Below are 114,330 nucleotides of genomic sequence, written 5' to 3' on the forward strand. Positions count from 1 at the left end.
GAGAGAGAGAGAGAGAGAGAGAGAGAGAGAGAGAGAGAGAGAGATTGAGAGAATGAGGGCCAGTCAGATAAAATTATGTAGAAGGTGATGTTTGCCTTTGCTGTCCCCAGAAGAGGGAGGAAAAGGTGCCTCAGGCAAGGTTTGAAAACCATCCTCTCAGCCCAGAGGAGGCTTTGAGCTTTCATTGTTAATGTTTTCAATCTGAAATGACATAATAATATCTACATGTTATGGAGAATAGCATTTTCTGGCATTTACAGTATGTACGTTCATAGAAATAATAGTAGCAAGAACTGACAGAGATGGATATAGTAAATGCACATTTTATTCTTATTACATATATAAAGTACATATTATTTCGGTTGAACCTCACAACAACCCTGTGCAGTGTCAAGTACTCGAAGCACTGTTATCCCATTTTACATATGGGGAAACAGGCTCAGACAGGTCAAATGACTTGTCTCTGTTCACCCAGCTGAACTCGGGTCTCCCTAATCTCAAGTTCAACAATGGAGCCTTGCTTTAGTCCACGTGGGTGCTCTCCACAAGCACTGATTGCAACCTTGCTTGGGCTTGGAAGATGGACTTCAAAAGCTGCTCTAACAAAAAGAAAAACCTGTCACGGAGCCTAGCCTAAGCGAGAAGCCTCTAACACTTAGCCCAGCAGGTCCTCAGACCAAAAACTCGGCCATCACCAGGCTTATAGTCATCAAACAGGCACATAGCAAGTACCTACTATGTGCCAGGCGCTATCCTAGGTGCTGGGATTGAAAAGAAAAACCAAACTGTCCCTGCCCTCCCTCCGTTTAAATTCTATTAAGAGAAGACATGTACACCTACAAGGATATTCCAAATCCACACAAAACCAAGTAAATTTCTTGGCAGGGATGACACCAGCAACTTGGAGGTCAAGAAGGGCTTTGTGTAAGTCTTTACTTGGGCTGAACTTTGAAGGAAACAAGGGATGGAGGAGGAGTTGAAGAGAGAGTACAGGTAGGATAGATAAGACAAAAGCACTGACATCGGAGATGGAACGTTGCATATAGGCAACAGCAAGAAGGCAAATTTGGTCATGTGTAAATTGGGTAATGTATAATAAAGCCAGAAATATTTGGAGTCACATTGTAGAGGGCATCAAATGCCAAACAGAAGCTGCCTTCCTCTCGCTTGAGGTCTCTCAAAATATTTAAAATGTTCAGAAATGACTAGCTCTTTTTTTTTAAAACCCTTATAGAATTAATACTGTGTATTGCTTCCAAGGCAGAAGAGCATTAAGAGTGAGACAATGGCGGTTAAATGACTTGCCCAGGGTCACACAACTAAGAAGTATCTAAGGTCAGCTTTGAACCCAGGACCTCCAGTCTCTAGGCCTGGCTCTCAATCCACTGAGCCCCCTCCTTTCCCAAATGATTGACTCTTTTAAGAATTATTACATGCAAGGAAAGAGATCAAGCAAATAAAAGCGAAGCCTGTTTGCAAGTAGAGAAAGAAGTCAAGAGAATTTGGACCCTCTTCTTTTGGGGAGGACTTAGGAGTAGTTGAAATGTTCTCACTAAGACTGAAGAGCAAAGAGATCTAGAGATTATAACAATTACCTGGTAGGTCGTTGTCCTTCCTACTTGAAGAGGACCAAAATGACAACACTAGTTGATGCCTTTGACTCATACACAAATTGTTATTTAAGTGAGGCAGAGCTGGACAAAGAGGTGGACCTCATTCTCCCTTTCGGGGTCATCAAAGTCCAGTGGAAAGACAAAGTCAAGATGAGAGGTGATGACTTGGAATGTGGTAGACGACCTTGGCCTCATCAACATCTATTCAAGCTGGATCCTACTGCCATCATGGTCATTAGGACCAATTGCTCTCATTCCCCCTTTCTGCCAGGAAAAGTCTTCACATGGCTGGAGTGGACATCCCCCACTCCCTAACTCATCAATGAGTTTTGAGGCCTGTTGCTTACCTTCCTTCAACCTGGTTTAATCCACCAACAAAACAGTTTACCGGGGTGTCACCGCTGGACACGCTACAGCTTCTTGGAGCTACAGGTGAGAGTTGGGTGGCAGGTGGATGCCAAAGGAGGAAAGTAATCCAGAAAAGAGCCCCACAAGCCCTCACACCAGATGTACTAGTCTTCCCTGAACACCCTCTACATTCCAATAGTTACCTATTATCAAGATATGTAATAATAATATGATAATAATTACCCATAGACTCGGTGGCAAGGAGCAGCTACATGGTGCAGTGGATAGAGCTCCTCTTCCTTAGTTCAACCCTGGTCTCAAATACTTACTATGTGACTCTGGACAAGTTATTTAACCCTCTTTGCCTCCATTTCTTCTCTATAAAATCAGCTTTTTAGAGAAGGAAATGGCAAACCACTCCAATGTCTTTGCCAAGAAAAGCCCAAATGAGGTCATTCAGAGTTGGACACAACTGGAAACAATGGAACAGCAAGCAACAAATAGTCTAGACCAGTGAAGGGCAAACTTTTTAAAGAGGGGGCCAAAGGAAAAGAAATGCTCATCTGTCAGTCTGTTTCTAAGGCAACTCTTTCAAAATTTCATTGTATTGTATTCTACTCATTGTATTCATCAGATTAGGAATAATGTCACACAGCTGGACAGAACATTTTAGGGGGTCGTATCTGGCCCGAGGGCTATAGTTTGCCCATCACTGATCTAGAATATAAGCTATGGAAGTCACAGCATAAGAAAAAGAAGAAAAGCAGATTATTAGTTGGATATAAAAGAGCTGCTCATGACTAAGTTAAAGGTAGAATATCCAGTTGGAAGTTTATTAGAGATACCCAATAATTGATGGGGATATGATTGGGGATATTGATTCTAAATGATCACCCTAGTGCAAATATCAATAATAGGGAAATAGGTCTTGATCAATGACACTTGTAAAACCCAGTGGAACTGTGCATTGGCTATGGGAGAAGGGTGGAAAGGGGGAGGGAAAGATGATGAATAATGCAACCATGGAAAAATACCCTTAATTAATTAAAATTTTCAAGGATAAAAAAAATACCCAATAAGAAGTTTAGAATTATGTTCTAGCAAGCATTTAGTACCACTATACTATATAATAAAAGAGCTACTGACATTGATTTTGTTGGCAGCTGGCCAAATTGTGGTGTACCAATGTAATGCAATGCTATTATGTCATGACATGAGGAATATAAATAATTCAAATTTGGGAAGATTGGGATGAACTACTGTAGAGTGAAGTAATCAGAACAATGTGCAAAAGAATTATAATGGTATAAACAAAAAACCTCCACTGGTTTCCTAATCCCAGATTAGGGAATGACTGAGAACAAATGTTGGTCTTGTTGAATAGGAATTTGAGGTTGAGAAAAATAAATTGGAAGTCTGCAGGCTCTGCTTAGCTAGCTGGAGATATGGAGGCAAGGCTTTCCTTTTGAAGAGGATTCATAGTGATAATATGTGTATAACCCAGGGAATTGCTTTTTGGCTCCGGGAGTGGGGAGAGAAGAGGGGAGCTATAGAAAATAAATCATGTAACCATGGGAAAAAAATACTTTTAAAAAATAAACAGAAAAAAAAGAGAATTAACTCACAGACTTTTATGGGGAGGAAAGAAACTTGAGAGTTTTCCCATGAACATTAATTCATTGCTGGTGGAGTTGTGAATTGATCCAAACATTCTGGATGGCACTTTGGAACTAAGCTCAAAGGACTTTAAAAGATCCAGGCCTTTTGATATAGCCATACCACTGCTCGGTTTGTACCTCAAAGAGATAATAAGGAAAAAGACTTGCACAAAAATATTTATAGCTGCGTTCTTTGTGGTGGCAAAAAATTAGAAAATGAGGGAATGTCCATTGATTGGGGAATGGCTGAACTGTGGTATCTGTTGGTGATGGAATACTATTATGCTGAAAGGAATAATGAACTGGAGGAATTCCATGTGAACTGGAGAGACCTCCAGGAATTGATGCAAATTAAAAGGAGCAGAGCCAGAAGAACATTGTACACAGAGGCTGATACACTGTGGTAAAATTGAAAGTAATGGACTTCTGTACTAGCAGCAATGCAGTGACCCAGGACAATTCTGAGAGTCTTATGAGAAAGAAAACTATCCACATTCAGAGAAAGAACTATGGGAGGAGAAACATAGAAGAAAAACAACTGCTTGATCACATGGGTCAATGGTGATATGATTGGAGATGTAGACTTTAAATCAGTGGTTCCCAAACTTTTTTGGCCTTCCGCCCCCTTTCGAGAAAAAATATTACTTAGTGCTCCTGGAAATTATGAAACTATTTATTGAACTCAGAATAGAATGTAATACAAAAAAAGTGTGGCCATCACCGCTTCCCTAGATCGCTGCAGCACCCACCAGGGGGCGGTAGCGCCCACTTTAGGAATCACTGGTCTAAATGATCACTCTAGTGCAAATATTAATAATATGGAAATAAGTCTTGATCAATGACACATGTAAAACCCAGTGGAATTACTCGTTGGCTACAGGAGGGGGGTATTAAGAGGGGAGGGAAAAAACATAAATCATGTAACCATGGAAAAAATATTCTAAATCAATTAAATAAAATTTTTCCAAAAAAAAAAAAAGTTTTCCCATGGTCCAACAATAGGTATTTGAGAGTGTTGCACCTCTGGAAGCACAGGAGCTTAAGCTTCTGAACCCTAAACTACAAGAGAGCTAAAAATCACTCTTATAGGGAAAAGACAGCACCTCATCTGAGAATTCTAGCAGAAGTCAGTAGCTGGACACAAGTTGAAGTTCAACCTTAGCCCCAGAAAAACTTCATTTGGCAGTAATCAAGTTGAAACTTTCTTTCCACAACTTGCTATGTAATCTCCCACACTAGGGAGGAGATCAACCCCTTGTAATAGGCACTGATCAGATCAAAACTTTATTAGTATGTTCAGTTCTTTCTGGCCACCAAAGTTTAGTCAGGACTTTGATGAACATTCAGAAGAAGGTGACCAAGTTGAAGAGCCTCAACTGCATGCTCTATAAAGAACGGCTAAAAGAACTGGATGTTTAACTTGGAGAGAGAAGGATGACGGCTACCTTTGAGAAGTCCTTTGGAAGGGCTAACATGAAGAAAGGGTTTAGATTTGTTTTCCTTTGTTCCAGAGAGCAGAAGCAGGAATATTGGGTGGAAGTTGTATTATAGCAGATTTAGGCTCCCTGGAAGGAAACAAGGGTTCATCCTCCCTTGAAGTCTCCAATCAAAAGCTTAAAGATCACTTCTCAGGTATGTTGTAGATTCTTGCTTCGGCATGGGTTAGGTTATTCCTTCCAATTCTGAGATTCTGGGTTTCTGACTAGAATGGGCTTTTTATTTTTATTTACTTATTTTAAAATATTTTTTCATGTTTATAGGATTCATTTTCTTTCCCTCCCCACTCCCAGAGCCGACAAACAATTCCACTGGGTTATATGAATGTTATCACTTGCTACCTACTTCCATATTATAGAATGGGCTTTTTAACTTGAGGTCTCTGGACCCCCAAGGAATACATGAATAGAGTGTAAGGAGGTTAGTGAACTTGGATAAGAAAAAAATGTATGTTGTTTTCATCAGCCTCTAAACTGAAACCTATCATTTCCTCCTAATATGAATAAAAAAAAAAAACAAGCAAAACTTCTGAAAAGTTTATTGGGTTCACCAGGCTTTCAGAAAGATCCATCACACACACACATATGTGCACACACAAAAACACAGAAAGGTTAAGAATTCCAGGACTAGATGATCTAAGGGCAGAAAAGATTTTATCTCTGACATCCTGATTCTGTCAAATAGGTGTCTAGTTAGGTATCCTAAGAAATTAGAGGCAGCTAAATGCTAGAGGCTTGACCTGGAATCATGAAGACCTGAAGTCAAATTTAACTGTCTTACTAGTTATGTGACCCTGGAAAAGTCACAACATCTGCTTGCCTCAGTTTCCCCATTTTTACAAATGGGGATAACAATAGCACCTCCCTTCCCCCCCTCCCCCCCAGGATTCTTGTCTTGATGAAACAAGATATTTGTAAAGTATTTTAAAAACCCAAAATGTTCTATAAATACTAGCTATTATTATTATTGTTATCAAAACAAATGTTCCCTGTGTAGACCCCAGAGATTCTAGAGTTTCATCAAAGGAACTATAATCTAATACATGGGAAAGAATTAAGTTGATCAAAAGGATAGGTTTCCTATTGGCTTGTTAGGGAAAAACATTTGTTAATTTACAAAGTACTGTGCTCTCAAGGAATCTTTGCCTCTAACCTCCTCCCTACATCTACACCAGACAATCATCAAATGATATTGCTTTATTTGGTATTGTTTTATTTGGCAACATGGTACCACTTTATCAGGAAAAGCACCTTTATGTCAACTTCTCTCTCTCTCTCTCTCTCTCTCTCTCTCTCTCTCTCTCTCTCTCTCTCTCTCTCTCGTCTGTCTGTCCATCTGTTTCCCTCCCTCTCCCTCTCTTCTCTATCTCTGTTTCTCTCTGTGTTTCTCTGTTTCTGTCCATCTCTGTTTCCCTCCATCCCTCTCTTCCCCTCTTTTCTCTCTCTCTGTTTCCCTCCTTCCCTTCTTCCCTCCCTCCCTCTCCCCCACCCCTCTCTCTTTCTCCACCCCACCTCAAGCTGTTTAAAATTATTAAGCTACTAATTTCAGATTTGGGTTTGTTTGCCAGTGTCTGCCTGGTAGGAAGAATTAGGAGAAAAAGGAAATGCTTGTTAGCTTTAAATAAGAAAATAAAATTGTAAAAAAAAAATTGTTAAATGAAAAATTGAACGATGGAGTCATTTCTCTATCTTCAGAGGTTTCCTATAAAAATGGCGTTTTGCAGTCTGCCTCTGCAGGTGCTGGGCTTGCTATTGGGTTCCAGCACTGAGGGCTGCACACATTTTGTCCTCTGGCAGATTCCTCAAAGAGCACGCCTTATAGACGATCAACTCCATCACTGCTTGCCCAGCATTAAGAAGAGGGCAAGAGGCGATATTAAGCTTTTCCACTTGGCAGGTCTAGGTTTAGGGTGTTAACTATGCCGAGGGAGGCAGGTGGCCTGGTGAGATAATTTTGCCATTTACTCTGGGAAGGTGGGTTTCATTCTGTAACTTGTGACTCCAAAAACTATTCCCAGATAAGGCCAATCCATGGAAATGGACCCAAGAGCTCCTTTACTTCTTATTGCTCTCTGGGTGGCTGGTTTGGGAAAGATCATCACTCTCAATTTTTTCCTTCTCTCAGAAGACTACAATTAGTCCCTCCCACAGAGACTGTGCCCGCTCTTTACCCTACAAAAGGCTACGGTCATTTTTTATACATGAGGCTCTTGATATCAGAATCCAACTAATAAAAGTCGGGAGATTCTGGATCAGTCGGTCTCTACTCTCCATGCACATCTGGATGTGAACTTGGCAGGGCTATTGTGAAGAATCTGTGCCCAGCGAGAAGAGCCTCTTCTCTGGAGAGAGAGGTGGGACAGGACAGGATGTATCTGAGGACACAGGAGAGGAAATGTTTGTGCTTTTGTTCTTTTTAATAGCCTCCCAGTCAACTCTCTTTGTAGAAGTTAATTGATATTAATTGGTTAAGTGGATGCTCTAGTGACTAAACCTAATACCAAAGAGAACATAGCGGGTGGGGTTGGAGCCAATAGCATTAGAGAAGACACACGGCATCCCAAGATCCTCAGGATACCCCTAAGATCATGCGGGGCTCTGGGTCGCCCCGGAGTGGACTTGCTACAAAAACATGACATTTAATAGTCTGAAGAGCTGAGTTCTGGTCCTAACTCTTGCCACTTACTGGGTTTCAGACCTTGAGGAAGTTACTTTTCCTCTTTTATCTTTGAAATGAATATATTTATCCTAACTACCTCACTTGATTGTCAAGAGGCTCAAATGAGACAATAAACGGGAAAAGTGCTTCGTAACCATAAAGCATTAGTAAATAGAAACTACTCGAGAAAATCAGTGAGTTTCTTAATTATCTCACAGTAAATTTTAGCCAAGGAATTTCCATTTTTAAATGATATGAGCTGGCCTCAGACACTTCCCAGCTGTGTGACCCTAGGCAAGTCACTTAACCCCCACTGCCTAGCCCTTACCGCTCTTCTGCCTTGGCACCGATACACAGTATTGATTTTAAAAGAGAAATTAAGAGTTTTTAAAAATGAAATGGGACAAAATCAATGCAACTAGGGAAAAAGGGGAAGGGCCTGGGGGAAAATTTTTGCATTAAATATCTGTAAAAGGTATAAAGAGAATGAATATGAAACTATAAGACCAAGAGCCATTCTCCACAGCATAAAAGACAAAGGACATGAATAAGCAATTCCCCAAAGAACTGAAAACATGATAATCATGTGAGAGGTTGCTTCAATCACTGATAACAAAAGAAAAAGCAAATCAGATGAACTCTGAAATTTCACTTGACATCTAGCAAATTGGCAAAGGTGACAAAATATGGGAATGATCGATATTGGAAGAAAGGGCTGAGGGAAGGCAGGCACACAAATCTATTTTGGGTGGATCTGTGAAGCAGTGCATCCATTCAGGAAAACAATTTGGAATTACACTTAAAAAGTAATTAACATGTACCTGCTCTCTAACTCAGAAGTCTCGCTGTTGGACATACATTCCAGGGATGTCCAAAAAGAAAAGTCTCATTTGCATTGTTTGTGGTAGCAAAGTGGATGCCTATGGAAGGGGGATGGTGGAGAATGACTAAATATATTGTAGTACATGAAAGAAGAATTCAAAAAAGCATTAACTTCTATGAACTGAAACAGTGAATTAAGCAGATCCAAGAAAAACTGCTCTACACAATAGCTCTTAGTAGCATAAAAGAAAAAAACCAGAATACTGTTTGGCCCAAAGAAGAGAAGATGAGAAAATTCACCTCTTGCCCTTCTTTACAAGTGATGAGAGACTATGGGTGTGGGGCATTTCATGTTAATTGATAGGCTGATTAATTTTGTTGAATCATTTTTTGCTCCTCTCTTGTTATATTTTTTGTTACAAGGGATAATTTGTTGGGTAGGGGGAAAGGGAGGGATACATTCAGAAACTAAATATAAAACCAAAAGGAAAGGAAAGTTTTAAATGAAAATCATTTCATATTGCTTAATTTTAAAAAATTTAAATGACAGTAGAGGACAAGGCTTCCTCTTTTGCTTCCCTCCCTCCTTCTTGAAATCCTGCCATGCCACGGTTCACTGGATATGACACACTCAAGTTAAAATAACCAGATTAGGATTTAATGATGAATTATTGATGAATTGTATTAATGAATAATTGAATACAAATAATTCACTGATGAATCTGTGACCCCACAAATGCAGACACTTCCCCCAGTGGTACAGAATGCCCCCCATCTATGCCCAACCAGTTGATACTACTCTATCCCACATTCTTCCAAAAATCTTCCACATGGTGTATATGGCAGTTGGGTGGAACAATGGATATAAACCATTAGGCTTGGAATCAAGAGCACCCAGTTTATTTCTCTCTCCGGACATTTTACTGCATGATCCTGGGTAAGTCATCTAGCCTGTCTGCCTCAGTGTCCTTAATTGCAAAATAAAAATATCATCTACCTCCTAAGATTTTTGCATGAAATTATATCTCTTTAAAGTACAGCACAGAGCCTGGCACGTAGTAGGCACTTCGTTTTCCCTTCCACTTGGACCTTCTGTTAGTACTCTCCACTTTGTATGGAAATTGCAAGAGCATGTAGGCCTTCCCATTACCCTTCACTCCCCACTTATTTTCTGGATAATTCATCTCCTCACATCACATCCCGCTGCACTGACTCCCTTGCCCAATTCTTCAGGGGGAACATGGTGTATCCTACTTTTGCCCTTGCGTGCCTTTGAATTCAGGGATCGTATCTCAGACCTGCATGAAAGGCATGTAAGTTGAAGATAATTTGTTGAATTTGAAAGAAAACTGGAAGTCATTTACTTACAAAATGACTGAACTCACTCTGAGGTGACCTCAGAGGAGTTTAGTAGTCGTTTAGTCCAACAGGACTACATCTTTTTCTCCAGATTCAGCATGCCGCCTTCTGACCCGTTTCGTAGACATGCCTCAAACATATATTCCATGTCCTTCTTCCTTCAAAGGCCCGCTTAGGTGCCACCCACGCCATGAAGTCTGCCCTGTTCTACCTTAATGTGTTTCCTCTCCGATGCTCCTCAAGCACTTTGGTCCTCTCTCTGGCCACATCACCCTTCGCCTTGTTCGCAGCTGATCTGGGTTGACACGGAGCTATCCCCACGGCCACTTTAAAGTCCTCAAGAGCGGGGATGGATGGTGGCTGTTGGCTTCCATTTTGGCACACTTGGCCCCCAGCCTGGTGTGTCGCACATATTAGAAAAACATACAGATAAGGATTGGATCTGTGATCTCACAGGATTATAGGACTTGACCTTGAAAATGTTGCAACGGGGAAATCAACAGGGCTGGGTGATAAGATTGGCAATGGAGGATGGGAGATAGTGAGGAATTGGGGAGCAATCTGAAGAATGGAAAACACGGTGTTGACCTCTACAGTAAGAGGGAAAGTAGGAGAGGGTTGAGAGTTTAGAAGGAAAAGGATACAGCAAAAGAGACTGAGAAGATATGGCCAGATGGACAAGAGACCCCCAAAAAATGGGGTCCTGAAAACTTAAAGAGGGTATCAAGAAGAAGAGGGGGATTGATAGTGTTGAAGGCTATGAAGAGGTCAAGGAGAAAAGGGTCTGGGAAAAGGCCACTGGATTTACAGACTGCCTTCTCAAGAAGGTTAACCACAAGGGGCGTCAGAGGGGGCAATAGAGATAGGTCAGGTGGGGAGTTTTTTAGGATGGGGGAACACAGGCATGTTTATAGAAGCATGCTGGGATGAAAACCAAGGGTCCGTACCAGAAACATCTGTTAGAAGATTTTCAGAAGAAACAGAATAACAAAGAACAATGGACTAGGAGTTAAGATACCGCATTTCTAGTCCTGGTTTTGCTACTGACTGTGTGGTCCAGTGTGATCCAAGTCCCTGGATTTAATCAGTTAACACCTGATTTTTATTAACTACGGTGACAACATTCATCCTGAAATCAGAGACTTTATAGCAAAAATAGCCAGTCTTACTACCAAAGGGTAACCACTCTGAGAACTACAGTGCTAGGTCTCTAACCGTATACCTGGCTGAGGTGGTAGAAATGCTTTTCTTTTACTCTATATTTGGAGTTTAATTAACTCCACAGGAAGTTGTTTAAGTCTGAACTAATAAAGGAAATCTGATAGGAACAGCAGGAAAACCTCAAGCCAGTAGCAAATATATGGCAATTTTCTGCAAGTGATACAAGAGAATACTAAAAATCAAAGGAAAGCTTGATTAGAATATTTACATATTTTATTAAATCTTTACAATCGGCAATTATAATCAAATACACAATTATATATACAAGGATTATATACATTTCTGCCCAGACTTTTACATCACAGTACACAGTTTTCCTTAGAAATATGATATACATTTATCACCAAACAGTAAAATCCAACAGTAGTGTTACAGCACCTGTTAGTACAGACATCTTTTTTCATAAATTACATTTATAAGAAAATATACGGCTGTAAATTGGGCTTTTAAAAATGTCTTTTATAAAATCTGAACATACAATATTTCATTCACAGAATGTTTTTTTTCTATGTTCTGACTGAAGCCTTGTGCATAAAACAAACTATTGGAATATTTACTAGGTTTCTTATCCACCCCCACCCCCTAAATTATGAACAACATTTGACTAATGCTGAGCTTTCTGCTGAGTTGGACATCATTGGGTTTGGTAGGAGAACAAATGTCAATTGTAAAACAGTTACAAAATGATAAATAAAAGTAGACAATAAATATCTTTAAGAGAATAGGAATAGACTTAAGTTAGAGAGTAATTTTAAAACTCTCCCATTTGAACTGATCCAGTATTGTAAGGAAAATGTTACAATGATCGGTTCCGAGATAAAAACTATATTGTCATTGGGAGCCTATTAAACATATACCCAGCAAACCCTTCACTCAACCACATCTGATAAATTACAATTCTTTTATACTTGGAAGCTTCAAGGAAAACATCCTGAAGATCGGTGCTAATGGTTTAGAGAACAGTTGTGAGCAGGCTTAGACTCTAGTTGTTTCCTTTCTCTTAGGTAAACATTAGCTTTTGAAACTTGAAGATACCTGAATAAAACCATCCCCTTTCATTTCCTGCCCTTTTCCTTCCCATCTAACTTTAATTTTCAGGTTAAATCCTTGATTCCAGGTTTGTAAACATTGTGCAAATTCGGATTCCTGGTCAAACTACTTTTATGGCTCTGGTGATCACTTCAGCTCACTCTCCAGGCAGTCAACATTTAACTGAGGTAGACCAGATGTTTCTAAATTCAGGATTTTAAAAAAAAGTCTCCCAAATCCAGAGGAAACAATTAATATATACGAGTATGACCCCCAAAACCTTACTTGATACTGCTAGGGTTTCTTCTCACTGAAATAAAAGACTACTTAGTGGCAGTATGTTGAATTTGTTTAAATCCTAATGCTGGTAAATTATAGGCAATGACACAAGTGGGCTCCAGGAGGTGAACGCTTCCTTACTATCCTAAGGAGAAGTTTAACGGTTGCCCTTATTTCCAGGAATCGGCTCAATCTGTCAGGGTTTTTATTTGCTTTTAAGTGACTCAAATCCCTAAGTGAGTGAACAAGTTCCTTCCAAGACCAAGTGAACAAGTTCCTTCCCAAACCTTAAGTACAAGAAAGAGGTCCCTCTGGTGGCTGCCTCTGCTCCGGGCTCAGTCATGGAGCTCCATCACCCCTCACTCACTGGCTTTGATCTTATTTTGTAAATAATTTACTTTGTTTTTCTAACTTGGAAAGCATAGACTCAGGAAGTAATGGCTCTAAGGTACAAAAATGAAAGCAATGCATATAAGGCTCTCATAACCAAAGTCTGGAAGACCATCTGCTCCCCCTCACCAAGTCCCAGCCTTGAAATCAAGGCAAGTCAAGTATTATTAAGCTTCAGCTAGTTTGGCAGTTTGGAAATCAATATTGACAGAGCACTTAGACATCCTCCATTCTTCTGTGGTATGAAGCTTTAGCTTCACATACCAAACTTCACATGCAGAAAGACTACGGAAAAAAGTCTATTTTGGAGTAAGACTTAATTATGGGCCAACCAAGATCTTATTTGCTAACCATTTCTCTTTAAAGTAAATTTGTATTAGATTCCATTTACTCCTGCCTCAATTATGTTTACATAGAATTTTTTTAAAGCAATTACTTCCCCCCCTTACAAAAGAATACACCATTTATCTGGAATCTAAGTCACGCTGTACATGAATATACATAACTACAATGCTATACAGCTATTCCGATTAACAGCTGCATATACCGTTAAAAGTTCACCAGTACCACAAAACTGTACATAAAGAAAAAGTCATTTTGCCAAATGATAAAAGGCAGGTGCTGGGTGGGGGTTGAGGGTGGGGGTGGTGCAAGCCTTTCTCATAAGCTTTTAGATTGATTCAAAAATGTTTGGAAAGGATTACAAAATGAAGCCATGATCTGCTGCTAAACAAGATGTCTACAGAAATCAAAAGTTAATTAACCAAACACTTAAAACTTATTAAATGTAGCCAAGTATTAGATTGCCACAAAATAGTTTTCTCATTAAGGTACATGTTAGTTGCTATTGTATGAGTTTCTTCATAAATGACCACAGATAAATTTTCTGGTACCCACTCAAGGGAATATTTATAAGAAAAACATGATTCAACAGAAAAGGTGAATAGCCCTAATTGCAACTTTAGAAAGAAAGCCTTCAAAAGAAAAAAAAATACCAGTTATCCCTGGATTTATATATCACCACCATAGTTTTATCATGGCTCTAATAAGCTGGACAAATGGAACAAAATGGATTCAGTTGTTGGTGATACTGGCCTTATGGCTCAAATTGCATACTAAAAGTGTGAGATATTTATTATAAGGCTGATGATGTTTAGAGGTAACATCTTCGAGAGGAAATGAACTGAAAAAAGACTTGTGGTCTAGTCTACAACAGAGAACAACACTATCGTTCTAGTGTTACTGAGTAGTTATAGCTTTTTAAGTTTTTACCATGGCAGGCCCCAAAGGAAGTTTGTATTGCAAAACTGTATTTTTTTTTTTTTTGGCCCTGTTTCCCAAGAGTACTAAGCAACCATTTTCCACAGCACATTATAATGACCTTTTTTGCCTGGTCCCACTGATCAGCTTCCATGCAGAGAAATTCACTGAGAAAGCACATTAGCTTCACCTTTGGTTTGTGTAAAGAGGGCAATGTTAAGAAGAACCCAAGTCACCTTGTTCATTTGTCGATGAAAGAAAAAAGTGGATATAATGAGCAAAAATGTTCTTACTATAAACATATTTGCTTTGTATCGAACTACCAATTGTAGTGGTATATGTAAGGCAGCACAATCCTGAATGCTCATAGCACTTACCTGCCTTTGCTTTCAAAAGGCAACCCGATCTCGACCTCCCAAAGCTCTGGTGTCAGGAAGTAACGAGGGCTATTACATTAACCGAATGCATTCACGCTTCTCCCTTTCAGCGGCTGGGTCAACCCAATGCCCAGGAATGCCCATTACTTATTCCAAAATGAGAGCTAGGCTATCACTGTGTTGCAGAGCTGCCATGTTTGGAAGGGAAAACAAGCTCCCATTTCTTTCTAATGGGAAAAAAAGTTTTAAACAAGGCCAATCCTAACATAGCATGCACTGGATTTCTAGGATCTTTAAATAATCCAGTCAGAACCTGGTTGCTCATCACCATATTTAACAACGCCCACAAAAGAGCCTTCCTCTGCATTAGGGTCTACCTTAACCAAAGTTCACCTTTTTTTCCTTTTTAAATACCCACCAGGAGATTTTTTTTTGTGAGTCATAGTTCATCTTTTTCCATCATTTCAAATGCTTCTATATCTTCATTCCAGTCTGCTAATATGGATTCCATAGGCTGGACTTTATTATCCCAGCTTACATTAGGGCTAGACTCTTCCTCAGTTTTTGATTGTTCTTGAGGCTGGTTATCTAATTCTGTACATTCACTGTCATGGATTGTAGTCTCATGGTTTTCAGTGGGACAGGAATCTTCTTTGGAAGACAAAATGCTAGCTCTGTCCACATCAGCAGGAGATACTGATTCTGGTTGAGATATGGGAGAACTTTCTTCCATAGACTCCTGACTGACCAAACCGATGTCCTGAGAATCTCCTGTAGTCTTTTCCGATTTTTGATTCTCAGAATCATTTTCAGAAGACTTTTGTTCCGTGTTGTCTACTTCTAAATCTTTAAAAGAATGAAAAACAAGCTTCATGAGACTTACAAAGCACAAAATAATACTACTACTTTACACTGAACATCCCCTCAAAAGCATACTAATTTTTCCTGTGATAAAATTTTAAAAAGCCAAAAGGGCTCAGAATAGACTCAGGTCAATTCTATTACAATTAATTAATTATGTTACATTAATTAATAATGGAATCATTAAAATATTTAATATTATTTCCTAGCTAAGTTCACATCAAAAATTCATTACTTATAAAACTTAAAAGGGTCAACTAATGGATTAAAAAGGTTGTTTATGTTGATATCAGTAAAAAACCAAGAAGTAAAAAAACTGGTAAAAACATACAACACTCAACCCATCCCCTCCAATAAGAAAACTCTGTCAAAACACTCCAACTGAAAGACCTAGATTATTAAGAAAATCTCAGAAAAAGAAAACAGCCATATTTATGACAGTTGTAATAATGTGATTTTTTTTTAGTTAAAATTTCCATTATAATCCAGGTTTAATGAAATAATATTTAGGAAAGCTTAAGATCTCATAATTTTACTTTTAAGAGAGAAATAAAAGTGAGTATTTTTGAAGGGTGTTCTACATTCAAGAAAGGAAAGAGAAAAATCTATCCCTGCTAAGGCAGTTAGCAGTATTATTATTAATAATAAATAACAGTTAACATTTTTATAGCACTTGCTATATGCCACTGTGCTAAGTGCTTTACAATTATTTTATTCAAGCCTTACAACCCCAGGAAGTTGGCACTATGATTCTAAAACTGAATTCTATCTCTAATTTATAAATTATATCACTCATTCTCAAATCATATGGCAGTCTAAAAATGAGATTATACTTCTAATTATGCTCAATACAGTAAAACCTTAATAAAAGGTATAAAAATATTTTGAGTGCTCTAAGAAACAGCACTGAAATTCCATCTGTGACTTCTTGCTGTCTTATGATAACAACAAAAGCAACAGACAATGTTATGGAGAAACAAATCACTAATAAATGTTTAATTAGGAAAAATTTAATAAATAAGTTCTTCCTTGGGACTTAAGGAATATAATAATAATTTATGTCTCCTTATAATAAAAACTCAGAGAATGGGATATTAAGAAAAGATGCAACAGACCACACAGGGATGTTTTCCTATTGCTTTCAAAACAAGGGGGAGAAACATAACAGTGACCCATTCAAAACTAAATTGATAATTAAGATACCTATTTAAAATTAGCATGGCAATGTTGAATAGTATAAACTTCAAACTATTAAAAAAACTTAAAATTTATATTGTACTTTATGATTATAAAGCATGTTTTCTCACATGAAACCCTGGGCAAGTATCTCCATCCTCATTTTAGAGGTAAAGAAACTGAAGATCAGAGGTTAAACGATTTGCCCAGCACAGAGTTAGCTCTGGAGAAGGAATGTAGGCCTAGACCTCCTTAAACAAAAACAAACCCTATGTTGCCTATCATTCATGTGATCTGAGGGAGTCTGAAAGTAAAGTCTTCAAACAGGCTCCATTATAGTGGAGATGACAGATATTAGAATGAACTTAAGTTTCACAACAGAATATCAGAGTAGAAAGGGACCATACAAATAAATCAAAGGACAATTTTGGCTCCAAACTGAAGTTAGTTTAAAATACCTTTGGTCATGCTACGTCATTTAACCACTCTCCTGTAGTGTTTTTGTTTTGTTTTGTTGCTATATGGATAAACATTGAGCTATAATTATACTATAAGCTGTTGCTGATTCAATTCTGTAAATGTATGGTTCTAAAAAGGAAAGTAATACTTCAAAATAAAGATTTTCAGGAACAAAGAAACTCTTAAGACTTAAAAGGCTATTTTACTATATAGGGAAGTATTGCTTATTCCTGTTAATAAATAGATGTGCTCACATCAACCCTGAGACTATAAACACACTACACAGTCAATTCTAACAAAGACTCATTACCAACCTTTCCCAAACCTGAAATCAGCATAACCTTTTGAAAAATCTAGCAAATTGCAAAGCTTAAAAAAAAAGTATAGCCAAAACATTGACATTCATACATAAATGATAAAACAACATATGCATTAGTGTCTATTACATGGAAAGAGATTGATGACAATATTAGTTATATGTCGTTTTCATCTAAAAGCATATGTTGTTGGATAAGTAAAGTGTTGTTCCCAAATAAGGATGGAAAGTGACTGAATTATATATAGCCAGAGGTTATTATGGCATTTTAAGAATTTAAGTATTCAACTTGGCATATGTGAACTTGAGGTTCATTCATTCAAGATACTTACTGCTATCAAAAATGTAGTTTGGAAGCATTTTACCTTTAAATATTGTTGCTGAAATCCAAAGGGCAGCAGAAAGGGCAAGGGGAGAAAGAAAATGCATTAACTAATCATAAGCAAGAATTAATTCACCTAAGTTTGAAGCGAATGAGTGAATGAAAAAAAGGAACAGACCCAAGATTTAGAACAAGTGGCCCAAGAAGTAAATCATTACCCTCTTATAAGCTTAGAAAACCACCGTCCTGTTCATTCACTGTTATATATTAACTCTTGGAAAATATCTGAATTGAAAAATCATTTAAGATTTCAACAGAAATAAATTTCTGACTAAGCCATGGCCAGATCAGCATAGAGAATCTAGTTTAAGAAGGTCTCACCTGAAAAACTACTCAATTTAAAAGCTCCATATGGGTCTCTATTAAAGACTCTGGAGCAATGGAACAATCACAGAAGTCGATAATTACAATTCTTGGCTGGCTACAGTGAAGGGCAATAATCCCATTAACAGGCCTTATACTAAATCTTTAGTTCCTTATATTCGGAAAACTACCTTTACCTGAATCACAACAAATGCCCTGCCCACTTTTCCTGGATTTCCCCCTCTTAAGGAAATGGGCAAACATTAGGGATGACATCATATGATATTAAGATTTTTGATTTATAAAGCCTTATCTTCAATGTTTTTAGATTCTTAAAAACAACTTTAGACTAAAATAAAGAGCTAAATATGCTCAGTGGCATTAAAGTATGCTTTGTTTTGGATTTTAGACAAACTATTTGTAGCTGTAGCCTTGTTCTTAAGGATTACTCTTGAGGCAAAGCTTATCAACAGAGTGAGTGCTACCTTTCTATTATGAGAATCTATCAGTCATTTGATAAAATGGAACCTTGTGAAAAGGAACGACTATCATACTGACTATTTAAAATTCATCTTGCTGGCAGAAAATCAAAGGACAAAAGAATTCTGAATGAGAAGTATTCAGTGAAAGTGAACAAGGAGTATTCAAATGACTATATTTCCCTGTGTTTGCATCACGGTATCCTTCTTTTATGAGCACATACATATCAAAATACTGAGACTAATATAAAAACACTGATGAAGACTATAATTTATATAATATCCCAAAAAATTCAGTTAAAAAAACCAGAAGGCAAAAAATCATATTTAATCTTATTTCAAGCACCAAGATATAAATACAGTTCTTTAAAATCTTTTAAAATTGTATTCTATAAAGAAAAATACTGCAACTTACTTTGTAATCAGAGCTAGAGTGGATCTGGATAATAAACTAATGATTTTTCCCTTACCTCGATCTTTTGCTTTATCAGAGAGAAGCACTTCTACCTCCTCATATTCCTTTATTGCATCCAATATAATATTTCCTTCTTTGTTGAATAAGAATAGCATGGGGATTGTAATGTCATCTGTATTCTTTCCATCACCAGCCATCTGGAAAAGAGGGGCAGTATCGCTACTGCTCCCCTCATTGTCATCTATCCAACGATAAATACAGTAAACTTGAAACCACTTTTCCATGAGTATATCCCCACCACGATTTTTTGTCCTTAATCTCGTATATACACCTGAATTATGCTGTTATGTCATAAAACATCATAACTGTTAGCTTAAAATTGTCTGGGCACCAAGGTTCATCGACTTTCAATTTATTTTTTTCTAGTTTCCACTTTCATAAAGGACAGAGTAAAATGATTCTGCTCCCCTCTACCCAACCATCAAAAGACTGACTGATAGACTGATCACCATTTTAGAGGAAGGACAAGAGGGAAAAATCCAACGGCTGATTTTCACATTTCTTGTAGCTGTCCTTGGAAAGTCATCTTATTTTTCCCGCATTCTAACTCCCGACAACAGAAATACTCTCAAGCTAGGACACAAAAATGCTTTTCATTTCTTTCCTAACTCCTTGTAACAACTAATATAGGATTATAGAGAACATGTATGAAATAAAATAACCAATGAAACCTAAATGTTTTAGGATTAACTAATGTTACACTTAGCAAAAAGGGAAAAACTTTGCTAAATTTTAAAGGTTTTCTTAGGTAATTAAAGCAATTCTTTAAAAGAAAAATGAGTATAAATACTTGATATTTTATAGTCAGAATCAAGCAGTTTCATTTATATTACATGTATAAAATTAGCAAGAAATTAAATTTTCTGATGAAAATAGCCTCAACGAGGAATAAACAAAGGGAAAAGAACATCCGATTAAAGAGTCAAGAAATCCAGAATGGAGAGACAACTCTGCAACTTTGTGTACCCTTGAAGTCAATTAAGTTGAATCTCCATCTTAAAAATGAGGTGGGTGACCCAGAAGAGATCTAAGAGTTTTCCTTGTTCTCATAATAAATAAAGAAGGTGGAACAAGTCAATATATGACATTTCTAGGGAATACTTAATAAACAAATTCACTTTTTCCCCCTTGAAATGAAGTCTTCAAATTTGATTCTGAAAAAAATATCTATTCATCCTGATTATGGATTGTTTAGTAAAAAAATGAATTTAAATGCTTTGTACATGTTTTTAAGCTTGAGTATGTACAAGAATGGCAATACTGAGAGTGGAAAGAAAACAAATACTCTGATAAAAATCAGACTTGTTAAAAACTAAGGACTATGATTGCTGAACCACTAAAATGACTCTCTGAAGGACAATGGAAAATGATAGCAATGCCAAGAGAGGAGAAATGCAAGTGTCTGCATTTTTTTTTTTAATGAAGAGAATGGATTTTGCAACAGAATTTGCCAGCTCTAGGACAGTGAACCTAACCCGGACTCCTGAGGCAAGTGGACACTAGAAAAGGCCAAACTGATTCCAGCTTCATCTGGAATAGGGGGCTAACTGACCACTTCCTTTCCTGACCAGGTCACTGACAGGAAGATCAGGGAATATACCAGATAGATATGGACTCAATCTCTCCTATTATTCTTGTAAATAGGACAGAAATCCAGAAGCACAGCTGGATATATGTGGAAATGGTAAAACGGCCTGAATTAAAAAGCAGTCAATTTATCACCTACTCTCAATTAGAAGGAGGCTTTTAGTGGTGTGTCTCAGGGATTTGTCCCAATCCTATCCTCTGAACACTTTTCATCAATAACTTGGGTAGGTATAAACATGGTCTGCTTATCAAATTTGCAGGTGCCTAGAAGGGACGGTTGACATGTTGGGAAGCAAGATCAGAGGAAGCAAAGAAAAGCTAGATCATCACTCTTTAGAGTTGCTTTAGAAGGGATTCTTATAAGATCCCATTCATGTACTCCTGCCTGCTGTTCAACGATACCCAACTGGGCTAACTGGATCCATTAAAATCGATGTTAGCTAACTTGGCTTGGGCTCATAACACTGTACAGCAACACTCTTGTTCTTCTGATTCACTCCTCCTTGTACTTCCCCAAGCGGCTGTTTGTCTCACGATATTCCCTCCTAGAGCCACTTTCCCTTCCCTCTCTGCCCATAACAAGACGATAGATTCCGTGCTATCCCTCCTTTTTGCCTAGTTTTTACTTCAAAATCCATCTATGTCATTCCATTCTCTGCCTCTACCACAGCCTATAATGAAAAGGTCATCTTTCTCTTTGCCAAAGCCAGTCCCCTCCCCTTGTATATACATAGCTCCAATCTCCTATCTCTTACAGAAGCTTGTTTCTTTCATCATTTTTCCACCCTTCAAACATCCAACCTCTCTTTAATGCCTGGGATCTTGCCTAGGCACATTCCTAGAATCCTTCAATCCTTAAAAGCACAGTAGTTGACCCTACTATCCCCTCAAACTATTGCTCAAAATCTCTCTTCCCTTTTACAGAAAACTTACAACCCAACCACTCAAATGAAAACTGCTTTTTTTTCCTGTTCACCAAACTTCAGGCACCCCCTTCTCTTTATAAAGACTGATTGTGTGAAATTATTTAGGGGACTTGGATCCCATGCACCCTAGTGTCAAGACATAGGCATCACAGTCACATGGCGTGTCTGATACCCAGACTCCCTGGCTCCCCCCATCAGGGTGGATGTCCCAAGCATCAATGTGCCAGAGCCAACACAATGTTGCTATGAAGGAAGGAGTGTGTAGGTTTTAAAACGAGTTGAGGAAGTGGAGACAGGCTTTCTCCTTACGGCTGTATCAGGGTCCCTGGGCTGGTGTTTTTCTCTCTGCTCCTGATCTCATTTGTACATCTCTGGCAAATAGTGGCCTGAGTCAACTAAATGAAGAAGTCAGAAAGGCTAAGATCTCTCTCTTTCTACCTCTATTAATCTCTTTCTCTTTATTAGTAGATGCTTATAAATCTGGTAATAAGCCTCCAGATTAATTTTATATACAACATTATATGGGTCCCTACAATTTGATTCCAACCTACATTTCTAAAGACTTAATTCACACTACTGCTCCGGAAGCATTCTAGGTTCCTGGATTCCTGGCTATTCCCAGAATGCAGTATACCACCACCCTCCTATTATGGTGTTTAAGAATACTGAAGGTTCCTAGACAGAAAAATTTTCTATTGTTAAAATGTTTGAAGATGTGCATTTCCCTCAATGACCACTGCCTATTTAGGATACAGCTGAGATATTTGTTCTTAGAGACTACCAAGAGAAATTCCACTATAAAATCAACTTAAACAAAAAGGGGAAGTTCAATTTATAGGCATGAAATTTTATTCTAGTTCCTAAAGGAAAAAAAGTCTTTAAAATTATGTACTTGACTGTCTGGCAAAGTAATAAGGAAAAATTGCTTACCAATAACAATGCCACCAATTGCTCCAGCTTTTTGGATATTCCGAGCCTTTTCAGCAAACATACACTGGCCTCTTTGCATCAAAGCAATTTTCCCCATTACTACCTCAGGGTTAGTAATCTCTGAACAGCCATTGTATGGTTTACTGCTTGCAACAAATCCTCTTGTCTATTAAAATATACAATGATTAGAAATATGGTTAGAACCCAGAATTTTGATTCTCCAAATTACTCAAGAATAATCATTAATACAATATTTGAGACCTCAAGAAAAGAATTTAATAAAAACTCATTTCATTTTCAAATGCCATATCATAGTTGCATATTTTAATCTAATTTTTGTTTCAAACACTTTGAAATACATTATGGCATAAGGCCAAACTAGAAAAGATCTGGCTGTTTCAGGATACTTATTCTCATGATTTTATTGTTCTGAAAAACTGCCATCAATTCAACATCTACTATCCTATGCAGATTAGGTGTTCGACTGGAGTTTCTCTAGAAGAAGGCAATCCAGCTAACAAGAACTTTAAAAGCATATCATGAGAAAGGATACCTAAAAGGAATTAGGATATTTAGCTTTGAAAATGAAATTATGGTGAAAGATATGCTAAGCTTGTCTTCAAATATCTGAATGAAAGCTATAATGTGGAAAAAAAATGTTTTTTGTTGCTCCAGTAATCAGAACTTGAACTAAGATTAATAGAAATTTAGTTGAGATTCTGCAGACTGAAATCAGTTTTTTGATAAAATTTACAAAAATTCTATATTCTACCAAAAACACATGTTCCAAAGAGGATGGGCTTTGAGAAATTTCCAACTAGTTTTTAAGAAAACAAAAGTGAAACTTTAACTTGACTAGGAATGATTATTTTTTAAATATCTCATAAAATCAAAGAATGGTAGAAATTGGATTGAATCTTAGATATTAACGTAAGTCAAATTCTTATTTTATAATAAGAAGAAAAAAATGAAAAACAGCTAACTACTGATCAGAACAGTTAACACTTACTCCTGGCCCTTTGGTGCTCTTTCCACATATTTATCTTTAATAGTATCCCCACACACTGCCCCCCCCAAAACAAACCTACTGACTGTATTGCCTCTAATATACAGATAATATAAATGAAAGGCAAATGGTGTTCTATTAGCTATGTTGGACTACAGAAATCCATTTTTCCTTAAATTTTAACAAGGTGATTTCCACTGCCCCATCTCCACCTTGTCCCCAGATTCTTCCAACTATTAATAAAAACCTTACATATAATGAAAAAATCCATTCTGTAGAATCAGTTCATTTGACATCTACTAAGTACCTTCTATGTACATGGCTTGATTCTAGGTTTATGCCAGTGACTATGCCAAGGATATATAGAAACTCTTTCCTACACAAAGTACCAGAATAGTAGATAAAAGTGCTAGGCTGGGAGTCAAGATGATATGGGTTCAACTACAACTTCCTGGGGGCTAGGAGGCCATAACCTAGTTACTCAATATCTCCATATTCTTCATGAAACTTACTGATTAGTTACTAATAGAGATTAAAAGAAATTAAGTAACTTGTGCAGCATCACCTTATTGCTGGCAAGGGTCAGAGGAAGAATTTGAACCCAGATCTTCTCAACTCTAAGCCTAGGTGTCTATCAACTATGCGAAAAATATAACAGCTTTGATAAATGGTTTTCAAAGCTCTGTTTACCTGAGAGGCAGCATGGTATAGAAAAAAAGGTACAGAATTTAGAGACAGAGCATCCTATCTTGGATTCTAGTACAGACTTCTATCTGACTTTAGGTAACTCTCTTCACTTCTCTAGGTCTCAATTTTCCTCACCTTTCGAATGAAATGATGGACAAGATAGCTTCAAAGGTGTCTTCTTATTCTAATTCTAGAATCCTATGACCTACAACAGTGATAAGTTCACCTCTTGATTGTGTGATTTACTTCTGAACTTTCATATCTAAAATTTTGAAGATCCTCCATAAAAAAGATCATCTTTAAGTCCTGAACTTAAGGTCCAAAAAAGTAACTGCAAAGAAAGGGCATGTTGTGGCTTAAGCACAGTACATGCAATAACGACTATGAGATTGTGGTTAATTAAATATTTGACATAAGCTTAATATAATGTGGCTGCCAAAAAAGCAAGCATAATCTTGACCTTCATGACTAGAAGGGTGTTTTTACTGGTGAGATTAATATGTGGTAATATGGGTGGGTACAGGGTCACTAATGGCTACATTAGCCATACATTAACCTGATTCCATTCTTTGGAGTGACACCACATTTGGAATCAGACATTTTATAACAGATGCCATATTTTAAGAACACTGAAAAACTGTAATACATACAGAGGAAGACATCCAGAATAGTGAAGGAATTCCAAGCCATGTCATGGTTAATGACTGAAGAAATTAAGGACATTGTTAACATAAGAGGAAAAAAACTCCTGAGGTGAGTTAAGAGAGAGGGAAGAGAGAAGAACATAACAGCTATTTTCCCATATCTGAAAGCTACTACATGTAAGAAAGATTTATCTTCTTTCTTTTCTTTTCTTTTCTTTTCTTTTCTTTTTCCTTCCTTCCTTCCTTCCTTCCTTCCTTCCTTCCTTCCTTGGCAGAATTGAAGTTAATGCTTATTAAAGCTAGTATTGCGGCTCAATATAAAGAGAAATGAAGAATTAACACATAAAGTACACCAAAGGCACCTAAAATAAATAGATTGTGCCTTTTTTCTTTATCTCCTTCACTGATAGTAAACAAAGCAGGCACTTCTCAGAGTAGGCACTGATAAATGTCTGCTGAACAAATAAATGAATGATTTAAGCTGTTCAAAAGGGAATGGGATGACTTTTTATATAATGAGTTTCATGTTAATAGAAGTACTCATGAAACATATAACTATGTTTCAGTACTGTAGAAGATTACACTATCTGATTCCTGAGAATTTTGTTGAACGATCATTTTGCATATTTCATAAAAAAAGTTTCTTTTAAAAACAATAACCTTCAGACAACCATAATTGTGACAAACTTTTTGAATGTTACTATAACTTAATAGATTAACTATAACATCAAGAGCCTACCAAAGCCAGGCACTTCATTCATAGAATAAATACTAGATACACCTTAGCCATCCCCCCCATAAGATTATTGGATGTCAAAAACTACCCACATTTACCTATATCATACAAGAAAGAAGTTCAAAAGCCTAAAATATAGGGTTTCTAACTTGGAGAGGCAGAACATTAAATTTTAGGTAATTAATAATAAAAATTACACTGATGATTTTTTTAGAATTTAGTTTCCTCAGATTTAAATTTTTTTAATATAGCATGCTCAAATTTGGGCTTATAAATATTTAATATTTCTGATAAATCAAAACTATTTTTAGAGAAGAGACAAGTTGGACTGTATTTGAACAATCCTAAAGCATAAGATAGGCAAGAACGTACACATGGCATACACATACCCCTGATTTGTGTTTGGACAGGTCCATACCAAACTGTGCTGGCCCCGCAGTCAATACCACCCTTCCAAAAAATGGATGGGAAACGATCTGAACAGCTCGAGGGGGCAACTGTTGTTCTTTCTGTTGCTGACTAGACAACTCAATCATCTCTTGCATGAATCGCAAACCATCTTCAGCATCAAGTGAGCTTGCAGCCTAAAATGGAAATCAAATACCTCTATTTGTCCTTTTTAAATTATCTTCATTTTTTTTGTTGCTGATGAGTTGATTAGTCTTTAATAATTAAGTCTATTCTTCTTTCTACATACGCCAAACATAAATGTATAGCTTCCTAGTATTAAGAATAAAAAAATGCTTCTAGACATATTTTCTAAAGTCTGACCAATCCGACTTTCTGGCAGCAGACGTCAGTAATGCCCAAAGGGATGCAGAATTCACTTCTGAATCACTCTTTATTAGTGATTGAACATAATGATTTTCATAGGGTCTTCTTTTTCTACTACTCTACTAATTATCCTAGTAGAGAGAAATAGGAGCCATAAATGGAAGTCACGAAGGAAAACTTAGATATGAAATAAAAATTTCCTAAAATGAGGGTTATCCTTAAAAAAAAAAAAAAAAAGCCTCCCAAAGGGGTAGAAAGCTCCCCCTCTCTAGGTCTTCAAGAAAACCCAGGATGATTTTGTCAGGGATGTTAGAATATATTGTTCAGGAACTAGTTGGATTAAAAGGCCTCTGAAGTACTTTCCAACTCAGATTCAGTGAATGCTTCCCTTTAAGAATGAATTCACTAGGAGAGTTAGATGGTTTAGTAGCTAGAGACAGACTTAGAAATGAGAGGTCCTGGCCTCAGACATTTCCTAGTTGTGTAACCCTGGGAAAGTCATTTAACTCCAACTGCCTAGCCCTTGCTGTTCTTCTGCCTTGGAACCAATATTTAGTAAAGGTTTAAAAAAAAAAAAAAAAAGAATGACTGCACTGTTTTCCCATGTGAATCTTCTTTCCCAAGAGTATGAGCTGACCCCCACAAAAAAGAAATAATCTAAGTGCGTAGTTTATTCAGACTAAACATATTAATAATGTAAATACTGTAATTCAGTGGTTCACTTAAAAAATTTCTTATAACTGGAAATAGTTCTTTAATATAAAACATATGACTGAAAATATTTTAAATGATGAGATTAATATAATTTTACAAAATGGGCATGACAAGTAAGCAGAAAAATGCACAAAGAACTTAATATTTCTGAAAATGTTGCAGAGTTAGGTTAGTTGCTTTTTGTATATTGAATAATTTTTTTAAAAAATGTTAAAAATGAAAAGTACAACATATAAATAAGCCAAATATTCACACAGTCCCATTTTCTTAAATTTTCAAAGGAGGAAGCTGGATCAAGATTCTAATCCATTATAAAAAATTTCATGATTCAAATTGAAATTTTTAGGATATTAAATACTTTGTTTTATTTAATACTAAGGATACCTTCCCCCCCCCCCCCCCCAAAAAAAAGGTATGGAAAAAAGGTATCTCTAATTAAAATAGCAGAGACTCACCTGAATTGCATGTTGGACCAATTGCACTCTTCCATCTTTGAGATGAATCAAACTAACTCCCATCTTTTTTAAGATTTCCAAATGCTCAGGATTACTGGCCATGAAATCTCTGGCTCTCAGTGGGGGCTTAGGTCCACTTCCAAAACTCTCCTCTCTGCTAAGAACACAACAAATCAGGATTAAAAATACATATTAAAAATAGTGAAAGGCATACAATGTGATCAATAGCTCAATTCCCACATATATTTTGGACCTCTATATAGCTATAGCAGAACTTTTAAAGTGAATAGAGGCTTTGTTACTTGATTATTTACATGCCCGAGTTCTTTTATCAGCAAAATTGTTGGAAGGGACTGAATGAGTTGCCCACAGTTTTTGTTTAGGGGATCCGATTTTTCTTTTCTTTTTAATCAGTAAAAAGTATTCTCAAGATTAAAATTGACAGGAATGGGCATAAAAGGATGGTTTCATCTTCCTCAGTCCTCAACAATTCTATTGTATTACAAAGGAAAATTGTTTAAAGTTGCTATGATTTCTCTGGTCCTATTTTGAAATATAACTATGTGCATTTAGCTTTTTCCACAAAGGTCTTGCCTTATTATCTCTGCATCTCTCTGTTCCTAGAAAGCCATGCATAAATATTTCTTGGGTTGGTGAATAGACTTGACAAACTATCTTGCATGAAAGAGATATGGAAAGTACAATTCCATAGTGCTCAATAGCTCATATTATTAATTATCCAATTAAAAATGAAAACACCAACAAAAAGTTGCCTTCCATATATGCTACAATAAAATTTTTATATCACAAGCAGAAATAGTTATCACAACTGTATATTTCCCATCAAGCCATTGTCTTGCTACCCATTTTTCCTAAGTCCCCTACTAGTCATGGCTAGCTCCTTTAATTATTCATATTTTATATTAATTACTTAAATGAAAAACTATCCATCTTACACTCTGACAACACCTCTAGGACAGCTTTTATCCACCACATTTTTCAAGGGTTCACGAATACTCTGGGCATACATTGGATCATTTGGGAAGAGAATCTGAGTATTTGGACATGTCCAATCAAAGTTACTGTCATCCAGTTCTGTATATTCTGTTGTCTGTAAGAAAAAATATATGCAGAAAGAAGAAATTAATTACTTCTTTAACACATCATGACATCATAAGATAAAACATTTAAAGAAACTCAAGTACACCCGGACTATATCTAAGTGAGAAAAGAAAAACCCCATTGAAGAGTTCTCCTTTTGACTATAAGTACAAATGACAATAAAATATTTCATTCAGAAAGGTAACTCACTGTGTTTTTCTTAGAGACTGTTTGATTTGTAGTAGAAAGCCAAAGAGGTAACAGATGGGCTTCTGTAGTAAAAATGTAATCTTCTATGTCAAAAATAATATCTTCCTTATCAGCAAACAGTAGGTAAAGATATTTAAACATTTCAGCCAAGAAGAAAGAGTCCATTCTAAAAATATCAAAGAGAAAATTTGAAAATCTCCAAATACCTTACTATACAATGCAAAGTCACTTTTTAATCACATATAACCCAATTTAAAATTTCCAAGGGACTTCTTTAATAATTCTAATAATCCCACAGGGATTGTTATTGCCACATTATTATCTATACTTTTGTTTTTTAAATCTTTCTTTCTTTCTTAGAATTGATACTAAGTATCCATTCCAACACAGAGGAGTAGTAAGGGCTAGGCAGTTGGGGTTAAATGACTTGCCCAGGGTCACATGGCCAGGGAAGTGTCTTGAGGCCAGATATGAATCAAAGATCTCTCATCAGGCCTGAACCCTATCCACTGAGCCCCTGGCTGCTCTTCCAAATGAATCGCAGTGTGCCAAAGATGAGAGAAGATCAACTAGGATTCTCCTAGTCCTACTAAAGAGCTCAGGGCTAAGGTTCAAAAGACTCTACTCTTATCATATCTACCAGATGGTTGTTACTGGACCATGTAACTACCAATTGGTCACCCTATCTTGTGTAAATGGAATCAGCTCGAGCTGATTCCATTTACACAATCTTTAGTCTCAGTGGTAAAGCAGAGATAATCTGACTTCTGCTGACTTGTCCATAGAATTATTTCTTCTGCAATAACACCACTTATGCATACAGAAAATCTATCAAAATATTCAACTCATTTCAAATGTCAGAGGAAAATGCTGGTGGGTCAAAAAAAAAAACTGACACAATTATAGTAAAATTTCATAAGGGAATAAGCTATTCCGCAACAAATTTTAATAGCTCCTTAAAAGGGGGCAGTGTAACATAAAGGGGGAAAAAGTTCTAGATTTGGAATCAGATGGCCAGGGTTCCAAATCCCAGCTCTGACACATATTTCTCAGTTGTATTATTATAAGCAAGTCACTTAAATTTTCTAAGCCTCAAGTTCCTCATTTGTGAACGATCTAGCTATTTCACACAGTTAATATGAGGAAAATGGCTTGGGAAATTTTTAAAGTATATTATGTAAATGTAAATTAATAATAACAATAATAATGGTTTGATGGATTAAATAACAAATTATCCAAAGTACTCTTTTCAGTCTTGGGTACCATGTTTCATAAGCCACACTATATCCAGAAGGATGCCCAGGGCAGAGAAGGTTTGGTGAACTACATTCAGTTTGAAGGTGGAAAAAATGAGGGAAACAAGAGCAGCTCTCTTCAATTCTTTGTACAGCTGTTAAATGGAAAAGGGAATAGATTTATTCTATGTTGCTATAGAGGGAAGAACTATGACCAACTGGAGGAAAGTGCTTCCTAATAATTAGGGCAATCTAATAGTCAAGTGGGCTCCTCTTAAAGGAGAGATCTTCCCATTCCTTAGGGCATTTAAAGAAGAGTTAAATGAACACCTGCCAAGTTAGCTATGAATGGATTCCTGTATAAGGTCCCAAGTTAGAGGAGATGACTTTTAGCATTCCTCTCAAATCCAGATCATGACTCAATTATCCTTTAAACAATTCCAGCATTGCTTCAATAGAATGTCAGTTCCTTGAGGGCAGTGGCCCTCCATATACTCAGAATCTGGTACAGTGCCCAAGACCCAGAATAAATATTGATTCAGTATGAGTGAAATGATATACTCAAGGCCTGCTGAGCTACTATGGGTAGTTAGTCTCTTTAATTTATGACCTCAGGCTGTAATGCTGTTCTCATTCCTGTCTGGTTTGGCTCAATGTCAGCCTGTCATTTTGGGTTGCTTTCTATGTACGTGCCTCTGGTAGCCTCTTCTTATCTTCTTTACACTGCAAAATCAGATCCTTAAGCTTATAGATTTGTGCCCAAAAGAGCTCCTGAGTAAAGGCTTCTTCAGGGAGAGAATAATATGCATTTTGTCACCTTTTCTGTGCTGCTTAATAGTTTTTTTAACAAGCTAATTTTGGGCTTTTCATTTGTGTTCTGGCTTTTTGATCCCACCACCCAAGTGATTTTTCAAATATGCAACACTGCTGTAGAATTAGAATCTGAATTTAAGCACTGATGTCACTCTGGGCAAGTCACCTATCCAGGCCTCAGTTTCTCAAATTATCCCAATTCATGATGATAATATTCAGATTCTCTACCTCACAAAGATGTTGTGACAAAAACACTTAACATAGCTAACCTATTTGAGGTTTGCCATCATTACCATATATGACAGTTTACCAAAATGCATTTTTCCTCATTAAATAGCATTCCATCAGTGTCTAACAGAACAAAACTTCTCAATTATGCTTTTTTCCTTCTAACTAGCAAATAAAACAAAAGGGGAACCAAATATCAGTACTTATAGCTAAGTATAAGGTATTGAAACAAAGTTGTTTATCCTGAAATAAACTCATTACTCTAAAAAACTGCCCAAATTCAAATAATTTCTAAACAAGTATTTTTTCTAATTACTAAAAGAATAGGATACACCCATTTCTAATAGTCATTTTATAAGTTTTAACATTATTAAATTATTTCAAAAAGTATAAGACTGGTTTACCAATTAATTCCTCCAGCAAATTTTGTTAATATGGTGGATTTATTTGAAGATTAATCTAAGTTTTTTAAGTTGTATGAACATAAACTTGAGGAAAACTGAATACTAGGAGCATTTTACCTATCCTCATGACTTCCAGTACGAACATCCTTCATGGCAGCAAACCCACAAGGCACTCTAGCATATTTATTTAAATTTTCAATGAGTGTTTTCCCTACTTCGAGGTAGTAAGGATCCCCTGTAGCCTATTAAAAAGAAAAAATACAAATGAATAAAATATGCCATACATTTACATTATGTAGATTCTATTTCTAAAAATAAGTTAGAGGGGCTCAGTCAAACACATAAAGTTTATTACATTTCTTAAATAGTAAAACTAAATTATCCCACTTTATACTATGGACATATGGACAGAATAAAGGATGTCAACTATGATATCATCTAATAACATGTTAAACAGTTGCTACTGTGACACATTTGACAATGAGATATTTGATAAGGATCTTGAAAATTTAGCTGTCACTTTCAAATGACAAAACATACAGGAAGAAATGAGGACATGGAGGGAAAAGAAAGAAAATTATCTTACTTTATATAAGAAGTAGGTACTTTCTGCAAATTCTGGCCGTAAGGGATGCTGAGCCCAGTGTACTCTGAAATCTGTAGTAAAAGCCTAAACGAAATTTTAAAATACCAGATAAAATTTAGAGGTAGAAACCCACAATAAAAATAGCAAACAAAAAGTTTTGGAATAGCAGAAAATGCTACAGACAATACATAGATTTCAGCCAAAAAACAGATGCATTATGTATTAAAAAGAAATAAACATTTCCTTTCAAAAAAACTTATCTTAACTAATTTAAATTTATAAGAATAAGATAAATGGTTAAAGATATATAAACAAGCTATTTTCAAAGGAAAAAAAGTTCAATCAATAGCTATATCAAAAAATGCTCTAAATCACTAATTGCAAAATGTAAATTAAAGCAACTATGAGGTTTTACCTCACATTGATCAGACTGGCAAACACAACAAAAGAGAAAAATGACAAATACTGGAGGGGTTGCAGGTAAGCAGATCCATGAGTGTACTGTTGGTAGAGCTGTGAATTGATATAATCCTACTGGAAAGCAAATCAGAACCATGTCCAAACTAATCTGTATATTACTGTTTGACCATGCTACCCTCTACTGGGCTTATACACCAAAGAGATAAAAGAGAAAAAGGACTTGTATGTATACAGAAATATTTGCAAATCTTTTGGTGATAGAAACCAGAAACCAAGGCAATATTCCAAATTGGGAAATGTCTAAATGAATTGTGACATGAAAATAATATTATTATGCCTTAAGAATTTACTAACCAGGCAGTTTCAGAGGAATCCATGAAGACCTCTGAATGATGCAGAGTGAAAAGGGTTCCCTTGCCATTATTCACACAAGACATTTCATTCTCCTGACTTTGAGCATTTTCGTCAGCTGCCTCCCATCTCCTTTATCTCCACCTCCCAGTATCCTTCAATTCTCAACTAAAGGCACACCTTTTACAAAAAGTCTTTCCCAGTCCTCCTTACTCTTAGTGTCTTGCCCCTGAGACTATCTCCAGCTCTCCTGTTTGTACATCCATGGTGTGTCTCCTATTCAATTGTGAGGTTCCTAAAAGCAATTGGGTTTTTTCCCCCTTTCTTTCTATCCTCGGCACTTGGCACAATGACTAGCACATAAAAAACACAATAAATGTGCCTAAATGAACTAGGAGACCAATTTATATATACCCCAAGGGACTCTGGAACTCTAATCAATAAAGTAATATTAAAGTCCAGAAGAAACAAGATACCACTTGCCTCCTGTCAGAGAGGTGATGAATTTGAAATGTAATGAGACACATTTTCAGACATAGACAACATAGTAATTTGTTTTGCCAGACTATCCATCTATGTACTGAGACCTTTACATTCATATTTTTTAATACATTTAATAAGGAATAGTAGTGGGTAGAACAGATTAGTAAAAGAAAAAATACATATAGATAATTCTCTGGAATAAGAGGCACGCAAAGGGAAATTTACGTAATATAAAAACAAAACACATCGATAGAATTTAATACTTTTTTGCAACCAAAAAATAAATAAAATACTTTTGATCTTTACTGATTGTCATATAAGCTTTTTTTTTTTTAAAACCCTTACCTTCCGTCTTGGAGTCAATACTGTATATTGGCTCCAAGGCAGAAGAGTGGTAAGGGAAGGCAATGGGGGTCAAGTGACTTGCCCAGGGTCACACAGCTGGGAAGTGTCTGAGACCGAATTTGAACCTAGAACCGCCCATCTCTAGACCTGGCTCTCAATCCACTGAGCTACTCACCTGTCCCCTGTCATTAAGCTTTTTATCAAGGGTATATTTCCACAGATTTACATGAAATTCCAAAGAAAAATTACTTAAAATCTGTTCCATGTAGGAACAGAGAAAATGGTAGGAATATCGCAAAAAAACTGGATATAATGAAACCAATTCTTTTAAGTTTCCCATAATGGAGAGTTTTGGACTCATAAGGATTAAGGAAAATCTAAGCTTTCATAAACACAGTGAATGAACAGCTTAAGTGCTTTGGAGAATTCCCTCTAAGCAGTTAATAAAATAGTTTCAAGACAACTCATATACATTTTTGAAATTTTGAATTCTATTTTAACAGAAGCTAAAAGGTGCTATCAGAAATTAGTTTAGTGGCAGCATATTAGGTTGGTAAGATAGTTATCACAAGTATCTTATTTTTAAGAAAATCTAATCTACCACCAAGATTCCATAGAAGCAAACCTAGCTGCTTGAGAAGTCTGCTAAAATATACAAAAATACTATATGAAAAACCAATAGCTTCTCTCATCCAGAGGAATCCACCTATCAATAATGTATATTTGTGATTATGAAAAAGTGAAAAATACAAATTTAAATAGAAAAAGAATTATCTATGTTTCCCCCCAAAACATCATGGTTTTTTTAATTAAGAAATTTACTGTGATTTTTATGATTTTTTACTTACCTCTGGAAGAAAATTGTGCTTTTTTATCACCTGATATAACATTTCATGAGTTTCAATAGCAGGTCTAATGTCCCCCTTTAAAACCTAGAAATCATGAAATAGAAATTAACCTAAAATACGCAATTTGCTACCTAAATCATTTGGAGTTTTTAGTTTGTTTAAAAAAACACTTTCTGTCTTAAAAATCAATACTATGTACTGGGGTCCTAAAGCAAAAGAACAGTAAAGACTAGTGACTTGCCCAGGATACAGCTAGGAAGAGCAAAATTTGAACTCAGAACCTCCCATCTCTGGACCTAGCTCTCTATCCACTGGGCCTCCTAGCTGTCCTAAATCATTTGTCATCAGTTTCATGCAGAACCACACAAATTAATTTACTCAATTTTTAAAAAATAATGACCTTTCTTGCTTGAAATCTTTTTCTAGGCAGCTCCTAAACTATTTGCCCTTGTTTGTCACTTGATTTGATTCAGGCAGAGCTGTTGTTGACCTTGTCAGAGAAGATTTCAGACTACACAATTCACTTGTTAATGATCTGTTCCAGATACCAGAAGAAATCAGTAACTAGCTAAAGGATGTATCCATCTAAAAGTCTCATGATCTAAAGTGGTGAGGTTAGCTCAGCTGCTTTAACAACAAGGTCATGTATTCAATCCCCATGGGAGACAGTAGGGCATAACGGAAAACTACATATCCACAAAATACTGGCTATGAAGAGTCAGAAGACCTAGATTTGAAACATAGCTTACTCACTGATTAGGAATTTGAGTAAATCATTTAATCTCTTTAAATAAGATTGTTAAAATGATTCCTAAGAGTCTCTTTCAGTTCTAAAGAGTCTCTTTCTATGTTCACATAAAACCAAATCTGATCTCCTGACACCCCCCTCCTTCCATCTTTCTTTCAATGGCATCATCATTCTCTCAACTCATTCATGTCTAAAAACTTTTTTCTTCATTCCCAAATCCAATAACTAAATATTGTCTATTCTTCCTTGAAAATCTCTCAAATCTGCCACATTGCTTCTTCATTCCTACTGGTAATATTCCAGGACAACTCTACAGTATTCATCTCCTCAGAAGTCATAATTATTGAAGATCTGGCAAAAAAAATAATATTCCCAGTCACAAAGTCCTTGGCATCATTGAGATATAAGGACACTAGAAAACATGAATCTGCCTTGATGCTGCATCCTAAGAAGCAATGGGTCTTTCCATTTAATTTGCAGCTGAAATTTCCTATATGTGTTTTCTCTAACTCTTAGAATGTGAGCCCCTTGAGAACAGGAATATCCTGGTTTTTCTATTTATATTCCCAGGGCCTACCACAGTTCTTTGCATATAGCAAGTATTGAAGAAATGCTTTTTTCATTCATTCATCCATATATTCAAAGAAATACTATTATCATAGCCCGTGCCTAATCCAATACAGGAGTTCAACAGCTGGCACCTAGCTTTAGACCTGCTTCATTCACATTTCATTACTGTTTACATTAGGAAATAAGAACAGAACAGTTTTCAATAATTTTTGTTTTTCAAGGTTGTAAACAAATATGAATTAAAGTGGATGCTCATTTTATGCACCCTCAACACATGTATACTAAAATCAGACCTACTGAATTGGCAATCAAAAAAAAAGTAAATAAAGGCAGAAAAAATGCATAAAGTAAAAAATTGTAACTACATGCTAAATCCATGCCATTTTTCCAAATAGCATAAAGCAGGGGTGTGCAACGTATGGCTCTCAAACCATATCTGGCTCTTTTGAGGGCCAGATATGGCTCTTTCTGCAGGAGCCATAAAGTCAATTTTTTTTCAGGCACTGTTACAGGAGCGCACTGTGAGCACTGTACGGCTCTCACGAAATTACATTTTTAAAAATGTGGTGTTTATGGCTCTCACGGCCAAAAAGGTTGCCGACCCCTGGCGTAAAGCCTTGCAGCGGTTTGCCTAATCATTCTCATGCTCACCCTAGAAAGTATTCATGTGAGTCAGAACATTGTTTCATACCTAACATTAGCCTATGTCTGGAGTTCTCACTGTAACAAATCCTGTCCACATTAGAGCAGTGCTTCTCTTTGTTTCATTTGCTATTTATTTATTAATAATGGCCTCAAAGAACAAGTGTGGAGATACTGGTAGCTCTGATAAGCCTAAGAAAAGTTGGGAAGTGCCTAGGTAAGTTGATATAAGAAATACTTGAATAATGGGGATCCCTATTAAGTAAGATTTTCAACATACACAAAGGGTCTTGGAAAAGTTCAGTTGTACCATTATTTTTTTTCACTTTAATGGTATGATTTAATATGATTTTTAAATATTCCATTTCTCTTTACCTGCAGTCCTGGAAAGAAGGCAAGCAAAGAATCCATCCAAGTTCGAGCATTTAACATTGGTTTGTGGATATGCACATCAAGCAGAAGAGGGGGCTGGCTAATGTACCTCATTATGGCATCATAGTGCTAAACAAAGAGGAAAAAAAAAACAATACATTTCATGATATCAGCATAGGAGAAAGAAGCATTCTTTCATTCAGGAAAAAGAGCAATTCTGTATAAGTTGCTAATACTCCCTGGACCCTAGGGAGTCCCAACTCCAGAGCAGCACCTGAGGGCCTACATTCAAAATCTGCCTCCACAGTTGATTCCTACATAACCTAGGGTTAGATCTCTTTGGACAGAATTAGACTAGATGGCCTCTAAGGTATGTCCTAGCCCTAAATTTATGATCCCATGACTATATCCTAAATGAAAAAAATCTATAAAGTTAACTACAGTGTTTAAAATTTATATTAACCATTTTGATGGAAATCATTCCAAAATAAACTATATCCTTCTATGCCTTCTTAAAGTGAAAATGCAAAACAAATTAACCTTTTCTTGATGACTTGGGTTTCAATATTATGAACATAAATTTTGGTATCATTCAAACAGGGATGCATTCAGAACCTAATAAAGTACTTATATATTTGGGGTTCTTAACCTGAGGTCCATGAATGTTAAAAAAAAAATCTGAATAAATATTTCAATAATTGGCTTCCTTTGTGATTCTAAGTATTTTAATTTTATCATTTAACAAAAAGATACTGAGAAGGGGGGTCCCTCTAGGTTTTACCAGCATGTCAAAATGGTGTATGACTTAAAAAAAGGCTTTCTTGCTTTGGATCAATTACTCTACTGGTCTCTAGGTTGATTTAGTGATCTTTGGTCGCTTTGGAACGAGTCCTCTGTCTGACTGCCCAGATTCTGTTAATTCATGTTAATATTTCCATTTCCTATTGCTCACTCTTTCTGCTGAAACTGGTTCTCTTTCTTTTCCTTCCAATTCTCTTTGTTCTTCAGTTCCTTTTTTACTAAAGCTTTAAAAAAGTCTCTAGGGTCATTGAGCCCTCTCAATGAGAGGCAGTATGTTGAGGTAGACAAAATAATGGGAAGAGTTAGGGAAGAGGGACAGGTGGGAAGACCTGCCCTGCCTCTGACACATCTTAGCTGTATGATCCTGAACAAATCATCCAACCTCTAGGTACCAAAACAGGCACCTATTTAAATCTATCAAGTCAAAAATGGATTGAAATCTATCTAGGTAAGAGTTCCTTAAATTGCCAGGGTGCCTCTGTAAATATATGCATATCTCCTTTTTGGGGAATACTGTCAATAAGTGACAAGGGCTGCCCCTATAAGGCACCATGAAGCAAACTACTCCAAGGTTTCAAGGGCTATATAGTGTAAAATAGTGGTTAAGAGGACAAGTTTAAAGAGTTATGGTGCAGGGACAACCAAATGGCTCAGTGAACAGAAAGCCAGGCCTGCAGATGAAAGGACCTGGGTTCAAATCTGCCCTGAATTCAAATCTAGCTGTGTGACCTGGGCAAGCAAGTAATTTAACCCCAAAGCCCTCACCACTTTTCTGCCTTGGAAATGATACTTACTATCAATTCTAAGACAGAAGGTAAGAGTTAAAAAAAAAAAAGTTAAGTTGAAAAATGCTATTCATATCAAAATATTCTCTTCCTACAATCCAGGAGAAAGAAAAGTAGTAAGATTGTCTTCTTGTTATTATTAAGAATTCTGATAAAAGGTCTAAAGTTAATTTTCTGGAATGTGTTTCAATTATCTACAAAATCTTAGTCCTACCAACACCAAGGATAACTGAGTTACCTATGTCACACTTGTATGAATAATCACCTGCCAAAATTTCATGACTAAAATTCTGTCCAAAACTGACAACTGATTTAATTTAAATTAAAACTAAAAATAATACAAATATAAAAGGTGAATAAACTTACTGTGTTAAATCTTTCCAGAAAACTGTCATCCCCAAGTAAGACATAGGCTTTTAATAAATATTCATAGTATGAATCAATTCCTGCTCCAACTCCACTGTCTACAAAAAAAAATGAATGCAAATAAGCCTATTCAAAACAGAAATTATGTAAACTGCAAATAAGGTTACTTGAATATTTTACACAGGGCAAATGAGGATATTGGCATGTTAACAGAGAAAAGGGCATTGATGTAAGCACATAAATGAAAACAATAACAGTTATATCAGCAAAATACTGGTTTTAGAGGTAATCTGTGATGGCAGGAACCCATTGTAATGAATGAAGAATAATGTTTCTCTGATGACATTCAAATTGAAAGAGGAAAGATTTGTATTTACTGAGATTCCTTGAAGAGAAAAAGGTTAACTTTGGCGGGGCACTAAGCCAAAGCACCACCAGAGGGCGCCTTTGTGCCTTTACAAATGTCCTGCATTTTGATGTTCCCTGGCCTATGCTTTTGGATTTACCTAGTCCTCTAAAGTCTATTCTGATCTTGTTCTTTAAGCCTGAGCTTTTTTTTTATTAGACTGTTCCTAACGGGAATGCCACTTATTAATCACAAATAGGATATACAAAGTAAAATGGAGATTAAAACATCATTCAACAGAGGTGCTCCTTCTCTCTTTTCCCCACCTTTCCTGTATCTCTTTGACGTGATCAGAAAACTTTTGGAAATCACTGAGTCACCTTTTAATTTGATTAAAAGGAGTTTTTTTCCCCCAAAGGACTTGTTCCTTAAAATGTTTCCACAGCACCCAAGTTCTCTGCTGTAGCCCCACTGGCTTACTCATTTACCAAAAAGGTCATGACCGTTCCTGTGTCTGGCCTTTCACCCAAGCTCTTGAATAAGGCATGCGCTTTCCCCTCAAGACCCTTTACATGAAGAGCAAGCTCAAGTTCCAACTCCGAAATACCCCAGCCCTCTCTAAGAACTACCTTCATTTGAACCCCAAGTCACACTACTATTTATAATGTTCATTTGGCTGGCTTATCCCTCCCATTAGGTTTTCAGTCTCCTGAGAGCAGGGACGTATCTCACACTTTTGTAGATCCTTAACGTCTATCACATTGGGCTACAAAATGCTTTACAGATGCCACTGGTAAAAGCAGCAGCTGTAAGCTCTGACACAAAACAGGAATTCTAAATGAGCAAGACTGAGAGTGCTTTGGGAGGCAAATAGGGATGGTAAAGATCAGTTACAATACTTGAATGAAACTCTAGTTATCTTATGATTTTGTAGACATTTCTACATAGTTCTAAAGTTGGCTAGATAATTTAAAAACAAACAGATGACACCCAAGAGACTACAAAGAAAAAAGATTAATGCCATCATTTCCTAAAACATTCTGAGGAGACAAAGAAGTTGTGATGAAAGAATCCACAATTCCCATACCTTTGCGTACCCAGTCTCCGGTATGAATATTAATAGTCACTCCTACTAAATTACTGCTGCGCTGTCTTTTTTCCCAGAGAAAGTCAAGAGCTTTCCGTGCAGATTCCTAAAAATAAAATATGTATATGAATGTACTTAGTAATCTAGAAAGTCATATGGTGATGTTTTTCTTAAAAAGAATTGAAAAAAGTACTAATAAAGAATTCTATTCAAAAGACAAATTCACTACCCTAATCAATTAAATGGGAATAAATGACAGTAAGATTGTTTTAGAAGAGACAGCAGTGGCTGGCAGTTCTGAAAATCTAGACTTCTACGTTAACATATAATTTACATTACTTAAACTCGGGTTCATGCACGACAAAACAGGAAGTTATTTGTTTTTTGTATAGGTTCATATGTTTATTATCTAATAATAGCTCTAAGGGGCAGTGACATGTCTGGAATCAGGAGGACTCATCTTCCTGAATTCAAATCTGGCCTCAGATACTTACTAGCTATGTGACCCTGGGTAAGTCACTTAAACCTGTTTGCCTCAGTTTCCTCATCTGTAAAGTAAGCTGGAGAAGGAAATGATCAACCACTCCACAATTAAAAAATCTGAACAAAAAATAATAGCTTTGAAGTTTGTGAAGCACTTTATCTCTCCTCTATCATTTGAATCTCAGTAACAACCTTTGAAGTAGGTACTTCAGACATTCATAGCTACATTTTAGTGATTAAGGAACAGGCCAAGGGTCTGATGTGACTTTCTGTGGTTATATGACAAGGAAGGGTTGGAGGCTATACTCCACTTAGTTCTCTGCATTTTCAGTCTTTCCTCTTGTTAAATGAAAGGCCCTATAAAGATGAAAAGCACTTGAAAAAGCTTCTTAAATAATTTCCTCTATTCAAATGCAAAGCAAGTAACTTTTTATAGATGCCATTTTATGGAGAAGCCTAATTTTTTTTTAACCCTTACCTTCTGTCTTAGATCAATACTGTGTATTGATTCCAAGGCAGAAGAGTGGTAAGGGCTTAGGCAATGGGAGTTAAGTGACTTGCCCAGGGTCACACTGCTAGGAAGTGGATATTTGAATCTAGGACCTCCCATCTTTAGGCCTGGCACTTAATCCACTGAGCTATCCAGCTAGCCCCAAGAAGCCTAATTTTTTTTATGTGGACAACCAAGTGAGATCATCAAAGAGGTAACCGAATCTTTGAAGTGTCAAATATTAGGCATCCTGGATCCTATTAATCTCAATGGTAGACAATCTAGTCAACAGTGAACAAACAGATGAGTCAGACTTAGAGGGGCTTTGGGGGGAAATGTCTAGACTTTTTCTGGCTTTTATACACACTAAATAATTTCATATAATGTTTTTTACCCTTTTCTCTAAAAGTTACTCAGATTTACTGGGCAAAGGTTCTGGACACCCCTGAGGACATTTCACAGTTAAATTAGGTTTCTGAACTTTTATTAAAATATCAATTTACATCTCACTTCCTTTTTAAAACCCTTCCTTTTCTTAGTAATAGCTCTAAGGCAGAAGGGCAAGGGCTAGGCAAATGGGGTTAAGTAACTAGCCCAGGGTCACACTGCTAGGAAAAGTAGTATCTGAAGCCAGATTTTAATTCAGGTCCTTCTGACTAGAGGCCTGGAATTCTATCCACAGTGCCACCCAACTGTCCCCTAACTTCTACCTGATACAACATATACTGCCTTAATTTTCCTTGGTAGCATGTAATGGGGAAAAACCTAACAAAACATATAACAACTTGCATTTATATGTTTTAAAGGTAAATAACACAAGTATTATCCCCATTTTACACATGAGAAAACTACAGAGCCAGAGACTATCATCAGGGCCTGGACATGAATTTCCTATCTCATTTGAAATCTGGCCCTCTTCTACAACACCAAAATGTCTCTCTATATTTGAAGAGTGAAGCTCTCCATGTCACTATTGTATCTCATTACTTGCTTAGGCAATTTAAAAAGGGTAAGTGATGGGAAGCACTATCAACTCTTTACAATACTAAATCTTCTGATTAACAAGAAACAACCTTCTCTTTGGATTAAACAAATTGTCTTATTAAGATTGTCAAATTAGGGTTTCAAACCAATATTTAAAGTGCAAGATTTCTGTTGTGCTTTTAAATTTTTTGAGGAGAGTTAAGGGGCATAGAGGCCAAGAGAATAAAGCACAAGTACAATACTTTATATCTAACTTATGTAGAAATACCCTGCCATCAAGGAACTCTTTAGCTGATGGTACTATCAAAGTTTAAAAATAAAATCTTATTTTAATATCTTCTAGATGAAGCACAAGGTTACTTTTAATACAGCCATAACCTACTGGCTGGCAACAACATTCACTATATTCCTTAGCACTCTTATATGTACAAATTCTTTTTGTACACTCTTTTATGTACAAATTCCACTGAATAAAAATCACAAAATTAAACATAGCAGCACCCTAATTAGGAAACTTAAAGTGAAATAATTAAACAAAAACAGAAAGTTAACTAAACCTAATACCCAAAAGATCAAAGATCATGAAAAACAAACCTCAAATATTGATGTTCCTGTGAATCGACTTAGAGCAGCAAACTCAAGGATCAAGGTACCTGCACATGCAGTACAGGTATCAGTTTCTGTGCCTGTTCGAGCTTCTGGTTTTCTCATGCCAAATTTTAAGTTAATCTGAACAAAATGAAAAGATAAGCATCTTAGCAAAAAAGAATACACACTAACTCACTGGCAAATGATTACTCTATTTTTCATGATAACTTTATTAAAGTATGAAAATCCGATATGAAATAAGTATAGGATGAAATTTAAAGCAATCACCTGAGACATCCCTACTGGATGGCATGCTACACCCAAAATACTTAGGGCAGATAATTTTAATTTAATTCCTTCAGCAATCTCAAAGTTCAACTAGATCATACATGTGATATGGAGAAAGGATCTTTTAGCAGAAATCTTAATGAATTGCTAAAACTATTCAATACAGGCCTAGAAACTAGGTGGAACTAAGCCAGGTCTAAAAGAAGTTTAAGAAATAATGAAACTAGGGGCAGCTGGGTAGCTCAGTGGATTGAGAGCCAGGCCTAGAGATGGGAGGTCCTAGGTTGAAATCTGGCCTCAGACACTTCCCAGCTGTGTGACCTTGGGCAAGTCTTACCCTTACCACTCTTCCACCAAGAAACTAATACACAGAAGTTATGGGTTTAAAAATATAAAAAAAAAAAAGAAAAAAAAAAAAAAGAAATAATGAAACTTGGGGGTAGCTGGGTGACTCAGTGAATTGAGAGCCAGGCCTGGAGACAGGAGGTCTTGGGGTCAAATCTGGCCTCAGATACTTCCTAGCTGTGTGACCCTGGGAAAGTCACTTAACCCCCATTGCCTAGCCCTTACCACTCTTCTGCCTTGGAACCAATACACAGTATTGATTCTAAGATGGAAGGTAAGGGTTTAAAAAAAATTTTTTAAATAATGAAACTAAAAATCTTCTCCTTAGAACAAGTAGTACCATTCTTTAGACAGAAGTAACCAAATATTCTTTTATTCTGACAGTGATTAAGTGGTAGGTTGAGATTTTAGTAAACTTATTTTAGAAGTGTTGAAAATAGTCAACTTTCCCAGACCCTGAAAGAGCAGCATCAGCCTACCATATAACAGAAATAAAAAAAAAAAATTTCTATTTCAAGTTACAACAGTGTTTCAAAAGGATGATCCAAACATTCTATGCAAAACCTCTTGCTTAACCAAAATCCAAGTGACCAGAACTCTGAATTAAGAACTAGAATTTTGTAGCATTCCACCATTAGGAGAAAGAAGGAATACTATGTAAAAATAAGTTCAAATTAATGAACTTAAAAAAAAATCAATCAACTTTGGGTAGTGTATAATTAGAATCTGCTCCCCAGGACTCTAAATCCCAGCTTCCCATGTTCATTCTCATGTTACATACTAATGTATCCCATCTATCAGGGAAGATAAAGTTTGTATGTGACCCTGTCCCTCTCTCTTTTCCCCTGATCACAGTTTGTGGAGGTGGGGTGAGTCCCAGGCAGAAGAATTTTACTCAGATGTTTTTACTCAGATTTTTACTTTTGTCCTTTTTATTTCTTCTACTTCAAGTGATTATTAATAAACTTTATAAAATATAAATACTTGGAGTTATTGGATATTGATTTAAATCTTACAGTAGGGAGGAAGAGCCAAGAAAACAGTTACAAATTATTTCCCTGGTCACCTTTGGAGGGGGTGGGGGGTTGCTTTCCCCCAATATTTTCAGACAAGACAGTGGCTGAAACTCCCAGGTGGGAAAAGCTTTGATCACCCACAAATGGCAGCTGGTACTCCTCAAACCTTCAGGCTAACAGCCTAGCCTCCCTCTCACTCTCAATCCAGTAAACACCTCACCACAAAGATCATAGGCTAACCTTTACACTTCTATTATCAAAAAGAACGGATGACCCTCATGTAATATAAGACTGGCAACCACAAGAGAAAGCCACCACAGTCATGGTTACTAACATACTAAAGTAGAAAAACTCATTTGTGCAAGTTAGAAAAAACTGCAAGCTGAATTTTTTTGACTAATCCTTAGCCAACCAATAAACTTAATTAGCAGAAATGTGGCATTTCCCCCAACATTCCAGTTAATGGAGTAATAGAGGACACAAATGAAAGGCTAAGACATAGTCCTTGCTCTTGAGGAACTCAAAAATCTAAAGCAAAACAGTCACACACACAGCTATAGCTAATGTACCAAAAGCAGGTTATAAATACTACTCTTTTCTAAAGCTTAGAGGAAGGAAGGATCCCTCTGGGATGAGGGACTGTGATGAGTTGTGAAGATGGGAAGAAGGGAGAAGGCTGGTTTGTATGTGAAACGATCTACAATATTAGATCATTAAAATGCTTGATATAAAAAAAAAGATGCATTTTTGACTCCAGGGAGCACTGTGATTTTCACCTAAAAAAGCAGAAAGACTAACTGTCTAATTTACTTGTGGGCTTCCTCTTACTTTAATTTATGATCTAGAGGTCAGTACCTATTCTCCTAACTAGACCTCCAAGAATTAAGAACGGAGGAGACCCTGGCAGTAACAACCATTTTTTCTTGTCAAGATTAGAAACAAAGGGGCTTATTGCCCATCTTGTCCAAAAGCATCAAGCCAGAGGAGTAAGATCCTAGGTGGAAGCAAATTGGAACGTGGCTCCTCTTTGGCTTCAAAACTCTGAAAATCAAAAAGGAATCATGAGGAAATATACTTCTTTATGGAACTATAAGAGTTTAAATGTAATTGGATCTCAAAAAACTAAGCTCTACTTAGTGGCATTTCAATACTTTCATAACTTATATAAGTCATAACTGAACTTCTGATAAGCCTTTATTTTGTAAAGGAAAAAAAAAAATCACCTACCATCTGGTAAAGTAACAGAGTAGTTAATTAGTTCCGAAGTCTCCCCATCACAAAATCCATGCATGCCACCACTTATAATCTCATCAATAAATTGTGAGTTTTTTCTCCCCACAGCAAAATGGTGAGACCAACCTCTACCATGCAAAAGCATTCCCATATTACAATTTATTAGGAAGAAAAAACATGATTTGCAAAAATGTCAAATGAAATTTCCAAATAAGACTGATTAGACAACATTCCATGTAGCAGAAGTTGTATTCAATGCATGTTGGAGTTCCTTTTTCCTCAGCTCCTTTTTTGAATATGAGTGCTTTCTGTATCTGCTTGACACACCAGAGGCCACTAAGTCCAGAAAACATAACTTTCTTTACTTTCCTATAATGTTGATGGTTTTTTTCTGTTCTCAAATCTTTGCCTGCTTCTCATAAACTGGCAAAAGCTAAAAGATGCTAGACTCCTTAAAATTCAGCAGCTTGTAGCTCCATTTAAAACAAAAACTAAAAACATTTAAAAGTAGATTTAATTAGTAAAGTTGTCAATACCGTCAGAACAAATTACACTTAAATATATGAATTAGGACAATTTTCTCAGGAAACCAAATACATAAAACACATTTTTATGTTCCTAAAATAAGTGATCTAAGTAGCCCCTACACCCCAGACTTTTCCCTCAGATCTCAGAGATGGAAGCTGTTCCTCCTCTTCCTGGCCAAGGCTGACTCTTCTACTTGGGTCTTTGGTACTATCCCTTCTATCCCATCCCTCAGATCATCTTCAATCCCTTCTCTTCTGGTTCCTCCCTTACCTCCTGTACTGAAATCTCCCCTAAAACTAAAAATAAACAAAAGTAAACCACTTTCCTTTGATCCTGGCAGCCTTCAAGCTTCATTCTCTCTTTATTTCTCTTTTCCTGCTAGGTTTCTAGAAAGTAGTTGACTACTTACTGCCTCTATTCCCTTCTCAGCCTTTATAATGTAGTTTCTATGCTTACTGCAACAATGAAACAGCCCTCTCTAAGGTCTGCAATGACTTCCTAAATCTAATCATCTCAGTTCTTCTCTTCCTTTGGCCATTCTATCGATTTTACTGTGGTTGATCAGTCCCTCCTTCTTGATGTTCTTCCTAGGTTTCTATCTAGGTTTTTATGACACAATTCACTCTTAGCTCTCCTCTGCCTGATAAGAATAATCTATTCCTCTCCCCACAAACTTCCAAGGCTCTATCATGAGTTCCTTTCTCTTCTCTTTTATTTTTTCTTCCTGTGCAATCTAACCAAGAATCATGGGCTTGACTACTATCTCTAGGCAGATGACTCTCAAATATTTATTTCCATTCTTGACTTCACCTCCAATTGTATGATAGACATTCACCCCAGATTTACCCATCTGAAACTCATACTCAGCAAGGGTATTTCTCTCTATAAACTGTCCCTTCTCCTAACTCCTTCATTTCTTTTGATGGCACAGCATTCTTCCAGTCAACTAAGCTCCAAACCAAAAGTTCTTCACTCTCTCATGTTGTGGACTCCTTTGGCAGTTTAGTGAAACCTATGGACCCCTTCTTAGAATGTTTCTGCCTACATTCATAATTTTCAATAAGAGGCTTGTTAAAGTGAAGATGTAATTGTTTTCCAATCCAAATTCATAGATCTACTGAAATCTATCAGGTTAAGATTCCAGGTTAAAAATCTCTTTCTCTAAGGAGGGCAGCTAAATGGCCCAGTGGTGGATTAAGAGCCAGGCCCAGAGATGGGAGGTTCTAGGTTCAAAATTGGCCTCAAACACTTCCTGGCTATGTGACCCTGGGCAAGTCACTTGCCTAGCTCTTACCACTCTTCTTGGAACCAAAACACAGTATTGATTCTAAGACAGAAAGTAAGGGTTTTTTTTACGTTGAGAATCATTCTTGACTTTTCTCTTTACTCATTTCCTACATTCAATCAATTGCCAAGTCTTGTTAATTTTAGCTTCAAAATCTCTTGTGGACCACCTCACTTTTACCTATACTGCCACTCTCTCTTCATTTAGGCTTATAGTCAAATGTCTAAACTACTATAATAGCTTTCTAATTGGTTTTCCTGATTCCAGGCTCTCCCCTCCTCAATCCAATCTTCACACCACTGCCAAGGTATGATCAAATCCCCTTAGTTTCCTGTTTTTAAAAACTCTCCTCCCACTGCCTACTTAATAAAATATAAACTCCTTCCTCTGGCATTCAAACACTTCAACAATCAGTGTCTATACCTGCACTCTATCTTCCAGCAAATTGGACAATTAGCTATTTTCTGATATCATTCTTTCTTCTCTTGCCTCTGTGTATATGCTATAAAAATTTGATAATTAGGATGAATCTCCATCCTCATCATCTCTACCAGATAACAAGGCCCTATATGCTACCATCTCCATTAATTATCCTCTAAATTCCTTGGAGTGTATAAATGATCCTTCCCTATTAAATAGCTCAGGCCACTCTGACCACCCCTATAAATTACACAGAGGAAATGGGAATCGTGCTGGTTCTTCAAAGACAGAATTTGCATAAGAGGTGAGGTTTGTTATGAATAGTGTGGCCAAAAGCATAATGATGAGTAAACAAAAGGCATTTGGCAAGTAGATCAACAAGGCTGGAGCAGAAAGAATAGAACTGGTTTTCACATGATGAAATCAAAACTATCAATAAGCACATGAAAAAGTGTTCTAAATCCCTCCTGATTAGAGAAATGCAAATTAAAACAACTGTGAGGTACCACCTCACATCTAGCAGATTGGCCAATATGACAACAAAGGAAAGTAATAAATGTTAGAGGAGATGTGGCAAAATTGGGACATTAATACACTTCTCGTGGAGTTGTGAATTAATCCAACCATTCTAGAGGGTAATTTGGAACTATGTCCAAAGGGCTTTAAATGAATGCCTGTCCACCAATACCACTGCTGGGTTTGTACCTCAAAGAGACAATAAGGAAAAAGACTTGTACAAAAATATTTATAGCCGCATTCTTTGTAGTTGCAAAAAATTAGAAAATGAGGGAATGTTCATCGTTTGGGAAATGGCTGAACAAAAACTGTGGTATATCTTGGTGATGGAATATTATTGTGCTGAAAGGAATAAAGAAATGAAGAAATGCAATGTGTACTGGAATGACCTCCAGGAATTGATGCAGAGTGAAAAGAGAAGAACCAGGAGAACATTGTACAGAAAGGCTGATACATTATGGCACAACTGAGCATAATGGACTTCTCTACAAGCAGCACAATCGAATGTAATAGACTTTTCTACCAGCAGCAATGCAATGATTCAGAGGAACTTGTGAGAAAGAACTGTGGAATCAGAAATGCATTAGAAAAATATATGCTTGATCACATAGGGATGTGATTAGGGTTTTGATGTTAGAGGATCACTCTACTGCAAATATAAATAACATAGAAATGTTTTGAACAATGATACATGTATAATCTAGTGGAACTGCTTGTTGGCTTTGGGAGTGGGGAGGAGAGAACGGATGAGGGGGGATTATGAATCATGTAACCATGGAAAAATATTCTAAATAAAAATTTTTAAATTAAAAAAAATTTTTTTTAAAGTGCAGCCCTAGCCAAAACAATAAGTGACAACTACCTAATTTAGTTGTGGGCACTGGGAAGAGAATGATTGCCTTTTATATAGCATTTTAAAATTTGCAAGGTAATTTATATACTTTATCTGACTGAAGCCAGAAAACCACCCAGTGAGGTTAAGTAGTCAGATATTATGATTCCCTTTTATAGATTAGGAAACTGGAAACTTTGAGAGATTAAATGGCTTGTCCTTAGTCACTTAGCTATTAAGTGTCAGAGGCAGTATTTGAACTTGAGTCTTCCTTACAAAAAATCCAGCACTCTAACCACTACCCCAAAAGGTAATTTTGAGAGCCCCTAAGAAGTAAGACAAATAGACTTGAGTGATTAAATATGGGAAGGAGGGAGGAAAAGGATTAGGATGGGGTAAAAATGACATTCAAGTTATAAGTCTAATTGTTGAAAAGGATGGTGGTCCCATTAACACTTAATTTTTAAAAGGTGAGGAAACAATCTCTTCCTCTCTATTGGCTCCTTCTCTTCTGCTTCAAGCAACAAAACCTTCAGTTGGCCCTGCTGCCAGGGCCTTTCTTCTCTTTCAACTGTCTAAATTCTAAAATTAGTGGTCTATCCAACTACAAACAAGCCTCTATCCTCCTGAATACTCATTTTCTCCTTAAGTTTCCTCCACCATCTAGATAGCCTGAAGAGCCTTCCTCAGGGGTCGGCAGTGGCATATAACAAACATATCCAGTCTCCTCTCCTCACTAACTTCTCTGTAACATTGACATTAACTACCCTCCTTCCCAGGAATCCTCTCTTGCCTTGAGCCCTTTGAAGTTCAAATTATTCTGGTTCTTTTCCTATCTTTCATGCTTTTCTGGCACTTCCTCCAATTTCCCCAAAGTAAGAACAACCCAGTTCAATGTTCTGCCCTTCTATGTTCTCCTCCTCAAAAAGCATCACAAACATTTATGACTGCAAGGATTACTCTCACTGCAGACTGCAGGTGAGTCTCATATTTCATTCCTCAGGCCTTCTCTCTACATCCTCTTACCCAGAAACTTCATCTGCTCTCATGACTTCAACTATCCCCAGATGATTCCCAAACCTATACCTCCACCTCTGATTTGTTTGCTGAGCTCTGGTCTTATATCCCCAACTGCCTTTTGGAGAACATTCTGATCTGTTATATGATTTTACATGATAGTTTCAGATTAAGTTAAAACTTAAATGTAAACTGAGTGAAAAATGTCAATATAATTTCTAATATTAACACTTATTACAGCTCTGAGCACTTTTCCTACATGAACTGAGAAAGATACAAACAAAATATTCCCTTATAAGGTAGCAAAAGAAGCATATAATGACTATGTTGCCCTTACAAAATAACTTACTCTTGGATAAGGAAGGCCACTAGTGGTATTGAAAGCAGGTAAAAGCTTGTAACCCAACTGTTTGGCCATTTGAAGAAGTTCGTCATTGTACCACTGCATGTGTTCACCTTTCTCCTTCAGCATGATAGCCACTGAATGTCCACCTAAAAGACCCCTGAAAATACATACAAAAGACATTTTCTACATTTCATAAACATACACTTAATCATAAAATCAATGATATTTACATAAAACTGGAAGTATTTTTAAAAAGCAAACAAGAATAACCAGTTATAGAATAGGGAAGGAAAGAATGAACCTTCAGTTGTCTTAACTCACTCTAGTCACTTAATCACTTTGCACAGCAATTCACTGCTTTTTCATATTCTGTAAGACAGAACTGATAAAAACCACTTGTGACTTGTTTTAAAATTCTTACTTCAATGCTTTCTTAAAAGATACAAAAAATAAATACATTTGGCACCTTAATTTTGACATTGTATTCTTATCAACCCTACAGCAAATCTTAATAGAATAAGTATAAAATTTGCCATTAACCAATAAATGGTCTAATAAGCTATGTGAATTTCTGTAACTAGAACAGTGAGAACTTTCATTTGAGAGACTAGATTTCAGGTCAGAATCATTCTATATCTCAGGCAAAGAGACGCATACTACAACGGCAATCATCATTAAAATAATTAAAAGCAAATCGTGTTTTCTGGTTATTTCCTAACATATCTTCTAAGAAAATGTATTTTAAATATATAATAAGAACACTTAATCCACTTAGCTGAGATACATATACTTTTAAATTTTGTTTTTGTGGGTAGATTTTTGTACCAATAGATGTCTATGGTAAGAAATTCATATAAGCTTAGGAATAAAATGGATTTATATTAGAGGTTTTTTAAGTTATAAAATGAATTTGTGGCATTTAAAGATCAAATATTACTTCCCCACTAAATTATATCTTAACCACAGACTAAGATAAATGATTCACATTCAGTCTTTAATATTGAATATAGTTATATTATAGCCTTTAATATTGGAACATAGTGTTCCTGATAACAATTTATGATAGTGATTAAAAAGAATAATGTTCAGCTCAACAAACAAGTATGAAAATTTTTTCTTGCAAAATGTGGTTATTGTCACAAATCAAAGTCTTATTGCTCTTTGTGACTGTTTCAGTCTGAAATAGGACTGAAGCTTTTGTAACTTAGAACAAAAAAGTTCTATCATCTTAGCCTAAGCAAGTGTCTTATTTTCTAACTATAAAAAATTGAAAACCATTATTTTAATGTCCTAAGATTTTCTGGTACAAATTTACAGCTTTAATGTATAATAAATATACTTACCCAAGGACTCTGATGTTTGTTTCAAAAACTGATACAACTATGTCGTTATCCAAATTAACATCTCTTACAACTTTTCTCACAGCCTCTTCAAATTCTTTAGTTTTATTTAATACCTAGGGAAATACATAATTGCTCAACTTGTGGATTAAAGCATTCAGAATAAGCTATTAAAAGCAAGTCAATATGTAGCAGTTAACTGAAGCAAGTTAATACAGAAGGAAACTAGAAATCCAACAATACAAAAACCTTTAGGCATCTGTGTGTAGTACACCAAACCAGACTCAACATGTGCTGACTTGCTTAGATTCCTTAGAAGAACACGAGGTAGGAGAGGCTGGGGTGAGATAGCATCTGAACAAAGTGGAGAACAAAAGCTCCTGGTAATACAATTTCATTAGACTTAGACTGTCCAGGAACATTGAAGTATCATTAGAATGTAAAATTTACTATTCACAACTGTCTGAGAGATATTCAACACTTCTCTACTCCCCATTTTTGAACATTAAGCTTGCTCACTATATGCTTTATAAAAAACAAGTCTTTCTCTCACTCTTAGCAGAGAGCACCTTCTTCAAAAGAAGGTTATCATCAACTTATATTTTAAATCTGGAGCTGAGGAAACATTTCAGCCCCTAAGTGCTAGCCTGCTTGCTTTCATCCCGCCTAGGCAAGTATGACTGTAATACAGGGTAAGGAATCTTGATTGGGATGAGTCCTCTTGGCTCCTTAGGCTTTTGAAATTATTCTAGAAGGACTTCTGATATTATAGAAGCTGCCTAGTTGTCTTCCACATCACTTGTCTGCACAGTAAGATGTTTGGTCCTAATTTTCTTAAAAAGTATCTTTTTCTTAACTTTATGTTTTGCTTTCTTAACCTTTAATTCCTGGCAAGGCAATCTGATATAGGAGAAAACAGCATTATTCTTTAAGTTAGACTACTTGGATCCAAGACCAAACTTTAACACTTACTGGCTATGTGACTCTGGGTAAGTCACCGTATCTCCCCTTAACCAGGCTGAGCCACAAGTGTCTTTCTTCCTCTATGCTTTTTCTGCTTACCTCATAGAACCACTACGAGAGAAAAGCACTTAGACACACTATAAACATGTGAGGTGTGATTAATATTACTCTGATGCTTCATTACATAATGGATACCACCCTAAGTCTCAAAAGATTATGCCAGAAATGCACATTCCATTATATATGGAGCACATCCAAAAGGGGAAAAGGGCCCAGATCCAGGTCAAACTCTCGTGTAAGGGCCTGATCACTGAGGATCATTAGTACAAGATTAGCTACTAGATGAATATTTTCACTCTCAATAATACCTGAAAATGTATTAATGAATAAATGGGCTGCAATTCATGCTGATAAGCATATACACCAATAGCTTTGAAAATCCTTGAAGTATGAATTTTATTTTCATGCAGAAACTTTAAAATTTTAATTTTCCCAGAATATACTATAAAAGAGAGTGGCATCTTATCCAACTAATACTACAAGGAGGGTAAATTCAGAAAAAAAAATATAAATAAAATGAGCCACACAAAGGAACTCAAATTAATAGTATTTTAAGACTTAATATATTTGAAAGCTCTCAGCCCCAAGGGCAGGATCCTTTTGGACTCTGATGAAATAAAAGGCATGTCAAAATAGACCTTTATTTTGGCTTATTTAGTATGGGACCTTAATGTTCTACTTCAGCCCTTTTTAGACATTTGTTCCTCAAAATTATCTCCTCAGATTCTATCCCCTTTAGCCTATATTATCTTGTTTTCAGTTCACCTCTAAAAAGTTTTCTATGGGGCTAACATTACAAGAAAAAAAAAGTGGCCTCTTTTTAAGTCTCAAACAAGTTCATCTTTAGGATAAATATGCAACATTGCACCTATTTCATAAGCAAAATCTTTAAAAGAAACGCCTTCTTTCCCACCCCACCTTCTCAAACTATTTCAATCTGTTTGTTCATGCTTCTCCCACTGCTAATTTCATAGTAACCTTCACAGAGTCTGAGTTTAAAATTATACTAGCTTAACTCCCACTAAAATCTACAAGAATCAACCAGTTAAAACAATGCACCAGAGTACAGCATTACTAGTACTACTTACTTAGTAAACAATGAAATGTCTAAAGTGAAAGCTATCAGATCGTGTATAGCTTCAAAGATGATAAACCCTACTCAGATAATTTTCTTCCAATAATTAATATAGTAGATAAAAAAAAGATCACCAATTAAAGTCAAAGCAAATTAGAAATATCAGTGTTTACATTCAGTCAAAATGTTATAAAACGAAATATTCCTTTAAAAATTAAACTGCTTAACTCAAAAATAAACCACTACCACCACATAGTTAAAAGAGAGGCTTCCAATCCATTTCAGAGTCTTCAATTTTAAAACTATTTAAGGAAAAGAACACTCAAAAATGGAGTTAGGGCATTTAACAACCATGAAATGGTTTCCATTTTTTCTTAGAAAAAAAAAGAGAAGATTCAAACCATAATTAAGTGAAATTTTTAATAATAACTTTTATAATGATTTGAAAGATGTCATGTTGCTTGCTATCTTAGACTTTCCCCTGACACTGCTTGAGGATGGATTCTAAAAAATAGGTTTACTTGCTTTTATCCTGATTTTCTAAAGGCCACAAAGGTTTAAAATTAAAGGGAAACTTGGGGATCATTTAGTCAAAACCCCTCATTTTACAAATGGGGAAGTTAAATCATGGTGGTAAAATGACTAATAAAATGCCATACATAAATAATTGTTATTCTGGAGTGCTTGCTACCACTGAGAATCAAGAAATCTGATTAGTCAGTTTCTAGCAAGACTCATGGAGGGATGAGGTGAAAGGGAAGCTTTTTAACAGAGAATGCATGATGCCTCAAGCTAGTACTCCTAAAAGCACATCAGGATATGGAGAAGTTATGACTAGAGGGTTGTAAAAACAGGCAAATACAGCAGAGATGAGAATTTTACCAATAATCAGAGGAAAGATACAGAAGACCTACTATCTCTCAAAACCCCCACTGCAGATCCTATTCATCACAGCTTTATCAATGTTTGTTCTGTGCCAAGGACGGATATGTTCCAACTGTTTTTAAGAGGTAAATAACTCCTCTTCCTCCCAAGTGACAATTCATGTCTTTTGAGATATTCCTGGCAAAACTCTCCTCCACGACAGAGGAACCTCCCCAAAGGCTAACGAAACAAACAGGGAAAAGAGTTTAATGCCCCTGTTTACAGATTTTTTTTAACTTTTCAAAGAAATTAAGCATCCAAAGACTTAATTGGACTAAAAAAAATTCTAGAACATGGCTCAGGAGAAGAAAGCAGATTTAATGAGTTAAAGAAACCCAACAGCAATCATTTCAAAAGTCATCTAAAATTATTTTTTAAATCACTACATGAAACATCTCAAAATTTTAAAAAATCTTAATTTAAAAATGATAAACCCTGAAATGAAATTTAATGCAATTAGATCTTAAATTTTTCCCATTTTTATAGAGGGCATCATCTAAGAAGGGTAATCTAACTGTGATACTTGATAATTTTGGCATGTGAAATTTTATCTTACTCCTTCCAATTACAAATCAAAGCTGAAAACAATTTTCATCTTGATCTTTCTTCTGAAAAGGGAGAGAATGTCAAAATAGGAGGGAAGAGAGAATCAAGTTCAGGGAGACAAATAATGAAATTTAGAAAATTATATTTTTGAAAGGATTTCAAGGAAAGATAATAAAATCAAAGGAAATATAAAGTTCTCTCAGAAATGGAAAAAGAAAATTTTCAACATTCCATAATATATATAACTGAACATTTGTCATTTTCTTTAGCTTGAGAAAGCCAAAAGCTTCTTAATTTTCTAATTATTAATCAACAAAATTGTATCACAGTGCTAATAAATACCAAAAAAATTAAAATTTGGTAGACAGCCAGTCTTAAACGCAGATCTTCTTGACTCTTTGCTTCACCTCTAACATATTGTTTTAGCTAATTCTGGAGAAATCAACTTTTCAATGACCCAGGCAACTAAGACAAGTGAGTAGAAGTTTCTTCACAGGGAATTTCCCTACACAAATGAAATTATAGATTTGGTTCAAAAGAAAAAATATTTATATATCTGGAAAAGTATATTTGATTTAGAGGGGAGAAGGGGAAAATGCATAAAATTATTTAAATAAGATAATTTTATCATTTTTTAACATCACTGGGATGAGTGACCTTTGAGAGATAAGGGACTAAAATTATTTTCTTCTAGGAGAAACAAAAATCTGTGTTTCCTGACTATAGTAACACCATATGATTTAAGTTAAATCATACACAAACCAAAGTAGTTGAATGTCTCTATGATATGCTGAATAATTTCAGAGGACAGAATGGATTCATGATTATACTATATCTTGCCCAATTATGGGGGCACTGATATACAAGATTTATTTAGAAACAAAGGTCCAAGAGACTAAGTATGGAACTTAAAAGCTCAATCCTGAAGGATTACTGATCACTTTATCATTTCTATCTTTATAATACTTTAATATGCATATATATGAAATTTATAGAATGAAAAAAATCCAAGAAGGATCAAACCTACCACAAGAGTGTCCAAAGTATCAATCAGTGTCAGGGAAAATCTAAGAAACAAGTATAACCAGATATAGAAAATTAGAATCCTGAATGTCTTATCCATATATAGTAGTCTCTCTGTTATCTGGCATTCTATCTACCAGCACTCTCTCATAACCAGTACTTCTGCAGTCACCTATCATACAATAACTGATGTTAATAAAAATGAGCTTGAATCAGTGTAAGACCACAAAATATGAGAAAGATTCACTTGTCAGTATAATTTAAGTGCAAAATTACTCAGTTGTATCTAACTCTATGAATATCGGTTATTGATATGAGTATGAAATAACTATTAACCAGAATATCTGATTAATTAGAACAGCCCATTCGTGATCCAATTGAATAGAAGTTTATTTCATTTTTTTTAACTAACTACATTTGACATATTTCAAATAGAAAATATTTCTGGTGAGTACTTTGTCCTCTAACAACTGTAAGATCAATTCAATTCTTGACAAACATGTCTAACTGAAATAAGGAAGAGACCAAAAAGAGGCAAATATACAAAATGTCTATCTACTTAACAAAAAACAAAGTATTCAAATAATGTCAACATTTAAGGACCAAATACAAAAAGGTTCTACAATTCACTTAATCACATTCTAAAATACATTATAAGTCCTAAGTATATCTTAAAATGTTAAATGAAGTACACCTATTTCTAGAGTCTCTGATTTTACATACTTAGTAAATTTATTCATTCTGAAAGACTGGCATTAATTTTATTCTCTCCAGTTCCTTTTTTTTTTTTTTTTGGAAAGATAAATTTAAAGTAACAACCAACATATTATCAAAGTGTGTATACATCCTCCATGGGCTTACATATTTGCTAGAGAACCCTTAAAAAATTTAAGAACTACCATTTCACTTCTAGAAAGCAAATGCCTTAAATATAACAGCATCAATAATGCTTTATGATAACAATTTTAGTTTATGACAGGCTAAGAATGAAATAATTTGATTTATTAAAAGCACAGTCATTTGGTAAAATGCTCATGCAGTTTTCCAACAAGAATAACAACTAAAATTTGATTCTGAATTTGATTCAAATCCATCTCAAGGTTATATACATACTGTTTTCAAAGGCTGCTACTCAAACTATACATTTCTAATTAACAGTTATCTACACACATCAGGTCAAAGTATAAACACAATTGAAGCTTGAATGTTTTTCCTAAAACAATGCAAAAAAAAGAAAAAAAATTACATACAGAAAATAATTTTAGCTATTTAGAGCATATCTTGTATAACCTAAGAGTAATGGCCTCTCTCTTTTCTCACCAGTCACACAATTTACTCTTTAAAATTTACCATTCATAGGCATTTCAAAATTCTTATGAAGCCAAAAGTTCCTGCAAGTGGTCTAAATCTTAGTTAGGTACAAATAAAACTTCAATAAATACTCACTTTCCTAATGCATCATCAACATCACCACGACTTGGCTCCTGACCTCTAACACGACCCCGGCAGGTTAAGGGCATCAGTTCGTCAGCTGGGTAAGCATGTTCCTGTAAGAAAAATCAACTGAGAGTTATTCCTAAGAAAACAAAGTAAAAGCATATGCTATTTAACTACTGAGGCCTATCTAATAAGTACAATTAAATGGGAAAAAATCTGAGCTACTATTCCTATAATATAAGGAATCTGACTTGGGATTTTAGATATATAATATGGACATCCACTCATTCCATCCTGCTGTCTACTCTGCTGATGCCCAAACTCCTCTCCTCCTACAAGAGCATATCCATTTCAGACCACCAGAAAAATGTTCCCTGTCCCTATTGGAGTTCATTCATTTCACTTTGGAACTCTTGCACTGAGTCAAATAGTCTTGATCAGAGATTAAATTCAACCCATAAATTCAAAATCCATGCAAATAAATTCAATTACGCACTACTTTCAACTAGTTTCTAAGACTATTAGACCATATCATGTTTTAGGACCTACTTGGACTTGGCCATCCTTCCTGTCCCCTTGTTTCCCCATTCCCCACTCTTTCTCAGTTTAGTAATCAATCAAATCTACACTACCATTACCACTGATCCTAGAAAGGCCCATTCAATGACTGTTCTGTGTTCAACTCACTATCACTAGAACTACTTAGTCACTGCCTTCATTAACTCCCAGAAATGTGTTCATTGCATTAGAATGAAAATTCTCGGATTGTCTCAGTTTTGTATATATTCCCAGTTAGTTCAGCACCAGGCATGGCACATAATAAAGGTTCTTTTATTCTTTCATTAAGTACCTCCTTCTCCCCAAAATAAGCCTTAAATTCCAGCGTCTAAGAAAAAGAAAAAAAAGGAAGCACTCTACTTCCTTTACATGACCTTTCTATTTCTTTTTACTTTCTTTCCCTATGATTACAGGAGCCAAAAATCTAGTTTATGACAATAGCTGGGAAGCTCACAGAGTCCCCGAACATAGGGTCCCACAGAAGTCAAATAGTGATGTCTCCTGTGTTACATATTATTGTATGTAATCAGAAAGAATAAAATGAATGTAGACACCTTGGGGAACAATCATACCCAGAAGGTTAGGCACCTCTATGAAGGTGCCAGAATATGTGGCAGCCTGAGTATATTGAGACCCAGGATGCTTTTTAGATCTTGTTTAAAAGACAGCTAACCTTATTACAAGAATAAAATCAATAATGGACAATAAAAACATCCAAAAAATAACTTTTGTGAGTGTGCAGATTTGATAATAATGTTAGAATTCTGTGAATCAGAAAAATTACAAAATATGAGGGCAATAATATATGGTACTCAATTTATACTTTGCCAACAGCTTTCATTTCAGACAATTTGAAATGTATAAAGATACACATCTATGGACTTTAAAAATCTTGGGAAAAGATCTTAGAACTGGGTCTAATCTCTTCCCTCATTTAAACATAAGGAAACTGAGGCTCAGCCAGGTCACGGAGATCACAGGCTGAGAACTGGAAGGAAATTTAGAAGTTACCTAGCCAAAACTTTTTTTTTTTTTTACAAAGAACACAAAAAGAAAAGTGATCTACTCAAAGTTACCCACATTCCAAGCAGGCAAGCTGAGAATCCAACTTAAACTTTCTTACTCCCAACCAGCATTCTTTCCATTGCATCCTGCAGTAACTTACCCTAGGTGGGAATTAAGTGGCCAATCTGAGGAAACAGAATCCTCTAATCTCTTATTTTCTGAAAGAGTTGACCATCATACAAGACAAGGCCTTAGAGTGTTTTATACAAACAAATAAGCACATCCAACATGAAAAAGATTAAAAAACAGTTCCTACTCTGATAATATTCAAATACCTAAAACATACTATTCTACAGCAAAGATACTAACAACTGCCAATGACTCTTAGAAATTTAGAGGCCTTTCTCTACCAAGAAAACCTGATGATGCCAAAGAATCAGTTCAATGTTGCCAACCAGCATTGTATATGAAGAATAGAAACAATGCAAAATTCTTAGCATCATCTTCATGAAACCTACAATAGTGAGGATTAAGAGGTAATAAGAGAAGGGGTTTACACCCTGGATTTGTGGCTTCCAAGGTTATGGGACACAACTTACTGCTACCTTCTCAGACTTTACTTTTCTTCTCTTAGAATGAGGGAGTTGGACTAGATTAAAATCCCTTCCACCTCTAAATCATCTATGTATTAAAACAGTAACCTCTTCATATAATAAAATCTTCTCTGACCAGATCCGAACTGCCTGGTAATTTAATCAGGCAATAAGCTGGGACTACAAAGATAAAATGACAGTTCCTATTGTTCTATCAAGGAATTTTCTTACCCCAGAGCAAACTAAATAACAAAAATAAGCTAAGTTAAATACTAAGTAAGGACTGAGAAGGCCACAGAAGAGACCCAAACAAAATGCTCTAAGAATATTTGAAGAGGGAAAGAATATTCCTAATTGGGACAATTGGAAATCAGGTAAGGTTACTCTGTGAGGCATCAAACCCCAGCCTTAAAGAAAAACACCAATTATAAAAGAGATAAAAAGAGAACATGTTCCAGATCCCAGGCAGCCTGTATAAATTCAGAAGTAGAAAAATCACATGATACATGACATGAGGTTTGACAGTTAATCGACTCATTTGATTAAAATACAGAGAGAAAAAATGTGTGAAATAAAGCTAGAAAAGCAGCTTTGAGTCAGATTATGGAGGACTTTAAATGCAAGGTGAAGGTAGTTTTTATCTTAGCCACAAAAACCTATAAAGGTTTTGGAGCAAAAGAGTGTCTTGAACAGGCCTGGAAAGTTTATATTCACAGTAGTATGAAGAACTCATTGAAAAAAGGCATAGAAAGGTGTGAAAGGGACTAGAAGCAGGGAGATCATTTGGGAAACTTTTACAAGAGTCTAGAAATGAAGTGACAAGAACAGGCAGTGACCATGAGGGAAGAGAAGTGGAGAGTTGTGAGACATTTTGTGGAAGTAAAATTTGCAGAACCTGCCAACTGACTAGGTATGGAACATAAAGGAGAGGAGAATCAAAGATGACTCCAAAGTTCCAAACCAGAGTTATCAGGAACAACAAAAATGGAAGTTTAGAAATGTGTTAAGAAGGATAAGTTCAATTTGGGCCATGTTGAACTTGATGGCAGAGCTATCTAAGCAGGGACTGACTTGAAGATTTGGGGCTTATCTGTTAAAAAAATTATAGTTAACAGCTTGAGAATGTATATGGGTATACTAATCACTTATACAAAGAAAGGTAAGTAAAGAATGGCCCAAAACAGAGCTTAGGGGGAACTTGGGGAATGAGAAAAATGATAATAAACAGTAAGAGACTCAGAATGAACATTAAGACAGATAGGAAAAGAACCAGGTTAGGGCAGTATCATAGACACCCTGAAAAGGAGACTATCCAAAAAGAGATCAATAGTATTGAAAGCAATACAGATGTGAACATGAGGACTAAGAAAAAAACCCTAGATTTAAAAACTGAGTTCAATGGTGACCTTTGAGTAAGCAATTTCATTAGAGCTATAGGGTTAAAATTCTGCAGGAAGAGATTGAGGAATAATCATGGTCATGTCTATTTGAATTCATATTATTCAATGTTGTGATTATGTAAAATATGATTAGTTCCAGCCTAATGGAATATATAGTACAAATCTGAATAATGAAACCTCTTATTTGCACTCATTTAGAGTTATCTGTAGAGGTAGTAAATATATACTACTCTTTATAGGAATTTAGCAATAAAAAAGGATGATACAGTTAGAAAGGATGACAGAACCAAATGAAAATTATTTTTTTTTAATTTTCTTTTTATTTTTTTAAAACTCTTACCTTCCGTCTTGGAGTCAATACTGTATATTGGCTCCAAGGCAGAAGAATGGTAAGGGTAGGCAATGGGGGTCAAGTGACTTGCCCAGAGTCACACAGCTGGGAAGTGTCTGAGGCCAGATTTGAACCTAGGACCCCCCGTCTCTAGGTCTGGCTCTCAATCCACTGAGCTACCCAGCTGCCCCCCTGAAATTTATTTTTAAGGTTAAGAGAGACCTGAGTACATTTGTAGGCAATGGGAAAGAAGACACTAGACAGAGATAGGCTAAAGAAAAAGAATGATCAATGGAGCAAGCTCCTAAAGGTGACAGGAGAGTAAGAGATCAAGGATATGAGTAGAAGGGTTAAGACTTGACAAGAAAAGCCTCCTCATTCTCTGAGATTAGAGGGAAGCAAGAAAGAACAGGAAAAGATAGGTACAAAAGAAAGAAGACATAGGAATTTACAACTGTCTGTTGCTAAATTCTCCATAAAGTAGGAGTTAAGGTCATATGCTGATAAAGGATGGGGGTAGAGGCAAAGTTAGAAAGCTAGAGAATGAAGAGGAGAGAAAGACTAGCACTCACTTGGGGAAAGCATATACAACCATAGATAAATAAAAGGTCTGTCCTATATAGAGTTAGATAACATGAATTTATGGAATACTCTGTAAACATTTCATGACTTCACTCAACAGCATAAACAGCAGAAGAAAAAGGGCTCAACCCATAACTAGTTGCTCAATTTAAGACTATGAAACAAAGTAAAGCCTGAATAAGAAAGCTGGACTAAGAGAAAATCAAGGGCCTGTGATAATGAGATTAAATCTACTCTGCCCATCTTTAATCACCAAGGGTGAAAACATCTCCACTTTACTCACAAGTTGGGAGATCTGTAACCCATGTGTGCTAGAGTGAGTGACAAATCAGAATTTACTGACTGCCTCCTGGGCAGTCCAAAGAAAAGCGTCTTTTGTGATTGGACACGCAAACTAAGAGGAAGACACAGGAAGTGACACAAAAGAGGTCCCTTTAAAAAGAGAGTTCAGTGAGTTCAGGATCTCTTCTTGTTCATTGCTAGGACCTGGAGGAGCACTGGACCTGGGACCCCCGAGACCTTGGTGAGACTATTCTTATCTCTCTCTTAGAACTACACATGGTGAGTGAAGAAGGCTGACTCCTTTAACCTCCCAGGAGGTATTAGCCTCCGGGAAGGCTCCCTTGATTGGGAGAAGCCCTTGTGGCTAAAACCCTTGTTAATTGACTTTTAGGCTCTAGCTGGGCTTCTGGAGCCCTGCCAGAGTAAAGCCCAGACTTAAATACAAATCTCTAAATCTACTCTCTTCTCATCTCTCTACTTCCACTCTCTCCTATGTTTTGAATATAAACTTCCATAAAAGTCATTTTTACTTGAAGTTATTCTTAATTGGGAATCAATTCTTATTCAATTCCCTGGCAACCTAACCTTTTAATATTTACCCAATCAAACCCCTTTTCCCCCCTACAGGCCTAAGAGGTCTAAAGGCCATAAAGTCAAAGAGAAAATAAATAAAAAGTTTAAGAGGAGAGATACAATGGGGGAAGCAGAAAGACAGGAGTTTTGATCAAAGAAAATTTCAGAATTCTATCTTGGAGATGAAACAGTTTGGGGTTATGGTTTGGTCTAAGGTCAAGGTTTTAAAGAGCCATAAAATAAATAACAAAGTCACCACGGAGGTGAATGGAAGCTGAAGTAAAGAAGACTATGTGCCAAATGCTGATCTCATTAGTGAAGGAAGAAGAAGAAAAGAATGTGAAGAACAATAGATGACAACAAGAAGGATCTGGGCATTTAAACAAATGAAATTAAACCTGAAACGTAGTTGTGGGAGGCAGTAGTAGGATTCCATCAGCACCTACTCCTAGCCCAAAGTGTTAAGGGGCATGGCAAAAGAAGTAGCCAGCACAGATGAGGGTGCTAAGAGCTGAGTTGTCATCAAGGGAAAAATGACGCTAAATAACAGAATTATAAATCCTGAGTTATAAGAAGCTTTGGACCTTATTGGTCATCTAGTCACATGCCTGTTTCACATAGGGAAAAGTATAACACATTGTAGAAAGATTTTCATACCAATATATATTTTTTAAATTTTCATTATTTAAAAGGAAAACTCTGCCTATCTAATACTCCTTTCCTCCAAGTACCCTATAACTTAAGTTTTATTGCCTAAATTATCACTACATGCAGTGTCTAAAATGTACATAAGTTGCTGCATAAACAGGCTCAGTCAACAAACATTTCCCAAGAGATTCCAGTATGAAGCTCCATCTAGGCCAGGCATTGAGGGACAAAGTTTAGATTAAGAAGGTATCCTGCCCTAAATTCATTTAGAACCCATATAACTTGATCAATATGCATTTCTTTTACTTCCCAGAAACCTATCACTCAAACATTGAAACTCATGCTAAATTTGCTGGAAAATTTAAAGTTCTACAGTGAGCATCCTTTTTCATTCTTTTATCTTCTTAAACGTTAACTATATATATAAAATTTGTAAGGAAGCTTTTTCAAGGAATCAATGCCCTTTGAAAGTTGCATATATCTTGTGAAAAAATGAAAATTCAAATCCACAGTCCAATTCCACATTTACTAAACATCATTATATGCTGATATACATTGCATTAGGTCTGGGGATACAAAGATTTAAAAAAAGAAAGAAACATTTCCTGCATTCAAGGAACTAACATTCTATAGAGATAGTACATATACAACAAAGATAAGCAAAATCAAAAGAAAAAGAATAAATAAAAGTCACATTATTAATTAAGAAGACAGACTCAGGAAATGGAAGAATTTAAGAGGCTGAGCTTTAAAAATGTTATTGTCATAGGAGGATGCTAAGGAGGAGCATGTAAAAGAAGTACAGAGAAAAAGCCAAAAGCCAGAAACTGAGATTATATTTTAGATACGGAGGACAGCAACTACCTGAATTTTCACTAAAAATCTTTTTGACAAAAGCAAAGCAGCTGGCTAATTCATAATTTGCCTTAACAACTTCACAGTATCACAGATTTCAGTGGAATGAGATCCCAAAAGTCAAATGATCCAACCCATGTGTGGACTTCAAAAGAATCCTCTCCACAACATACTGAACAAGTAATCATCCAACCCCATGCAGCAAAGGAGAATCTACCACTTCCTAAGTCAGCTCCAAACATTTGGAAGTTCCTCCTTACATTAAACCCCAAATCTCCACTTCCTATAGCTTTTAATTCTCATAAATTTTATCTGTAAATAATTTCTTACAGTCCAAACTGCTACAAAAAAAGAGAGGGAGGGGCAACAAACAAGTATCAAAAAAGTAAATACTGAATTCAAACTTTAGGATTGCCCAAGGAAGAAAAAGCACCAATAATTTCAAATTAGCACAATCAAATAGTTAACTTCCGAATTTGCTGTTTTAAAAAAAACCACTGTCACAAGCAAAAATAAGAGCATAAATTTTTTCTTCAAGTTAGCTATACAAAGAAGCCTGATTTGTTTGCTTTAATTCCACTGCATACGTGGCAATTCAACATCCTTATTAGGTTGATAAACATTCAGACTATTTAATGTAATACTTCCTCCTAACCAAAGTATTTCTGTCTGAAAAAAAATGAAAAGGTTATTTAATTTCATCATGATGCAATGTGGATAAAATACATTAGTTTTCAGTCAGAAATAAAACAGCTGATTGAAGAGTTCTGCATAAAATCAGATAGCACACATGGCTGATTGCAAGTAATAAATATAGTAGCTCCCACATTCATCTCTCAATCTACTGAGGGAAGGACATGGAATGGGACAGGATGAAAAGAAGGTAAGCAGCATGTTCTGTACCACTGAAATCAGAATACAATCAATAATCAGCTTTTTTGGGGTAAATTCTGCACACCAAAAGCAGTTGAAAGTCCAAGAATTTATTCTGTAATAAATAAAAAAATTAGTGATCAAAAAAATATAAAACCTATTTAACTTTTAAAACATTTTGAACTGTTTATACTCATGTTACATGCAGTAGCTATTGTACTTTCTCCCTGCCCACAAGAACTTAAGGCATTTTAACAGCTTAATTCAATTAGTCTTAAAATAGCTGTTGCTGCAGCCAGGTGGTACAGTGGAAAAAGAACCAGGTCTGGAGTTGGGGAGATCTGAATTCAAATCTGACCCCCAGACACTTATGAGCTATGAGAAACTGGATAAGGCATTTAACTGTTTGCCTCAGTTTCCTCATCTATAAAATGAGTCGGAAAAGGAAATGGCCAACCCCTCTAGTATCTTTGCCAAGAAAACCTCAAATGAGATCAGGAAGAGTTGGACACAACTGAAAGGACTTAAGGACAACAACAATAACTTTTAACATTTAAATATAGATATTCAAAATTGTGATACTATATAGGCCCACTAAAATAAAATGAGTTTATTTAATAATACTATTTTTTGGTACCCTTTATCTTTTCCTTTTTCACTACTAGAATGACAACATTACCTTTCTGTTCATCATTTATATTTACAAGTTACTTACCAGGTGTTCAACACATCAATTTATATCTATTAAATGTTTTTCTTGCACATGGCATGTATCACTCCTTTCAGAGTTAGGCAGCATATCATGGTTTCAGCAATGAGAAGCAGCATTTAAGATTTTTTAAATTTTTATTTTTTAATTACCTTTACCTTCTGTCTTAAAATTGATACCAAGTATCTGTTTTAAGTCAGAAGAACAGTAAAGGCTAGGCAATTGGGGTTAAATGACTTGCCCAGGATCACACTTGTAGGAAGTTTCTGAGACCAGATCTGAACCCAGGATTTCCTATCTCGAGGCCTGATTTTCTAGCCATTCAGTGACCTAGCTGCCCCAAGCAGATGTATTTTTTTAAAAAAGGCAACCAATACCTTCAAATCCTTAAAATGAAGTATTTTAGCAGAAAAAGGAGAGGCTTACTCTAGATGTTTTTAGATTATTTCAGTAACTCTTAAAATCTCCGAATTGTGCAGATGATGGAGGGAAAAAACCTTTTTCTCACAGTATAAAATAATTCTCTTCATTTTTTAAATTAAAGGATTAAAGACCAAGTTTTCATGACAACATTGTGGCAAAATTTATCACAGGAGTGCTTTCTGCTAAACAGGTGCAAAAGATGGAAAAATGAAAGTTCAATATGCTATACCAGCAACATAAACTACAGTTCATAAAAACACACACCCAATCCAAAAGTCCTTTCTGAAAAGATAACTTGTATATTAATAAAATATATTAAACTCCCATCCTGACAGAATAGAACTTAACTTCTTAAGTATAAGGCTGCCATAGGATGATATTTCTTCTGGCAAATATCTCCTTTTTTAAATATTTAACACTCTCTTCCCCAAAAGAGGTCTTCTTAAATTCCTTGTACACGTTTAATAACTTAGATTTTAGAAATTCACACTTTAATAATAACCAACTATACTAAAGTTTAATGCTTTATACAACTGTACACAGTGTATTTTAACACTAATGATAAAATTTTTTAAATGAGTTTTAGTAGCCAAAAAGATAAATCATGTCTCATGGTTAATGGAATTAAAGTATAGGAAAAGAAATCAATAACCACTACAAAAAAAGATAGATTTTGTCAGTTTTGTCACCAAAGTCCCTATTTAAGTGAAGTATATCCTACCCTCCTTTCTTCTCCACCCCTTCCTCTTCCTCTTCAATCTTAGAAAAACAGAATAAATCAATGAAACAACCTAATGTAATCATTGCTTATTTAAATATTTCCAATAAAAATTTAAAATATTAAGGAAATTCTTTAAAATATACTATGACTCAATCTTAAAACTTACAGTGCGGGTTATTTAATGCCGTCATTGTTTTTAAAGAACAAAGATTATTACCATGAACAATTATTTATCTGTTTAACCAATTAATCATAGAAGTGATTACTCAGTTCAATCTTACTTGTCAAATAGCATTGTAATTACCACTATTTAAAAATTAATTAATAGCATTTATTTTATCCTAATTTACTGGGAAATATACCATCATTGTCAATATTTTTTTTTTGCTTATTAATGTAATATAAAAAAAGTCAGAAAACTCAATGGTTATTATTAAAGCAGGGGTTCTTAACCTGGAGTCCAGGAACACTTTAAATATTCTGATAAATGTATTACAATATCAGTGATTTCCCCTGTATTTAAATTTATGCATTTAAAAACACTATTCTGACTGGCAAAGACATCTATGACACCAAAAAAGGTAAAGTATCCCTCTAGCCTGGGTACTCTTAACAAAGCTCAGTGAAATATTACTTTGTTCTATAGGACAAATTGCTAATATATTCAACAGTGGTACTTAGACATATGTTCTAGGAAAGCCTTGGCCTAAGCAGCCATACAAAATTTGACAAAGTACTTCACATTTCACAGTATTCCTCAGTCTGGGAAAAAAAAATACAAGAAACAAAACCTCTCCCCTTAAAATCACTGTGGATTTGGCAGGGATAGGGAGGGGAAATGAATGACCATTCTAGCTTGTTTAAACTGTAATTAGGTGCTGAAATGTTCTTAAGTTATTTCATTTTGTTTGGTGAGATGTAACAACCTAAGTGAAAAAAAGTGCCTGAACTGCCTACGTAGAGTTGTGACAAAACTAGAACACCTAGAACAGTGTCTAAGAGAGTTAGAAGAGGCTTTAAATATTATCTAGTCCAATGCCCTCATTTTACAGATGAGGAAATTGAGGCTTAAAGAGGTCAATTTATCCAAGCTCAAACATGGAGTAAGCAACAATGACAGGCTTTGGATAAAAGCCCAATTTGAAATCTAGTGCTATGCTCTTGGCCAACCTAAATAATCAGCCACAGATTGCCTATAATAACTATAGGGGGAAATCAAAAATTGATGGGCTCAAGAAATTACTTTAAAGCTGTTCATTTTTAAAACATGCTTCTTCCTTGTCCCGCTAAATTAAATTGTTCATTATCACACAGCAAAAGATATTTACTGAGCATCAAATATGTTTCCTCAGAGTTTATGATCTGGAGAGAAAGGCAGGTGAAAAATACCAAAATACATGTAAATATATAGTCACAAAATCTATATACACAAGAACATTCAGACAAATACACAATCACATTTTAGGACCAAAAAAAATTAATCTTCAATTCAAAACAAACCTAAATCAATTCTCTGATGGGGCAGCATGGCATCATGCCAAATTCTTTTCCCAAAAACACACACACACACACACACACACACACACACACACAATTTTTAACTGTAAAAGCAAATTAAGTCCTTCACCATGCAAAGGATAACACCTACTAGAAGTATTCTCAAGGACAAATCTGGACAAGAGAGAACACCTCTCCCCAATTATATTAATATTGGCTTTGACTTTTTTCAATCTCAAGATTTTTGTAATAAGTTAATGTAAGTTGTTGCCACTGAAGAAGACTATCACCTTCAGTCATTAATAACAAAGCAAGCACATCTGTAAAGATAATAAAATGTTCTAGGCTCCACTAATGATAGTGATTTAGACAGAGGCTGAGCTAAAGTTTGACCAAATTAAGTTGGTTATCTATGGAGAAAGGCATGTATTATTAAGCACTCAGAAATGTAATTTAGACAAACTTCAATATTCAATTAGCTACAAATTATTCTTACCTTGTTAAAAAATCCCTAAACACTTCTAAGGAACACTTTGTTATTCTATCTTAAGTTACTCTGTCTACATGAAAATAATAAAATTTCATTTTTTAATGTTCTAAAATTTAGCTTTATCACTAACTTTTAAACAGCTTATATTTGCGAGATATACAAAAACAAGTATTTCACTTACCATATAATTACCATAAGCATGATCAAACATTTCCAGCACTTGATTCCTATTTAAAAAAGCACAAAATGGAGAGGAATGGTAAGTAACCAATTTAATATGCATTTTATATCTTTCAGAAAGTTACCAAAAATTATACTGTTACCCCATAAATAAACAAAACAGAAGTTTAATTTAGCTATAAGGAAATAAACAAACATAGACAAAAGACAGGCAGTATTTTGTTCCAATCAAATCACCAACAGTCCAGCAAAACCTTGATTGTTTCTGAGAATATATTTCATATTGCACAGAATTTTAACAAAGGAAATTAACAATTAACTTGCCTAGTTTTTTCCATAACAATTAACTAGCCTAGTTTTTTCCAAATGTATGTTTTGCTAAACTCTGGTGTTTCACATAATGTGGGTAGAGGATATAGAAGAAAATATTAATCCTGCTGACTTACAAAATTATATGCTTATGTATAAAATACATTCTCTTGGATTTCTGTTTTTCCCTGCCCTCCCATTTATCCAAGGGGTATTCTATTCTCCCAGATTGTCATTTATGGGTTCTGTCAAAATATTTAAAAAACCTAAATATCTTCTGTGGTTCAACTAGTTTGGGAAACTGAGATCCAGAGGGGTTAAACGGCTTATACAAGTCCTCACCCTTCCTGACCTCTCTGAAATATATGACATGTCAAATCACCTTCTCCTTCAAGATACTCTTCCAAGTTTTCACAAGATTGTTTTCTATTGGGTCTCTTTATAGCTGTCTAACTTCTTAGTTCCCTTTGAAGTTTCTTCAGCCGTATGCCAGTCACTAATCATGAATGTCCCACAAAACTAGGTCCTAACCCTTCTTTTTTTCCCTGTATACTATCTAGATTGATGATCTCATCAGCTGCTATGAGTTCAACTACCATCTTTATGCAAATGGTTCCCAGATCTTATCCAGCCCTAGTCTCTCTCCTGAGCTCCAGGCCCATATATCACCAACTGTCATTTGGGCATCTCAAAATGGATGTTCCATAGGAATCCCAAACTCAACATCCTCAAAACAAAACATGTTATCTTTCCCCCTAAATCCTTGCCTCTTCTCAACTTTCCTATTACTGTTGCACTAGTCTATCCTTCTACCCAGGCTTATAACATCAGTGTCATCCTCAACTCCTCATTCTCTCAACATATCCAATCTGTTGCTAAATCTTGTCACTTCTACCTTCTTTTCTAGGTGTTTCTTCTCCACTGGGACAATCACAACCCTAGTTCACACCCTCTCATGATTTCTTGCTTAGTATATTTCACTACCTTCTTACTAGTCTCCCTGCCCTGTCATTCTCACTCTAATCCATCCTCCACTTAAGTTGCCATGTTATTTTTTAAACCTAGATATGACCACATTAAACTTCCCTGTTTCCCTCAAGGAGTTCCAATGGTTCCCTATTATCCTCCAGGATCAAATATATATTCCTTTGACATTTAAAGTTCTTCATATCTTGATCCTTCACACTCATTCATAAACTCGACATTCCAGTGGCACTACCCTAATTGCAACACCTTAAATGAAATACTCTGCCTCCTAGTCTCTCTCCTGAGCCATTTCTCAAAAGCCTGGAATGGTCTACTCCTTCAGCTGAGTCTTTTATCTCTCCTAGCTTCAAGAATCAGCTCAAATGACACCTACTGCAGAAGACAAAACTCAGTCCCCTTAGATGTTAAGCACCTTCCCCTCTCAGAATGCCTTCTAGCTACTCTGTACAAACTTTGCCATCTATCTTAATAGTTTCTATGATATTCTCTTCCATTAGGATGTAAGTACGTTGAAGGCAAGTCCTTTTTTTTTTTTTTTTTGGCCTTTCTTTGTAACCCACTGCTCAGCACAGTAGCAGAACACTAATCACTTAATACTTATTGACTAGACACCCCTAGATAACATTTCTAGTTAAAATGACCAACATCAACAGTGTTCAGAATAGCTGATGGAGGGGGGGCAGCTGGGTAGCTCAGTGGATTGAGAGTCAGGCCTAGAGACAGGAGGTCCTAGGTTCAAATCTGGTCTCAGACACTTGACCCCCATTGCCTACCCTTACCACTCTTCTGCCTTGGAGCCAATACTCAGTATTGACTCCAAGATGAAAGGTAAGGGTTTAAAAAAAAAAAAAGAATTGCTGATGGAAAGGGCCAGATAGATTTTTTTTTCTTTATGTCGTACTGATATCAAATTATGTTCCCACTGCAGATGCTTAATTGTAATTATAAAATTGGCAGACAGATTAGGCTAAAATAACAAACATAATTATTTTTTATCTTCAAAGTTGAACTTAATCCTGATTTGACAAAAAGTTAAAGAAAAAAATGCAACATTTATCAAGTATTTCCTGATACCAGAAAAAAAATCTCACTGATACTTTGGGATCATTCATGAATTTTGTGTTTAGTTTGTTTACTAGAAAATGGAATACCCTTTAAAATTAAGTATTTCAGATATCCTCTTTTATAATCCCTTATTATTACTATTGACCTAGGATTACTTACTTACAAGAACCTTAAATACTATATTCCTTAGAATCACTGACACCAAGAAAGGAATATAGAAACTCCTTTTCTCAACACAATCAACAAGAAAAAACATTGCTAGGAATTTGTCAACAAATATAAATTCCAGTAACTGGAAATAGGGAGTATTTAATAACCTCAAACTTCTACCTGAAACAAAAGACTTATCTTTATAATAATATTATATCACATTCTCTAAAGAATTCAAGTTAAAGGTCACCCAAAAGGCAATAGAAAGATGGTGGCCATGAGTAAATTGCAAAATACCTCTAAGGAAGAAATATGCCAGAGGACCAACAATAAAGGATGTCAACAGAAAAATGAAGAAAAAGGTGGAACAATCACATAGTAAATGTGAGGTATATGAATGATACCTAATGGACAACTGCACAATATGGATAGTCCTAGATAAAGTCCCCATCCTCCCTGTGTGAAGGATTTGCAGCAAAATAAGGACAAAAGTCATAGTGGATGAGGAGAGGTTTGGTTGCTACCTTTTTTGGGGGGAGGATAGAAAAGGGGTGGAAGAAAGGAAAGACCACAAATCCACTGAAGTATCAAAATTCATAACATTCATAGAATTTTAGAGCTGGCAAAGACTTTTCTATTTTCAGAAACTCTCAGATCAGTGATTCAATATGATCATATGATCATAGATTTAGAGCTGAAAGGTGTCTTAAAGGTCATCTAGTCAAATTCCCTCATTTTACAAATAAGGAGAAGTGCCCAGAGGAGTTTAATGAATTACGAGGCCATGCAGGCAGGAGGTGACTGAGGTAGGATTTGATCCCAGGTCCTTTGACTCTCAAAACTGCTTTTTCCACAGCTGCCTCCCAAGGTCAGACAACTAACCATTAGTAATGCCAGGGCTAGACCCCAGGTGCCCTAACTTTTAAGCCAATACCTTTCCCATCATGCATGTAAATTTAAATTTTTTAAATAATTTTCATAAATGAATTTTCTCTGTAGGTACATCACTTGCCAAATTCACTATAGGAATTGGGCAGATTTACACTTCCATTAAAGGCAATGAAAAGTTGACATCTACACAGGTATGTTCCAAGAAGTCTATATATAAAAAAAAAAAGAATTTATTTAATACAGCAACTGTAGGAAGCATTGTTCAAGACGATTCATCTCTCTATCATCTGGATCTAAGATGAACATTTTTCTCTTGAAATACCATATTCGAGTACATGCAGAATTATTAGTATTTAAAGAAACAAAATAAAGTGAGCCTCAAGGATAGTTCGGTTTCCTGAAAATCCTCAAGGGAGCAGTTATGTAATCATATATTTGTATGCTACATAAGACAGGCAGTCTGAATTAACAGTACAACACTAAGCTGATATAACTTGGATTTCTTAAGTAATTACAAAACTTGGGGTGAAACAAGAAAAATGTTTAGTATAACACTGACAAGTCCAGGTCTGAACAATGATCAGACAAAAAAAAAGAAAAAGAAAAAAACATATCTAAATATTTCTGAACTGGAAGCCGTACTTGCACAAAGAATACAAAGTGACCCAATAAGACGTCTAGCTGGCCAACCTTTAACACGTACAGATCAAAGGTGGGAGACAAAGAATCTCTATCCATTACAAGCAGTGGGGTCGTCAGGCTTCCAAACTGCCCATCAACTACTGGATGTAGAGAAAACTGTATTTAGCGACTATGGCTAACAGGGGAATAATTTTGCAAAGCTTATGATTGGAGAAGAAGGGAGTAACTATCAAGTTGCTTGCGATGGGAAGGCTACTCCTGTCTGAGAGTTTATTCTAGATTTGGCATTTTCGCTGGTAACACAATAACTAATCGGATGGAAGACCCGGGAAGTGAGGAACGGTCTGCGGCACTCTTACTCTATAACAGGTGTGAACAGGATCTCTCTACCTGGGGATGGACAGCACTTCGCACCTCAAACATTTCTGCCCGGAAGGGCGCTCGCTCGGAAGCAAAAGACAGCTGGTCGCAGGTTCCAAGTGGGGACTCCGCTCCGCTCCTTGTCCCCAGGGAGCACCCCCACCCCGCTGCTCTCCAGAAGTCCCCACGGTCGCCCAGCCCTTTGCCGTTTCCCCCATACCTCCACCAGCCAGCTGGCACAAACGACGCCCCCGGGCCGGCCACGACCCCTACGGGGACCCAGCGGCTCCCATGGACAGCGTTCACGGACCCCAGGGCGGAGCCTTACCCGAGCCTCTGCTTCTCTTCCTTACTCATGGGCGCGGCCCCGGTCGCCAGCACGGAGGCAGAGGAGACCAGGCATAGAGCCGCCGTGGCCACCAGGCTCCATCCCGCCCGCCAAGAGGCAGGGGACCCGCAGCCCGCACCGCCGCCTTCGCCACCGCCGCCGGCTCCGCTCATGGCCCGGCCGGCCGGTCCCGCGCACGCGCAGCAGCTACACCCGGCCGGAGGGACACATCGCCAGGCAGGGGGTGGGGGAAGACCTGGGGGAGCCGGGCCTTGAAGTAGCCGGGAAGGGCGGATGCAGAGAAAACCGGGCGTGCGCCGGACACCAAACTGTTTCCCAAAGCCAGCGGAGCCGGTCGCCCAGCGCCAGCGCCGCCGCCCTCCACTCTCAACAGCCCCAGGAACCCCTCCCCCAGCTTTCCGGTGGCGTAGTCTAGGAAACCGCCTTCCCCAACGCTACTTCCGGGTGGGGCCCAATGACGCTAAGCGTAGGGGCCAATGGGAACACGGCACGAAGGGGGGCTGGAGGAGAGCCGGCTTCTGCAGGCGCTAGTGAAACGTGGACAAAAGGCGGGTTCGGGGAGGGGCTTCCCCCTTCCAGCCAGACTAAATCCGCAAACTAGGGGCTGATGTCGCAAAAATATATGCGTGAGAACCACAAGTCCCAGTATGCATTTCTTCCTTCTCCCCGCCCTCCCCCACTTTGCTCCTGTTGGGGGAACAGCCTGGCAGTATCTCTAGCAGCGGTGGTGCGCGTTGCACTCTGGGTTATGTAGTCTGGTCGTGGGGGCACTGTCAAGTCGGCCAACATCGGTTGTGTCAGCCTTCTCCGCTGTCACCTACAGAGCCGCGGGGAGCGCTGGAGTTCTGGGCGTCATTTGTTTTTTCTTTACCCCGTGACTCTAACGAGTCCCTAATTCACTCAACAAATATTTGAGTATCTCTGAGTCCAAAAGGTGTTACAATAAAGTGAAAAACATGTCCTTTGCCCTGAAGGTGCTTACAATCTAGTAGAGCAAGCAAGAAATAATAAGCACAAGAAAAGTTTAGCAGTAGCTAAGGAATTAAATAATAAGTAGGTCAGTGCCCCAAGTGCGGGTTCCAATCTCCTCTCTGCAGTTTACTAGCTGTGTGACTTTGGGTTGGTTAATTTCTCACTCTGGGCCTCCGTTTCTTTCACTAGTCAAATGAGAGGTTTGAAGTAAATTACCTCTACAATCCCTAGAATTGCTAAATTTTTCATTCTAATGGTACACAATTAAATAGATGATAACTAAGATCCACTCAATTGTAAAATGATAGAACTTTAGACTTGTATTTTTATGATTTCACATATACAATATGTAATATATAAATATGTAATTGTATATTGATATTAAAGGATAAATTTATATTTATAATTTTATTTTTACATGTTATATATAATGTTATATAATGCATGTGTTTTATGTATATTTGTGTATTTCTTTGGCAGAGTGTACTGTAGGTATAAGGGGGAAAGGTTTTATATCTATTTTTCTTACTATGCTTTTTTATTAAATGACTTTGGTTTGCATTGAATTCTATGGCTAATGAAAGTAAATATCAGTGGGTACTCCAAAGCTATGATTTAGAATGGATTGGAAACCCATAGGAAAACCTTCAAACTAGGGCTACATTTTCTAAAGGACCTAGGAATGATGAACAGAATGATTTCAGAAAGGTCTGGAAAAACCTATGTGAACTGATACAAAGTGAAATAAGCAGAACCAGGAGAACATTATACACAGTAACTGCAATAATGTGGAATGATCAAATGCGACAGAATTAGCTACTCTAAGCAATGCAATCATCCAGGACAATTTTGGGAGACTTATGACAAAGTATGCTACTCACTTCCAGAAAAAGAAGCATTAGAGTAGGAATGCAGATGAAAACATACAATTTTTCACTTTTTTATTTGGGTATATGTTTTGGCATTTTGGTTTTATAAAATTATTCACTAAAATAAAGAATAATATGGAAATATGTTTTGCATGATAATACATATATAACCCAGAAAAAAATTAAAACTTAAAAGTAAATAAAAATAAAGGAACTAGGGAGTGAATTGGGGAATACTCCCTTATCTTTGTATACATAAGGTGTGCACCCAAATCCTTAGGGGCTGAGAATTTTTTTGGTTTAGTTGGTTGGGTGGGTTTTTTTGCATTTGTGTATATATCCTTAAAGAAAGCAAATTGAATTACACTGAATAACAATATCTTTCTCCAATTCAGATGTGACTAGAATAACAGATAGCATTCCTATTCAGTGTTTAGAGACCTGGAAACCCTAGATTCTCTTTAGTAAAGTTAAAGACTGAGGTGACCAAATAAGCACTTAAGAGTGGGGGTTGGCTGGGGATATAAGTTTTCTAGTGAAGAAGGTAAAATCAGATCCAGCCTTCCAGTATTTTAAAAATAGAGAAGTGGAAAACTAACTAGTGACTTTCAACTTTACTGAAATACAATCAGCTCAATTATTTGTGGCTAGATAATCCAGTTAGTGAATTAACTGTCTCCAATAGTGAAGATTCTCTACCTCCTTCCTGTTCCATGCCACTAAATAATGATCCAAGCTAGCAGAACCAACCATTTTTTAAATTTCCTCTTTTTTTGGGGGGGGGAGGGTGTGAGGGGAGAACATGGTACAATAAAGAAGATAAAAAGCCAAAATTTTAAGTTGTGAGAAATATTGTTTCATTTGGTTTCATGATTCAGTATCTTTTTAGAAATTACAAGAGCAATATGGAACCATATTGCTATAAAATTATACATACCCTTTGACCAGCAATACCTCTACTGAATTTATATCCCAAAGAGATCAGAGATAAGGGAGAAAGACCTACCTATACAAAAATATTTTTGTCAGCTCTTTTTGTAGTAGCAAAGAATTGGAAACTGAAGGGGGATGTCCATCAATTGAGGAATAGCTGAAGAAGTGGTATATGATTGTAATGGAATACTTTTGTGCTATAAGAAATGACAAACAAGATAATTACAGAAAAACTGGTGAGGCTTATGTAAAGTAATGCAAAGTAAAGTGAACAGAACAGTACACTGTATACAGTAACAGAAATACTGTACGATGATCAATCGTGTAGAACTAAACTGTTATCAGCAAAGCAAATTTCCAAGAGATCCATAAGGGATTCGTGATGAAAAATGCTACCCACAGCCAAAGAAGGAACTGTTGGAGTCTTATTGCAGATCAAAGCATGCTATCTTCTACTTTATTTCCTTCATGAGTTTTTTTTATTGAATGTGTGATATGTGTCTTCTGTCATAACATGTGGAATATGGAAATATGTATTGCATGAAAGCATTGGTAGACTATCACATAAAGGTAGCACAAATCATTCAGTTCAGTGAATAAGGTTATGACACTAAGGTCAGGATTAAAGGATGAAGCCCTTCAAAGCCTAGGGGAAGAGGAAGGAAACAAATATTTATTAAAGTTTACTTTGTGCCAGGAATGGTGCTAAGCGCTTTACAAAAATCCCATTTGGTCCTCACAAAAATCTGGAAGGTGGGTGGTATTATATTAGTAGCTTCATTTTACAGAAGATGATACTGAGTCATACAGTGATTTGCCCAAGGTCATAGAGCCAATAAGTGTCTGAGATTGTATTTGAACTTAGGTCTTTCTGATTCCACTCTATCCACTACATCACTTAGCACCTAGCTGCCTTAGAAGTCAGATTGCAGATTCAGAGAATACTGAGAGGGAAGTGAAAGCAGATAGTGTAGATGACTTTTGTTATGATCACACAACACTTTCTAAAGGAATTTAAATGCATGGGGTGTTTAGGGAGGACTAGCTCCTCGGATATAGAGGCTGCTGAGCCCTTTTCAGAGATGCTTATCCACCTTTGGTGTCCACCTAGCACTCAACTCTCACCTGTGACTCCAAGAAGCTATAGTATGCTCAGTGGCCTCATCTTGGCAAAACCATCTCAGCAGATGGACTAAACTAAATTGAGGATAATTGACAGGTCTCAAAACTGTCAGTGAGTTGGAGGGATGTCTATCCCAAGCATCTGAAGACTTCTCCTGGTCCAGGAATGGTTAGATGAGAACAATTTGTTCCAACAGCTATGAAGACAGCTGAAGCAGGCACTGTGGATCCCTTGGAGCTTAGTCAGGCATCAGAAATACCAAGGTCATCCATTGTAACCCAAGCAATTGCCAGTCATCTTGACTTTTGTCTTTTCACTGGACATGGTTGAGTCTCGAAGAGAGAGTAAGGCTGATGACTTGTACCCACTGAAGTTCAATTCATGCATAAACTAAGACATCACCTCATGATGTCATTAGTCCTCTTCTAAAAGAAGGATGAACAAAGAAGTTTCAAAAAAAGATTACATAGTTTGAGAGTAAGCAGGGATGATAGAATTGAGTGAGGGACTTTTTTTTTAATATTTGGAGAGACATTTGAGATTGTAGGGAATATAGAAAGGGTCATTACATAGGGAGAGATAAGAGAGAGAATGGGGATAGTAATAGTGTTAATCTCATGGAGAGGTTGGAAAGGGACAGTTTTGGCTTTGGCTTGGGAAAGAGGGCCTCTTATAAGAAAAGAGTACAGAAGGAGAAAATGGGAGAAGATGTTGAACCAGATGAGATGAAGAGGAGCTGTTTGTAAATTGGCTTAATTATTTGAGGCAAGGTCCTTGACTAGGGTGAGGTGAAAGAAGGAGGGAAAATTTAAAAAGGGATAAGATTTGGAAGGAATCTTCACTGTATGGAGTGGGAGAGTAACTTGATTACGGAGGAATAGAATATTTGCTTTCCTGCAGCAAAGGACTAGTTGAAATAATATCATCTAGGTGTTGAAGTAGAAAGAGTGCTAAGCTTGGAGTCAGGAAAACTCATCTTCCTGAGTTCAAATTTGGCCTCAGATTTATTAGCTAACCTAAACCTAAATCTGCTTTATCACTTAACCCTATTTGCCTCTGTTTTCTTATTTGTAAAATGAGCTGGGAAAGGAAATGGCAAACCACTCCAGTATCTCTACCAAGAAAACCCCAAAGTGGGCATGAAGAATCAGAAATTACCAAAAAACTACTGAACAACAACAAAATTTGAAGCAGATCCAATAAACATCTATGGTTGGCAGTACATAAATAGTAACAAAGGAGGTAGATAGCCAAAGTAATCAGGACAATAGACCAAGGAGGCAAGTGATTTGAAAGTAGAGGTTAGTATAGAATTCAATTTATTCTTCAAGGGGTCAAGATAGGGAAGGGAAGAGAACCTGAGTTGATGGCCTGTAGAAGAACTGAGGGCTGTTGGGAAAAGAGATAATGGTGAGGACTGAGAATAAGGTTAGGGAGTCACAAGACACAAGGAAAGATGGACTGATAAAAGATTATGATTACAATAAAGGAGGACTTTCAAAGTTGTTTCTTATCACATTATAATTGTGGTCACAACAAAAATTGTTCATGGTGTAGATAGCCAGTGTCTTCCAACTTTATTGTCTTCTTTTTTTCATTGTTCCCTGTGTTTTTGTGATATTATCAATTTGGCTTATCTGTTTGTATGCTCAGACTTTTATCTAGGTTTTCTCTCTTGAACCTTTGGTCTTTTAGCGTCTCTTCTATATTCCCTATCACTGGCATCTAGGTTCTCCCTTCTCTCTTTGGCTTCTCCTTCTTTCACTGTTATATAGACCTCCAAGTCTAGAGCAATGGGAAGATACTACTCTCAGTCTTCTAAAATTTATGGGTTATGGGACATAGCCAGCCTAGCCCAATTGCTGCCTGTAGAGTCAAATCTACCAGGAAAAGGATTCATTCTAACTGGATTCCCCAGGCTCTTTCCCCTTTAATCTGTGCCACGGAGTGCAGCCTGTATCTTCAACCAGTATCTCCCCTTCCTACATCATCCACTTAGTCATTATCTCTTTCCTAATGATGGAAGGATAGATTAAATGTCTACCATCTTTCTATAGAATTACAAGCATTTTAAACTGAATCACTGCCATGGGATGAACAAGCAGGGATCTCACATCTGGACTCTGAATCACAAAGTTGTCTTTGCTTGTCCTCAGTGTATGAACTGGAGGTGCCAAACAAGAGGACTAAGTGTTTAAGTTCGCTGATGTTATAGCATAAGATTTTTGCCATATTAATGAGTTCTATCTTCTTATGTTGTGGATTCAGCTGTAATTACTTTATAATTGAGATACAGTTTCTTTTCTGAAGTTTCCAGACTCTTGTAGGTTGGGGGAAAAAATAACTCTTATCATCTTGCTTGTCATGCCTTTAAAAAGCCCATCTTTTAAAAGATATTTTATTAAGTTTAATTAATTAATTAATTAAGAATATTTTTCCATGATTACATGATTCATGTTCTTTCCCTCCCTTCCCCCCACCTCCCTCCCATAGCCACTGAGCAATTCCACTGGGTTTTACATGTGTCATTGATCAAGACCTATATCCATATTATTAATATTTACACTAGGGTGATCATTTATAGAGTCTATATCCCCATCAAACCATGTGATCAAGTGGTTGTTTTTCTTCTGTGTTTCTACTCCCACAATTCTTTCTCTAGATGTGGATAGCTTTCTTTCTCAAAAGTCCCTCTAGATTGTCCTGGATCATTGCTTTGCTGCTAGGAAAGTCCATTACATTTGATTGTGCCACAGTGTATCTGTTTCTATGTATAAGGTTCCCCTGGTTCTGCTCCTTTTGTTCTGTATCAATTCCTAGAAGTCATTCCAGTTCACATGGAATTCCTCCAGTTCATTATACCTTTGAGCACAGTAGTATTCCATCACCAGTAGATACCACAATTTGTTCAGCCATTCCCCAATCGAAGGGCATCACCTCGTTTTCCTATTTTTTGCTACCACAAAGAGCGCAGTTATAAATACTTTTGTACAAGTCCTTTTCCTTATTATCTCTTTGGGGTATAAACCCAGCAGTGGTATGGCTGGATCAAAGGGCAGGCAGTCTTTAAAAGCCCATCATTTATATCACTATTCTTCTAATACTTTTGTATGCCTGAAGGGCGTGAAATAACATAGTCCCATAAAACTGAGGTTGAAGATAACCTACAGGAAAATGAGGAGGTACATACTATAAAAGATGGGGCACCAGGGATGTTAAAATATAACCTAAATGGTTGTGGGTACACACACTGGGTTGAAGGAGAGACAGGACCAACCAGGATGGGGAGACCAGAGTTCACTGCTAAGCTGGTATTAACTGTTAACTGTCAGAATGGCAGTTGGCCCAGCTCACCCTAGGCCAGAGTCTATGGAACCAGCAGGCAAGGTAAAGGGTTTTAACAGTTTTCATTATGATTAACTAAATAAAGGTGGGATAGGGAATTCCGCACTTAAAAACCTAAAGGGCAAATCACAGGGGCAAGGGGAGGACTGGTCTAATTCTATTTGACCTAGGCCAGGCAGGGCTCAAAGGAGCAGTTCTGGAGTCACAGAGAAGGCTGCTTCAAACCTGGTTCCAGCCAGGTTTGACCAGCACAGCTAAATGGCCTGAGGGTGGCTTTGAGGGTTCTCACGGTAATCCACAGATGATCACAGGATGCCAACAGCCAAGGTGGTCCAAGGTACCCAGGTAGAGAGAGTCCATATAAACTATATGCAACTAATACTGCATAATCTTCCTCACAACAATACATCATGGGAATAAGCAGGCTACAATGCATTACATTAGAAATTACACAGGGATTTACATAGATGTAAAGTAGGTTATCAAATGAATGTATGATGGGTAAGGGAGTGGGAAGGAGAAGATGGACAAGTCATCCAGAGGGAACAAAAGTCTTACTCAACACATAGAATCCCAACACCTCTCATTTGTATTCAAAAATTGGGCCCCAAGAGGGATAACCACTAACCTTGGGCTCTGGCATAAACCTGTGGAAATTTACTATTGATCCAAGCCCTAATCTGTGTCTTTCCCAATAAAAATCAGCTCTTCTATTTAATTAAATTTTAAAATATAAAATAATTTTAAATAAACCCTTACCTTCTGTCTTAGAATCAATACTAAGTACCGGTTCCAAGGCAGAAGAACGATAAGGGCTAGACAATTGAGGTTAAGTGACTTGCCCAGGGTCACACAACTAGGAAACATCTAAAGCCAAATTTGAACCTAAGATCTCTCATCTCTAGGCCTGGCTTTCAATCCACTGAGTCACTTCGCTGCTCCTTTTTAATTAACTTTTTTTTTAAACCCTTAACTTGTGTGTATTGGCTCCTAGCTGGAAGAGTGGTAAGGGTGGGCAATAGGGGTCAAGTGACTTGCCCAGGGTCACACAGCTGGGAAGTGTCTGAGGCCGGATTTGGACTCTCAATCCACTGAGCTACCCAGCTGCCCCTTTTAATTAACTTTTAACAAAAGCATTTACTAAGCTAACATAGTAAGAAGAGTTGACACAAGACATCCCCCCTAAATCCAGGAGGCGTTCTCACACAAATATCCATAACATATAAGAGAAGGGTGGGATCAAACTTAAAGAGTGTTGGTAGAAAGCATGTGTGGCAAAGAGTAACTCATTATACTGGCTCCTGGAAGTTCTTTCTTCCTTTAAAGAGTCCTCACACAGCTCCCTTTGGATCCAGCTTTGTGCTGGCCAGACCACTCAGGTTCTACCTCTTTCTTAAGCTCTTAGCCAGTATTTCTCTCCACCATGAGTGAGTCACCGTTTTTTGAAGCTTCCTCTTCTCTCTGCATCCCTGTCTATCCTCAGTGTGTCCCTCTGCTCCCAATTGAATGAATCATGTCTAATAGCTTTATAGACTTGACTGATGGAGGGAATGGGGTGAGGGGCAACATAGAGCAAAGAGAAAGCTTCTCCTTATCTCTTACTGCCCTCTGGTACGAATGAAAGGGTCTTCCACAAAGCTCCACTCCTCTAGAGGGTTTAGTCCCTCTTTCTCTCTCTAAGACAACTTCACCAGGGCACAGAATCATTTTGTCCAAAACTAAAAGAAATGAGAAAATAGGAACTGAATCTTTGATACCATTTAGTATAGGGAATACCCAGCCTTCTATCAATGCAAGTCAGCACCTTTCCTGCAACTAATTCTCTTGGAGAAGGAGATGATGTTAAGTGACTTGCCCCAGTTTGTCAGAAGTAGAACTTGAGCTCAGTTCTTTCAGGCTTCATGGCTAACTTTCTTTCTACTAGGGTCTCGAATAAGATATTACAAGATTATTAAGCTGGAGGCAATTTTAGGAATCATATAGTCCAAATCTTTCATAAGAAAAAGGAGGAAATGGAGGCCTCCAAAGGCTAAACAACATCCTCAAGGTCATACAACCAGTTACAGAGTCTATGGTTTCATTATGACCCTCATATTTAATATTCACATACATTTTCCACTTCTTTGGTAAGAAGAAATAATTCTACTAATTTCAGATACTCATGTTAATGAGGGTGAGGAAAAACCTAGGGCAGAGTTCTCAAAACTAAAAATACAGTGCCTAATTCTGGAACAGACCTGATATTTCTGCCTATTCAAATCTGGCTTTGTATTTCTGGCCTCTCTTTAGCCACAGAAACTCCCATGAATACTCCCACACTCTCCATCCCCCCCTTTCAACAATATCATGTTTCCTAAGCCTTCTTCTTCCTATCTCAATGTTCACAAACCCCGAAATTGAAGCTGACGTGGCCAAACTCCAACATCTGGCAAGCCCAGATGTATCCTTTCCATTGAGATAAATGCTAAAAGTTACCACGAAATTAAATATTTCCTGGCTTTCTTCCCCAGGTTAAGGCATAAAGAATGGTCTATTGTTTCTATTTTTCATCCAAATGAATTGAAAGTTTTTATAAGCTCTACTTTTAGAATTCAAGGGATTGGTTGTTGGGGGGTGGGGGGTGGAGAGGAAGAGGTGAAGTTACTTCTTGGATAAAAAGTAGAATGAACTGCTATTATTTTCCTTATATACCAGTCTCACTTTTATTTTATGAAGTCCAAAAACTCCATCCTTGAATATATATGAGTGCACTTTGAAGACCGGAAGATGTTATTTTAGATGTCACTACCTCCTCAAGTTGGCTGAGAAATTTTTGTTGGTACCAATCAATGAGGCAATGAATCTCCCAGTAACTTGAGCATGGAGATACTCTATTCCTAAACCAGTATCAAAGATGAATCTTCTTTATGGCTATATTTGGAACCAACCCTTAGGTAAAACTATGAAAAAATGCAAAGTTTCCCTCTTTTTTAATATTTATCACTAACCATTAAATGCCTCTCCCTCACACTCTAAACAGAAGTTCTCCCTTGTAACAAAAAAATAAAATTAAGCAACCCAAATTAATAAATTGGGTATGTCTGAAAATGTTTCATTTTCTATGTCTTCTCTATTATCTCTCAGTCAGGAGGTTGGAGACATATTTTATAAATGGTTTTCTGAGGTCATGGTGTGTCACTGTATTGATCAAATTTCTGAAGTCTTTCAAAGTTGAGTGTTTTTACAATGCTGACATTATCATATAAATCATCCTCTTGGTTCTGCTCATTTTTCTGTATCTCAGTATCAGTTTATACAGTTCTTCCCAGGTTTCTCAGAAATATCCCCTTCATTCATTTCTTTCAGCAAAGTATTCCATACATCCCTATAACACAATTTGTTCAGACATGTCCTAACTGATGAGCACACATTTTGTTTCCAACTTCATGATAATGAAAAAAACCCATATATACATATTTGTGGATATATATATATACCTATGTGCATATATATATATGTATGTATAAGTGGCATATGGGTCCATTCAATCTCTCTTTGAACTCCATAAGGAATATATCTAGTAATGATAAAACATCCAATTATAATCATAATTACCTTGTTTAAAGCCTAAGAGCAATATAATGTCCTTTTAGGTTCATGTAGTTCTCTTCTCTACTGCATCAAGGAGTTTATATTAAATGGGAAAGAGTACTATCACAATCACTCCAAGCCCATAATTAAGAAAGTCCAAATATTTAGGCAGTGGTTTGGCTTTTTCTCTTAATTTAATTTTTATTTATCTTTAGCTAACCCCTGGCTTCTTTGTGATTAGGGTGCAATTCAGGTTACAAGAAACATTTGGGTAAAGAAGCAATAGAGCATAACACTGTTTCCATTAATAGAAAAACACCAGGAGGAGAAGGTACAGAAAACTAAAAAAAGCTTTTCTTAGAATTTCTTTTAGTGCTTGAGAAGATGTGTATAGCTCATGGCATTCACTTTGAAGTACATTTAGAGCTAATGGCTCTCTATGATCTCTCTCTTCTCTGTCACAAGTCAATCCTACTTTCTTTTCCCCATTTTTCTAGGTGGTCCTGTGCTGGCCATTCTTTCTGATTTAGTTCTTAATGTTCTCACTCCTTCCTCTCTGCTGCCATATGCTGGATATCTCTCCAAGTGATTTAGAAGTAGCTTTTAAAATATATAGACTCCTTAAGGTTAACCAAAATTTTCACCCACTTTACTTGGGATAGATTTCTTGACCAACCTAAGTAAAAGGTGATGTTAAGAACTTGTTCTCAATTAGTTCTGATTGGTTGATTCAATTTAAAATTACTTGTAAAAGTGGGGGAAGGATAATCAACTGATACCACCCTTACAGCTGATTTTTGCATCAAAGAATATCAAAAATTTATCTTCAGTATTTCCTTATTTTTCATGGCCCCCCAAGCACACCCAGTACAATGCTGAATAACCCCTTTAAAAGTGATGGAAAAAAAGAATTCCTTAAAAAGCATGATTGAACAAATTGGGGGTTCGGGGGAGTATAAAAGTTCACTGAAGAAAATAATTCCCTAAAAATTAGAATTGAGTAAGTAGAAGCTAATGACTCCATGAGAAATCACAAGAAACAATAAAACAAAGTCAAAAGAATGAAAAAAGTAAAAGAAAATGTGAAATATCTCATTGGAGAAACAACTGACCTGGAAAAGAGGTTGAAGAGAGATAATTTATGAATTATTGGGCTAGTTGAAAACCATGATCAGAGTAAGAGTTATATTTCCAGAAATTATGAAGAAAAACTGCCCTGTTGTCTTAAATCCAGAGAATAAAGTGGAAATTGATAGACTCCACTGATCACCTCCCAAAGATTCCAAAATGAAAATGCTTGACAATATTATGGCCAAATTCTAGAGTTCCCAGGTCAAAGATAAAATATTTCAAGCAACTAGGAAAAAGGATTCAAATATTGTGGAGTCAAATTCAGGCTCCTGCAATTTAGCAGCTTCCACTATTAAAGGAGAGGAAGGCTTGGAATATCATATTCCAGAAGGCAAAGGATCTAGGATTACAACCAAGAATAATCTACCCAGCAAAACTGAGTGCAATCCTTTGCAGGTTGGGTAGATATTTAATGAAATAGAGGAATTTTAAGCATTGTTGATAAAAAGATCAGAGCTGAATAGAAAATTTAGTATAAAATTCAACATAAGTCAACATAAAGTAAAATTCAAACATTATACTCAAGAGAAGCATAACAAGGTAAAATAAAAGAATAATCATAAGGGACTTAGTTAAATTGTTTGCATTTCTATATGGGAAGATGGTACATGTAACTCCTAAAACTTTTTCATTATTAAAGCAGTTAAAAGGAGTTAACATAGACAGGACATGTGTGTGAGTTGATTATGTTTGAATGATCTCCAAAATAATTGAATGAAGAAGGAAGAGGTAGAATAGGGAAAATTTTCTCATATAAAAGAAGTGCACAGGGAAGAGCTTTTACAATGTAGTGGGAAATGAGGGGTGGGCAATGCTTGAACCTCACTCTCACTGGAGTTGGTACAGAGGGAAATACACACACACACACACACACTTTGTTGTGTATAGATGTAACTTACCCAGTAGGGAAATAGGAAGAAAAGGGGATAATAGAAAGGTGGGATAGTAAAAGGGAGGTCAGATTAAGAGAGGCAGTAGTCAGAAGCAAAACAGACTTTTGAGGAGAGGTTGGATAAAAAGCGGGAGAGAGATAGGAAGAAACAGAAGAAAATGGGCTGGAAGAAAATAGTATGAATATAAATGAGATGAGCCCATTCATAAGACAGAAGCATATAGCAGAATGGATTAGAAACCAGAATCCAACAATATTTTGTTTACAAGAGACACATTTGAAATAGAAAGACACAGAATTAAAATAAAGGGCTGGAACAGAGTCTAATATATGCCTCAGCTAAAATAAAAAAGGCAGGGGATGATCTCAGACAAATCAAAAGCAAAAATAGACCTAATTAAAAGAGATAAACAGAGAAACTATGTTTTGAAAAAAGGTACATTTGGAGATCTCTCATTTTTCCAGTTCTCTGGCTTTTCTCAGAAAATCTAGTCTTATTTATTCAGTCAATCAACTTGCATCTAATAAGTTAAATTGTTTGCATTTCTATATGAGAAGATGGCACATGTAACTCCTAAGAATTTTCTCATTATTAGAGTAGTAAGAAGAGTTTACACAAACAGAAAGAAGCCCTGTGCTAAGGGATGGGAATACAGAAGAAGAAGAAATAAAGACAGCTCACATTCTAGTGTGCAAAATTACATAAAAGAGAGCTGAAAAGTGGTGGCGGGGTGAGGGGTGGAAGAGGAATGGGTAAAGAAATGAGGGGGAATAGTAGAGAAAGTCCTATGAGGATGAGTCAGCAGAGAGCCTGGAAAAGGAGGAAAAACATCTTTAGCCTGCGTCTCCCCTTATATTGAAAGTTCTGGGATGAACAAGTGAGGTCACAATGTAGAGAATACTTCCAGTATTAGATGTATTATCAGATATCCCCACAAGGATCATTTATCAGAGGAAATTCACAAGGTTCTCTACACATAAAAAAAATTTATTTACAAGTTAAGGAACAAATTAAGGGGAGGATGGAGGTGGCTCAGTGGGTAGAGCCAGGGGCTGGAGATTGGAAGTCCTGGGTTCAAATATGACCTCAGACACTTTTTTTCTTTTTTTAGCTGTGTGACTCTGGGCAAGTCATTTAACCCCATCTGCCTAGTCTTTACTGCTCTTCTGCCTCAGAACAGATACTTGTATTGATTCTAAAACAAAAGGTAAGGGTTAAAAAAAAAAAAAAAAAAAAGGGAAACAGGAGCCCATAAAAAGTAATGACACCTTTTATACTCTTAGAGACTATCTGTAATGGGGAAATTTGTGTTTATTTACCCACATCATATCTGCTGCCCTGGGCAAGAATAGTCAGGAGCACTTAGGTTTTGGTTACTATGTGGTGTTCCCTTCTACGGCTCACCTTCCACAATTCCCCCACACTATCGTGGGACAGTGTTCCTCTCCACTGCCCTCTTTCCCTCTGCTCCCAGCCCAGTTCTAAGTCCTGTACCTCTGAAGATGATGGTACAGGGATAGAATAGAATCAGAGGCATCTTGGAGTCTGATTCTTCATGGCACCATTTTGGGTTTTCCTGGCAAAGATACTAGAGCGGTTTGCCATTTTCTTCTCCATCTCATCTTACATAAAAGGAAACTGAGGCAAATAGGGTTAAGTGACTTGCCCAGGGTCACACCGCAGAATAAGTGTCTGAGGCCAGATTTGAATTCAAGAAGACAAGTCTTCTTGATCAGGCCTGGCACTCTTTCCACTATGCCACTTAGAGTGAATGGTAGAATGGTATAAAAACTACTGGTGGAATTCTAAGAAAAATATGTCCCTTAACAGCTGGTGAAATTCATCTCCCTCTGAGTGAATGAACTATAGTGAACCTCTCTCTGTCTTATAGGATGCCTTATTTGGCTGTGGCTATCCAACAAATCTAAAGAAAATCTATGCACCAGGGAACACCAAGTCTGGAGACATACGTAGCTCCCTAGGGAAAGTAGAGGCTTACGAAAAATATCATGACAATTTATAGACGAAGATGTGAAAATTCTTTGCATTTTTTGCCAAATTAAGTAAAGTTTATCCAGCATTCAGTGTTATATTAGTCTGTGTACTCACATGGGAGGTAAGAGCCTCATTCTTTTTGGATGGAGACCTAGACAAGAGCCAAATTTTGATACTTTCACAGGAGTCTCTCATGGTGGTGGTGGTGGAAACAAGTCAAAAAGAGATTTTTCTGAGAAGATCCAAAAATTGGGCCCTGACCATATTGGGCAAGAGCTATGAATCTAGACTATTCTTTATGGTTTTGTTGACATTATACTCTTTGGTTTTTAGCATTATTAGACTTTGGTTGTAATGAATGTTATTTCTTAGTTATTTAGGCAAAAATTTAGTAAGCACACAATGTGTGGAACCGCGGGGACTCAGCAAAGAAAATATAAGAGCATTGAACTTAGAAAATCTGGTTTCGTGTCCTAGTTCTAACACTCAGGAGCTATTTAACCCTAGGCAAGTCACTACATCTAATGACCTCTGGTTTCTTATCTAGAAAATGGAGATAATAACACATCTCTTTCCTCACAGGAGCATTGTGAAAAGGGCATTCTGTAAATCTCAATGCCCCATGTTAAATGTAAGCTGTTATTCTGGACAAGGTTTTCAAGGCGCTGAGGGAACGTGATTTGACAGTAAGAAGTAGAAAGGTAGGGTAAGTGACAAAAAATGAGCTGCACTTTTCTTTACACTAAGTGGAACTCACCTTAGCCTGTGTACTAAAAATGTTCAGTGATGAATAGCCTTTCTAGGACCTCATTTTTTTGCCTTAAATTTTTTCATCATAGTTTGCATATGGCAAAATATTGTAAAAGGGGCTTATAAGTATAAAGCACATGAGATATTCATCAGTTAGGAGGCAGCATTAGATGGTACAGTGGATAGAACCAGGAAGACCTAAATTCAAATCCAATCTCAGCTTTTTGCTAGGTGTGCAAGGATCATCATTTAACCACTGTCTGCCTCAGTTTCTTTATCTGTAAAGTGGTGATAATAATAGCATCAACTCCTAGTGCTTTTATGAGGATAAAAATGATATGTTTGTAAAGCAATTTGTAAACCTTAAAGCACTATGAAAAAAAGTTTGATAATGAATGAATGAATAATAACTCATTATCTTCTGGCAATGTCATTGACTGCTCCCTGATTGTCTGGATATAGTGATCTCTCTTGGACACAGCCTGCCCCTCAGATTTATGGGTTTGGGGGAGAGGGCTGGCAATGTCAAAAACTGTAAAAGAGATCAAGAAGAATGAGAATCGAGTTTTCAAAGCTAGATACCCAACAGGAAGGGAAGGTATAATATAGAAGACAGACTTGTGTTCAAATTCAATAGCTTACACTCCCTAAGGAATTCTTTAAAGAAAAAAAAAAAACTCTTCCCTTCCAATTTCCTATGAACTAGAAATGTTCCATGTTAAATAGTTTTTCTAGGACCACATTTTTTGCCTTAAAAATTTTCATCATAGTTTACATGGGATAAATTCCCTATTGATTCCAAGACAGAAGAACTTACTAGGCAATTGGGGTTAAGTGACTTGCCCAGGGTCACTCAGCTAGGAATTATTTAAGGAACTTTGTGACAGTGGTGTCAAACTCAAGTAGAACTCAAGATCACTGAACTACATATAAGAATTCCCTTAGGCCACATGCTGACTTAGTTTTAAAATATAATGTTGGGGCAGCTGGGTAGCTCAGTGGAGTGAGAGTCAGGCCTAGAGACAGGAGGTCCTAGGTTCAAAACCTGGCCTCAGCCACTTCCCAGCTGTGTGACCCTGGGTAAGGCACTTGACCCCCATTGCCCACCCTTACCAATCTTCCACCTATGAGACAATACACCAAAGTACAAGGGTTTAAAAAAAAATTTAATGTTAATCTACATTTTGTTGCATTTTTATTAATTTTGTTAAATATTTCCTGATCACATTTGAATCTGTTTCAAGTCGTACTGGCAATGTTGCAGTTGGCCAATAGGCTCTGCTTAAGACTTATCCACTAGGTTATAGACAGGTGATAATCAGCATTAGAATTTACCAACAAAAGCTCAGTTCTTTGATGGACGAGTCTATGTACATACGGTAGAAAATTAGCATTATGGAATTGTAATGTTTTAAAATGTTAGGTGTATACAACAGTTTGAGCAAATGCTATACATTTTTGTTGAATCCTATTTATACAGGAGTTGCAAAGATTCTCCTCTACTGCTCGCTCTGAGGGCATCATGATTTCATCTGTATAGTTAGTGTATCCACCAGTGCCATCTCTCTCTCTCTACCTCATCTTCTGTGATTCTTGTCCATGTCTTTCCAGAAATCCTCCTTAGAGCATCTTCCCAATTTGATGGAGGTCTTTCTTCATTCTTTTAATGTTTTAGGTGAATTAAAACACTACTCAGGCTGACTACGTATTGTTTCTCATTCTCAATATATAACTGGTCCAGCTTCTTTTCAGCCATACATGTCCTAGATGAAATCTTTTATGCCTTTGCTTTTTCTAGATAACAAGTCATCTCTGGTAAGATGTCACATCCCCTTTATACCACCCCCTCCCCTTACCCCTACCCCACATATTTTCCTCTACCCTTAGGATTACTTGTCCCCAGAGATGATGCTCTATGATTCACGATCATTTAACATCAGCAAAAAAAAAAAAAAAAAAAGTTCTGCTCAATTTCTTTCTTGATTTTTTAATGCACCTTTTATATTAAATGTTGCCAAATGGTCTTCGCATTTTCTATTAACAGGATCAATTCATCTTTAAGTCAATGTCATCCAAGCCAAATGTTGAAGATGAGGGTACTAGACTTGGAGCCAGGGAAACTGAGCTCAGATACCAGCTGTGGCATTTACTACCTGTGTGAGCACAGGCAAGTCACTTATTGTCTTTGAGGTTCAGTTTCCTCATCTCCCAAAAACAATGGTACTACGTAAGAAATAGAGAGGTTGACCAATGAAACAAATTAGGTACACAATATACAGAAGTAAATGGTAATAATCTAATGTTTGACAATCCTAAAGATCCCAGATATTGGGGCAAGAATTTACTATTCCCCCCAAAAACTTTGGGAAAACTAGAAAGCAATCTGGCAGAAACTAAGTATATAGACCAACAATCACACCATATACAAGGTCCAAATGGTTATAGAATTTAACTGTAAAGCGTGACATCTTAAAGAAATTAAGAGATAAAAGATTACTTAATTAGATCTATAGATTAGGTGAAGAGTTCATGATCAAGCAAGAGATTGGAATGATCGCAGGAGGCAAAGAACAATTCTGATTAAATAAAATTTAAAAGTTTTTATACAAGGAAAACTAAGGCAATTCAGATTAAGAAAGAAGCAGGTAAATGGGGGGAAAATCTTTGCAGCAAGTTTCTCTGATAAAGGTCGAATTTCTAAGATACACAAACTGGTAAGAATAAGGACCATTCCCTAATTGATAAAATTGGACAAAGGATATGAATAGGCAGTTTTCAAAGGAAGAAATTCAAGCTATGAAAAGCCATATTTTAAAAATCTTTGAAATCATTAAGTAGCCTCTAAATAATTAGAGAAATACAAATCAAAGCAACTCTGAGTTACCATCTCATACCATCAGTTTGGTAAATATGACCAAAAAAGAAAAGTAACAATGACTGGAGGGGATATGAGGAAAAAAGACCATTAATATGCTGTTGGTGAAACTGAATTAGTCCACCGTTCTGGAGAACAATTTGAAACTATTCTCCCATAGCAATTAAACTGTTCTTAGCCTTTAACCCAGTGGTACTATTACTAGGTCTATATCGCAAAGAGATCAAAGAAAGAGGAAAGTAATGCTTATATTAAAAATGTTTATAACACCTCTTTTTGGGGTGGCAAAGGATTTGAAACTATTCTCACAAAGCGATTAAATTGTGTTTAGCCCTTAACCCAGTGATACTGCTAGGAGGTCTACACTGCAAAAAAGATCAAAGATAAAGGAAAATAATGCTTACATAAAAATGTTCACATCTCTTTTCGTGGTGGCAAAGAAATAGAAACTAAGAGGGTACTCATCAATTGGGAAATGGCTGAACAAGTTACAGTGTATGAATAGAATGGAATATTATTGTATTGATGAAGGGAATGATTTCAGTGAAACCTGGAAAGACTTGTAGCAACTGATGCAAAGGGAAGGTAGTAGAACCAAGACTACAATTTATACAAGAATAATATCGTAAAGACCAACAACTTTGAAGAACTTAAGGATTTTGATAAACAAAATTACCAACCAAAAATCCAAAAGATTTATGATGAAACATTCTATTCGCCTCCAGAAAGAGGTGATGGACAGATTGAAGCTTATGTTTGTTTTTTTTTTTTACATGGACAATGTGGAAATTTGTTTTGCTTGACTACGTATATTTGTATTTGGGTTTGTTTTTCTTGTTTTCTCAGAAGGAAGGGTAAGGCAAGATGGGAAGGAGAGAGTTTGGCCCTGAAAATAAAGTAAAATGAAATGAAAATTTAAAAATAACAAAAATAAAATAAAAGCACTGAATAGTTAAAAATAAATGAAAATCTTGATCTCTCCTTTCTCTCCTCCCTCTTCTTTTTCCTCTCTCTTCTTTCTCTTCTCTGTCTCTGTCTCTGTCTCGCTGTCTCTATGTCTTTCTCCACCCCATCCCAATATTGATTGACTGGGGACCTTTGACTAGGTTCTTCGTTGGCATAACCCAGTACCATTCAGAACTCAAGAGATCTGCCAGCCTCATCCACCCCCATAACTGGGATTACAGGCAAGTATCACCACCCCCAGCTTTCTGTGATTTCTCATGTATTACCTACCTAAAGTAGTTATGCTGTTGCATCTGAAAGTTCTTCAAACAATCCGTCAATTAACAAGTGTTTATTACTTGCCCATTATTTTCCAGACCCTGTACTTGGTGCTAGGGATACAAATACAAAAAAGAAAAAAGAAAAAGAAAGAACTTCAATTCTTAATAGCTCACATTCTAAGGGAGGAGTTGATCCAGTCATGTAACTTGTCTGTGTCTGGATTCTCAAATGTATTTTTCACAGTCAAGTGTTTTGTTACAATATCATCCAACTTGGATTTTACTTCCCTTTTCATGATATTCTTATATAACTGTTATATCGTGTTCAATGCTGGGTACCACATTTGAATTTTAACAGGGACACTAGCAAATTAGGCAAATGTTTTTTTCAAGTCAAGGAGGCTTTTTAGGGAGGTTGGTATTATTCGTTTGTTTGTTTTTATCTTAAATATCCAGGTGATTACCCACTTCATTTTTCCTGTAGAGACCAGGCAAGAAACTACTTCTTTGCAATTCCTGGCACTAGCTAAAAAATCTGTGGGTGTTTAATCGTTGCCCTTACTTCCTTATTGGTTTTTTTTAACCAATGTTGCCAGTTCCAGACAGCAATCTAATTTTAGTTCTAATATCCAAACAAAGGCTTATTAAGCCTGACCCATTTCTCATTGCCATGCAGAATTCTTTGGTTGAATGTTTCCAGAAGTGTAAAATGAATAGCTAAATTGAAATGCTGAGTGACTAGCTGAAGAATGCACTCCTTAGAGAGCATTGCTATTTCTTACTTTAATCTTAACTCATTTCCAAACAGTTGATATGCTTTGTTAGCTCTTCAGTAGTAATTTGGTCCTATCTACTCCAATGCCTATTTCAACTTTTCCTGCAATCAATCTATATATCTCTGCTGTCTTACATATCATTAACTCTGCAGGAGTCTGCACAGTGCATTCAGGTAGTATTAATCCACAGTTCTTTCTTCAAGTCTCTCGTGTGTGTGTGTGTGTGTGTGTGTGTGTGTGTGTGTGTGTGTGTGTGTGTGTGTGTGTGTGTGTGTGTTTGGCTTTGGGTTTTCTTAAGGTTCAATTTCTATGAGTTTAGCTCCAATTATTTTTCCATTTACTTTGATTTTGTTCCCAATTGATCTTTGAGAAAGACCAACAGAAGAAAAGATGAGAGTATAAATAATAAGGTAGATTTTATCATCTTGGTAAAACATTATTAAATTTCATTTAAATTTCTGTTGAAATTTATTTTGAATTTTGAATATAGAATTAAAATTATTTTGAATATAGAATTGAAACTCTATTTTCTTGTCATACTTTTCCCTTCTCTGGAGTATTTGCTTTGGAATATTTCCTGACCGATGAAAGAGCCATTTGGGGGAGAAAATAAAGGATGTGCTTTCCTACAGCATTGTCTTCTTCTCTCTCCCAAATTCTTAAAACATCTTGCCCCTACCTTGAAATGCATTTCCTAAGTCTTGGCAGCACAAATAGTTGTGTAATGAGCCTTGTTATAAACAAGTTTATACAAAGTATTAAATGAAAATAACTAGCTCTTACCACTAGATGAGTTGGAGACAGAGGGATGACTAGCACGGCCCAACTATCTTATCTTTCCTCCTTCCCTTCCCTTCCAAGTATCACAGGCTCATGAACAAAGAGAGGAAACACAAAGGGCTCAGTAGCCCATTACATTTATTAGGCTGCTCTCGCATTCACTTTGAATCTGGATCATCTGAGTAATTCACAGCAATAGGTGGAAGACTGCCAAGGTCAGAATCTCTTGACTTCTCCTGACATAGCTTAGCCCTTAGGCTTCATTATCCTCTAAATCAGTGGTTCCCAAACTTTTTTGGGCGGTCTATTTCCAGAAAAAATATTACTTAGCGCCCCCTGGAAATTATGAAACTATTTATTGAACTCAGAATAGAATATAATACAAAAAAAGCGTGGCCATCACAGCCTCCCCTGGATCGCTGCAGCACCCACCAGGGGGCGGTAGCACCCACTTTGGGAATTACTGCTCTAAATGGTGTGCTTCTTCTCCAAAAAGCATGCTGTTCTCTGGGGAAAAGCCTATGCAGTCACATGGACACTCCTAGCAAGCCAAGGGAGGCATCAGTGAAGAAACAAGTAGTCTTTGGGTCAATCCTGAGAGATGGGGGCAATGGAACAACAGAAGATGAAGAATGGAATAATTTCTGGGCAAGCAGATGAATTCTGGAACCAAGCCTCATAGGTACAATATAGGATTATTATTTCCTAGACAACTTCTGGAAAACTGAGGTTCTAGAAGAATTAAAAAGCTAAGGAGTTGGAGTGAGGGAACAGGAAAGGACAAATCTAAGATGGTGAAGAGTAATCTAGGATTTGCCTGTTATTCTTACTGTGAGTTATATGGGCTGTGCAGTTCTGGAAGAAAAAAGATTAACTCTTATTCTGGGCTAGGGCCAATAGTAGCTTCCATTTAATCTTTTCAAGAATGAACTTTGTTCCTAGTAAATGAAATGATAAGCTCAAAGGTTAATGAAAGAGACATGACAAATATTAAGAATACAAAGAAGTATGAAGTTTTATCCAAGATGCCGAGTGAAGAAAGAAAATCAGAATAGCAATTTTTACACTGAAAACAATGATGAGGATAAAAATAAAAGTAATACAATTTTTAAAAATTTAAAAATCTAGAGGAAATATATTAAAGAGTAAATGATTAGAGAGAGGGCATGGAAGCAAGGTTTTTTTTTATTCTTTTGTAAAAGTTAACGTATATTTTAAAGCAAATTATAAATAATTTAGAGTTCATGGGCTTAGGTGTTATTGATCTTATTTTATTTGTTCATGTGAGTGTTTGCTTTTTGTGGATAAAAAGATCCGGGGCTAGAAAGACATAAATTTTCTATATAAATTTGATATGCTATCTGTTCAATAAAGCATTCTTACTTTTCTTTTGGCTCATAGAGATAGACCAAGTTCTTCACCAGGAAAATATAGTACATTTAAAGATAATTTGACACTAAAGGTTACAGATTCAGTGAAACAGAAAACCAGAAAAATTAATGTTATTTATCCAAAAATATTATTATCATCTTGTTTGAGCACACTGATTGATACACAAGTGCCTTAGATCCTGCTTTCCTCATTTATTGAGTCAACAATTTGGATTTTATTTATTATTATTATTATTACTATTATTGTTATTATTATTGGAAGTCAGATTAATGACATATTCAGAGACTCATTCAGACCTTAATTTGTGTGAAGAGTTCATTAAAGGAGAAGAAAGGGTCTGAAATTGAGGGGACCATGGTGGTCAGAGACTATTTATTATAAAAGAGTCATATAAGGAGTACTAAAGACCACTACTCTGGTCGCTATGGAAATGAAGAAGGTGGTATGGATAAGAGAGATGCTGAAGGGGGTAGCTGGGTAGCTTAGTGGATTGAGAACCAGCCCTAGAGATGGGAGGTCCTGGGTTCAAAGCTGACCTCAGCTACTTCCTAGCTGTGTGACCCTGGGCAAGTCACTTAACCCCCATTGCCTAGCCCTTACCACTCTTTTGCCTTGGAGCCAATACACAGTATTGACTCAAGATAGAAGGTAAGGGTTAAAAAAAAAAAAGAGAGATACTGAAAATTATTTGTGCTTTGTTACATTAAAATTCCCAGGTATCTCCCTCCTTACCTCCCCTCCCCACATTAGAGAAGGGCATTTGACAAAAAGATACATGTACATATAAAACTATGTCTTGTTTATCTTTATTTATCAGTTCTTCTTTGAAAGTGGACATACACATATTATTCCTCAAACAGTATTTCTGTTGCTACATATAATGCAGTGGTTCCCAAACTTTTTTGGCCTACTGCCCCCTTTCCAGAAAAAAATATTACTTATCCCCCTGGAAATTAATTTTTTTTAATTTTAATAGTTATTAAATAAATGCACCTGTGGCCATCACTGCCTCTCTGGATCACTGCAGCACCCACCAGGGGGCAGTGATGCCCACTTTGGGAATCACTGATATAATGCTCTCTTGTTTCTGCTTGTTTTACTCTTAATAATTTTAATGTAATAAAAAACAAATTATTTTTAAAAAATATTTATATAGCTAAGGAAAGAGAGAAACAGAGGCATCTGGTTAAAGACATTAAGGCAGAACCCAGACTACCAAGCCTGGGGAAAAGTAAATAGATCAACTTGGCTGTGACATAGACTGCATGAAGATAAATAATATGGCAAACATCCATCTAGAAATATAGCCTGGAACTAAACTGAGGAGTTTAAATGCCCAGCTGCAGAGTTCGAAGAATTTTATGCTATAGACAATAGGGAGCCATCTAAGGTTCTTAAGTCGGGGGAATGGTATGGTCAAATCCAAGTCTTCAGAAGTTTTGGCAGCTATGTGAAGGGTGAAGTTGAGATAAGAGAACAACAATTGCCCATTGGGAGAAGGTGGGTGAGAAATGCTAAGAACCTAAATAAACTAGGATGGTGACCATGTGAGTGGAGAGGAATGAACAAAGGGACCAGCGTTATTGAAGCAGCATTGATAAGAGGTCAATCGAACCTCATAAATATCGGTGAAAATCGAGGTAGTGTGACATGACTGGAATAATCCTTCCTCAAAAGGAACAAAATATTTCAAGGATTTCAAATCTTTCATGTCAAATAAAAATCTCTCCAAGAGTACTTCTAAGCTGTGGATGGCAGAAGGAGAGCACAATATTTGGGTGAGGATTAGGGAAGGGAGAAAGGGACACAAAATTCTGGTGGCAGCATTTTACAGAGGTGGCCAGAAGGAGAAAATGAGAGGAATTCAGAAGCTTGGCATAGAGGTAGGTCGGTTTAGTAATGGAGATCTTCAACTCTCCACACATCTGGCAAAAGCAGAATAACCGATAAACTCTTGACTTAGCTTAATAATAATTTCATTCTTTAAACGGTAGACGATCCAACCAGGATAAAGCTATTAGTGACCTCATTCTAGCCAACAAGCAGTGACTGATTGCCAGAGTAGAAGTGATAGGAATCGGGGAAGAAGCAGCTACTCCATTTTAAGAGTTTGTGAGATAAAAGGAGAAGCAAAAATGTCCAGGACTAGGGAAATGATGGAATTGCTATGTTCTTTTAGTATTATGTTCAGTTATAGATGGTACAGTGGAGAGAGCACAGGACTTTGAGTTAGGAAAACTTGAGTTCAAATCCTGCCTCAGACATTTACTAATTGTGATCACCCTGGACAGGTTACTTAACCTCTCTGCCAGTTTCCCCATCTGTAAAATGGGGATAGTGATAGTTTCTATTTTACAGGGTTGTTATGAAGATCAAATGACAATATATGTAATATACTTTGCAAATCTTAAAGTGCTATATAAATGCTGGTTGTTATTACTATTATAAGGATCTTGATAAACTGGAGAGTTTCCAGAGTAGTGAATTAGGTTGGAAAAGACTCTCTTAATAGGTGGTTGTCAAATCTTTTGGTCCCAAGACCCATTTTACACTGTTAAAAAACTATTGAGGGGGCAGCTGGGTGGCTCAGTGGATTGAGAGCCAGGCACAGAGATGGGAGGTCCTGGGTTCAAATCTGGCCTCAGACATTTCCTAGCTGTGTGATTCTGGACAAGTCACTCAACCCCCATTGCCTAGCTCTTACCATCCTTCTGCCATGGAATCAATATACAGTATTGATTCTAAAATGGAAGGTAAAGATTAAAAAAAAAAAAGAGGCTACATGGCCCCACAAGCTAAAAATATACAAAGTAAAGTGACCTAAAAGGGTTAGAAGGATCTTAATAATGAAACAAACTCAAACTTTCTAATGAAGAAGAAAAAAACCACATGGATGGATAAGGAACATACTGACCAATATATTTAAAAAAGAGACATGTAGAGATGAAAGGAATGGTACACATCTCCCAAGTCAAACAGAATGGCATTGTCCTGTAAGAATAAGGTCAATGTGTTCTAATATTTAGTCACTTGAGGCTGGAGGTGAACAGTAAGTTGATCCCCCCGCCCCCAAAAAAAAGAACTTTTCAGAAATGTTGGAGACAAAAGGAAGATTAAAGAAATGTATAGGAACACAGCTCAAGGTGGATGGAAAAATTATAATGGATGACAGAGGAAGAGGCAGAAGTACCTAATTACGATTTTACTTCTGTTTTCTCTTCTTAAGAAAGATCTACAGAATGTGAAGGGTAGAACAAAAATGATTCACAATTAAACCAAAATTAGTGGGGAGACGTAAGAAAGGACCTGTCTTCCCCTAATTAGTTATAGTTACCAGGCCTTGACAAACAATGTCCCAGAGTACAGAAAGGCAGCTGGTTGGCACAGTGGATAGGGCACTGGACTTGAAGTTATGAATAACTGAGTTCAAATTCAGCAATAGATACTAGCTGTGTGACTTTGGGCAAGTCACTTAACTAACCAGTCTGCTTCAGCTTCCTCAACTATTGTTCCTTCAAATGGGGACAATAATAGCACCCATCTCCCAGAGTTGCTGTGTGGATCAAATAAGAACTTACACAATATTTGTAAAGTGCTTAGCATGGCAACCTGGCACATAGTAGGTGCTTAATAAATACTTAATCCCTTCCTCATAAAGAACTAATACAGGCTATCACTAAGTCATAGTAGTAATTTCTGAAAATTTGTGGGAAATGGTAGTGTCAAATATTCTAATTCTAAAGAAGAGTAGAACCATAACCTAATAATGAATTTGCCTTATATTCTTACCAAGTAGTTTGGGGGAGTATTTAGAAAGGGAAGCAATGATTATTGAGAAAGATAAAGCATGATTGCACTGAGAACTCTTCATGCAAAACCAACATCTTTTGATTTTTGCCAGGGTTACTTGATTGCCTAGCTGAAGTGGACAAATCCACCTAGATTTCAGCAAAACATCTTATACTGTCCTCATAAGGACAAGATTGAATAATATTAATATAGAACCAATCAAATGATTAGACCCAGAGAGTGTTTGTTAATTAATCCTTGTCAGTTTGGAAGGAGGTCTCCTAGAATGTTCCAGTTGTGCATACTTTTCTCAGTGCCTTGGATGAAGGCATGGGCTATGTGCTTCATCATATATGTAAATTCCAGAGACTAGGCAAATGACGATCAAGATTCAAAAAGATTTCAAGAGATAAAAATTATTAGTCTAATCTAACCCAATTCGATCCAATAATAGGGCATTTAGTAGGAATAAAAGTTGGGGTTAAAAAATCAATTGCGTGAATACAGAATGAGAGACTATGGCTTATTTGAAAAAAAAAAAAAAGTCCATTTGAAGGAACGACAGTTGAGGAAGCCGAAGCAGACTGGTTAGTTAAGTGACTTGCCCAAAGTCACACAGCTAGATTGCTCAGTGGATACAGGTCTGGAGTTAGGATGTCATGGGTTCAAATCTGACCTCAGACCCTTCCTGGTTGTTTGACCCTGGGCAAGTCACTTAACCCCATTTGCCTAGCTCTTGCCCTTCTGTCTTAGAATTGTTACCAGGACAGAAAGTAAGGGTTTAAGAAAAAAAAATCTATTGGGGATTTTTAAAGTATATTGAAAACCATAAAATGAGTTAAATATGTGGAACGTCTGTAAAAAAAATCAAAATACAATTTTAAAGGCTGTATCGTGTCCATAATGAGTCAACAGATGAAATTCTATCACATCTGGAGACGTGTTCTATGTCAAGTGCTATATTACCTCCCTATTACATTTTTTTTCTGTGTAACAAAAATTTATTATCTCTCTTACTTTCTCTACTTCCCATTGGGGAAAAAAAAACAACACAACATAACACTCTTTGCAGGAAATGCATATAGAAAAGCAAACCAAATTTCCACATTAACCTTGTCAAAAAAGTGACTCATTCTGCAAGTTAAGTCCCACCACCACTAAAAGTAGTACACTTAAAATATCTTATCTCCTTAACTAGTTTTAAGGCAAAGGAGCAGTAATGGCTAGGCCAGCATTGGTGAACCTTTTAGAGATTACATGCCCAAAATGCACCTTTAAACTGCCTGTTGAGCCTCCCACAATACCCCAGACAGTGGAGGAAGGAAGTACTCACATTTGTCTGCTGGGCAGAGCAGTGGGGCATATGAACATCATCCCCAGGTGCAGCGAAGAGGGGGAATACAGCAGCTCCCTCTGGCATGCAGGGGCACATGTACCACATCTTCACCAACATGGGCTAGGCAATTGGGGTTAAGTGACTTGCCTAGGATCACACAGCTAGAAAAAGTCTCAGGCCAGATTTAAACCGAGGACCTTCCATCTTCCAGGACTGACTCTCCGTCCACTGAACCACATAGCAACCCCAGGTGGTACATTTTTTTTTAAAATGTGGATACCCTCTGCTTTTAACCCACAGTCATTTTTTTAAAACATGCCCTCCTCTTCTTCCCCTCTACTCCTCAAAATTCAGTCCTCCCTTAAAACAAAAGAAAATTAGCCTTAAAATGGGTGATACATTTTAGGAAGGTCACTGAAAATTGGGAACATGTCCAAAAATAGGCAACCAGGATTATCAAAGGACTAGAAAGAATGACATACAAAGATCAATTAAAAAAAAAAAAGAACAAGATTCTTCTTTAGTTGCACCTAGAGAAAGGAAGGGACCCCAGGGCTATCTTTTAAATTGTGGAAGTGGAGTTGTAAAAAGGAGTAATTAAAACTTCCACTTGACCCCAGAAGGCACAGGTAAGAGAACAGGTAGAAGTTACAGAACAGATTATCTTGGCTTCATAATAAGAAACATTCCAATATAGAAAAGGTTCCTCAGGGAGATATCAGATGATTCCTCACTGGAAGTCTTCAGGTGTAGACTGAATGCCTGCTTTTCTGATACATTGCAGAGAAGTTTCTTATTCAAGTCCAGATTGGCCACTTAGGACCCATTCAAGTCTGGGAGTCTCAGATTCTACGAAGTAGTACAGCAAGTTCTGAATTGTCCAAAGGACATCAGACAGGATGGTAGAGGTCAAACCAGAAACATCTGAGAAACTTTGAACGTCTCCCATGTACCCCATCAGTGGATAGAGGGCTAGGCATAGATCTGTTACATCTTCCACAACTATTTATGTGCAAAAGGATGAGGATCCTGGAATTTATGGCCTTGCTTTAGATAGATACTTTATTCTTCACCCTCTTCTGAGATCATATATCTAACTTCCTTATTCCCTGTGGACATGTTTATAGCTCTTCTTCCTCTCAGCAGCACCCTATAATCTCCAACTCTATTTTAGCTCTTCCTGGTTTAAAATGAACTATGCTAAGAACTCTGGCTATATAACTGGGCAGGGCTAACACCGACATAGTAAACAAATGTGCCCTTCCTAAGGCTCTTTTGTGACTCATGCCATTGAACAGTTATATGTAAAGGGTTATCCCATACCCAGGAACATGCTGAAAGTAGCTCAAATGACTGAATTATCATTGTGGGCAGCTCAAATGACTGAATTATCATTGTGAGCATTTATACCTTGAAAATGCTACAAATCGGGGCTCGACTTAATGGTTTTGATGATTGTCTAGACTTAAGAAAGTGATGGAGACAATATTTATTATGCAGATTAACTTTTTAAATGTTCTATGTGCATTTTGTGTGTGTGGGAGAGAGAGAGAGCTGGTTTTTATACATTTACCAGCACACTCCTGACAGCTCTTAAGTGGAATAAAGCTAACCAATAAGATGCTCGATGTCCTGATATTTTTATCAGGTGAGACCCCTTTTTGCTGAAGTTATAAAACCAACTAGTCTGTCAGAGGTATAAATTAGGTGTGACCTTGTCTTAATTATTTGGGGAGCAGTAAAGTATTTGAGGGCTATTGGATAGAGAGAATCAGAAAATATGTTATCAGACCTCAAAGATATTTTGTGGTTCTACTATCCCGTGACTTGACAGGTTATGAGATGTTTTTAAAAGATTGTTTATGGATGGAAGGTCCTGGGTTTAAATCAGTCCTCAGACACTTCCTAGCTGTGGGACTTTGGACATGTCACTTAACCCCCATTGTCTAGCCCTTGCCACTCTTCTGCCTTGGGATCAATACACAGTATGGATTCTAAGACAGAAGTTAAGGGATTTGGGTTTTTGGTGTTTTTTTTTTTTTTTTTTTTAGGTTGCTTACATGTGTTTCCCTTGTAATAACAAATTGGGAATGGTTGAAAGGATTACATACACCTTTGAGCCCATGTAAGCCACTGTAAAGATCTCAGTAGTCAAACTTTGGGAACTCTTTGAGGAAACAGATCCTTGTGCCATCCTAGAGAACAAATGGGAGTGATCGCATGGAGAGTATTACACTCTCTCCTCAATTTCCCCTCCTCCTCTAACCCCTGCCTCACATTTATCAAGTCATTATATCCTTGAGAGACCAGGCCAGGAGCCAACGGTGCATCTAGCCGGGAGTCGGGAGAAGACAAGCAAGACATACCAAGGAAAGACAGCTTTACAGAATATAACCTCTTCAGGGACTGAAAGTAGGGCAGCTCTGGGTTCTACAAAGACTCCAACCTGTAGAGCCCAACTAAAAACTATAACTCAGGGGAATTTCATGACAATTCTAAAAAAGAAGAAATGAACTCCCAATAACTCAGATCTGTGATTTTACCCTTTGGTCACATGTACTCTCTAAGCTTGAGACCATTCTCCCCGAATTCTATATGTATTTGTGGGAGAATATGGCCCTGCGCTATTGGGTTGAGGGCGAGGGTTTTTTTTTTTTTGTGCCATACAATCTTATATTAATAAAATCTCTCTGTAAAATCTAATTAATTCTGACTAATAATCAGTGGGAAGGAAGCTGATGGGGACTCCTGAGGAACAGGATTAGAAATGCCTCAAACCCCTTAGGGTTACCTCTAGAATCATGAGGAGGGAATTGCCCTGAATTGACCCAATTTTCCATTGCAAATGGGAGAGCTAACCCAGGGGAAATGGTATATAGAAAAACTTTTTTCTTCTTTACCTGTAAGAGACACAAACTTTTTCAGTGTCCTCAACTGAAAAAAAAGAAGTTTTTGTAGATTAAAAGAAGTAAACTGTTACTTAAACTTGAGATCAATTTAATTCATAAGACCATAGAGCCAGATGGAGCTTTAGACACTATTTATTCTAACTTTCTTATTTTACAGATTAAGAATTAAGGATCAGATAAATTGAGTGAATTGCCCAAGGCCACACTGGTAATGAACAGAGCCAGAATTCAATCCCAGTACCTTGAACTCCAAATCCAGCACTCTTTCCAATATAATATATTGATGTTTATCTATAATCAATATTTCTGTTATAGACTGATGTCCCTTCAGACCATCCCAACAGAAAAGGAAAAATTCACTTCATTTCTGAAAGATGTTTCTCAAAGCTAATATTAACAAGAAGTGGGGTGCAGCTGGATAGCTTAGTGGATTAAGAGCCAAGCCTAGAAACGGGAGGTCCTGGGTTCAAATATGGCCTCAGACACTTCCTAGCTGTGTGACCCTGGGCAAGTCACTTGACCCCCATTGCCTACCCTTACCACTCTTCTGCCTAGGAGCCAATATACAGTATTGACTCCAAGACAGAAGGCAAGGGTTTAAAAACAAAAACAAACAAAAAACAAACAAAAAAAAGAAGTCAGTCAAGGACCACAATAGTTGTTTAAAAAACAACTAACCAACCAAACATCCAACCAAAAAATATAACTGGACAACTTTTCCAAGAGAAACATTTTATTGGAATATAAGCACCTGATAAGGTAAATAGATGGTTACAAAGTGTTTTGAATTTAATTAACTTTTCGTGGAAACTAGATGAAACAATCTACGGAGAGTAGGTTCATAAGGATCATATTTTGTTTTCTTAAAACTGCTACAAAGAATCAGTACAGAATTCAGAAGATTTTTCTCTCAATCCTGTAGCAACAAGGTGCAAAAACAAGAGTTTCCCCAAGTCTCTTACAATGACAACACTACAATCAATGACTGATTTCATGACATCATCTTCCCTTTCTTTGAAAAATTTTGCTCCCTGGCATATGGTCTATTTAAATATTGAAAGCAAATGAAAAAATGCTTATGTTCTAAAGAAACATTCCCCACTACCACCAAAGAACTTTGTTATGCTTTTTGAAATAATTGTCAGCTCCTTCGAGGTGTGGGACCCAGATAGTCATGAAAAAGTCCATGCCAAAGAATCCTGAAGCTTTTTGCACAATTTCAGGAAGAGCTTGCTAAATCTGAGTCTCATTAGGGTGGACTCTCCATAAATCTTTCTCTGAAAAGGTAATTTGCTACCTGTATTCATAGCAAAGCACACATATTTCTACTAGAAGTAGCAAGTGGACAAAGTGCAAATCACAAAAAAACAAAACAACCAATAATTCTTTTCTGGAGGAAATGTTCCCTACTCCCAAAGTCAGCAACCAGTTGATAGTCACATAGTTTTCATCAAAAATTAATGTGCAAAAGTGACTGTGATGGCAAGAAATCATTGGTGCAAATTTCTGTAGATTGAACTAGACTAATATATAATCAGAGAACCTAAGGATAATATTCCTAGGCCTTCAACAGTGCTAAGTTCTATTTTAGGTTCATCATAAGCTTGATATTAAAAATCACAAAAAAAAAGTAAATTAAAGCCCCCATTAAAGGCACAAGAGGCAGTGTGATATGATAGAGGACCAGCCCTGGAATGAGGAAAATCCGAGTTCAAGGCCTGCCTCTGATAAATACAAACTGTGACCATGGGCAAAGTGCTTAACCTCTCAGTGCCGCAGGTAACTCTCAAGACTATAATTTGTCAATATGCATAAATGGAGAGACTTCCCAACACTAAAGAAATCATATCTCCAAATTAAAAAAAAAATTAAAGCATTTATTTCTTTATCATTGTTGTTCAGTTATATTTGACTCTTCTTGATACCATTTATGTTGTTTTGGGGTTTGTTTTTTTTTTTCAAAACATAATAAAGGGGCTTGACATTTCCTTCACCAGCTCACTTTACAGATAGGGAAACTGAGGCAAACAAAGTTAAGTGACCTGCCCAGGATTGCACAATTAGAAAATATCCAAGGCCAGATTTGAACTCAAGAAGATGAGTTTTCCTGACACTAGGCCTGGCACTCTATCCACTAGGCTATTCCACTTATTTTTTTATTGAATTCTGAAATGGAACAATTGTCTTAAACCTTTTGGGCAAGGTAATAAAATCTAGTGGAAGAAAGTACTTGATTATCGAGTCAGGGCATATTGGCTTGAGCTCTGGTCCTAACATTATATAATTATATGACCTTGGCTGAGTCATCTGATTTCTCAGGGCCTTGGTTTCCTTCGTCAGTAATATGAGATTGGTCTAAATGATCTACCTGTAAGGTCCTTTGCCAACTCCAACATCCTATCACTCTTCTGACAGGTTACAAAATATTAAAAAAAATTATTATCATACATTTTGATTTTGATAACATCTATGTAACTTAATGGCATGAAACCTGACTTCTTTATTTGTTTATTTTCTGGAATAGCCCCAAAGTCTCCATAGAAAAATGTCAGTCTATCAAGAGTTTAAAATAATTCACAAATTTCTTCCTTTCCAGAATAAATCTACCTTGAGCTTTAGCTCTGTTGTTGTCGTTGTTTGTTTTTAGTCAGACAACCTAGTTCAGATTTGTCCTACAGACAACAAATAAGGAGGACCAACTGTTTTTGGATCTGAGGTTCACAACTGCAAAGTGAACTTGACTGCCAAATCTGAATGTTTTCCCAATACAAAGTTGCAAGAAAAACGTTGTATTCTCTCCTTTTCATCCTCCACCTCAACCCTGGAGGAAAATGTAAGCTCCCTGAGAGGAGGGATTGTTCAGTTTGTTGTGTTTGTATCTGCAGAGCCTGGCATAATGCCTGGCACACAGTCGATAGCCTGATAAAAATGTTTGTCGAATGTAAAACCAAAAACCAAAGTTACAAACACAAAGGTGACAGGTGATCACAAGAAATTCACAATTCCAATGGGTTAATGGGTCTGAGGAGAAGTTTAATTGGCTACAACCTTTCTTTCTTTCTTTCTTAAGACTTTTCAGTTTCCCCTCATTAAGATCCCTACGTTTATAACATAATTAACATGTATGGGCCTCAAATTGCTGCAATGACTGTGTTAATGAGCTCACTGTTTTGTTCAGCCTGGCTGTGGATGATTGATGAACTCCTAGGAGACAGAGGAGCTGGAATATTAATGAATAGTGAAAACTGACATTACTGTAAACATTTGCATTAGTCTTTTTAAGGGAGAGAGAGAGAGAGAGAGAGAGAGAGAGAGAGAGAGAGAGAGAGAGAGAGGATTGTGAAACCTAATCACAGTTTCTTTGCCACAAATGCCCCATCTCTCTCTCCCTCCAATGTCTTTTTCTTCCTTCCTCTTTCCCTCCCTCCCTTCCCCACCCCATTTCCACCTCCTCTTAGTCCTTTCTCTCCCCCATCTCTCCTCCTCTCCCTCTCTCTCTGTCCTTCCTAAATCAGGATACTCCATTATTTTTGAAATTCTTATGAAAACTGAAGCAATCATTTCCTCAGAACAGTTTGCCTTGCCAGGGTGGGCTGCTGCTTGGATATGGTAACTAAGGCTTTCTTTTGGGTTTCACTTTTTAGTTTAAAGGATCTTCTTGTAATATTTTTCTTTTTTTTCCTTTTCATCGAGAATAACATTGCTTATTAATAGGAGCTTGCGGTTTAATAATAAAAGATTGCCCAATCACATGTAACCTCTGTGCAGCAAGACTTATAATATTTTTCTCATAGAAACCTGCATGAAAACCCTAAATGAAATCTCCTAATAATTCTTAACTGATTGTTTTTAGAGAGAAACTCTCCCACCACTATACCTTGGCTAATTTTCGGACTGGTGCTCTGTATAGCTCTCCTGGTTATTTTTACAAGGAGATTTTGTCTTTCATGCCTGGAACATTTTCATGTATCCACTGGCACTTGTCATTCCACCAGCATTATTAAGCTATTGGGGTTCTGAATCTTTGGGTACCTATATTTGTGCAAGGGGATTATTCTCTTTCTCTTGCTTCAGAGAAATGAAGCTCTGCCCAGCAGATTCCATTTTGGTGGGGTCAGCACTCAAAATGCAATCTTCTTTAGTTAAAAGCTTACTCTTAAGAAAAAAGGCAGATGAACTTTCCATTTCAGCTCCTTTGGGGATGTCCTGGAGTTGGGCACTTTCTGATTCTTGCAACAGTGAAGTGCCCCCTTTATACATACTTGTTATTGGCAATTGATCACTTTTGGGAACTTTACAATTGTCTGCTTCAGTATACCAGACACTGGTAGCAGCTTCTGACTCTGTTTCCCCTTCTCTGTGTTCTCCTGAGAGTTTAACACAATCTGGCTGAGGCCCACAGCCTCCCACTTCTGGGAACTGCATCGAACTTGTACCACTGGTCTCGGGACTGGAAGGAAAAGATACCTTGGCACTAAGCTCACCAAAAGTGCGGTCTTCCCAATGGAATATGGATGTTGGTTTTGCTTCTTTATTAATTTGGGTTTCTTCTTTCTTTTCTCCATTCTCACTTCCTTTCCCCTGCTGGTTCACATCATCCCCCATAGCTTCTCCTCTTTCCTTCTGGGCAGGATCTGTTGGCACCTCGATAGTCACTGTCAACAAATTTCTAATCTCACTCAAGGAGTCTGGAGCAAGAATTTTCTCCCCAGACTGGTTTGCTTTCTCGGGAATTCCTCCAAACTCCATCCTAAGTGTGTTTGTGCTTGGAAGATCTGCCTTTTCCTCTTGGGCTGCTAGAACCAAAGGGGATGAATCGACCTGGTCAAACATTCTAGTAATAATCACTTTCTCACTGGCATTTAGAGAAGGGCTAGCCAGCAAGAAAGGCAAGTTTTCTTCTCTGGCAGAAGGATATGCACACTCAGGATGGGCCTCTGAGCTCTTCTTCTCCTCTGACATGAGGAACACTTCATTACTTGATATTTCATGGTCTGAAATTGCTTCCAAGCCTTTCAATGATTTCTTGGCAGGACTGGCCTGGTTGGACCCAGAGGGGGTTTTTAGATCAGTTAAGCTGGACACACTTTCACAAGGCAAAGCCATATTGTCCTCAAAAAGATTGTGTTTCTTGAGAACAGCAGCCTCCTTTATCACTGTGTAGGACCAGAAAGTAAAACGAAAAGTTTACATCCCACTCTGAATAGGCTGGGCATCACGTTTCCAGCCAGAACCCCAAGTACCCTCCCAACCGAATCCCACACACCTGTCTAGGTCCAACTCAAGTCCTGTCTCCTGCATGAAACCTTCCATTGATCACAATAGGCAGAAATGGCTTTTTCATTCCTCAGAACCCTTCAGTCCTTAATATGGGCACAACTCATCTGGTCCTTCAGTGTCCCTGGGGCACAGGGTCGAGATTTAGAAAGCAACTTGGAGACCATCTTGTCTAGTCCTCTTATTTTATGGAATAATTTACTTCCTTTGAGTCCCAATTAAAATCTCACCCTCTACAGGAAACCTTTCCTGATATCCCTTGCGATAGTGATAGCACTAAAGCTAGTGCCTTCCCTTTATTGATTACCTCTGATTTATCCTGCCTATATCTCATTTTTACATAACTGTTTGCATATTGTCCTTCTCCTGCCCCATTAGTTTGTGAATTCCTTTGACTGCAGAAGCTGTCTTTTGCCATTCTTTGTACCCCAACTGCTTGGCACACTGTGCTTTGCATCCCCTCAGCATTGTGTTTAGCAAATTTGCTGTTGTTTAGTCATTTCAGTCATGTCTGACTCTTCATGACTCCATTTGGGATTTTTTTTTTACCCTTACCTTCCATCTTAGAGTCAATACTGTTTAATTGGTAACAAGGCAGAAGAGCAGGAAGGGCTAGGCAATGGGGGTTAAATGACTTGCCCAGTGTCACATAGCTAGGAAGTGTCTGAGGCCAGATTTGAACCCAGGACCTCCTGTCTCTGGCCTGGCTCTCAATCCACTGAGCCACACAGCTGGATTTTCTTGGCAAAGATACTGGAGAGGTTTGTTATTTCCTTCTCCAGACCTGGCACACACTAGACAGCAAAGATCTGCTTATTTGATTGACTAACTGTTATGCAATGTTATGATTTAATTGTTGATATGTGCATGTCTCATTCCCCTAACTAGATGAATAATCTCCTCTGTCAACAGGGCCTAGCACAAGGGTGATCACATAGTACATTTTCAGTAAATACTAGTGGAAGTGGAATTCTGGAATTGGAGAGTTCTTCTTAGACTCTCTCTTTCACTTTCTTTTCCCTTACATGGCCTGAGTAGGCAGAGTATGAGAGCCTCTCTTAATTCTCCAGGGTTCTCAGTTATGAATAGACCAACCTCTTAGTCCCAGAAATCCTGAGTAGTTCTACTGGGACACAAGGCATTTGGCAGATAGATCCCTTCTGTAATGGGGTAATGTGATGCTCAAGGGCCATCTTCACAGTGAGTAAGCATGTTTCAACCACAACAATCTTTTAAGTAGCCCACACATTAAATTTCTGTTTTCTCTACCCTTATCCCTAGGCTAAGGATGATCTAGTTCTTGCAAGGCCCTGAGTACTAAAGAGTAATGATGAATTTTAGGGCACTAGGTCATTGCCTTTTATCTTTTGCTCCTGGTCAAAGTCACTGGTCCTGCAGTATGGTGGAAAGAGCACTGGATTTGGAGTCAGAGGACTTGGGTTCAAACTACATTTCTGTCACTCACTACCTGTGTTATAGCAAGTCATTTAATTCTGTAGGCCTCAGTATCCTCATCTGTAAAATGAGGAGGTTGAACTAGATGGCCGCTATGAAGGCAACTTAATGTGTGAATAAAATATTGGACTTGGAGACAGGGAGACCTGAGTTTGAGTCTTACTTCAAGCACTTATTTGCTGGGTAACTCTGGGTAGGTCACAACTTCTCTCAGATTTAAGTTCTTCATCTATAGCAATGGTTTCCAAACTTTTTTGGTCTACCACCCCCTTTCCAGAAAAAATATTACTTAGCCCCCTGGAAATTTAATTTTTTTTAATTTTAATAGCAATTAATAGGAAAGATAAATGCACCTGTGGCCATCACCATCCCGATGGATAGCTGCAGGACCCACCAGGGGGCAGTGGCGCCCACTTTGGGAATCACTGATCTATAGAAATAGAGCTGATAATAGTACCTAGCTCCTACAGTCATGAGGATCAAGTGAAACAAAAATATCTAATGAAGGTGCTGTATTAGGTTAGTTATCTATCTAAAGTCCTTTCCAGGGCAAAACCTATGGTGCTATAAAAATGGTAGCTGGCCCAGATAGGGAACATTATGCTTCACAAAGAACTTTATGTCCATTGAAGCATTTGATCTTCTGAGACAGGTATATTGACTAAAGATATCCCTACTCTTTGGCTGGGTGAAACAAGGTTGGAGGATGTGTTTAAGCTCTACAGATGAGTATGAGCAGCTCTTCCCACTAAAAAGGCTGTATTTCAGCTAGAGAGAAGGTCCTTCTTCCCCTGACTATACTGCACTGACAGTGAGGCTCATGCCTACTGGGGTAAGGCATTTTTATCAAATGTGACAGGGAGGAAGGTTTGGGCATTTGCCTTTGTTTGGAGTCACCCAAAGATTTTAAATGAATAGGGATCGGGAAGAAAATTACTCTTTTAGCTCCCTCTCTCATCCTTGTCTTCCTTCCTTCCTTCTTTCCTTCCTTCCTTCCTTCCTTCTTTCCTTCCTTCCTTCCTTCCTTCCTCCCTCCCTTCCTTCCTTCTTTTCTTCCTTCCTTTCTTCTTTCCTTCCTTCCTTTCTTCTTTCCTTCCTTCCTTCCATAAATCCTTGAGTATCAGCTCTAAGAAAGAATAGCAAGTGCTAGGCAATTGAGTTAAGGGACTTACCCAGGGCACACAACTAGAAAGTGTCTGGGGTCAAATTTGAACCCAGATCCTCCTGACTCTAGGAGTCCACTGTGCTACCTACCTACCTACCTACCTCTCCCATTTCTTTCTTCCCTTCTTTCTAGGAAACCCACATACTTTCCTTTTACCCTTCTGTATCTTAAATGGACTCCTTGAGACCTGTTTCCATTTTTTCCCTCTCTGATTGGAATCCTCACTTCTAAGAACATCAAAAACGAAAAAAAAAAAAAAGTCTTACCATTCACAGTTTCATCAAGGAGGATCTGATACAAAATCTCCTCATAGACATTTTCAACCTGGATCACATTGGTATGATCTGCAAAGATGAACTGCTCATATTTCTGAAGTTCCTAGATGGTTAAAGAGAAAGGTTGAAGAGAAAGTCTCCATATGTAAACTCCTTGAGGGCAAAGTTGGGATTTTTTTTTCTGTTTTTGTAATCCTAGTGCCTACGCCTTTCAGTCAGTCAACAAGCATTTTTAAAGCACTTACTATGTGCCAGGCATTGTGAATATAGTGGATGTTTAATCAATATTTGTTTAATGGAAATGAATTGAGGATAGGTGATATTGACCAACTGAATTAGGAGTCAGAAAATTGGATTGCAAATCCTAGACTCTACTACTATCTATGTGACCTTGGGCAATTTACTTCATCATGCTGACCCCTTGGTTTCCTCCTCTATAAAAAAAGAGTAGAGTTAGACAAAATGGCCTAGAAGATTCCTTCGCATTCTAGAGCTATGATCCAATGAACAATTCACTGGCTCTAGTCTGGATCTGTAGGATTTAGACTTATTTGTAGATCATAACTCTAAAGCTAGATAGGACCATAGAGGCCATCAAGTCTGATCTGAGCCCCAGAGAAGTGAAAGCAATTGTCGGAGATCATATTATAGTAGAAAAGAAGAAAAAAAAAAAAAGGCAGGAAGGGCAGTTAGATGGCAGAGTAGATAAAGCCACTAGGTCTAGAGTTGGGAAGACATGGGTTCAAATTTGGCCTCAGGCACTTCCTAGCTACATGACCCTAGGCAAGTCATTTAACCCCATTTAGTCCTAGTCCTTGCCCTTCTGTTTAAGAATTGTTATTAAGAGAGAAAGTAAAAACTAGGGAAAAGGGAGGGAGGGACAGGGAAGGGAAAAATGGGAAGGACAGGGAAGGGAAGGGAAAGGAAGGGAAGGATAGGGAAGAGAAAGGATGGGAAGGACAGGGAAGGGAAGGGGAGGGAAAATAAGGGGAGGGAAGGGGAGGGAAAGGAAGGGAAGGGAAAGGAAGGGAAGGACAGGGAATGGAAGAGAAAGGAAGAGAAGGAGAGAGAAGGGAAGGGGAGGGAAAGGAAGGGGAGTGAAGGGAAAGGGAAGGGGAGG

At 37.0% G+C, this 114,330-nt stretch overlaps 2 protein-coding genes across 2 annotated transcripts in view; both read right to left on the reverse strand.

Annotated features, from left to right (window-relative positions):
* Nucleotides 1-11,371: 11,371 nt before the first annotated feature.
* EDEM3 (ER degradation enhancing alpha-mannosidase like protein 3) lies at nucleotides 11,372-74,526 on the reverse strand. Its single transcript, XM_044676899.1, has 21 exons — nucleotides 74,354-74,526; nucleotides 69,623-69,668; nucleotides 57,911-58,011; nucleotides 56,469-56,508; nucleotides 51,877-51,989; nucleotides 50,537-50,690; nucleotides 42,714-42,848; nucleotides 40,163-40,268; nucleotides 38,730-38,827; nucleotides 36,781-36,906; nucleotides 34,446-34,529; nucleotides 31,999-32,082; nucleotides 31,530-31,654; nucleotides 28,733-28,898; nucleotides 28,378-28,532; nucleotides 27,422-27,578; nucleotides 25,868-26,062; nucleotides 22,406-22,571; nucleotides 18,958-19,143; nucleotides 17,656-17,703; nucleotides 11,372-15,357 (listed from the first exon to the last, which is right to left on the reverse strand). Exons 1-21 carry the CDS (start codon nucleotides 74,524-74,526, stop codon nucleotides 14,951-14,953), a joined length of 2,865 nt encoding a protein of 954 aa, XP_044532834.1. The 3' UTR covers nucleotides 11,372-14,950.
* Nucleotides 74,527-108,524: 33,998 nt separating this feature from the next.
* The window catches only part of NIBAN1 (niban apoptosis regulator 1), a 199,994-nt gene continuing 194,188 nt past the window's right edge, over nucleotides 108,525-114,330 (reverse strand). Inside the window, exons 13-14 of the mRNA XM_044672000.1 lie at nucleotides 113,202-113,313; nucleotides 108,525-110,194 (exon numbers count right to left, since the gene is read on the reverse strand). Coding sequence (XP_044527935.1) covers nucleotides 109,071-110,194; nucleotides 113,202-113,313 — 1,236 coding nt within the window. The 3' untranslated portion in view covers nucleotides 108,525-109,070. The remainder of the gene's footprint in view (nucleotides 110,195-113,201; nucleotides 113,314-114,330) is intronic.

The sequence above is a fragment of the Gracilinanus agilis genome, chromosome 4 (assembly GCF_016433145.1).
Source record: "Gracilinanus agilis isolate LMUSP501 chromosome 4, AgileGrace, whole genome shotgun sequence".
Lineage (NCBI taxonomy): Eukaryota > Metazoa > Chordata > Mammalia > Didelphimorphia > Didelphidae > Gracilinanus > Gracilinanus agilis.

Bases quoted from the DNA above. Each gene is read 5' to 3' on its own strand.
- EDEM3 (XM_044676899.1), bottom strand. From the start codon at position 74,526: ATGAGCGGAGCCGGCGGCGGTGGCGAAGGCGGCGGTGCGGGCTGCGGG. The intron at 56,509-57,910 runs GTGAGTATTTAT...CTTGTTTCTTAG, and splicing joins GTTGATGATGCATTAGGAAA to ATTTTCCCTGACACTGATTG. The intron at 19,144-22,405 runs GTAAGCAATTTT...ATCGTTGGATAG, and splicing joins AATTGGTGGCATTGTTATTG to ATGACAATGAGGGGAGCAGT.